This window comes from Coregonus clupeaformis, unplaced genomic scaffold (genome assembly GCF_020615455.1).
Source record: "Coregonus clupeaformis isolate EN_2021a unplaced genomic scaffold, ASM2061545v1 scaf0057, whole genome shotgun sequence".
NCBI classification, from domain to species: domain Eukaryota; kingdom Metazoa; phylum Chordata; class Actinopteri; order Salmoniformes; family Salmonidae; genus Coregonus; species Coregonus clupeaformis.
This window is the reverse complement of record NW_025533512.1, coordinates 450,288-563,677: the sequence shown is the minus strand read 5'-3', so window position 1 is coordinate 563,677 and position 113,390 is coordinate 450,288. Positions and strand designations below refer to the sequence as shown.

General features: G+C 45.5%; 5 protein-coding genes and 1 pseudogene across 13 annotated transcripts; 3 read left to right on the top strand and 3 right to left on the bottom strand.

Moving 5' to 3' along the window:
- Positions 1-6,107: 6,107 nt before the first annotated feature.
- Positions 6,108-8,352, top strand: LOC121570424 (annotated as a pseudogene).
- Positions 8,353-8,936: 584 nt separating this feature from the next.
- On the top strand, positions 8,937-20,698 carry LOC121569057 (histone acetyltransferase KAT7). 3 transcript variants are annotated; one of them, XM_041879669.2, is made up of 14 exons: positions 8,937-9,101; positions 12,994-13,141; positions 13,871-14,032; positions 14,778-15,017; positions 15,516-15,598; positions 15,766-15,852; positions 16,028-16,126; positions 16,406-16,516; positions 16,992-17,177; positions 17,324-17,413; positions 17,520-17,660; positions 17,747-17,840; positions 17,968-18,221; positions 18,865-20,698. In XM_041879669.2, exons 1-14 carry the CDS (start codon positions 9,087-9,089, stop codon positions 18,961-18,963), a joined length of 1,809 nt encoding a protein of 602 aa, XP_041735603.1. In that variant the 5' UTR covers positions 8,937-9,086; the 3' UTR covers positions 18,964-20,698. The 3 variants fall into 3 exon arrangements, with proteins under 3 accessions (XP_041735603.1, XP_041735604.1, XP_041735606.1); XM_041879670.2 differs by lacking the exon at positions 16,028-16,126; XM_041879672.2 differs by lacking the exons at positions 16,028-16,126; positions 16,406-16,516.
- An 18,083-nt stretch (positions 20,699-38,781) lies between these two features.
- On the bottom strand, positions 38,782-49,908 carry LOC121569058 (shiftless antiviral inhibitor of ribosomal frameshifting protein homolog). 2 transcript variants are annotated; one of them, XM_041879674.2, is made up of 9 exons: positions 49,812-49,908; positions 41,706-41,841; positions 40,985-41,034; positions 40,755-40,814; positions 40,381-40,422; positions 40,089-40,244; positions 39,757-39,860; positions 39,484-39,644; positions 38,782-39,316 (listed from the first exon to the last, which is right to left on the bottom strand). In XM_041879674.2, the coding sequence occupies exons 2-9, from the start codon at positions 41,767-41,769 to the stop codon at positions 39,099-39,101; spliced, it is 855 nt and encodes a 284-aa protein (XP_041735608.2). In that variant the 5' UTR covers positions 41,770-41,841; positions 49,812-49,908; the 3' UTR covers positions 38,782-39,098. The 2 variants fall into 2 exon arrangements, with proteins under 2 accessions (XP_041735608.2, XP_041735607.2); XM_041879673.2 differs by lacking the exon at positions 49,812-49,908 and adding an exon at positions 42,296-42,499.
- On the top strand, positions 49,179-58,633 carry zmp:0000001048 (retinol dehydrogenase 8). 5 transcript variants are annotated; one of them, XM_041879675.2, is made up of 7 exons: positions 49,179-49,388; positions 52,512-52,726; positions 52,844-53,005; positions 56,970-57,149; positions 57,266-57,359; positions 57,636-57,819; positions 57,947-58,633. In XM_041879675.2, the coding sequence occupies exons 2-7, from the start codon at positions 52,636-52,638 to the stop codon at positions 58,160-58,162; spliced, it is 927 nt and encodes a 308-aa protein (XP_041735609.1). In that variant the 5' UTR covers positions 49,179-49,388; positions 52,512-52,635; the 3' UTR covers positions 58,163-58,633. The 5 variants fall into 5 exon arrangements, with proteins under 5 accessions (XP_041735609.1, XP_041735611.1, XP_041735610.1 ...); XM_041879677.2 differs by having other exon boundaries at positions 52,498-52,726; XM_041879676.1 differs by lacking the exon at positions 49,179-49,388 and adding an exon at positions 49,946-49,983.
- A 184-nt stretch (positions 58,634-58,817) lies between these two features.
- On the bottom strand, positions 58,818-60,669 carry LOC121569061 (microfibril-associated glycoprotein 4-like). Of its 2 annotated transcripts, none has more exons than XM_045212857.1 (5): positions 60,553-60,669; positions 60,247-60,459; positions 59,946-60,042; positions 59,645-59,812; positions 58,818-59,498 (listed from the first exon to the last, which is right to left on the bottom strand). In XM_045212857.1, exons 1-5 carry the CDS (start codon positions 60,556-60,558, stop codon positions 59,251-59,253), a joined length of 732 nt encoding a protein of 243 aa, XP_045068792.1. In that variant the 5' UTR covers positions 60,559-60,669; the 3' UTR covers positions 58,818-59,250. The 2 variants fall into 2 exon arrangements, with proteins under 2 accessions (XP_045068792.1, XP_045068793.1); XM_045212858.1 differs by having other exon boundaries at positions 58,822-59,498; positions 60,256-60,459; positions 60,553-60,665.
- Positions 60,670-61,079: 410 nt separating this feature from the next.
- Positions 61,080-97,802, bottom strand: LOC121569060 (neurogenic locus notch homolog protein 2-like). The gene is given in 26 exon segments (XM_041879680.2): positions 61,080-63,994; positions 63,996-65,180; positions 65,311-65,408; positions 65,558-65,705; positions 65,893-66,197; positions 66,430-66,689; positions 66,806-67,031; positions 67,178-67,653; positions 67,764-68,565; positions 69,426-69,558; positions 69,671-69,855; positions 70,325-70,481; positions 70,603-70,804; positions 70,962-71,190; positions 71,371-71,757; positions 72,328-72,777; positions 72,912-73,145; positions 74,462-74,575; positions 75,875-75,988; positions 78,079-78,264; positions 78,385-78,540; positions 78,760-79,116; positions 80,131-80,466; positions 80,687-80,829; positions 95,454-95,526; positions 97,531-97,802. Coding segments are annotated over 26 exon segments (7,341 nt in total). The 5' UTR covers positions 97,595-97,802; the 3' UTR covers positions 61,080-63,673.
- Between the last annotated feature and the right edge of the window lie 15,588 nt (positions 97,803-113,390).

The window sequence follows — 113,390 nt, the reverse complement described above, 5'->3', positions numbered from 1 at the left end:
GCCGACCCAGCTTCCGGCAGGGCAGGCGAAGGGGCAGGTTTCGAGTCGAGAGCCAGACTCGATCTCCAGGTGCATAAACTGGACCCTCACTGCGGTGGCGATCGGCGCTCGCCTTATGCCTACTGATAGCCCGCTGCAGATGGACATGCGCAGCGTTCCATGCCGAAACCACTCATCCACCGCAGGAGCCTCGATCTGGCTCTGATGCCAGGGTGCCAGGACCGGCTGATACCCCAACACACACTGAAAAGGAGTAAGATTAGTGGAGGAGTGGCAAAGTTAGTTTTGGGCTATCTCTGCCCAGGGGATATACCCCGACCACTCCTCCTGCCGGTCCTGGCAATAGGACCTCAGAAACCTACCCACATCCTGGTTTACTCTCTCCACCTGCCCATTACTCTCAGGGTGAAAACCCGAGGTAAGGCTAATCGAGACCCCCAAACGTTCCATAAACGCCCTCCAGACTCTAGAGGCGAACTGGGGACCCCGATCAGACACTATATCCTCAGGCACCCCGTAGTGCCGGAAGACGTGTGTAAACAGGGCCTCAGCAGTTTGTAGGGCAGTAGGGAGACCTGGCATTGGAATGAGACCGCAGGCCTTAGAAAACCGATCCACAACGACCAAGATCGTGGTATTCCCCTGGGAGGGGGGAAGGTCCGTGACAAAGTCCACCGATAGGTGAGACCACGGCCGTTGTGGAACGGGTAGAGGTTGTAACTTCCCTCTGGGCAGGTGTCTAGGCGCCTTACACTGAGCGCACACCGAACAGGAAGAAACGTAAACCCTCACATCCTTAGCCAAGATGGGCCACCAGTACTTCCCGCTAAGGCAGTGCACCGTTTGACCTATACCCGGATGACCAGAGGAGGGTGACGTGTGAGCCCAATATATCAGTCGATCACGGATCTCGAGCGGCACGTACTTCCGCCCCTCTGGACACTCAGGAGGAGTAGGGTCTGTACGTAACGCCCGCTCGATCTCCGCATCGACCTCCCACACCACCGGTGCCACCAGACAAGACTCCGGAAGTATGGGAGTGGGCTCAATGGACCTCTCCTCTGTGTCATATCGCCGGGACAGGGCGTCTGCCTTCACGTTCTGTGACCCTGGTATATACACGTGAGCTTAAATACAAACCGGGCAAGAAACATGGCCCACCTAGCCTGACGAGGGTTCAGTCTCCTCGCTGCCCGGATGTACTCCAGGTTACGATGGTCAGTCAGAATGAAGAAAGGGTGTTTAGCCCCCTCAAGCCAATGCCTCCACACCTTCAGGGCTTGAACCACCGCTAGCAGCTCCCTGTCCCCCACGTCATAATTTCGTTCCGCCGGACTGAGTTTCTTAGAATAAAAGGCACAGGGACGGAGTTTAGGAGGCGTGCCCGAGCATTGAGACAGTACAGCACCAATCCCCGCCTCGGACGCATCCACCTCCACTTGGAACGCCAAAGAGGGGTCCGGATGTGCCAGCACCGGAACCGAGGTGAACAGGTCCTTCAGATGTCTAAACGCCCTGTCCGCCTCAGCCGACCACTGCAAACGCACTGGGCCCCCCTTTAGCAGGGAGGTGATGGGAGCTGCTACCTGTCCAAAACCCCGGATAAACCTCCGGTAGTAATTGGCAAAACCCAAAAACCGCTGCACCTCCTTAACCGTGGTGGGAGTCTGCAAATTACGCACGGCTGAAATGCGGTCAATCTCCATCTCCACCCCTGACGCGGACAACCGATGTCCCAGGAAGGAGATGGACTCCTGGAAAACAGGCATTTCTCCGCCTTCACATACAAGTCATGCTCCAACAGCCTACCCAACACCCGACGCACCAGGGACACATGCTCGGCTCGTGTAGCGGAGTATATTAGAATGTCATCAATATACACCACTACACCCTGTCCATGCAAGTCCCGGAAAATCTTGTCCACAAATGATTGGAAGACTGAAGGAGCATTCATTAACCTGTATGGCATGACGAGATACTCATAGTGACCCGAGGTGGTACTAAATGCTGTTTTCCATTCATCTCCCTCCCTAATGCGCACCAGGTTGTAAGCGCTCCTGAGATCCAATTTTATGAAGAATCGCACCCCGTGTAATGACTCCGTCATACTCGCAATCAGAGGGAGAGGATAACTGTATTTAATGGTAATCTGATTGAGACCACGGTAATGAATACACGGGCACAAACCCCCATCCTTCTTCTTCACAAAAAAGAAACTCGAGGACGCAGGAGAAGTGGATGGCCGTATGTATCCCTGTCCCAGAGATTCGGTGACGTATGTCTCCATAGCCGCCGTCTCCTCTTGAGACAGAGGATACACATGACTATGCGGAAGTGCAGCGCCTGCCTGGAGGTCTATCGCACAATCCCCCTGTCTATGAGGTGGTAATTGAGTCGCCCTCTTCTTACTGAAGACGAGTGCCAAATCTGTAGACTCAGGAGGAATGTGCAGTGCGGGCATTTGGTTCGGACTTTCCACCGTCGTTGCCCCTACGGAAACACCTATACACCGCCCGACACACTGATCAGACCATTCCCTGAGAGCCCTCTGTTGCCATGAAATGTTGGGGTCATGAGATATCAACCAGGGAAGCCCCAACACCACGGGAAACGCAGGAGAGTCAATCAAATACAACTGTATAATCTCCTCATGACCCCCTTGCGTCTTCATCTTAAGTGGCGCTGTGACCTCCCTAATCAATCCCGACCCCAAAGGGCGGCTGTCTAGGGCATGGATAGGGAAGGGCACATCAACTGGTATGAGGGGAATCCCTAACTTATACGAGAAACTGCGATCAATAAAATTCCCAGCTGCGCCTGAATCGACTAGCGCCTTATGCTGGGAGTGAGAAGAAACCTCGGGAAACACAACTTGGATACACATGTGGACAACAGAGAGCTCTGGGTGAGTTGGGCGCTTACTCACCTGGAATGACTCATCAATGCGTGGCCTGCTGCCTCGATCCCTAGGAGACCCTCCCCAGCACCGAACCGCAGTGTGTCCTCTGCGGCCACAGTTGGTGCAGGGGACGACCTCTCTCCTGGTCTCTCTCTTCTTCTCTTTAGCACCAGCACCCCCGAGCTCCATAGGGCTCGGCTCGGAGGTGCTGGGGGATGGAATGGACGGCCCCAGCTCCGGACGTCCGCGGGTAGCCAACAGGGTATCCAGACGAATCGACATGTCCACCAGCTGATCGAAACTTAGGTTGGTGTCCCTGCAGGCCAACTCTCGGCGAACGTCCTCCCGTAGGCTGCACCTATAGTGGTCGATGAGGGCCCTCTCATTCCATCCCGCATTGGCCGCCAGAGTCCGGAAATCCAGTACGAATTCCTGCGCGATCCTCTTCCCCTGTCTGAGGTGGAACAGACGCTCCCCCGCCGCTTTCCCCTCTGGGGGATGATCGAAAACCGCCCTGAAGCGGCGGGTGAACTCCGCATAGTTTACTGTAGCGGCGTCTATTCCCCCCCACTCGGCGTTGGCCCACTCCAGTGCCTTGCCGGACAGACAGGAGATGAGGGCGGAAACGCTCTCGTATCCTGAGGGCGCCGGGTGAATGGTTGCCAGGTAGAGTTCTACTTGGAGCAGGGAACCCTGACACCCGGCCGCGGTGCCATCATAAGCCCTCGGGAGCGAGAGCCGAATCCCACTGGACTCCGGAGATGGAACGATGGGTATGGCTGAGGGTGGTGGTATTGTTGGAGGAGGTGTGGGCAAACCTCCTCTCTCCCATCGGCTCAAGGTGTTCATCACATCTTGCATGGCGGTGCCCAGTTTCTGGATCATGGCGTCTTGGTGGCTTACGCGCTCCTCCAATGATCCCGTTGGCACCGCTGATCCTGCTGACTCCATGGTGAGGTGTGTTATTCTGTCAGGAGCGACGTGTATGCGGTAGGTGAAGTCAAGCGCAGGACACAGAGATACTAGCAGACGTACTTTACTAAATGTAAAGAACAAAACAAAACCTCCGAACCAGGAGGGAAAAAACACCATACACGTAATAAGACAAAAGCGATGCCGATACCGCCTAGACACAAAACAATAACACACAAATACCAAACGTGAGACAAGGGTAATTATAGGATATACAATCAAACATAATAGACAACAGGTGTAACTACTCAAGACAAAACAAGACAAACACCGAAACATCGATCGGCAGTAGCTAGTACTCCGGGGACGACGAACGCCGAAGCCTGCCCGAGCAAGGAGGAGGAGCAGCCTCGGCAAAATCCGTGACAACAAGAGGCTCTTGACTGAGTAAACAACTTCACAGTGACATGCTGCATAGCAGAGATCAACCACAGTTAGTGTCCTCTTTGAGTTGTAAATAACAACTTTCTCCCCTCTCACACCAGTAGCAGTCCCTTAGCTGGCTAGAAAATATCAATAGGTGTGTAATGGATTTACAAAGTTTACATGATTAAATATTGCAAAAATGTATCCTATTGTACCACCAGGGAAGTGTTCAACAAAACACACTTGGATCATGCATCTCTCACCTGGGTCCCCCCATCCCCACCCCACACACATGTTCACTTGTCACCCCCCTCCCTGACCTTGCTTCTCAAGGGAATCCGCTCCGTTAGTGCAGTTGGGGGGGGGACATGAAATTACAATTGTAGGATGTGTGTGTACGTGTGTGGTGGGCTGCACAGTGTGACCATGCTAGTGTTATTTTTAGCTCCCTGAGGAAGATGATGGTTTGTGGAGCAAACAGCACCAGCAGGCAAAGAACAGGCCTAATGTCTGTCAGCCGGCCATGGCCAGATAACATATTACCTTGGAAACTTGTGCTGGTTGGAGGGTGGTGGCTGGGATCACTCAGCTAGAAGTAAACAGGGACCTCTTAGTAAAACACAGACCCTCTCCTCCTCCCCTCCATGCCAACCCCCACTAAACGAGGCTACCCACTTTTCCATCAACAGCTCGGCGTGCCAGTCCAGTGTGGGTTTTTCCACATTCTCCTCTTTTTCTCTCCTCCTTTGGTCTTCAGCAACACATGTTGAGTAGTCTGTCCTGGAAAGTTCCTCTGTCTCAACATGGTTAACCATACACTGTCCCCATATGAGAACCCTTTGATAAATCCTTTTTGGTTTCAGGTAGAACCGTTTTGGTTCCAAGTAGAACCCTTTCCACAGAGGGTTCTACATGGAACCCAAAAGTGTTCTACGTGGAACCAAATAGGGTTCTCCTATGGGGACAGCCAAAGAACCCTTTTGGAACCCTTAGTGTACATGAAGTTTAATTTCATTGAATGAAATAAGAATGATGGAAGAATGAGACATTGAAGGATATTGAACTCTTGACAGGAGAAATCCATCAGCGATCCATTGCCGCTTATATTGAACCCATTCTCTTGTTGTTGTTCAACTCCACTAGCCCCATAAGACGGCAACCAGGTGATGGAGTTGATAAGAGGGAAAAAGAACACCTCACATTGACTTCATCTGGTATCTACTCACTCTGAGCTTTCAACAGGGCAGGGAGGGATCGCTGGAGGAGCAGCCGCTGCACATGCATGACACATGATGGTGGTGATGAGTTTTTGTGCATGCATATGTGTGTGTCAGTGGAGGCTGGTGGGAGGAGCAATAGGAGGACGGGGTCATTGTAATGGAATGGAATTAATGGAACGGAGTCAAACGTGGTTTCCATATGTTTGATGTGTTTGATGCCGTTCCATTGATTCCGTTCCAGCCATTACAATGAGCCCATCCTCCTATAGCTCCTCCCACCAGCCGCCACTGGTGTGTGTACGCACGTGCATGCATGTAGAGGGGTCTTCCAGCAATACCACACCACAGGTAGTCCCCATGGTGATGCACTGACCAGCCGGCTGCAGTGCAGTCAGTCATGATGTAATGTTTGTCCAGTTCCTTTCCCTCCTCACTCTCTCCAGTCCTAAGATCATGCGTGGTGGAGTGACCAGGTGTTCACACAGGGTATAAAAGGGATGGCAGCGGTGACAGGCGGGCACTGGACAGACAAGCAGCACACACTACAAGGGCTGCACAGAGACCTCAAGCCACTAGCTCTTGACTTTATCAGACAATACACACAGAACTATGGTACTGCCAGCGGGCATCTCAGCAGACACCTCTGCTCTTCTGACATAGGATATCAGACACAGCAGCAGCTATAGACTGGTCGTTGAAGACTGTACTTAACGTTAGTGTGACTGTCAGATACAGTGAACTAGAGAGCAGCCATGGATACTGTCCACGCCTATGGGGTTAGCGCCACACGATACCTCCAGACTCACTACAGGGACACTCAGAGCTGGTTCCTGTTTGTTTCCATGGCAGCCGACCTGCGGAACACCTTCTTTGTCTTCTTCCCTGTGTGTTTCCACCTGCGGGAATCAGTGGGGGTCAAGCTGGTCTGGGTGGCTGTGGTGGGAGACTGGCTCAACCTCATCTTCAAATGGTAGGTGACTACTAATACTAATGCTAATCACAGTGCTCAGATGCTAAGATAAAGAATAACAATATAATATGTTTATTTCCAGGATGAAAATACGGCAGGTTCCGAATGTTTTAACTATGCTATAAGAACGATCCAACAGATGATCCCTCCAGTGCGTATGTTGCCAGACAGAGGAGGATTCAATATGTGATATATGATATATTACTCTCTCGTATCTACACAGGATCCTGTTTGGCGAGCGTCCCTATTGGTGGGTTCAAGAGACTCCTTACTATGGCAACTCATCAGCGCCACAAATTGAACAGTTCCCTATGACCTGTGAGACTGGCCAGGTGAGTGCCTGTTTGTCTGTGCTGTTTGTCTGCTGCTGGTGGCAAAACCACTTTCCCTTCTGGAGAATCCATACAGTATATTAAATTCAAATCAATTAAATTCCATTCAGTTCAATTCATTTTTTTCAAGCAATACTATACTTGACAGCAGCTCTCCTCTCACAGGAAGTCTGTTGGGTCATGCCATGAGTGCTGCAGGGGTTTACTACGCTATGATCTCATCACTCCTCGCCATCCTCCTCAAGGAACATGGGGGTCACATCAAGAACTGGTAAGTGGACAAATTCTATGTTGTTTTTCAGAGTTTATCCGCTAGACACAATTACCTAGATTGAATGATCCAACTCTGCTAAGTAGGTGACTGTGTGTCCTTCCCTGTGTGTGTGTGTGTGTGTGTGTGTGTGTGTGTGTGTGTGTGTGTGTGTGTGTGTGTGTGTGTGTGTGTGTGTGTGTGTGTGTGTGTGTGTGTGTGTGTGTGTGTGTGTGTGTGTGTGTGTGTGGCAGGTGTGTCCGCGGGACCCTGTGGGCTGTCTTCTGGTGTGTGCAGGTGTGTGTCTGCCTCTCTACGGTTTTCATCGCTGCCCACTTCCCTCACCAGGTTATCGCTGGGGTCGTCACAGGTCAGTGGAGAGCCCAGACTCTTATACCGAATTCTAAATCAAACCCTACACCCTTCTTTCAGTTCTGGATAAGCAATATGGTAATAGCCCTGCTTTGAACACTGACAGGCTTGGTGTAACTTCTGCCATAGATGTAGTTTATGCCATAGATGTAGTTTATGCATAAACACATGATAACATAGCGCTATACACACACGTACACATGGATTTTGTGTTGTAGATATGTGGTAGTAGAGTAGTGGCCTGAGGGCACACACTTAATGTGTTGTGAAATGTATTGTGATGTTTTTAAAATTGTATAACTGCCTAAATTTTACTAGACCCCAGGAAGAGTATCTGCTGCCTTGGCAGCAGCTAATGTGGATCCATAATAAATACAAATACAAACCTTTCAGATATACACTGAGTGTACAAAACATTAGGTACACCTAATTGAGAACATGCAACTGAAAGCTGGGAAATGCTCTTTGACATGCTTGTCCGTTTTCTCAGGCATCCTGGTGGCGGAGGCCTTTGACCGGGCCCAGTGGATCTACAGGGCTAGCCTGAGACGCTACACCTACACCACCCTCTCCCTGCTCTCCTTCGCCGTGGGCCTCTACCTGGTCCTCAGGGGCCTGGGGGTGGACCTGCTCTGGACCCTGGACAAGGCCCAGCGCTGGTGCCAGTGGCCCCAATGGTCCACATAGACACCACTCCTTTTGCCAGCCTCCTGCGCAACACCGGCACTCTGTTAGGCCTGGGCTTGGGCTTGCATTCGCCCCTCTACACCGAGGCCCGGAGAGCAGGAGGTGGCGCCACCTACAGGCTGGCATGCGTGGGCGCCACACTGCTGCTGCTCCACCTACTGGACTCATTCAGGCCACCAGCCCACACCAGGGCTCTGTTCTACCTGCTGTCTTTCTGTAAGAGTGCCACTGTGCCCCTGGCCACTGTAGGCATAGTGCCCTACTGCGTGGCCTGGGTAGCGTGATGGAACAGGAAGAAACACCAGTTTTGAACTAATAAGAACTTATTGTAATTCTATGAGAAATGCCCTGAAGGGACAGACAGAGACGGACTGTCATAGGAGAAGCAGGAAGCTTCACCCCCAGTTGAAAGGGCTTGAAGGTCGATCAGTAGACATGGTTGGCCCTTGTTGCTGCATGAGGTGGATGTTTTAGATCAGATATTTTTTCAATTTTTTTTGTCACATGCACAGATGTAGTTGCAGTGTACAGTGAAATTCTTAAGCTCCGAGCTGCAGGTGTGAATGAAACAATAAAAAAATACAATAATAATAATATACACATGTTTACAACTGTGACAATGATAAATATAAATGTTCATTGGGTGGGGGCAGGGTAATTGTCCGTTGTGGGGGGGGGGTAAAATCTACCCAGGGGGATCAGCTCATGGACAGGGCTTGCCCTGAGAAATTAGACAGCAATATAAGGGGGGGCGTCCCAAGGATTCCGATTAGCAAGGGCCCATCATGTACACGTTACAACACCGCCATCTAGTGGCCAATTTAATAACAGTAGAACCGTTTCAAAACATTCCGAAACGTGTCGACTTGCTTGAACATATCACGGAAGTGTGAGACAAACGTTGAGCGGTATCTCCAGTCAACCAGTTTCATTCGTGAGCATTTTCATTTTAAAACGCTGTTTATTTGTACTGCTAAGGGATAGCTAACGTCTTAAAACAAGACGCCGTTAAAGTGAAATGCCCCGGAGAAAGGTAAGAACTTGATTTATTTAGATACGTAACGTTAGTGGTAAAATACAGGTGACTGACTCATGCTAGCTATATGTAATGTAAATTTGTTTAGCTAATTAGCTATCATGTCGCAATGTCACTATAACGTGACAAACAGGAACTAATTGAGCCCTAGTTTGCGTTAAAGCACAGCACAATCAATTGTGTGTAACATTTAGAATAGCACAAATGCCATGGCAAGCTGATGCGATACTGGTCTAGCTAATGTGCTAGCTAGCTATCCAAGAGTGTGTGCATTCATGGCTATAGTGATGGGGTGCATTTAAACATCATTTCACAATTGCTTTAGCTAGCTAGCGAGGTTATCTAGCTAACAGATGAACCACCAGCTAGTACTGATAGAACCAAAAGCTTGGTGGAACAGGCCCGCAGGGTGTACCAAAAAGTGTTATCTAGGTTTAAACCTCTCTGGCTGTAGCTACTTGAATCCTGCTGGTGGTGAGGGAAATAATTGTCTTCCTCAAAACAACGATTTCATTGGATTGATTCAGGAATAGCATAGTATCAATTGGTTTAATTTCCTCATGTCCCGCCTCTCCTCACTTGCAATTGGTTAAAGACACATAGCGGCCTCATGATTGTTGAGCCATTTTCATCTCGAATGTATTTTCGCTACGGTAGTTGTTAACGTAACAGTATTGTAATGTTGTTAACATACATATACATGTCCCGTTGTACGTTTTTGGATGTTCATGTTTGTTTTGGAACATTTCCCCAGTGCATTTCAATTCTGGCAGTTGGTTATTTTTTGACATGGTGCATTGTGGGAAACGTACTACGGAAGTGTTGCTTGTTCACATGCTCCCCCTCCCGCCTCCACCTAAGTCAAGATGTAAACCATTGACGCTTGTAAACAATCATCTTTTCGGTGATTCTTGTATCTTATGTGCTTGTGCTATTAGATTTGGATTTTTTCTGTGTAGACTACTAGCTAGTACTCCAGTCCAGTTTGCTTCAAAACATACAGTTCCTTCAGAAAGTATTCATACCCCTTGACTTATTCCACATGTTGTGACATCCTGAATTCAAAATTGATTAAATATGTTTTTTTCTCACCAATCTACACACAATACACCATAATGACAAAGTGAAAACATGTAGTTTAGAAATTGTACTGAAAATGAAATCAGAAATATGTAATTTACATAAGTATTCACACCCCTGAGTCAATGCATGTTAGAATCACATTTTTCAGCAATTACAGCTGTGAGTCTTTCTGGGTAAGTCTCTAAGAACTTTGCACACCTGGTTTGTACAACATTTGCACATTATTCTTTTTTAAATTCTTCAAGCTCTGTCAAGTTGGTTGTTGAGCATTGCTAGACAGCCATTTAAGTCTTGCCATAGATTGTCAAGCCGGTTTAAGTCAAAACTGTAACTAGGCCAGTATCTCAGGAACATTCAATGTCGTATTGATAAGCAACACCAGTGTATATTTGTCCTTGTGTTTTAGGTTATTGTCCTGCTGAAAGGTGAATTTGTCTCCCAGTGTCTAGGTTTTCCTCTAGGATTTTGCCTGTGCTTAGCTCTATTCCATTTATTTTTCTTAAAAAACTCCCTTGTCCTTGCCGATGACAAGCATACCCATAACGTGATGCTGCCACCACCATGCTTGAAAATATGAAGAGTGGTACTCAGTGATGTGTTGTGTTGGATTTGCCCCAAACATAACGCTTTCTATTCAGGACATAAAGTTAATTTCTTTGCCACATTTTTCTTCAGTTTTAGGGGGCTTTCACACCAAATATGTTTGGTGCTGTTTTTCCGAACTCTGGTACATTTACCCCCTTAGTTTACTATCCGCACACGGGAGCACACTAAAAATCGCACCATGATTTGCTCAAAAAGGGTGGTCTCGGTCCAATTCAATTCATACCGTGGTGAGGTTCACTGCAGGTGAGAATGCAGTCAGGACTAAACACAGGAAAATAACCTGTGTCACATTATTATTTGTTGTTTGACTGCGTGTATTTGATTAAATGCACGCAGCATCATAACTTGAGATCTCTGAAACATTCTGTGAGTAGCAGATAATTTATGAGCACATCCGATGCAGATTTGGGAAGACCGGAGCTGTATTGGGGATATACAGTGTATTCGGAAATTATTCAGACCCCTTCCCTTTTTCCACATTTTGTTACGTTACAGCCTTATTCTAAAATGGATTACATTATTATTTGTCTCATCAATCTACACACAATACCCCATAATGACAAAGCAAAAATAGGTTTTTAGAATTTTTTGCAAATGTATTAAAAATAGAAAAACAGAAACACCTTATTTACATAAGTTTCCAGACCCTTTGCTATGAGACTCAAAATTGAGCTCAGGTGTATCCTGTTTCCATTGATCATCCTTGAGATGTTTCTACAACTTGATTGGCGTGCACCTGTGATAAATTCAATTGATTGGACATGATTTGGAATGGCACACACCTGTCTATATAAGGTCCCACAGTTGACAGTGCATGTCAGAGCAAAAACCAAGCCATGAGGTCGAACGAATTGTCCGTTGAGCTCCGAGACAGGATTGTGTCGAGGCACAGATCTGGGGAAGGGTACCAAAAAATGTCTGCAGCATTGAAGTTCACCAAGAACACAGTGGCCTCCATCATTCTTAAATGGAAGAAGTTTGGAACCACCAAGACTCTTCCTAGAGCCATCGGAGCCTTGGTCAGGGAGGTGACCAAGAACCCGATGGTCACTCTGACAGAGCTCCAGAGGTCCTCTGTGGAGATGGGAGAACCTTCCAGAAGGACAACCATCTCTGCAGCACTCCACCAATCAGGCCTTTATGGTAGAGTGGCCAGACGGAAGCCACTCCTCAGTAAAAGGCACATGACAGCCCGCTTGGAGTTTGCCAAAAGGCACCTAAAGGACTCTCAGACCATGAGAAACAAGATTATCTGGTCTAATGAAACCAAGATTGAACTCTTTGGCCTGAATGCCAAGCGTCAGGCCTGGAAGAAACCTGGCACCATCCCTAAGGTGAAGCACGGTGGTGGCAACATCATGCTGTGGGGATGTTTTTCAGCGGCAGGGACTGGGAGACTAGTCAGGATCGAGGGAAAGATGAACGTAGCAAAGTACAGAGAGATCCTTGATGAAAACCTGCTCAGGACCTCAGACTGGGGCGAAGGTTCACCTTCCAACATGACAATGACCCTAAGCACACAGCCAAGACAACGCAGGAGTGGCTTCGGGAAAAGTCTCTGAATGTCCTTGAGTGGCCCAGCCAGAGCCCGGACTTGAACCCGATCGAACATCTCTGGACAGACCTGAAAATAGCTGTGCAGCGATGCTCCCCATCCAACCTGACAGAGCTTTAGAGGATCTGCAGAGAAGAATGGGAGAAACTCCCCAAAACAGGTGTGCCAAGCTTGTAGGGTCATACCCAGGAAGACTCGAGGCTGTAATCGCCGGGAATATGTATGTAAATGTAATATTTTTTTATTTAAATAGATTTGCTAAAATGTCTAAAACCCAGTTTTTGCTTTGTCATTATGGGGAAAAAAACAATTTAATTCATTTTAGAATAAGGCTGTAATGTAACAATGTGGAAAAAGTCAAGGGGTTTGAATACTTTCCGAATGCACTGTAGGCTACTGAATATAGCCTATTCACGTCGCAGTTAGAGCGGCTATTGCGCTGTTTCGTACCGCATGTTGTTGGAAGACGAAAACTAACGTAATAGTAAGATTGGGCACACAAGTGATGCTTCAGATAATCATAAATGGATTTAACGTTAGCATTTTTGTTCATACAAGCTAACAGAAACCAAACCAAAAAATCGACATGTTTATGTTATTGATGTGCATAACTGACGCTCGATCTTCCCTTTTGTTCTATGAAAGAGGAATGCTGGGAGCAGCTCAGACGGCACTGAGGATTCAGACTTCTCTGCTGACCACGAGCACACAGACAGAATCGAGACTTATGGGAGAACACGGAGGAACACGCGCCTCACCCGCGCATCGCTGCGACTCAGCCAAAGTTCACAAGGTAAATATGCTGTTTTGATATGGAACTGTCATGAGATGGCCGAAATATTTATATTATGTTTCTGCTTCAAGAATCTGCTGAATAACTATGAATCCTATATGAATCCCTTGGATTCCAGCCCTATATGAGTTTTCAGTCTAGGTCATTGAACCAAATGTTGTGACAATAATCTAGGTCAGAAGATTCAAAATGAAGATTCTGTATGTAATGCTGGGGTTCTCTTTTGTCTGTCTGTAGATATACCCATAGATGTGCTCATGGGTTGTCATCTCTTGCTGTAACAATAGCCATTGTATATCAGCAATCAAGGTCATAAACTGTGAATAGGTTTAGACAGCAGTCATCCACCCTGATCCCTATTCGATCTGGCGGTCATGGTTTGAATAGAGGATGATATAGTTTCCACTCCTTTTGTTATTGAAAAATACTGGATGCATTCTATGTGGTTTTTGAAAAGCTTGCCATGTCCCTTGGTCCTCAATTTGAGAACTGAGCTGATATTGTTATTAAAGTTGCTATGCACAACAAGTAGCCTACTGCTTGGGCCTATGTTTTGTTTTTGTTGCCTGTACACTACTGGTCATTTATGTTGTGGAAATGAACCCGTTTGTTTAGGGAGTGTAAGTGTCTCTGCTTGAAAGGGATGTATCCGTAGAGGAGACAAAATACTACATTACTGCTGAGGGCTAGAGACCCCCGAAGACGTCTGTTAAAAAAATGTCTTTTTAGATTCCAGCCCTGTCCAGACCAGCCCAGCAGAGGTGGTGACCTTCTCTGCCCGGCGGGTGACCCGTAGCCGTAGTCTGCAGCAAGGGCCGCCGGTCACCCCCAAGAAATACCCTCTGCGCCAGAGTCGCTCTTCGGGGTCGGACACAGAGCAGCATGTGGAGGGTAGGAGGAAGAGGCAGCATGGTCACGTTCTCTCACAGCCCCCACCCCCCCACCGCTCCATTGTCCACACCCCAGAGCTGGCCACCCGCTGCGTTACTTATGATATCTGTTCATTGTATCATTTTAAGTTTTCGAAGGGGCAGTGATGCTCATCCAGTGCTTTTCTACTCTTTAAGTTTGTTTTTGGCTTGTGTCCTCATAACAGATTATTTGGGCTTGTGTTGTCCTCCACATGTTATTCCACTCATTTGTTATTTTTCTGCTGGTTCCTCAGAGTTCTGCAGAGAATTGCAGCCTGTGCTTGTAGCTACCATCCCTATTTATTCCTCTGGGTTTCTGTTGCTGGTGCGGTGGGGTCGTTGTATGTAATCATGTATTGGGTGTCTGGTGTCATGATGAGTCATCATCCCCTCCTGTCCTGTTTCATACCCCTCACTTTTTGCCTTTGAAACCTGCCTTGGAAAAATCTGAAGGGAATTTTGTGAAAAACAAATGCATCACCAACATTGACAAAAAATATATAGTGGGTGGGTGTATAACAGCATCACAACAAAATTGAATCTTGTGTCCTGAAATTGTATAAACATGGTACTGTGAGAGAGTGGTGAGAATGTCCTCCTTCATAATTCTAGATACAAGCCAGGCACTTGAAATATGAACTAAGGCCCATCATGTGAGGTGTCTGACTGGCTTGTGAGTATAACTATTCCTTTACATGTGTTCTTCTCCTCATTGGCTCTTCCAGACCTGAAGCGAGCAGCAGACCAGGACGAGTCTCTGCCCCGCACCCCAACAGGGAACGCCCCCTCCTCGGAGTCGGACATCGACGTGTCCAGCCCCAACGCCTCTCACGACGACAGCCTGGCCAAGGAGCTGTCACTCAAAGACTCTGGCAGCGACCTCTCCCACAGGCCCAAGCGCCGCCGCTTCCACGAGAGCTACAACTTCAACATGAAGTGCCCCACACCAGGCTGCAACTCCCAGGGTAAATTTTACATTTACATTTTAGTCATTTAGCAGACGCTCTTATCCAGAGCGACTTACAGTTAGTGAATACATTTTTTTTTTTTTTTATACTGGCCCCCCATGGGAATCGAACCCACAACCCTGGCGTTGCAAACGCCATGCTCTATCAACTGAGCTACATCCCTGCCGGCCATTCCCTCCCCTACCCTGGATGACGCTGGGCCAATTGTGCGCCGCCCATGAGTCTCCCGGTCGCGGCCGGCTGCGACAGAGCCTGGATTCGAACCAGGATCTCTAGTGGCACAGTTAGCACTGCGTTGCAGTGCCTTAGACCACTGCGCCACTCAGGAGTAAATTATCTCTTTCTTATCCATCAGCTCCACCGTGAATGAGGGCAGGACATTTATTTACATAGTTGACTTTTTGTGCAATGTGGGCCTCAGAACGCTACACATGCTGTTAATGTTTATCTTCTGCATTTGTTTCACTTGACGTTCTCTGTTTTGTTGTTTTTCAGGCCATTTGACAGGGAAACATGAGAGGCACTTCTCAATATCTGGCTGCCCTCTCTTCCACAACCTCTCTGTAGACGAATGCAAGGTAAATCTACAAGACCTTGGCAGCTGGCTTTAGTGTTGAGGTGTGGGATTCTTGGACCGTGTCTGAAATCAGTCTTGCCTGCTACTTACTAAAACTACATACTGTAGGCATATCTTCTGTAGGGATGAGAGCTTTTGTGATTTACCAAACAGGATTTCTCTTCACAGACGAGGGCCTCCTCTCGTGACAAACAGGTGGAGGAGCGAACGTTGTCCCACCGGCAGGACGAGAACAGACACGATACCCGTCACCAGGTACTATGATCCTGATCCTGGGACTTTCATTTGATCAACCATCTAATTTTATCACTACGCTACTGTTTTTGCTTTGGATTTGTCCTTCCTTGCAGTAAATGTTTCAAGAAAGGCAATAGGGTGCCAATGAGTTTAGGATTTAAAGGCAGTATCATAACATTGCATAATGGATTAGGCCCCAACGGAGAGACAGATGAGGTACAAGGAGAAGGTGACGGAAATGAGGAAGAAGAGGAACTCGGGTCTGCTAAAAGAGCAGAAAGACCAGTACATGGTGAGTGTGGTGATCTGACCTCTAATCCAAACTCTAGGAAAGGAAAAACAACCCTTTTCCATTAGTGCCAGAAGAAAAAACGTTTCCTTGTAGCCTACACGTTGTAATACACTCTTATCCCATACACAAGGTAAACAAATATAATACTTCCAAATTAAAAAGTGTCTTTGACAACTGTTCAGACAACAGATATGTTGAAGGTAAATAATGTGTCCGGTTGAAGAGATGTGCTGATTGTTCTGAGGTTAAAGGCTTTATTCTCCCTCTCTGATGTCCCAGGAGCACCGGCAGTCCCACGGCAACAACCGAGAGCCCCTCCTGGAGAACATCACAAGTGATTACGACCTGGAGCTCTTTCGAAAAGCCCAGGCACGTGCTTCGGAGGATCTTGTAAGAGAGAGAACTCATCGCCCTTCCTCCCATTTTCTTCTTTCTTTTCCTGAGCCTGTACTAGTGACTGTCTGGACTGGGCCCAGTCCACGCCCAGCTCTCACCGTTTACGGTGGGCATTGCCAGACGGGGAGCATTCTGGGTAATCTGGCTACTCACACTGTCTGGTATTGTCAGTTACAAGACCGGATAGTTTATGGAGAACTACTTCTTCGCTCTCTTTGAGCTAGATTTACTCTAGCTGATATCTTTAAGAGGCTCCCCTTTCAGTCTTCCAAAGCTCTCTCTTATCCTTTCCACACACATTTCTAACCTTTTTCCAAATTAAAGCGCATTCTTCGTGGTCGCTTCCATGGAGGGTATTGGGTTCCCCTCCCGTGGCGTCTTGCCTGCCCCTCTCCCTCGCTGCGTTGGTCAAACCTCTCTCTTCCTCCTCTCTTTTCTTTCCCCTCTTCCTGTCCTCCACCTGGTGCAGGAGAAGCTGCAGGGCCAGGTGGCGGAGGGCAGCAACATGATCAAGACCATCGTGTTTGGCCGCTACGAGCTGGATACCTGGTATCACTCGCCCTACCCCGAGGAGTACGCCCGCTTGGGACGCCTCTACATGTGTGAGTTCTGCCTCAAGTACATGAAGAGTCAGACCATCCTGCGCCGGCACATGGTGAGAACGTTGGTGCATGTCGAGTAATTTCTCCTGTGTTTTTTGATTGTTCTCTATGGATGGGCCGTAGTCAGACGTTTCAGAGTGGATCTCAATTCTGAATAGGTTTTTGTATGATGATCGGTGCTTTCCCTCCCCCTGTACAGGCAAAGTGTGTCTGGAAACACCCACCAGGGGATGAGATCTATCGAAAAGGAAACATCTCAGTCTTTGAGGTGGACGGTAAAAAGAACAAGGTGAGAGATTTCTGTGGTCCCGGGAATGTTATGTTATCCTGCCTTGTGAATGTAATGACTACCCTACTCTGACCATAGCCCTGCTAAATGACCCTGTCTTCCACAGATCTACTGCCAAAACCTATGCCTTCTGGCTAAGCTCTTCCTGGACCACAAGACCCTATACTATGACGTGGAGCCCTTCCTCTTCTACGTCATGACAGAGGCTGACAACACCGGCTGCCATCTGGTTGGCTACTTCTCAAAGGTAACCAGTCAGTTGTAGTTATAATGTTACATTTGATTTATTAAGTGCTTTTCTCAAACACAAAACATCTATGTCCTCCCATTTAGGAGAAGAACTCGTTCCTGAACTACAATGTCTCCTGTATTCTCACCATGCCACAGTACATGAGGCAGGGCTACGGAAAGATGCTGATTGACTTCAGTGAGTACAGCCACTACCTTGTGGTCTCTGTAACTCTACCTGATCTCTCTGTCACCCTGTGTCTGGTCCTGGTTTCTCTCTAACCCTGGTCTCTGTGTAACCCTGTGTGTGGTCTGTCCTCTCCCAGGTTACCTACTGTCTAAGGTGGAGGAGAAGGTGGGCTCTCCAGAGCGGCCCCTCTCAGACCTGGGCCTGATCAGCTACAGGTCCTACTGGAAGGAGGTGCTGCTGCGCTACCTCAACCAGTTCCAGGGGACGGAGATCTCCATCAAGGAGATCAGCCAGGAGACAGCTGTCAACCCAGTGGACATCGTCAGCACCCTGCAGTCCCTCCAGATGCTCAAGTACTGGAAAGGGAAGCATCTGGTCTTAAAGAGACAGGTATGTCACCTACTATTTCTTCATGTATTTGTTATTTAACCAGCCAAGTCTGTTAAGAACACATTCTTATTTACAATGACAGCCAGGACATTTCTCCAACTAACTGTGGAATTAGTTGGGGTTTGGGTTATTCCATTAGACGTCAGTTCAGTCTCGATATTGTCTTGGACATCCACCTATCATTGAGCCTAGCAGTGCTAACATGCTACTAGTCTCGCGGAGCCATCTTTCCAAATCTCGTCTCGTTGGCTTTACTATTGGAAGTCTGGAGAACTTTGGTATTGGATTTTGCATTTGAATGGGCATGCAGGCTGTTGACGCTCGGTATGAGTACAAGTGACGTTTCCCCTCAGGAGAGGCATTTCCTTGTTTTAGAATTATTATTATTTTTTGCTTTATCTGTGTCTCTTTTTCCTACTGTGTCAGACAGTGTGCCTATGCTGTATTAGTTATGTATTAATTTAAAAAAATCAGAAACATGCTAAATATTTCATTGGTTTAAAAAGTGGCACAGGTCTAGTTTCCATCTATACCACTGTTGTCTGTCCTTTTGATTGTCTTCCTGAGGAGAACTTCCACAGGTTTTGGAACAGAGCGTGACAAACCTGGGGTTTTGAGGCTAACATGCTACTATCTCCTCCAGGACCTAATCGACGACTGGAAAGCCAAGGAGACCAAGCGCGGCAGCAGCAAGACTATTGAACCCACCGCCTTAAAGTGGACCCCACCTAAAGGAACATAGGACACCCCTCCCCTCCTCCTACACCATACCTCTCCAACCCAAGGACCTGGGTTCAAAGCTCACTATCAGAATAGTTTACTTCAAACAACTTTTTGATCAGTACACTGTGTTAGTGCAGAATTATTGATTATTATTATTGAGAGTCCTAACCAGGCTTAAGTAGTAGATCATAATATCAAGAAGAATACTGATGGTGGGTTGCTTGAATCCAGACCCTAGCTTTCCTCACACAAAACTTCTCAGTAGAACCGTGTTAACCTAGTGAACCAGTTAGTTAGTACGTGTGGAAATATAGCTGTCATTCTGGGGAGGGGTCGTGGTAGCACAACAATGTATCCATGCGTCTTGATTGTCTTTACTGTTTCTGTTTGGTTTTGTTTCTGTTTTTTTTTCATCTTTGCTCCTCATTTTTCTATTCTGTTTGGTTTTACCACTGTTTTAAGCTGTTTTGGCTAATGTCCTTTTTTAAGCTATTTTAAATTGACTTCCTGAAAGTGTGAAGATTCCCAATTCCCTTTCTTCCCCTTCTTTCCAAAGTGTGCACTCATTCAAGGATTTAAAAGCATCGGACTGGTGAAAACGTTGGCTGGAGGATGTTCCTTACCCCAGTCCTTTCCTTTTGCATAAATGCATAAGTGAACACTGGGAGAGAAGGAGGAGGAACAGAACTGGAATTCGCAGTCAGGCTCTGTCTGAGGCCGAAGTACGAATTTGATGTCAAGTTCAATTCACACTGTCAATATATTTAAATGATCAAGAGAAGATTTTATGGTACAGGTTTGGCAAGACAAAGTATATTTGAAGAAAGTTTTGAAAATGCGCAGGACTGGTTTCCTAGCCGTATTGAGAACTAGATTTTAACGTGTCATTAGAAGAGATTTTCTCTAACATGTTACAGAGGAACAAGCAAATGCATGAAGCACCTAGCAAAAAAGACAACTTTGTTTTGCGTTGTGGTCAAACCATTGTATGTCCGTTTTATGTGTATAAGGATAAAATAATGGATGTTTTTCACCATCACCATTTTGAATTGCTGCAAATGTTACTGACTGCTAGTTTTATTACTTGAGAGACTGATTGTGCATATACATTGGATGAAACCATAAATCACCTCCATCTGCTGTATATATAAAGATATTGAGTTCCACAGCAACGTATGGCCCTCATCTCAAGAATTTATAGCCACAATAGGGCAATAAATATGTAAAGTGCACATCTTTATAGTTGCAGAAGAAATGGCCTTTACTGACCATATGTCAAAAGTTAACTCTTTACTATCATCGTAAAGGTTTGACAAACTTCACTGTCATTCTCAAATAGTGTTAATCCTTCTGTAGAGTTTTTATTCAGTTGTGTTTCTGGATTGTTCTTGTTTTTCGTGTGTATTTAAAAAATAAGCTATTTGATCTGTGCATTTGTGTGTCATAGGGGAGAAACAAAACAAGCTCTGAATCTGAGAGAATAGGTATTTCCTCAAGGCTGCCAAATATACTGTATATTTCACCACAGTCATATTTCAAGATGTATTTCAATGGATCCAGGTTTAAAATGTTTCTTGTTTTCGAACTAAGAAAGTAATACTCCAATAATATGGTGTTTTCAGATTATAAGCACTCACGAGTTGAAGTGTTGGATTGCCAATTTTAAATTCCATGTTAAAATAGTTTTGGGCCAGTCAGGCTTTATTCATTCCTTCTGCTTTTGAATGTTGAGAAGTAAAAGGCCTTGAAATATACCTGTGCATCAGATTGTTTATGTCCTTATTTTGTCTCTCTAAAACTAGATTGCACACTGTCCATGACATTTTGGGGTATGATTTTGATTTAGTTGCAAAGTTTTTCTTTGGCATGCATAGATGCTAACTTGTCCTAGCATCTATGCATGCCTTAGACCACTGCTCCTGAGTGGCGCAGTGGTCTAAGGCACTGCATCGCAGTGCTAACTGTGCTACTAGAGATCCTGGTTCGAATCCAGGCTCTGTCGCAGCCGGCCGCGACCGGGAGACTCATGGGCGGCGCACAATTGGCCCAGCGTCGTCCAGGGTAGGGGAGGGAATGGCCGGCAGGGATGTAGCTCAGTTGATAGAGCATGGCGTTTGCAACGCCAGGGTTGTGGGTTCGTTTCCCATGGGGGGCCTGTATAAAAAAAAAAAAATGTATTCACTAACTGTAAGTCGCTCTGGATAAGAGCGTCTGCTAAATGACTAAAATGTAAATGTAAAATGTCCTAACATCACACAAAATAGGTATTATAGTAGCTCAACTTGCAGCTCATTTCACTGTACATTTTATTGGAACCTGAGAAAACACTGTCAACTGTTAATTTCCCACAAACAATTCTCCTCTACCTCTGCCTTTCATATTTTGCCAATCTGCCATCCATTTTGCCTCCCAACATGTTTCTGTTGTCTAGATGCTTCCTCCTGTGCCAGTCATGGCAGCTATAGAAAGCAACTCCAGAACAGCCCGGTTTACCTGAAACCAGTGTGTGGGGTCATAATGCTCACCTTCATACAAGCATTTGTTCTTCAATAAGCTAACAAAAGAGCAGTAGACCACTGTAGCTACACAGCAGTCAGCAGTACCTCTGTACAGCATTAATATGTAGATAAGTTGTGTGCACCTGCTTTTGTACTTGCTTCCTCTCCAATAAATCTAAACTCCAAAATGTATTGATCCTGTGTGCTAGGTGTTCTTTCTGAACTTTCTGGGGCAGCATCCTCTGTTTCCCCAACCAGTTGCCACTACACACTGCAATATGTTTCTGTCTCGGGTGCATGTGTCAGTCTAAAGTGGCTTCATCTCCGCTCCATGACCTGCACCAATCTGGTAGATCTAGACAGTTGAAAGCAAATCAACACTAGAAAAAGTGCACTTGATTGAACAAGGTTTTTATTAAGGAAATTCGAACAGCATTGAGCCTTTATGCCACATAGATGTGTAGGGGTTCACTGACAAATGATCAGCATTTGATATGAAGCACAGAAAAGCAAATTAAGTTGTTCAATATTAATGAATCTTGAAGTTCAGTAATGCTTTGTGATGGGGCATTTGTGTGAATTATTATCTTAAAAAATTACAAATATACCTGTTTGTATGCACATCAATCCATTTAATATTATGCAAAAAAAATACAGAATGGTACAGTAAAGGAAGGCATACAATGTCAATTAGTTGCAGCAAATCCCTGACCCAGTTTTTAAACACATGGGACAAATAATTATTGACCCTTATTACACATTCCTTACTTATGCTACATAAATTAAGCTTTGTTGCATGTATTGGATTGCTTTGACCTAGACTAATCATTTGAGCAAAATTGTTCAAAATTACTGTAATAATCAATCAAGTTATATCTTCTTCTCTAGTAATACTGGGGCTTGTTCCATTCCTCTTGCGACTCTGGAAAAACAAATATGGAATAAATACATTAGATTGAATTTGTTCTGAAGAACGATAGCTAACATATTTATAATCTGGTAAAGTGCTTGACTACCTCCACTTGAGGACCTTCGACCCATGAGTCCAACAAACATTTCTCCTTTATTTCCTGATGAAACACACACACACAATATATATATATATATATATATATATATATATATATATATATATATATATAAGTACAGAATATAGGCACAAAGCAGGCCAATTAATAATTGAATTTAAAATGCTTTCAAATTTGAAACACCTACCGTACTTTTCTGACCCAGACGCATCGGTTGAGAGACTCCTAAATCGGGAAATTAAATGTGTTTAATTTATTCGAATTTTAATCATTTCTATAAATTATAGTCTACAAACTCATTTTACTATGACCCAAAAAAATATGACCAAATCAAAAGATATGAAAGTTGAATTTACCTGAGCTTCGCCCCATGAGTCCGTGAAACTGCTGCGATTTGGACCTCTTGATGAGGTCAGCCACGCGGATGGCCAAGCCACTCTCCAACGGATCCCGCTGTAACAATAATTGTAACAGAGAATAAAAAACAGAAGCCTTCTATCAACCATTGCCATATCAGATGTCCTAAACGTGAAACCTAAAAATAATAGCTTGGACGCAGCAGGACGCTACAACATTCCATTTGCGAAAGACCGATTTGCGCTGTCCATGCTGCTAACCAATTAGCTATGAGCTTCAGAAGATGGACGTGCGTTTTACCTGCCAGTTTTCAATCGACCAAATATCTCCATCGTCGCTGGTTGGGGTTCCCAGGGCACCGTATACCTGCGCAAACACTGCAACTATCAAAACCACAAACTTTAAAACGTCCATGTCGGTAAATTTGAGGGAATAGATGATAGGCTGCAGGTGTTTCTTCTGTTTGAAACAAACAGATATCTATTAAGCAAAGCCAAAGTTGTAATGGACTTTATAGTGTTGTCTCTCTCGTGTGCCTGTCAATCCATAGCGCTGTGGTCAATTTATATTCCAATGTTTTGCTCCGCCCCACTCTCTATATAGCATCAAATGTGATTTTTTTATGAGAATAGATAATGTGTGTGACATACCTTCGTGCGCAACTGGTGAGCAAACTCACGATTGTCTAACGCCATCTGACCTTTTTCTCATGATGCATGTGTGGTTTTTTCAACCCTTGTGTTTACATGGTGTGTTCGTATTGTTCACCTCTGGATAAATGATAATCCAATAAGGGCAGAACACCCAGAGGTGAGTACTATTAAATTAGCCTATAGAGAGAGCATATCGTTGCATCCAAAGCAACGACTTATTGAAGAAATATACATTGCAGTTGCAGTTGACTTGATGAAAAAAGGCTAATGGAACCAATGTTGGACAAAACAAACCCTCTCTAATGAAAATGCAGTGCCTTCGGAAAGTATTCAGACCCCTTGACTTTTTCAATTTTTTGTTACGTTACAGCCTTATTCTAAAATGGATTAATACAAAAAAAACCTCAGCAATACCCCATAATGACAAAGCAAAAACAGGTTTTTAGAAATTTTTGCTAATATATAAAAAATAAAAAACAGTAAAATACCTTATTTACATAAGTATTCAAACCCTTTGCTATGAGACTCGAAATTGAGCTCAGGTGCATCCTGTTTCCATTGACCATCCTTGAGATGTTTCTATAACTTGGTTGGAGTCCACCTGTGGTAAATTCAATTGATTGGATATGATTTGGACAGGTTTGTATCGAGGCACAAATCTGGGGAAGGGTACCAAAACAATTCTACAGCATTGAAGGTCCCCAAGAACACAGTGTCCTCCATCATTCTTAAATGGAAGAAGTTTGGAACCACCAAGACTCTTCCTAGAGCTGGCCGCCCTGCCAAACTGAGCAATCGGGGGAGAAGGGCCTTGGTCAGGGAGGTGACCAAGAACCCGATGGTAGCTCTGACAGTGCTCTAGAGTTCCTCTGTGGAGATGGGAGAACCTTCCAGAAGGACAACCATCTCTGCAGCACTCCACCAATCAGGCCTTTATGGTAGAGTGGCAAGAAGGAAGCCACTCCTCAGTAAAAGGCACATGACAGCCCACTTGGAGTTTGCCAAAAGGCACCTAAAGACTCTCAGACCATGAGAAACAAGATTCTCTGGTCTGATGAAATCAAGATTGAACTCTTTGGCCTGAATGCCAAGCGTCACTTCTGGAGGAAACCTAGCACCATCCCTATGGTGAAGCATGGTGGTGGCAGCATCATGCTGTGGGGATGTTTTTCAGCGGCAGGGACTGGGAGACTAGTCAGGATCGAGGCAAAGATGAACTGAGCAAAGTACAGATAGATCCTTGATGAAAACCTGCTCCAGAACGCTCAGGACCTTGAGTGGCCTAGCCAGAGCCCGGACTTGAACCCGATCGAACATCTCTGGAGAGACCTGAAAATAGCTGTGCAGCGACACTCCCCATCCAATCTGACAGAGTTTGAGAGGATCTGCAGAGAAGAATGGGAGAAACTACCCAAATACAGGTGTGCCAAGCTTGTAGCGTCATACCCAAGAAGAGTCGAGGCTATAATCGCTGCCAAAGGTGCTTCAACAAAGTACTGAGTAAAGGGTCTGAATACTTATGTAAATGTCATATTTCCGTTTTTATTTTTAATAAATGTGCAAAAAAGATAAACAATCCTGTTTTTGCTTTGTCATTATGGGGTATTGTGTGTAGATTGATGAGGGGGGAAATAACAATTTAATCAATTTTAGAATAAGGCTGTAACCTACCAAAATGTGGAAAAAGTCAAGGGGTCTGAATACTTTCCGAAGGCACTGTATGTATTGAAAAAGGTTTCTTAGATCTTAAAAGTTCTTATTTGGTAATTTCACTCTTTCTATCTCTGTGTCAGACAGGGGCGTCATGCAACCCAAAAACCTGAGGTTGTACAAAGTATGTGAGGATGGCTGGTGGGTGGGCCAGAGGGGGGCTAGGCCTCCATATGGAATTTGGAAAATTTTGCATTTTTCAAACACCTGAAACAGCTTTTCTTCTACAATCTAGAGCCATAAGCATTATGCTTAATTATTTCTGCATATCTAATCATACCTCTTGAGCTGTCTGTATCCTACTGACTTGTGTTTTATTTTATTTAAGAAACTAAATATGCTACTCTGCATCTCTGCTAAAATCTGAGTAAAATATTGAAAGGAATTAGTCTTATTCAGTACATTTAGTAATTGCTTGCTTTTCTAGTCTACCAACCTTGCCAGCTAAGATAGTTAGACAAGCTACTCTAACTTGATAGCCTGAAATGTCTTCTTGGTAGCTAGTTATGAGGTTGGGAGATTGGGAACATATCTGGGATAGCTAAAGCCAACTTCATAAAATTGCTACAGATGTAGGATCTTAATTTGATCACCCTGTTGCAGGATAACTTTCCTGCAATGCAGGAAATGTAAAACTTGTAGTGTATTTCGAATGGCGCCAGAGGGGATGGCTGCCGTTTTACGGGCTCCTAACCAACTGTGCTATTTTGTGTGTTTTTTCGCATTGTTTGTAACTTATTTTGTACATAATGTTGCTGCTACCTTCTCTTATGACCGAAAAGAGCTTCTGGATATCAGAACAGCGATTACTCACCTCGAACTGGACAAAGATTTTTTCATTAATGAAGGATATACTGTTTCTCAGAGACCAGGATCAAATCCCCATCATTCGTGTGAAGAAAAGAAGGAGATACAGGGGGCGGAGATCGGGGTGCCTTGTGAGAATTCGTCGGCAAGTGGGTAACCCGCTTCTACCATCTGTTGTATTGGCCAACGTGCAATCACTAGAGAATAAACTGGATGAGCGCCATTCGAGGCTATCCAACCAACTGGACATTAAAAACTGTAATATCTTATGTTTCACCGAGTTGTGGCTGAACGACAACACGGATAATATACAGTTGGCTGGGTTATTCGTGCACCGTCCGGTAAGACGAGGGGTGGTGGTGTGTCTCTATTTGTCAATAACAGCTGGTGCGCAATGTCTAATATTAAGGAAGTATCGAGGTATTGCTCGCCTGAGGTAGAGTACCTCATGATAAGCTGTAGACCACACTATCTACCAAGAGAGTTTTCATCTATATTTTTCATAGCCGTCTATTTACCACCACAAACCGATGCTGGCACTAAGACCGCACTCAACGAGCTTTATAAGGCCATAAGCAAACAAGAAAATGCTCATCCAGAAGTGGCGCTCATAGTGGCCGGGGACGTTAATGCAGGCAAACTTAAATCCGTCTTTTACCTAATTTTTACCAGCATGTCATACTAGACCACCTTTACTCCGCACACAGAGACACATACAAAGCTCTCCCTCGCCCTCTATTTGGCAAATCTGACCATAACTCTATCCTCCTGATGCCTGCTTACAAGCAAGAACTAAAGCAGGAAGTACCAGTGACTCGCTCAATACGGAAATGGTCAGATGACGCAGATGCTACACTACAGGACTGTTTTTCTAGCACAGACTGGAATATGTTCCGGGATTCATCCAATGGCATTGAGGAGTATACCACCTCTGTCACCGGCTTCTTCAATAAGTGCATCGACGACATCGTCCCCACAGTGACCGTATGTACATATCCCAACCAGAAGCCATGGATTACAGGCAACATCCGCACCGAGCTAAAGGCTAGAGCTTCCGCTTCAAGGAGCGGGACACTAATCCGGACGCTTATAAGAAATCCCGCTATGCCCTCAGACGAACCATCAAACAGGCAAAGCGTCAATACAGGACTAAGATTGAATCCTACTACACCGGCTAAATGCCTTTTATGCTCGCTTCGAGGCAAGCAACACTGAAGCATGCATGAGAGCACCAGCTGTTCAGGACGACTGTGTGATCACGCTCTCCGTAGCCGATGTGAGCAAGACCTTTAAACAGGTCAACATTCACAAGGCCGCGGGGCCAGACGGATTACCAGGACGTGTAAATGTTCAACCTCTCCCTGACCGAGTCTGTAATACCTACATGTTTCAAGCAGACCACCATAGTCTCTGTGCTCAAGAAAGCGAAGGTAACCTGCCTAAATGACTACCGCCCCGTAGCACTCACGTCGGTAGCCATGAAGTACTTTGAAAGGCTGGTCATGGCTCACATCAACACCATCATCCCGGAAACCCTAGACCCACTCCAATTCACATACTGCCCCAACAGATCCACAGATGACGCAATCTCATGAACACTTTTTTGGTTACTACATGATTCCGTATGTGTTATGTCATAGTTTTGATGTCTTCACTATTATTCTACAATGTAGAAAATAGTAAAAATAAAGAAAAACCCTTGAATGAGTAGGTGTTCTAAAACTTTTGACCGGTAGTATACATTAAAATACAGGCTGGATATACACCACAGAATGAACAAAATAACATGTTAAACAGATGTTGGTTATATCATCCCTCTAATGATAGATGGACCAATTCCAGGCTGAAGTACAGGTGCTATTGGATGTGCGTGACAAGAGCAGTCCAATCAGCACATAGCCATGTGCTCTGCATTCAGTATCCCAGCCAGTCCAAAGGGTTCCTAATTTCCTCATTGTCTTATGGTACATTGGGGTCAACTCTAGGGATGAATCTGTAAAACGAGATTGCCACTCTATCCAGCTTAATCCCACCCAGGCCACAGAGGTAGTTTCAGTGAAATGGAAGGTCTCATTGAGTAGGCAGTCAATCTCAGGCATGTTGCTGCCTGTCTCATGTCTGAGGTGTGAATATGTGCCAGGAAGATCAGGCTGGCTGGGAAGTTAAGTTAATTTAGCATATTTTTTAATTTGATTGCTAAAAAACTAAAAAAGTGTATGTAATAAAATGAATGTATCATTGAAGTAGAACAATTGATACAGGTGAGAGGTTATATAGAACCTAACAGAATGACATGATAGAAGCTCAAATGTCTGTAATCAAGCTGCATTGAAAATCAGACCCAATTGAAAATCATACTCCATTGAAGTCATTGTGGACGTCATCAGGAGATAATTACATTTTTCTGGAAGATAAAAATCAGAAATAAATGTTTAGTCTAGTCACCAAATGCTGTTTCATTTGGTATTTGGTATTTAGTAAGAAATGGTAATACTGTATAACTGAAACAACATTTTGGTAACATAGCTGTGTTTTGTTTATCATATCTAGCACAGCTCAAGAGATCAGCCAAATTAGATGGAGACATAGCAGCCATGTTGTTTCGTAGTTTTCTCCCAGCTATCTGACCTTTCAGAATCATAAAAACACACGGCATTCTGCCCATCGATGCGCACACATCATTTTTGTGACGTTGTCAGGCAACCCATCTACAAATAGCAATAAAGAGCAATAAAGAATGTCAGTCTTCAAGTTTTCAACATCTGACGTCAACTTGAAAGCTTCTTTATTAGTTATCGTATTTAATTAGGAAATTAGCCTACTCATTTGGATTGTTACGCAACCCTACCTAACATATGTTACATCTTATAACTCTGAGGGTATTCATAAGTACAAAAAGTGTTCCTAGAATTGGACCTCATTGAAAAGTAATCCCTCATGTCAGTCATTTCTATTACAGGTATCGAGGAATGCATAGGGTTAGATTGACTTCAAGCCAATTAGGATGATACTTTTTGTCAGTTCCTTCTCAACACTTCTGCCTTCAGTCTGGGATGTCACACTGCCAACTAAAACCCTCCTGAGGGAGAGCATGATTAGTCCCTCGTGTTATCTCTCCTGTTCCACCAATCAAATCAGATCAAATCAAGCTTTATTTATACGGCACATTTCAGACATGGAATGCAACGCAATGTGCTTTACAGGAAATAAACTAATAAAAAACAATGAAAATAAAAGCTGAAATATTTACTACTCAACAAACATAAGATAAAAACAAAAGAATGACTGAACAATTAAAAAGCAACCTGAGGAAAAGCAAAGATAAAAATATGTGTTTTAAGATCTCTTTTAAATATGTCCACAGTTTCTATGGCAGGCTATTCCAGAGGCTGGGGGCATAATAACTAAAGGCTGCCTCTCCATGCCTCTTGGTCCTGGGCTTTGGGATAGTTAAAAGGCCAGTGCCAGAGGACCTGAGGGACCTACTGGGTACATAACTTAAAAGCATTTTATTGTCCGTGAATTAAAATGCGCGGCTAGATTCTCTCTCTGTGCTTTGGCTCCAACAATAAGTACCTCAGTCTTGTCTTGATTTAGCTGGAGGAAGTTGTGAGCCATCCAAGTATTTAAATCACTAATACGGTATTTCTGTGGTGACACAGAAATGTAAAGTTGTGTATCGTCTGCGTAGCTGTGAAAATCAATGCTGTGCTTTCTGATAACGCTGCCAAAGGGTAATATATATACTGAACAATACCGGACCAAAAATCTAATCTTGTTGAACGCCACATGTGATATGTATTTTCTCTGAGTTATGTTCACCAAGGGTGACAAAAAACTCTTGACCGGTTAAATAGGTCCTAAATCAATTTAGAACTGGACCAATGGCTTTCACATAACTCTCCACCATCAATTACATTTCACTCCTTGACAAAAGTCACAAGACTCAAAGCCACAAGAGGGTAGAAAACATTTTAAACTTTTCTTGTTAGGGGGAGGTAGTTGCAGAAACAATGGAATGGTTTAGTCGACTTCCTCAACAGTCCACCATCAACTATCAAGGGATTAATTTTATGTTAACAAATGTAAGATATCAATCTCATTGAATTGCAGACAAAAACATTCAATTTGATTGGTAATCATCTTTGTTTGTGCTTTTTAGCACGTGTAATTCTCACAGATGCCAACATTTTGTGAAGGCACACATCTAAAGAAAGGAAGCTTTAGGTAAGGTAAGACATTTCTCTCTGACAGTTTCTGGTGATTGAAAGTAGTCAGACATCTCTGGCCATGTTTAGGTGTGGAGTGATGAGGGAAGGGTCAGAGGATGCAGAGAGATGAGATGAGTTAGACCAGACCAGACGAAGGCTAAGGAGGGTCGTCAGATGATCTGAGTGTCCTGATGAGAAACACTGTCACCGCTCTCCAAACTGACAGGGATTAAATAAGGCTGCTGCTGTCCATATGTGCACATATATGTTACATATAAATGTATCCTGAGCTGGCACACCTACTAAAATAAGTAGTTCTTATTTCCTACATTGAACACAAAGTGCAATATGTGAAATATCCTTAAGGAATCCTTAGTGTCCTTACATGCCACATCAAAATGATCAATTATTGCAATGTATTTTTCACATATCTTCCCCTTTATAAATCAAGATTGTTTGTTCCTAGGGGAATATGAAGAGACATTGTACATTCAATACCTACACAAAAAGTAGCTTGTCTGTCTATTGCACAAGATTACAATAGAACGCCTCATATCTTATAGGCCCCTTACTGTGCGTCCCATTAAGAGAGCTTACTCCAATGAACACGTCATTAATATGACTGGGCATTTCCCTCAATGATGGATTGACTCAATCATTTGCCTGAGAGACCAACATGTGTCTTTGAGGCATGTTTCCTCTAAAGTCCTCGACTGATTGGAAAGCAGTTAAACTCAAAACAAACATCAGTCTGTTAGTTGGTGTGTTGCAGTATGGCACACACTCGCTCTCCACTGCAACGTGTGTGTGTGTCACAGATGGGCTAGATCTCACTACCTGCCAGACTGAGCTGTGAGGTACACCCACACTCTGTGGGGAAATTGTATTTTAAAGAGCGAGTCACTGAGAGGCATCCACCTTCATCTCATCTCCTCTCCACACCACTAGCCACTGTGTGGTAAACTACTGACGTACCCTGGGCTTTATAATCATGTCAACCCCTTTTTACTAAACTATAACTGTCACATCGGAAGATAAGCAGTGTTAAATCACACAAGGGATGGCAAGCCACTGTACTGAGTCAATTAATGAATTGTGTATTCAATACTCAACAGGATCTTGCCATTTAGTCCGACCTTCTGTATATTATATGAAGATATCAGGGTAACACATCCAGTGTTGTCATTTTATATTAAAGTAATAACTATATAACTGCGTTATTTTATAGATCATTTATAAATCAGCAATAAACATTTACTTCATATTCAGGGAAAAGATAACCTTGTAAATAGGTTAATCCCTGAGACATTTCTAAGCTCCTAACTGCTTTCCCTATGCTTCAATTTGGCAAACAAATATGATTTCCCAGGGGCAAAGAGTGTGTACAGTGGGGTCCGAAATTATTGACACTCTTGATAAAGATGAGCAATAAGGACTGTATAAAATAAATAATTCAAATACTGAGCTGTATTGTATGCTCGAAAAAAGTGGGAAATTACATAATTTTATACAGTGCCTTGCAAAAGTATTAATCCCCCTTGGCGTTTTTCCTATTTTGTTGCATTACAACCTGTAATTTAAATTGATTTTCATTTGGATTTCATGTAATGGACATACACAAAATAGTCCAAATTGGTGAAGTGAAATGAAAAAAAGAACTTGTTTCAAAAAATTATAAAAAATAAATAACGGAAAAGTGGTGCGTGCATATGTATTCACCCCCTTTGCTATGAAGCCCCTAAATAAGATCTGGTGCAACCAATTACCTTCAGAAGTCACATAATTAGTTAAATAAAGTCCACCTGTGTGCAATCTAAGTGTCACATGATCTGTCACATAATCTCAGTATATATACACCTGTTCTGAAAGGCCCCAGAGTCTGCAACACCACTAAGCAAGGGGTACCACCAAGCAAGCGGCACCATGAAGACCAAGGAGCTCTCCAAACAGGTCAGGGACAAAGTTGTGGAGAAGGGTTGTAAAAAAATATCAGAAACTTTGAACATCCCACGGAGCACCATTAAATCCATTATTAAAAAATGGAAAGAATATGGCACCAGAACAAACCTGCCAGGAGAGGGCCGCCCACCAAAACTCACGGACCAGGCAAGGAGGGCATTAATCAGAGAGGCAACAAAGAGACCAAAGATAACCCTGAAAGAGCTGCAAAGCTCCACAGTGGAGATTGGAGTATCTGTCCATAGGACCATTTTAAGCCGTACACTCCACAGAGCTGGGATTTATGGAAGAGTGGCCAGAAAAAAGCCATTGCTTAAAGACAAAAATAAGCAAACACGTTTGGTGTTCGCCAAAAGGCATGTGGGAGACTCCCCAAACATATGGAAGAAGGTACTCTGGTCAGGAAAACGCTATGTCTGGCGCAAACCCAACACCTCTCATCACCCCGAGAACACCATCACCACAGTGAAACATGGTGGTGGCAGCATCATATTGTGGGGATGTTTTTCATCGGCAGGGACTGGAAAACTGGTCAGAATTGAAGGAATGATGGATGGTGCTAAATACAGGGAAATTCTTGAGGGAAACCTGTTTCAGTCTTCCAGAGATTTGAGACTGGGACGGAGTTTCACCTTCCAGCAGGACAATGACCCTAAGCATACTGCTAAAGCAACACTTGAGTGGTTCAAGGGGAAACATTTAAATGTCTTGGAATGGCCTTGTCAAAGCCCAGACCTTAATCCAATTGAGAATCTGTGGTATGACTTGAAGATTGCTGTACACCAGCGGAACCCATCCAACTTGAAGGAGCTGGAGCAGTTTTGCCTTGAAGAATGGGCAAAAATCCCAGTGGCTAGATGTGCCAAGCTTATAGAGACATATCCCAAGAGACTTGCAGCTGTAATTGCTGCAAAAGGTGGCTCTACAAAGTATTGACTTTGGGGGGGTGAATAGTTATGCAAGTTTTCTGTTTTTTTGTCTTATTTCTTGTTAGTTTCACAATAGAAAAATATTTTGCATCTTCAAAGTGGTAGGCATGTTGTGTAAATCAAATGATACAAACCCCCCAAAAATCAATTTTAATTCCATGTTGTAAGGCAACAAAATAGGAAAAATGTCAAGGGGGGTGAATAATTTCACAAGCTACTGTAGTAATACAATTGCTCAAAGAAAGAGATTTGTTTAACAAGTAATACTTTTTTTCAAAAAGGTAGGGGTCAAAATTGACACCCCTAAAGATTTGTTAACATAAAGTAGTCGAAAGTTGAGTATTTGCTCCCATATTCCTAGCAAACAATGAATACATCAAGCTTGTGACTCTACAAACTTGTTGGATGCATTTGCAGTTCGTTTTGGTCGTGTTTCAGATTATTTTGTGCCCAATAGAAATTAATGGTAATTAATGTATTGTGTCAGAAAATCCTGAATGAGTACTGGTTTTATTGGTTCATTAGGATCCCCATTAGCTTTTGCCGAAGCAGCAGCTATTCTTCCTGGGGTCCACACAAAAACATAAAACATGAAAAGTAACAAAACACTGATACACTGACAGCCAAGAACCGTCACACAAATTTAAAATACAATAATATACAAACATACAACGATATACAAACAATACAACTAAAGAATGATGTGTGTGTTAGAGTGTGATAGTGTGTCTGTGTGTGCGTGTGTCATTTCACAGTCCCTATTGTGCCATGAGATGTTGTTTTATTTAAAAAAATGTTAGGCCATTTTGATATTTGCTTGAGTAATTGGAGATAGAAGGGAGTTCCATGGGATCATGGCTCTGTATAATACTTTGAAGAGTCCCCTGTCTTGTGTGGTATGTATGGGTGTCTGAGCTGTATGTTATTTGATTATGCAGAAAATCTGGAATTTATATCACAGTAATATTTCTCATAAAAACTACAAGAGAAGCATTTCATCTCTCTTTAACCCTCAACAAGGAAAGACTGGCATGCATGTTGTTGATGTTAGTTCTGTATATGCAGTTACAGTGCATTCGGAAAGTATTCAGACCCCTTCCCTTTTCCACATTTTGTTACGTTACAGCCTTATTCTAAAATTGATTCAATAAATAAAAATCCTCATCTATCTACACACAATACCCAATAATGACAAAGCGAAAAGAGGTTTTTAGAATTTGTTGCAAGTTTATTACAAATAATTAAAACAGAAATACCTAATTTACATAAGTAATCAGACCCTTTGTTATGAGAATCGAAATTGAGCTCAGGTGCATCCTGTTTCCATTGATCATCTTGAGATGTTTCTACAACTTGATTGAAGTCCACCTGTGGTAAATTCAATTGATTGGACATGATTTGGAAAGGCACACACCTGTATATATAAGGCCCCACAGTTGACAGTGCATGTCAGAGCAAAACCAAGCCATGAGGTCGAAGGAATTGACCGTAGAGCTCCAAGACAGGATTGTGTCGAGGCATAGATCTGGGGAAGGGTACCAAAACAATTCCTGCAGCATTGAAGGTCCCCAAGAACACAGTGGCCTCCATCATTCTTAAATGGAAGAAGTTTGGAACCACCAACACTCTTCCTAGAGCTGGCCACCCGGCCAAACTGAGTAATCGGGGGAGAAGGGCCTTGGTCAGGGAGGTGACCAAGAACCCAATGGTCACTCTGACAGAGCTCCAGAGTTCCTCTGTGGAGATAGGAGAACCTTCCAGAAGGACAACCATCTCTGCAGCACTCCACCAATCAGGCCTTTATGGTAGAGTGGCCAGATGGAAGCCACTCCTCAGTAAAAGGCACATGACAGCCCGCTTGGAGTTTGCCAAAAGGCACCTAAAGGACTCTCAGACCATGAGAAACAAGATTCTCTTGTCTGATGAAACCAAGATTTAACTCTTTGGCCTGAATGCCAAGCGTCACGTCTGGAGGAAACCTGGCACCATCCCTAAGGTGAAGCATTGTGGTGGCAGGATCATGCTGTGAGGATGTTTTTCAGCGGCAGGGACTGGGAGACTAGTCAGGATCGAGGGAAAGATGAATGGAGCAAAGTACAGAGAGATCCTTGATGAAAACCTGCCCCAGAGCACTCAGGACCTCAGACTGGGGCGAAGGTTCACCTTCCAACAGGATAACGACCCTAAGCACACAGCCAAGACAATGCAGGAGTGGCTTCGGTACAAGTCACTGAATGTCCTTGAGTGGCCAAGCCAGAGCCTGGACTTGAACCAGATCGAACATCTCCAGAGAGACCTGAAAATAGCTGTGCAGCGACGCTCCCCATCCAACCTGAGAGAGCGAGAGGATCTGCAGAGAAGAATGGGAGAAACTCCCCAAATACAGGTGTGCCAAGCTTGTAGCGTCATACCCAAGAAGAATCGTGGCTGTAATTGCTGCCAAAAGGTGCTTCAACAAAGTACTGAATAAAGGATCTGAATACTTATGTAAATGTTATATTTCTGTTTTTGCTTTGTCATTATGGGGTATTGTGTGTAGATTGATGAGGGAAAAAAACTATTTAATCAATTTTAGAATAAGGCTGTAACGTAACAAAATGTGGAAAAAGTAAAGGGGTCTGAATAATTTCCGAATGCACTGTATGGGCAAGGCGTGCTGCTCTGTTTTCAGCCTGCTGCAGATTTGCTAGGTCTTTCTTTGCTTCACTTCATCATATTACAAGACCAGAGCCTGAACAACTAGTACAGTTGATTTGTGTTAACAACGCAGAACATCCTTTTATAACAGATATACCCCTCCCCATCTTCACAACAACATTGTCAATATGACTTGACCATGATAATTGACATCCAATGTTATACCTAGGAGTTTAGTCCCTCTGTAACTTTCTCACTTATCATTATTTACGATTCATTAAGGATTAATCCACAATCATGGTAGCACCCACATTAATGTAGAAGTGTTTAGAAGCATTCTATTCTTATTTACAATCAAAGTGACTCCAAAAAGACACAATACATGATTTACCATTCATTTCTATTGGGCACAAAATTATCTGAAACACAACTAAAACGAACTGCAAATGCATCCAACAAGTTTGTAGAGTCACAAGCTTTATGTAGTCATTGTGTGCTAGGAACATGGAACCAAATACAAAACTTTTGACTACTTTCTTTATAAGAATCTTTAGGGCTGTCAATCATTTTGACCACTACCTTTTTTAGAGGAAAAAAATATTACATGTTGAACAACATCTCTTTCTCTGAGCAATTGTACTAGTATAAAATAATAACTTCCTCTTTTTTTGTTGCTTCAATATACTATATTCTAAATTATTTACAGTGATTTATTAAAATCCACGGTGGTATATCTGTGATTTTTCCTCCTAGCTCCCTGCCATCCAGGACCTCTATACCAGGCGGTGTCAGAGAAAGGCCCTGCAAATTGTCAAAGAATCCAGCCACCCATGTCATAGACTGTTCTCTCTGCTACTGCACGGCAAGTGGTACCGGAGCGCCAAGTCTAGGTCCAAAAGGCTCCTCAACAGCTTCTATCCCCAAGCCATAAGACTGCTGAACAGTTAATCAAATGGCTACCCGGACTATTTGCATTGACACCCTTTTTTACGCTGCTGCTACTCGCTGTTTATTATCTATGCATAGTCACTTTACCCCTATCTACATGTACAGTGAGGGAAAAAAGTATTTGATCACCTGCTGATTTTGTACGTTTGCCCACTGACAAAGAAATGATCAGTCTATAATTTTAATGGTAGGTTTATTTGAACAGTGAGAGACAGAATAACAACAAAAAAATCCAGAAAAACGCATGTCAAAAATGTTATAAATTGATTCGCATTTTAATGAGGGAAATAAGTATTTGACCCCTCTGCAAAACATGACTTAGTACTTGGTGGCAAAACCCTTGTTGGCAATCACAGAGGTCAGACGTTTCTTGTAGTTGGCCACTAGGTTTGCACACATCTCAGGAGGGATTCTCCAAGTCATTAAGGTTTCGAGGCTGACGTTTGGCAACTCAAACCTTCAGCTCCCTCCACAGATTTTCTATGGGATTACGGTCTGGAGACTGGCTAGGCCACTCCAGGACCTTAATGTGCTTCTTCTTGAGCCACTCCTTTGTTGCCTTGGCCGTGTGTTTTGGGTCATTGTCATGCTGGAATACCCATCCACGACCCATTTTCAATGTCCTGGCTGAAGGAAGGAGGTTCTCACCCAAGATTTGACGGTACATGGCCCCGTCCATCGTCCCTTTGATGCGGTGAAGTTGTCCTGTCCCCTTAGCAGAAAAACCCCCACAAAGCATAATGTTTCCACCTCCATGTTTGACGGTGGGGATGGTGCTCTTGGGGTCATAGTCAGCATTCCTCCTCCTCCAAACACAGCGAGTTGAGTTGATGCCAAAGAGCTCGATTTCGGTCTCATCTGACCACAACACTTTCACCCAGTTCTCCTCTGAATCATTCAGATGTTCATTGGCAAACTTCAGACGGGCCTGTATATGTGCTTTCTTGAGCAGGGGGACCTTGCGGGCGCTGCAGGATTTCAGTCCTTCACGGCGTAGTGTGTTACCAATTGTTTTCTTGGTGACTATGGTCCCAGCTGCCTTGAGATCATTGACAAGATCCTCCCATGTAGTTCTGGGCTGATTCCTCACCGTTCTCATGAACATTGCAACTCCACGAGGTGAGATCTTGCATGGAGCCCCAGGCCGAGGGAGATTGACAGTTCCTTTGTGTTTCTTCCATTTGCCAATAATCGCACCAACTGTTGTCACCTTCTCACCAAGCTGCTTGGCGATTGTCTTGTAGCCCATTCCACCCTTGTGTAGGTCTACAATCTTGTCCCTGACATCCTTGGAGAGCTCTTTGGTCTTGGCCATGGTGGAGAGTTTGGAATTTGATTGATTGATTGCTTCTGTGGACAGGTGTCTTTTATACAGGTAACAAACTGAGATTATGAGCACTCCCTTTAAGAGTGTGCTCCTAATCTCAGCTCGTTACCTGTATAAAAGACACCTGGGAGCCAGAAATATTTCTGATTGAGATGGGGTCAAATACTTATTTCCCTCATTAAAATGCTAATCAATTTATAGTTGTTATTCTGTCTCTCACTGTTCAAATAAACCTACCATTAAAATTATAGACTGATCATTTCTTTGTCAGTGGGCAAACGTACAAAATCAGCAGGGGATCAAATACTTTTTTCCCTCACTGTACATATTACCTCAATTAACCTATACCCCGCACATTGACTCGGTACCAGTACACCCTGTATATAGCCTCGTTATTGTTATTTTATGGTGTTACCTTTTTAAACTGTAGTTTTTTTTGTGCAAATATTTTACTTTTTTATTTGTTTAACTCTGCATTGTTGGTTAAGGGCTTGTAAGTAAGGATTTCACGGTAAGGTCTACACCGGTTGTATTCGGCGCATGTGACAAATACAATTTGATTTGAACCTGAGTCGTATTGAAAATTAATAATAGTAAGATTTCATAATGAATTATTGTGTTTTTTGGGGGGAAACCAAAATGCATTATTTGTGTTTTATAATATATTATTGTTCAAGTTGATATGACAAATGTGTTTGAACACACACATTACTAGAAAGCTAACTCCTGAATAGGTAACCAAAAGTAAAGGCAGAGTTTTGGGACGTTGCCAGTGCGGTCAATCTCCCCTTTTCATTCAGACATTAACAAAGCAGCAACAGCGGCAACAACACGTGGCAACACTTCAGTAAGCATAAACAAAGCCAAAAGCAAAACATGAAACAAGTTATATCATCTCACTTATACCATCTGTCTTTTCATGGTTTTTAAAATGAAAGGAAAGTAAAACCAATACTATATCAGTAGGCTTATGAGATGCCATCCTTACACTGAACGTGAACCTAAGAAAATCCTGATCGTTGGAAGCACCATTGGGGAAGCAGGGAAGCTGCTCACGACTGTGTTGGTCACTGGTCACATCAGTGGTGCTCTAGCTGCTGCTGCTGCCACTACTGTTGTCTTCCTCACTCTCCTCTCTGATGTCATCCATGATGAGGTCGTACAGGTTCTCCAGGCTTCCTTGGCTCAGGCAGGTGTTGACGGTGGAGCCGGAGCTGATGTGGATGGAGCTGGGGTTCACCACGCGAGGCTTCCTGTTCCTCTGGCGACTGCGGGGGTGGACACACTCTGTCCCAGGAACATGGGGCTCTGGAATGGAAGCACAAGTCCAGTTAGTTGGCTGGAGCAAGCAGCCAGACAGACATGTAAAAGGACACCATCTGGTGGTACTTGTTTGTAGTAACACACACTACAAACTACAGTACAGCAATCCTGTGTGTGTGTGTGTGTGTGTGTGTGTGTGTGTGTAGTTTAACCTTGTCTGTTGTAACAGTCCTCAGCGAGGCAGCTGTGTGGGATAGGTTTCCTGGGTCCTACTATTCCTACCACTCCCTTGCGTGGAGGAAGAATCTCTGTTGGGGTCACCAGAGTTCGGCAGGAGTAGCAGGGGGAGCCCAAATCCATCCTCCCAAAGCCCCTGATGGACAAATCAAACCAATTGAATAACAAGTGCATAGAGATGAAATCACATTGAGAATGTCTCATTAGTTCTCATAATCACACATGTACAGGACAGCTCCAGCTTTTACCTGAAGGAGCGTCTGCATTTGGTGCAGCAGAACTCTCCAATACCCCACATTTTGTCATAAGGGACAGGGTCATATTTCTTCTTGCACAGGTGACAGCGAGATACCTAGGAGAGATGACAGCCAGTGGAGACCCTAGTTAGTAGATGAACTGGCCATGTGAAATACACACGATAAGACAAAGTAACAAGGTAACAGGAACACAGTTACAGACACAGGCATGGAGAAATACGTTTGAACTATTATGAATGGATTTGGCATGCATATCAAACAGTGTGTACAAATGTGTGAAGAAAACGGTGGATACCAGGTGGGTATGTATGGAAGAGTATTACCCTCTTCCTCTGGGGTACCCGACGCCACCAGTCCTTGTCACAGGTCTGGCAGGCAAACTGGTGCAGGACAGAGGGGGTGAGGTGGCGCTGGGCATTATCAAACATTCGCTTGTTCTTCTCAGTGAGAGGCAGGACCCGCAGACGCTCTCCCAGCTCCTGAAGACACAACACACACGCGCAGGGATGCACGCATGCGCACACACACACACACACACTGTTCAGTTCGCCATCCACTTCACTGGTGGGGAAAGGGATGAATGTTAAGTCGGTAAATAGTCTGTGGATGACTGACCTTAATATCATTATCGTCTTCAGGGTGTCTGCTACCTCGGGGCTGTAGGGATGACAAATGTACATCATAGAATTAGAAATAGTCAAGGCAACCAATTTACCAACCTGATTATCAGATTGGATATAGGACCAGGATAATATGATAGGAGTTTTATTCCCTCTTTCAGCCCTTGAACAGTGTTGTTATAATAGCTCACAAATCTATTCCCAATGAGTTATTACCCATTACCAATATGGTTATGGAATATGGAACTTCAAAATCAACAGAGACTTTTGCATTATACTGAAATGCCTGAAATCCAGGTGTCTTCTGATGAACATTGACTCTTTAACCTAATGAAAGAGGGACTAACTAACACTGTGACTGTGTTGTACCTGTTGTGCAGGAGGGACCTGAGGTTCCCTCTCCTCAGCTGTGAGTCTCTGCACCACGTTCTGAGAAAGAGAGAGAGAGGTGGGTCAAGGGTCAGGGTAAAACTGAACTATCATGTTTATGACCACAAAAAAACACATGTTCAAAGAAATAGAGACCGCCTGGATACACCCCTATGCCAAATAAACACACACAAAGCGACAGAGTATAGTATGGAATTTATTAATGTAACCTTGACAGCCTGATCCGTCTGTAAGCATGTTCTGTCCTCATCATCCAGCTCTACATGGCAAGAGTAGAGAAAGAGGAAGAATCAGAGATTAGATTGTCAACATGGCCAACCCTTTAACGCAAATAAAATAGGTATGGTTGTTAAACCACCAGAGACCATGTTTGAATAGAGGTTAAAGAGCCAATCAGCAGTTGAAACAATAACAAAGCATCCTCCCCGCCCCTGTTTCTGTAAAAAAAAACGAGGGATGGGGCTGGAGAAATGTAGCCACTTTTAAATTCATAGACAGAGCTATGGATGCAAGGACTGACCATCCATTATATAAAAATGATAGTTTTAACCATGTTTTGAGGCTATATAGTGTTTGTTTACATTTACTTTGTTTACAAACAATGGAGTAAAACAAGCTCATATTTTGAGTTCTGATGGGGTACGACAGTTGAACTAAGCTCATAAGTTATATTCTTCAAGAATCAATGGGTACATTTCATAAATGTATAAGTCCAACAAATGGATGTAGCAACTGCAGATTACCCCTTTAAGGGATAGTTTCCAGGACAGATGAATCCTAGTTCTGTTCCTGGACTAAGAAGGAAATTTAATGGAGAATCCCCATTGAACAAGCTTTTTAGTACAGGACCCTGTGTCTTGGAAACCACTCCATGGGATTTCCTATAGTGGTATGACTGGGGTTTGCATTTACTGTAAACCATTTCTTTACCGTTGCCTTTCTTCAGTATAACTGCCCAGGTGACCATGTGATGGTTGTTGGCATAGCGTCTCATCAGTAAGGTTGCCTTTTCCACTGCTATCTTTCCATGGAATGTCTCCCTGAACCGCCTGACACTTTTCTCCAGCTAAGTTAACAGACAAATAAGAAAATGACAATAAGGATCTAAAATAAACAGGCTGGTCTCAAATAAAATAGAAGATCAGGCACATTCAACGGGAAGATCGACAGAACATTGCAACAAATGCAAATGCAGCATGGTTCTCAGAAATGGTTTATTCAAAAACATTTCACAACACAACGCACATCAAACACACACTGCTCTTGCCCGGTCCTCTCTAACCTACTTATAAAGTGTAATAACGCTATAGTGTTTGATGACGTTATTTAGGTTTAGGCTATACTTATGAGAAATGTGATAAAAACCATAATTCTTATCTAACGTTAAAAGTTTCACATCGACCAAAACACAAATTGGACATTGGATCCGTAGGACTACAATACAAACATGAAAGGCACATGCAAATTGACCATATAAAACTGTTATTGGCCAAATGAAAACTAAGTTTACCGTAGCCTACCTCAAATTCATCTTGCAGACGGCTCATTTTATTATCGTTGAGGCTTTTTCTATCCTTGTATATGTTATTCTATGGCAAAATATTTCGCAACAATCGATCTATTTCCTTGTAGTTCTGCAGTTGCAGTGTGTTGACTATCAACTTTCACTCTGATAAAATGCCGCGTTCAAAACAACTGGAAACTCGGAAAAATACGAGGTCAAATCATGACGTCAGTGATCTTCAGATCGGCAAATCGGAGAAAGAGGCCCGAGTTGGATGACCGTTCAAATCGATTTTTCCCAGTCGGGAGCTCGTTTTTTTCCCGAGGTCCCAGTTGTTTTGAAAGCACTGAAGTCGGATTTTCCGAGTTCCCAGTTCCGAGTTGTTTTGAACGCGGCATTAGACTGGTCATACGCACCACGCACCACGCCTCAACACGCGCACGCACGCCACACACCGTCAAAACAAACACACACCAACCAATGAGCACACAACCAGCCCCCGCTGCTTTTTCTTCCACACAACCAGCCCCCGCTGCTTTTTCTTCTTCTTAGGTATCATGCCGTTCTCACATTTTGTTTGTGCATGCCGCCACCTACAGTGCGGTAGTGTATGTTCAATCACGTTATATTTGTGATACAAAAATAAAAAAGGGGTAAAACATTTACCAAAATACATTTCACCACCAACCAACCCTACACCTATATACACCACTATTTCATTAAAATTATCTCTAAACATCTTATAACTCCTCTGCAGTAAAATCTCATACATCCAGCTGCCATCTACACTCATTAAAAAAACGGGACACCCCCACTCAACACACCCTGTAACTCTTCTGAAGTCAAATCTGGGGGAGGCAGGTAGCTTAGTGGTTAAGAGCATTGTGCCCACAATCTGTCAATGTGCCCTTGAGCAAGGCACTTAACCCTAATTGCTCCTGTAAGTCGCTCTGGATAAGAGCTGCTAAATGACAAAAAAAATAAAAAAATCTCATATACACAAATACTTCTCTGCAGCTGCCACCACAACATCTATTTCTGCGGTACAGTTGATAATCATTGCTATGAACGCTAAGAAGCCAACTGAAGCTCAAAACACTCTATGGCCTATCGCTCTGTGCTGACACATATCTACTACTCACTGGGATCCTCTCAGGATTCCTCCCCCTTGACCCATCCGCCTCTACTTTCTTCACTGCCTCAGCATACGACACCTTCTGCACTACTCTCTGGCCACTTCAACCTGACACCCCTACAGTTGAAACACACAACTTTGCCAAAACTACACAATCCTCTGTCCCACGCCCTCCTGCACACTTCCCACATCTTGGAATCTCCCTCCTACACACTGCTGCGACATGACCATAAACATTGCACCTGAAACAGCGCAGTGGATTTGCCACAAAAGCTCTAACAGGATAACTGATATATCCTAACATGACCTTGTTAAGTGTGGTGGTGGGGATTCACCACGCTCCCCACCGGGTCTGCGTCGCACCAAACAGCGGGCATCACAAACACCGGGAATCTTCAACTCCAATTGCCCCACCACCACACTTAACGCTACCCCAGAAATCACTCCTTTCAATGGTGCCCTGTTCCTAAGAGCAAAGCATGAAACAGATCTTGACCCAAGTTGCGTGACACGGAGCGCCTGCTCCCTCTGGTCAGAAGAAACACAAACAAATATCAGAAGTCCACTACAGGTTACCTTCACGGATTCTAATGCACCCAACTACTTTTCCACCCATCCTGAAACCACAAACAGATCTGCCAAAAGGCAAGGATCCACTTACATCCAAAACTGTCACTCCTATTGAACTAGATTATCTTTGCTCATGTCCAATGATGTCAAGCTCTTCACCACACCTTCCACCTCACTTAACTCGCCCTCATTCACTTCAATTTCTCCTCCAGAACTCGGTCTGGCGCACGGCTCACTCTTTGCACTTGACACCGATCTTCTTTAACACCCCATCTCCATTTTTATCGCCATCTTCATCAGATTAAAATCCAACCTCTGCTTTCCTCATTCTCTTCGACCTCTTCTTCCTCTTTTCCCACCTCCATTCCTCCTCAGAAATCCACATTTCTGTGTCCCTGTCCCAATTTTCCTGTTCTGGTTCCATGATTCCTCTTCAGAGCCCCTTTCAAGTGAACCGTTCCAACCAGCCCCCTCTGCTTCTTCTTCTTTGGGATTGAGTTGGCGGATCGCAATCCAACTTTTAAGGTGCGTACACCACCACCTACTGTACTGGGGTGTAAGGCCAGTCACGGCCTACAAAATGTAACTTCCTTCATTAGTCCTGTTCCTCTAAGAAAGTGAAATACCACTTCTCCCCCCTTTACACCACCCAAACCCCAACCTCGTCCAGCCTCTCAAACCCTTTCACACAATCTCTCTCTATCTACATCATACAGTTCACAAAATATCAACACATGCTCCACCGTTTCGTCCACTAAACACTCATCACACAGACCTGTTTCATGTCTCCCTATCATCCACAACGTGCCATTCAAACCTGTGTCCAAACCGTAGTCTACTCCACACAACTTCCTCTCTCCTACATCCCATACTCCCCACCTCTTCCATTACTGACCAGTGAACGCGATAAAATTGCCTCCCCTTACTACTAGCATCCCACTGCCTTTGTCAAAGATCGAGCCCTTTTGCCCGGATCAAGGACTTGACTTCCCTGCGGCCCAGCGGGACCTGAATATCTACCCCCTCTCTCCTCAACGCACTCTTAGCCACCACATCGGCCTTCTCATTACCCTCCACACCCACATGGGCGGGAACCCAGCAAAAGCTTACCACCACTCCCATCCTCTCCAATCCCATTAACAGCACCATCCTCTCCACAAACAAGTCTCCCCTATCCGACCTGCCCATCTTCACAATACTCAACACTGCAGTCGAATCAGAGCAGATCCCCACCCTGAGTGGTTTCACCTCCTCCACCCATCTCAAACCTATAATCATGGCCATCAACTCGGCCGCATACACTGAAACATAATCAGTTAACCGCTTACATACTCTAACATTGAAATCTGGGATATACACCCCAGCCCCTACCCTACCACTGACTGGATCCTTTGAACCATCTGCATATATCCTTAAAAACAAATTAAAACGATTATCTATAAATCTCTCCACACACCGTCTCACGTCCTCACCCCATTCTCTCCTGCCCTCAATCATGTCCTATCTACACTTGGTTTTGGAAACAGCCACGGAGGAACGTTCCCCAATGCAATTGCCGGCCCTCTCCCTCTCTCCCCCAGTCCATATTCTACCACCTTCTGCCCGATTGTCCACCAGTACGCCCTCTGCTTACCCACTCCTCGCTCCCCAGTTGCCGTGACCGCAGGATGTCTTTCTGAACTGCCTTTCAATCTCGCCCAGTACGCTAATGCAAGTTTGTCCCGCCTTATCCTCAGTGGCAGATCCCCACTATCCATCTGCAATGCCTCAACAGGCGTCGTCCTGAAGGCATCCACACACAATCTCAGGGCCCTTGACTGTATCTTATCCAGGTGCTGTAGTACCGTTTTGGCTGCCGATCCATATACAAAGCACCCATAATCCAAAAATGACCTGATCAATGCCTGGATTATATACAACAGTGTTTGTCTATTCGACCCCCAATCATATCCTGCCACTGCCCTCATGATGTTCAGCACCTTCCTACACTTAATTTCAATATACTCAACATGTCTCTTCCACGTAAGCCTCTCATCAAACCACATACCTAAATACTTAAAAACTCAGACACCCTACACTCTTAGGAAAAAAGGTGCTATCTAGAACCTAAAAGAGTTATTCGGCTGTCCCCATAGGATAACCCTTTGAAGAACCATTTTTGGTTCCAGGTAGAACCCTTTTGGATCCAGGTAGAACCCCTTTGGGTTCCATATACAGTGCATTCGGAAAGTATTCAGACCCCTTGACTTTTTCCACATTTGTTTTACGTTAACTGCCTTATTCTAAAATTGATTAAATTGTTTTTTTCCCCCTCATCAATCTACACACAATACCCCATAATGACAAAGCAAAAACAGGTTGTTAGAAACTTTTGCAAATTCTTTAAAAAATATATTTAAAAAATATCACAATTACATAAGTACTCAGACCTATTACTCAGTACTTTGTTGAAGCACCTTTGGCAGCGATTACAGCCTCGAGTCTTCTTGGGTATGACACTAAAAGCTTGGCACACCTGTATTTGGGGTGTTTCTCCCATTCTTCTCTGTATATCCTCTCAAGCTCTGTCAGGTTGGATGGGGAGCGTCGCTGCACAGCTATTTTCAGGTCTCTCCAGAGATGCTTGATCGGGTTCAAGTCCGGGCTCTGGCTGGGCCACTCAAGGACATTCAGAGACTTGTCCAGAAGCCACTCCTGCGTTGTCTTGGCTGTGTGCTTAGGGTCGTTGTCCTGTTGGAAGGTGAACCTTCGCCCTAGTCTGAGGTCCTGAGTGCTCTGGAGCACTCCATTCATCTTTCCCTCGATCCTGACAAGTCTGCAAGGTTTCCTCCAGTCCTGATGCTTGGCATTCAGGCCAAAGAGTTCAATCTTGTTTCTCATGGTCTGAGTGTCACGCCTGCTCCCGCTCCCCCTCCCTGGTGCTCGAGGGCGCCAGGCTGCCCATCATTACGCACACCTGTCACCATCGTTACGCGCATCTGCGCTTCATTGGACTCACCTGGACTTCATCACTGTTTAATTACCTCCCCTATATCTGTCTGTTCCTCAGTTGTGATCCCCGTGTCAGCATTGATGTTGTTTCGTTTCCCCTGTCCAGACGCTGTCCGTGTTTTGTTCCATGTCTTTTATTTATTAAATCATCACCCTGTACTTGCTTCCCGTCTCCCAGCGTCTGTCGAACTGAAATCATTACACTGAGTCTTTTAGGTGCCTTTTGGCAAACTCCAAGCGGGCTGTCATGTGCCTTTTACTGAGGAGTGGCTTTTGTCTGGCCACTACCATTAAGGCCTGATTGGTGGAGTGCTGCAGAGATGGTTGTCCTTCTGGAAGGTTCTCCCATCTCCACAGAGGAAATCTGGAGCTCTTTCAGAGTGACCATCGGGTTCTTATTCACCTCCCTGACCAAGGCCCTTCTCCCCCAATTGCTCAGTTTGGCCGGGTGGCCAGCTCTAGGAAGAGTCTTGGTGGTTCCAATCTTATTACATTTAAGAATGGTGGAGGCCACTGTGGTCTTCGGGACCTTCAATGCTGCAGACATTTTTTGGTACCCTTCCCCAGATCTGTGCCTCGACACAATCCTGTCTTGGAGGTCTACGAACAATTCCTTCGACCTCATGGCTTGGTTTTTGCTCTGATGTGCACTGTCAACTGTGGGACCTTATATAGACAGGTGTGTGCCTTTCCAAATCATGTCCAATCAATTGAATTTACCACAGGTGGACTCCAATCAAGTTGTAGAAACATCTCAAGGATGATCAATGGAAACAGGATGCACCTGAACTCAATTTAGAGTCTCATAGCAAACAGTCTGAATACTTATGTAAATAAGGTATGTTTTTTGTTTTGTTTTAATTTGCAAATACTTCTAAAAACCTGTTTTCACTTTGTCATTATGGGGTATTGTGTAGATTGATGACGGGAAAAACAATTTAATCAATTTTAGAATAAGGCTGTAACGTAACAAAATGTGGAAAAAGTCAAGGGGTCTGAATACTTTCCAAATGCACTGTAGAACCCATTCCACAGAGGGTTCTACATGGCACCCAAAAGGGTTCTACCTGGAACCAAAAAGGGTTATCCTATGGGAACAGCAGAATAACCCTTTTGGAACCCTTTTTTCTAAGAGTGTACCTATATCCTGACCATATATTTTCAGCCTGACGTCTTTAGCCTTCCTCCTAGAATACATCATAAACCAGGACTTGGCCACAGACATTCTAAACCCTCATGTTAGAGACCAATGTTCCACAACTCCCACAACTTCTTGCATCTTCCTCATCACATATTTCACATTCCCACCTCTCTTCCATACAGCCCAATCATCGGCATACAAGGCCACACCCACTCCCTGTCTCACCTCCTTATATATGTAATCTATCATCAGGGTGAACAGAACCTGACTAACCACAATTCCCTGAGGAGTACCGTTGTCCACTTCAAACCCCATTGACAATTCTGACCCCACCCTCACCCCTATGACTGGATCGAACAGGAAGTCCATGATCCAGTTTTACAGACGTCCCTCAATGCCCAATGCACTCAACTTTATCAACAACCCTTCCCTCCACATGGTATCATAATCTTTCTCAATGTCAAAATACACAACACTCATCACCTATTTTATTGTCAGGGCCTTGGCTATCTCTGTACTAACTGTCAACAGGGCATCCATGGCAGACCTCCCTCTCCTGAACCCACTATGTGCTACGCTCATCAAACCCCTAACTTCCAAGAGATACACAATCCTATTCACTATGATATTTTCCATCAATTAACACATGTTGGATGTCAGCGCAATAGGCCTATATAACTGCCCGCCCTAGCGGGATCTTTACCTGGTTTTACAAACGGCAACGCCACCGCACGTTTCCACCAAGCAGGTATCACCCCAGTTCTCCACACCTTATGATACAACCCTAACACTGCTTCTAACACACTGTCCGGTGCATGCTTAAACATCAAATAACACACCCTATCTTCTCCAGGAGCAGTCTGTCCGCAGCCCTCCAACGCCCTTGGCATCTCAAACATAGATAACTCTGCATCCATAACTTCTCATGGCTCCCCTTTTCTCTTTAAGCCATCCCGGAATTACCAGTCCCCTCAAATAAAACCAACGATTAAAAACCTAATGTAAATTGGCGACGAAGAACTACAACTCCCGGTAGAGCAGCCACAGTTTGCAAAATGACATGACCCAGTTAGGTCATCCGGCAAGCCGCTGCTCCATCGTCGTTATGTGACGGTTTACTTCGCTTTAGCTAGCTTTAATTCGAATAACCTGAATGTTTAGACGTTGCTCTAAATTGGCAATCTTTACCTAAATGTATCTGTATTAGACTACAAATATACGTGAGATATATACCTGCACCGTAGCAACTGCGCACTATTTCCCACACTACAGGTTTGTATACCGGTACACTATAGCCGTTTCTAACGGGTGTAGCTATAGGCTACTGTAGCTATATTAAAACCGGGACATGGGACATTTCAGATAGCAGCACCGGTCATTTACAGTCATTGCAAGCAACACAGCTGCAACTTTGTGTTGCAGCCTCTTGGGCTGATTTGAACTTGCATAACGTTCACTATTACATTATAATATGATATAATGTATCATCATGGGTATCATGTGTGAATGCTATGTACTTAAATATTTATATTCGAAATTTATTCAGATTTGTAAAGAGGTGCAGACCCGTTGTCATTGAAGACTTTGCATTTGTAAAGCCCAGCAAACATACTTAAATGATTGAAATTAATTTAGGGGCCTGAGGGGAGGCTTTGTTACTGAAATCCACATAGCCATCCATAAAATGAACCTTACCCTTTAGAGTGAAATGAAGTAATCAGCAGTTGAATAAGTGGGGCAAACAGCGTAGATGGGTTAGCTGACAACGTCACGAAAACGATGTGCGCGCTTACATGGGGCGTGTTGTTGTGATTCTGGATAGCCAAATTGCTAGCACGAATGACAAGAAACTGCCATGTGGGGAATCGTAAGTGCCTAGTTTCATCTTGTTCTTGATACCATCTCTTGTTTTGCTAATATGGCTAAAGTTCGCTAGCTAGCTAACCAACAACTGTAACGATGTATTGAGAGACAACAAGTGGTCATTGTGCAAATTGATTTATGTTTTCAATAAAAATTGTAAATGAAATATAGTTTACATTTTGTCAACAATCTAAGCCAACCACGTCAGTTTTTCCCCATAGTTGCGCACGTTTCGGTTTTGTTGCTAAACAACCAACCCCTCTATGGAGCCAATGCGTTCCCAGGATATACACATAGGATTACATGCTACCCAGACCGCACGCCCAAATTGATTTTGTCCCCCAACACCAGACTGGACCAGGACACGCAGGTTGAAATATCAAAACAAACTCTGAACCAATTATATTAATTTCGGGATAGGTCGAAAAGCATTAAACATGTATGGCAATTTAGCTAGCTAGCTTGCTGTTGCTAGCTAATTTGTCCTGGGATATAAACATTGGGTTTTTATTTTTCCTGAAATGCACAAGGTCCTCTACTCCGACAATGAATCCACAGATAAAACTGTAAAAGTTTGTTTTCTAGTAATCTTTCCTCCTTCAGGCTTCTTCTTCTTCTTCTTCTTTGGACTTTATATGGCGGTGGCAACCAACTTTATGGTGCATTACCACAACTAACCAACTGGACTGGAGCGTAGACCTCAGTTCATCTTTCAATCACCCATGTGGGTAGATGCTACTAAAAACCAATGAGGAGATGGGAGAGGCAGGACTTGCTGCGCGTTGAGCTTCACAAATAGAACCGAGTTCTATTTTAGCGACTGGCCACGCAGACGCGCGCGAGCAGTGTGGGTGCAATGATTGAATAACATGTACAGTGGGGAAAAAAAGTATTTAGTCAGCCACCAATTGTGCAAGTTATCCCACTTAAAAAGATGAGAGAGGCCTGTAATTTTCATCATAGGTACACGTCAACTATGACAGACAAAATGAGGAAAAAAAATCCAGAAAATCACATTGTAGGATTTTTAATGAATTTATTTGCAAGTTATGGTGGAAAATAAGTATTTGGTCAATAACAAAAGTTTCTCAATACTTTGTTATATACCCTTTGTTGGCAATGACACAGGTCAAACGTTTTCTGTAAGTCTTCACAAGGTTTTCACACACTGTTGCTGGTATTTTGGCCCATTCCTCCATGCAGATCTCCTCTAGAGCAGTGATGTTTTGGGGCTGTCGCTGGGCAACACGGACTTTCAACTCCCTCCAAAGATTTTCTATGGGGTTGAGATCTGGAGACTGGCTAGGCCACTCCAGGACCTTGAAATGCTTCTTGCGAAGCCACTCCTTCGTTGCCCGGGCGGTGTGTTTGGGATCATTGTCATGCTGAAAGACCCAGCCACGTTTCATCTTCAATGCCCTTGCTGATGGAAGGAGGTTTTCACTCAAAATCACACGATACATGGCCCCATTCATTCTTTCCTTTACACGGATCAGTCGTCCTGGTCCCTTTGCAGAAAAACAGCCCCAAAGCATGATGTTTCCACCCCCATGCTTCACAGTAGGTATGGTGTTCTTTGGATGCAACTCAGCATTCTTTGTCCTCCAAACACGACAAGTTCTATTTTGGTTTCATCTGACCATATGACATTCTCCCAATCCTCTTCTGGATCATCCAAATGCACTCTAGTAAACTTCAGACGGGCCTGGACATGTATTGGCTTAAGCAGGGGGACACGTCTGGCACTGCAGGATTTGTGTCCCTGGCGGCGTAGTGTGTTACTGATGGTAGGCTTTGTTACTTTGGTCCCAGCTCTCTGCAGGTCATTCACTAGGTCCCCCCGTGTGGTTCTGGGATTTTTGCTCACCGTTCTTGTGATCATTTTGACCCCCACGGGGTGAGATTTTGCGTGGAGCCCCAGATCGAGGGAGATTATCAGTGGTCTTGTATGTCTTCCATTTCCTAATAATTGCTCCCACAGTTGATTTCTTCAAACCAAGCTGCTTACCTATTGCAGATTCAGTCTTCCCAGCCTGGTGCAGGTCTACAATTTTGTTTCTGGTGTCCTTTGACAGCTCTTTGGTCTTGGCCATAGTGGAGTTTGGAGTGTGACTGTTTGAGGTTGTGGACAGCTGTCTTTTATACTGATAACAAGTTCAAACAGGTGCCATTAATACAGGTAACGAGTGGAGGACAGAGGAGCCTCTTAAAGAAGAAGTTACAGGTCTGTGAGAGCCAGAAATCTTGCTTGTTTGTAGGTGACCAAATACTTATTTTCCACCATAATTTGCAAATAAATTCATAAAAAATCCTACAATGTGATTTTCTCAATGTTTTTTCCTCAATTTGTCTGTCATAGTTGACGTGTACCTATGATGAAAATTACAGGCCTCTCTCATCTTTTTAAGTGGGAGAACTTGCACAATTGGTGGCTGACTAAATACTTTTTTTCCCCACTGTATGTGTAAATGTATTTGCGACGCGGTCAGCATGTAAGCCTTCTAATCTTTTAACAAAGCACCTGCTTCACAGACTGGCCCTGACGGCAAGGTTGACTGGTCACTAGGGTCCATGCATTCCAACTGCAAAGGACTCTGGGAGAGTTGCAGAGAACCCAGTTTCAATCAGGAGCAACTGTAGCTGCTGTGAGGTATCCATGGGGACCAGGAGGGTGCTGGTGACAGGCTGTTCCTCTGGGATCGGGTTGGCTGTGGCTGTACGACTGGCCAAGGAGAGGGGATTCAAAGGTCAGAGAGACAACATTGTGGTTTTCATAAATGAAATTGACAGTTTGACACGCTCAACCCCATCAGTTGAGATGCAGTGCAAGTGTTGTTAACTTGCAGTGTGTCTTTGTGAGGCAGTGGTTGCCACCATGAGGGACCTAGGAAAGCGGGAGCCCCTGGAGAGAGCGGCTGGGGACACCCTGAACAGATCCCTGGAGATCAGACAGCTGGATGCCTGCTGTGAAGACTCCATCAGAGAGTGTGTGGACAGCCTGCAAGACAGACGGGTGGATGTACTCGGTGAATATTAGGCTTCCGCGCACGCACGCTCGCACGCACACACACATAACACACACACATTCATACTGACTCTACACACACACTCGCATGCAATCATCATATACGCTGCTGCTACTCTGTTTATCATATATCCTGATGCCTAGTCACCTTACCCCTATACATATCTAACCCTACCACTCCAGTATCTCTGCACATTGTAAATATGGTTTTGGCACTGACCCAGAAACTGACCCTGTATATAGCTACTGACCCAGGAACTGACCCTGTATATACAGTTGAAGTCGGAAGATTACATACACTTAGGTTGGAGTCATTAAAACTAGTTTCTCAACCACTCCACAAATTTCTTGTTAACAAACTATAGTTTTGGCAAGTTGGATAGGACATCTACTTTGTGCATGACACAAGTAATTTTTCCAACAATTGTTTACAGACAGATTATTTCACTTACAGTGAGGGAAAAAAGTATTTGATCCCCTGCTGATTTTGTACGTTTGCCCACTGACAAAGAAATTATCAGTCTATAATTTTAATGGTAGGTTTATTTGAACAGTGAGAGACAGAATAACAACAAAAAAATCCAGAAAAACGCATGTCAAAAATGTTATAAATTGATTAGCATTTTAATGAGGGAAATAAGTATTTGACCCCATCTCAATCAGAAATATTTCTGGCTCCCAGGTGTCTTTTATACAGGTAACGAGCTGAGATTAGGAGCACACTCTTAAAGGGAGTGCTCCTAATCTCAGCTTGTTACCTGTATAAAAGACACCTGTCCACAGAAGCAATTAATCAATCAGATTCCAAACTCTCCACCATGGCCAAGACCAAAGAGCTCTCCAAGGATGTCAAGGACAAGATTGTAGACCTACACAAGGCTGGAATGAGCTACAAGACCATCGCCAAGCAGCTTGGTGTGAAAGTGACAACAGTTGGTGCGATTATTCGCAAATGGAAGAAACACAAAAGAACTGTCAATCTGCCTCGGCCTGGGGCTCCATGCAAGATCTCACCTCGTGGAGTTGCAATGATCATGAGAATGGTGAGGAATCAGCCCAGAACTACACGGGAGGATCTTGTCAATGATCTCAAGGCAGCTGGGACCATAGTCACCAAGAAAACAATTGGTAACACACTACGCCGTGAAGGACTGAAATCCTGCAGCGCCCGCAAGGTCCCCCTGCTCAAGAAAGCACATATACAGGCCCGTCTGAAGTTTGCCAATGAACATCTGAATGATTCAGAGGAGAATTGGGTGAAAGTGTTGTGGTCAGATGAGACCAAAATTGAGCTCTTTGGCATCAACTCAACTCGCCGTGTTTGGAGGAGGAGGATTGCTGCCTATGACCCCAAGAGCACCATCCTCACCGTCAAACATGGAGGTGGAAATATTATGCTTTGGGGGTGTTTTTCTGCTAAGGGGACAGGACAACTTCACCGCATCAAAGGGACGATGGACGGCGCCATGTACTGTCAAATCTTGGGTGAGAACCTCCTTCCCTCAGCCAGGACATTGAAAATGTGTCATGGATGGGTATTCCAGCATGACAATGACCCAAAACACACGGCCAACGCAACAAAGGAGTGGCTCAAGAAGAAGCACATTAAGGTCCTGGAGTGGCCTAGCCAGTCTCCAGACCTTAATCCCATAGAAAATCTGTGGAGGGAGCTGAAGGTTCGAGTTGCCAAACGTCAGCCTCGAAAACTTAATGACTTGGAGAAGATCTGCAAAGAGGAGTGGGACAAAATCCCTCCTGAGATGTGTGCAAACCTGGTGGCCAACTACAAGAAACGTCTGACCTCTGTGATTGCCAACAAGGGTTTTGCCACCAAGTACTAAGTCATGTTTTGCAGAGGGGTCAAATACTTATTTCCCTCATTAAAATGCAAATCAATTCATAACATTTTTGACATGCGTTTTTCTGGATTTTTTTGTTGTTATTCTGTCTCACTGTTCAAATAAACCTACCATTAAAATTATAGACTGATCATATCTTTGTCAGTGGGAAAATGTACAAAATCAGCAGAGGATCAAATACTTTTTTCCCTCACTGTATAATTCACTGTATCACAATTCCAGTGGGTCAGAAGTTTACATACACTAAGTTGACTGTGCCTTTAAACAGCTTGTAAAATTCCAGAAAATGATGTCATGGCTTTAGAAGCTTCTGATAGGCTAATTGACATCATTTGAGTCAAATGGAGGTGTACCTGTGGATGTATTTCAAGGCCTACCTTCAAACTCAGTGCCTCTTTGCTTGACATCATGGGAAAATCATAAGAAATCAGCCAAGACCTCAGAAAAAAAATGGTAGACCTCCACAAGTCTGGTTCATCCTTGGGAGCAATTTCCAAATGCCTGAAGGTACCACGTTCATCTGTACAAACAATAGTACGCAAGTATAAACACCATGGGACCACGCAGTCTTAATACTTAGGAAGGAGACGCGTTCTGTCTCCTAGAGATGAACGTACTTTGATGCGAAAAGTGCAAATCAATCCCAGAACAACAGCAAAGGACCTTGTGAAGATTCTGGAGGAAACAGGTACAAAAGTATCTATATCCACAGTATGAAAAATGTATGCACTCACTAACTGTAAGTCGCTCTGGATAAGAGCGTCTGCTAAATGACTAAAATGTAAATGTAAAACAAGTAATATATTGACATAACCTGAAAGGCCGCTCAGCAAGGAAGAAGCCACTGCTCCAAAACCGCCATAAAAAAGCCAGACTACAGTTTGAAACTGCACATGGGGACAAAGATCGTACTTTTTGGAGAAATGTCCTCTGGTCTGATGAAACAAAAATAGAACTGTTTGGCCATAATGACCATCGTTATGTTTGGAGGAAAAAGGGGGTACCTTGCAAGCCAAAGAACAACTTACCAACCGTGAAGCACAGGGGTGGCAGCATCATGCTGTGGGGGTGCTTTGCTGCAGGAGGGACTGGTGCACTTCACAAAATAATGGCATTATGAGGAAGGAAAATTATTTGGATATATTGAAGCAACATCTCAAGACATCAGTCAGGAAGTTAAAGCTTGGTCGCAAATTGATCTTCCAAATGGACAATGACCCCAAGCATACTTCCAAAGTTGTGGCAAAATGGCTTAAGGACAACAAAGTCAAGGTATTGGAGTGGCCATCACAAAGCCCTGACCTCAATCCTATAGAACATTTGTGGGCAGAACTGAAAAAGCGTGTGCGAGCAAGGAGGCCGACAAACCTGATTCAGTTACACCAGCTCTGTCAGGAGGAATGGGCCAAAATTCACCCAACTTATTGTGGGAAGCTTGTGGAAGGCTACCCGAAATGTTAGACCCAAGTTAAACAATTCAAAGGCAATGCTACCAAATACTAATTGAGTGTACGTAAACTTCTGACCCACTGGGAATGTGATGAAAGAAATTAAAGCTGAAATAAATCATTCTCTCTACTATTATTCTGACATTTCACATTCTTATAATAAAGTGGTCCTCCTAACTGACCTAAGACAGGGAAGTTTTACTAGGATTAAATGTCAGGAATTGTGAAAACTGAGTTTACATTTATTTGGCTAAGGTGTATGTAAACTTCCGACTTCAGCTGTAGCTACTGACCCAGGAACTGACCCTGTTTATAGCTACTGACCCAGGAACTGACCCTGTATATAGCTACTGACCCAGGAACTGACCCTGTATATAGCTACTTACTTTATTGTGTTCTTCTTATATCTATTTCTTGTGTTTTTGTTCTACTTGACTTTTTATTGTATTTTTATAGTACTACTGATATTGATTACTGCATTGTTGGTAAAGAGCAAGCAAGAAAGGCATTTCACTGTACTAGCGCACATGACAATAAAAACTTGAAACACACTCCAATATAAACTCACTGTACTGTATACAGTACACCATGAGGGATAACACATTGTCATCCATAATGAGTGAACAGGGTGTGACATGGCATTATCTGTCTCCCTCAGTGAGTAATGCAGGTGTAGGCATGATTGGGCCGTTGGAGTGCCAAAGTGTGTCTGAAATGCAGGAGCTCTTCGACACCAACTTCTTTGGCTTGGTGCGGCTGGTGAAGGAGGTCTTGCCTGATATGAAGCAACGTCAAAGCGGACATATTGTGGTGATGAGCAGCGTCTTGGGCATTCAGGGTTAGTAGTCAGAACATAAATGCAGCTTCAGAAAGAAATAAGGTGTTTACTTCCTAAACGTATCCCTATAGAATTTGACATTAAAATGAATTAATGGGTTTTATTTGTATTGATAGGGCTACTCTTCAATGATGTCTACTCTGCTTCAAAGTTTGCTGTGGAGGGGTTCTGTGAGAGTCTAGCAGTACAAGCCATGAAGTTCAATGTGAAGTGAGTCTACACTAAAGGAGATCCATCCACATCACTTTACATGAGTCATACAGCAATAACTAAACCAACACTCAGCAGTAACAAGACTTTGCCCTAATGCCACAACAGTGAACACGCAGGTCATGTTTTCATGTAGATGATTAGCCTGAGATACTGAATAGCTGATCGCACATGCATGTGAAAGCAGGTGGATTCCCTCAGTTAAACAGTGGTCCTCTCCCTGCTCTGTCCATCTGTCCTTCTCCCTGTTCTGTCCATCTGTCCTTCCACTCTGAGGATGACTCTAGTGGAGCCTGGTCCGGTGGGGACAGAGTTTGAGAGGAAGGTGTACGAGGACGCTGAGAAGATGGACCTCGCGGGGGCAGACGAGGAGACTGCTAGGATCTTCCGTGAGATCTACCTGCCCTACTCTAGGAAGGTGTTCAACACCCTCTCACAGACACCTGAGGAAATAGCAGAGGTAACACTGTTCTGTCACTACTTTATATTTTGTGACTACTATCCTATTATTATTTGGTATGCAGTCTCAACATATCATCCTTTGGTGGCTAGATGGGAAACAGAATAATCACTCTACTCTCTTGCAGCAAACACTTCAACTGATCACAGCGAAGGAGCCTCCGTTTCGCCACCAGACCAACCGTGTGTACATGCCCATGACTGCCCTGAAGCACGCAGACCCTACCGGTCGTCTACCCCTGGACACCTTCTATAAGATGCTCTTCAAGCACGACAGTCTATTCACTGCCAGTCTGGGGCTGCTGCGCATGTTGCAGAAGAGGACGGGGAAGAGCTCTAATTAAGCAGAAGGTTGGAGAAACAGATTGAATAACCTGGTGAGGAGAGAGAGGGGATAGAGAGAGCAGAAGGTGTGAGTCATTGAGTGACTCTCCAGTCTGCAGTGCACAAGCCCCCTTCTCTTCTCTGCTAGTCATGTTGGTGTAGACACAACAAAAGAGTACTGTTGAGACCTTCCTGATAGATCCTTAGTAAAAGATCCACACCTCAGACAAGAGCCCTTCCTTATGAACATTCATAACCACTCCTTAGACTATCAATGACTGTGTTCAACAAAGATGAGACTTTGACAAGTTAAGGGCTGTGGGGTTTGTGGGCCTCTAATCAAACCCAGTAACCTAGCCATTTGGATGAAGAGCTCGATTCAATCCGTAGCACTGAAGATCCGTGCTACAGCACAATTAAAATGTAAAGGTAATTTCCGATTGAGCCGACATATGTAATGTTACTGTGCCACTAGAGATCCTGGTTCGAATCCAGGCTCTGTCGCAGCCGGCCGCGACCGGGAGACTCATGGGCGGCGCACAATTGGCCCAGCGTCGTCTAGGGTAGGGGAGGGAATGGCCGGCAGGGATGTAGCTCAGTTGATAGAGCATGGCGTTTGCAACGCCAGGGTTGTGGGTTCGATTCCCACGGGGGGCCAGTATAAAAAATAAATAATGTAATCACTAACTGTAAGTCGCTCTGGATAAGAGCGTCTGCTAAATGACTAAAATGTCAATGTTAACCATGAATGCAATCATGGAAACATTGCCTTTACATTTGAATCGCGCTGTAGCTCGGATCTTCAGATTGAATCGGATTGAATTGAGCCCTAAGAAAGAGTATGTGTGTCTCACACCAATCTGGACTCCTTTAACTGTTCCTTCAGTTTTTAGAGGATATTAGTGCTTTACTGCTGTATTTTAACAGTGTAATGAAGGTTTATGGTAAGACTGGCAACACTTAAATAAAACGAGGCAAAACTTTTTTCCCTTCAAGTTATTTGCTTTAAAATGTTTAAACTTCAGTTGCTTTCCCAATATTTTCATAATTTGAAAGGTAATATTTGAATGCAATATAGACAAAAATATGAGTATGAGAGGTTCTGAACTTATTCCACAGGCCTTATCTTCATCTTAATGGCTTTTAAAGAGTATTTATAACCTTTCCAAGACACCCAGTTGATACCAATACCATAGATTGAGTTGCCCCACAGATATTCCCCATTGGGATTGACACTGTGGCATTCTCCATACCACCATCCTCCTAGATATGATTTAGCACAGTTTGAAGCATAACTGTCCTGGTCTTTGTCGAAGGTGGAGAACTTCTGCCCATTGTGTTCGTCCATAGATTTCCCTGAAATGTAGAATGGACACATGGTTCCACATTTCCATTTCCAGTATTACTTTCTTCATACTGTATCTACCAAGTAGTCATTTCAGATTTATAATACTGTTATTTCACGGGAAAGGAGGAGAAATTGAAATGCTCTATAGACTCACCTGCACCTCCATCTTTGAAGCCACTTAAATGCAGCTTGTATCCTTCATGCTCAGAGGCGACAGAGAAGGAGGAGTACTGGACATAGACTTTAGCCCCTTCAAAGTCCTCCATGTCCACCCTTAACTCGTACTTCTGCCTCTGAGTGAGAAGATGGATGTTTTCTAGGCCTGAGGGACAGCACAAGGTGATGGTGGAGAACATGAGCACTAAAGATGGTAATAATACACATTAACAGACATTTAATTCATTTAGTATCTCAGCATAGACATTTCAAATGTGTCCAGTGCATCATGCTCTTACCTAACCAGTACTCTCCAGATGCCTGCCCAAACCCACTCCTGTATTGGTCCCATCCACGGTAAAAGTTCACTGTCCCATCCTTTCTCTTCTGGATCACCTGGAATAGAGAGGCATTTTATATTTTCCACTGAAATTTGAGATGTTCCACACCAGGGGAATGTTTATCCATCTCTCCGGTTGATAACATTTTCTATTTCAAATGTTAATTGTGCAAACAACAACATGGATTGAGCCCTGAGGTAGTGGTAGTGAAACAAACTTTGATGAAGCTCAAAACACTATAAACAAAAGGTCTATTCACTATACACACTGTCCATTTCCCCTCCCCAGGTTGGTCCTCACAGCCCATGTCACAGTAGACCTGGATGGGGGAGGTTTCTCCTGCAGGGTAGATGGTGTACACTCCACTGTGTCCAAAGCCCCTTCTATACACATCAGCACAATCCACTGGCATGGTGTCGTATGGTAGAGGATTGACTGCCACAGGGAGTAGTAGAATGAGCACATCCAAAGCCTGCAATAAATGTCAACTTTAACTTAAAGACATACTTCAGAATTATTCGAGAATAATAATCCCCCACCCCCTATTCAAGGTAAACAATCTCACCTTCATTATTTCTCTGATAGGATAAAATGACCTTAGGGAAGTTGTTGTCCAAAGTTGTGATCCTTCCTCGCTCCGAGATTAACGTTGAAATGAAGGAAAATTATGAATAGCAAGGTCTTTGGAAGTTCAGTTTTATACCATTTAAAGAACAGGTCTGTCCCTCCTTGTAGACTTGTTTACTTTTGTGCAATATTGATAGAGTGGAAATCCACCGCAATTGTGACAGAGTGGAAATTCCACCCGACATGGGCACGAACTCACTACTCTCAGTGCCGTAACAACATACTCAAGAAGCACTGTCAATACCACTGACCCAGAAAAGCTAAGACATTTCAAAATCTGGGGAAACAGTACTTCTAGGTCTCAGGAAGGCAGTAACGATGCCCTTAACCATCCACTAAAACTGCAACCAACATCATATTCTACGTTTGAAACTATTTGCTCTATTCACATGCAATACATAATAATTAGTGCATTATTATAAGTCAAATATAAATGTTTGAAAATATGATACACAAACACAGAAATGTAGTTCCCTACAGTTTTTATTAGAAGTGACTTATTTTACAACTTTTGTCTGTAGAAAGAAACATTGTGGAACGTTTTTTTATGTACAATGATTTTTAAACTACTTTTAAACAAGTATAGGAATTAATAATAATGATGATAGAAAATATCTATGACTTCTAATAATACAAGACCAATAAAATATCAGTCATATCCTCAATTTTCTTTTTGTCCTTTTTAGTACAAAATCATTTTTAGAAACATAAGATTCATCTTAAACAAGTAGATCTACCCAGGACAAACGTTATTTACAGACAGAAGTTGGGATATCTGAAATGTAGAGACAGAGCATAGTAGTGTGGCCAGGAAAGGAAATCAAAGGACAACAAATAGATACTTCACTAAATGAACCCTGAACTGGAATCTGAACCTAGTACCAGTCCAACCCAGAAACCTCCCATGTCTGACTCTACTGTAGTAGCTGGTTATAGTGAACAGGCTTGGACCAGTGAAGGAAACATAGTAATGAAGCCGAACAGGGGAGGAGGATCTGGTGGGCATAGAGGTGATTGGCTTTCCCAGTAGTAAGTATCCTAGCCAGGGAGCAGCAGTGGTGTGGTTGTGAGGGTTAGTTGGATCACTGGGGAGTGACATCCATAGTAAAGAGCTACAGTAGAGGGTGCAGCACTACATAGTAGTGTTCTCTCCTTCCACGTCTTCTAACAAGTCATGTCTAAATGTCCTCTCCGTGGCTGGTGGGGTGCAAGCTGCTAAAGATGCAGGGGAACGCTCCTCTGCATGCCGTAGTATAACACCTCCCTGAGGAGTGACAGAGCACTAGCAGTCCCAACCCACCAGCCACGCCCTCACACTGGCCGACTGACTGACCACGACTGGACCGCACCAGAGTTGGAATCAGTCCACAGACTTATCCATAACTGAACCACAGGAGAGAGAACATACCAACACCTCAATTACCAATGGAACCGCAAGAGAATGTGCGTCTATTGGCCAATACAACAGCTAGCCTGAGTCCCAGATCTATGTGTGCGGTCTTGCACGCATAACAATGACAGCAATGGAGTAGGCAAGAGAGCACAAACAGATGTGGGACTCAGGCTACACAAAAACAGGACCAGGGGTCAAATAATAGAATAGAACCAGTAAAAAACATGCTATCACACTGACAGGCAACATGCAGGAATGTTTGCAGGGGAGTGGTAAAAGAATAGCAGCCGATAAACATAGCTTAGCACACCGAGGAGATGTTCAAAAAGGTAACCATGGTGTCAACACATATACAGTATATAAAAAACAAACACATAACTGAGTAAAACTAAAGGGCAGTGACAGGCTGATTTAAAATTGGCAAAATAATAATGCCCTCATCTGAATGAATGTTCAGAATGAGTGAAAACAAGCTATGACTTAAGTAGTGATGGCAGAATGGGTGGGTTTACACTGACAGTGGTAGGCTGACCCTTTAGACCAGGACCAATGAGACATGACCAGGAGGATGACTCGAGCCATGAGTGGGACTGACACTCACCCAGACAGCCTGGGGAAGAATGTGGCTGAAGTTGAAACTTTAACACATCACTGTTTTTGTTTAGTTGTCTGTCTGTCTGACTGAACACTGGCCAATGAACGTACTGTAATTAATGTTTAAATGCCTTCCTGGCTCTGTGTGTGTGGATAAGCAGAGTGCTTCATTGCAATGTCAGAACCCCACCTCACGATCACCCTCCCTCCAAACGCTTTGTCCCGTGAAGTGCTTCAGAGACGCCCATCATTCTACATTCTTACAAATAATACTTCTATGGAATGTAATCAGTTCTTTTTTTCCTAGTTCATCAAATCAGAACATAATATCACTAATGACAGCCAACTTAAAAGAGTACATATTTGTTCCTAAGCCAATCTGATCGTTTTACCTGTTGGCCTAAATAAATAACATCAGTCAAGAGAGGCGAGACCTCTTCCTCTTTCTGTCTGAACCCCATGTTGATCTGCCTACGGTGTGTTAGACACTGGTGGTGGTGGGGAGTGAGTGAGTGAATCACTAGTAGTTTTCCTTATAACACCACTGGCCTCAGGTGAGCCCAAGCCGTGTTCCATGTAACAGGTGAGTGTGAAACACTGTGTGAGAGGGCAGGACAGAAAGAGACTGAGAAAACACCTGAAAAGGCAGTTCTGAGAAACACAAAAAAAACAATAAATAAAAATAAAGGAATTCCCTTCAACATTTTTTCTTTTTTCTTTCTTTTATCTACTTTTTAAAAAGTTTGTTAGTTTTTCAGGAGAGCGTCCCTAAGTCTTTGAAATGAAAGACTTCGTTTTCTTCATATACTTTTTATAATAATAAAAAAACAAGTCCATCTGTGACAGAATAAGTCTTACTTCATTAAATTGTCTGCTCTTTTATATCCAGACAACACACATTTCCCTTTACTCTTTCTCTGCAAAAAACACAGTCAATCCAAATCCAATGAAAATCTTAGAACCAGTCTGACACAAACTCGAGACACACAGGCCTTTACAGCCAGTCGTCTCCTCTCCCCTCTCCCCCAGGCAGGTCTCTGTTAACCATGTGTTAACCAGGTGCCTTGGGGGTTCATGCAAACACCTGCATCTTGCCGTTGGACTCCTGGACATGGGGGATCTGGGTTTGGGCAGGACCGGCCACCGCCGGGGCTGGGGGTGGAGTCTGACCAATCAGACACAGTGGGGGGAGGGGGCTGGACCAGGGCTCGGGCGACTCTGGGGAGGGGGTCAGGTAGGGATGCTCGCTGGGCAGGCGGAGGTAATGCTTGGGGGTGGCATCCAGGGCGGAGGAGTAGCTGTGCTGGGAGGGTGGGGTGGGGTAGTCCTCCAAGCCTGCAGTGCTGCCACTGGCCTGGGGAGGAGGGGCCTGGGAGGCCTGGGGAGAGGTGGGGCTGAGGGGCTGGCTGGGGCTGAGGAGGCTGCTGCTGCCCGGGGGGCTGCTGCTGGAAGAAGGCTGGAGGGGGCTGTGTCGTCTGGGGGGTGGGTGGGGAGGAGGTGCCCATGCGGAGGCTCTGCTGGCTGGCCATGGAGTGGTTGTGGAGCTGCTGCTGCTGCTCTGCGATGGAGGGCAGCTTGACAGGGCTGAGGGAGATGGGCGTGCTGGAGATGACAGGCGTGGGCTGCAGCATGGCCTGCTGGGCGCTGCGGTACAGGTGCTGCTGGTGCTGCTGGTGCTGCTGCATCATGAGGCTGTTCTGCTGCTGCTGCATGGGGCTCTGAGGGTGCATGCCCGCCTGGCTGCTGTGGACCAGGTTCACCACCTGTCCCCCGCACTGGGAGGAGGGGGGCATGCGGCTGTGCCAGTCGAAGGGCACGCTGACAGGGCTCACCAGGCCCATGTTGAGCCCCAGCTGGCCGGCGTTGAGCACGTAGCCGTGGGGGCCCTGGTTGACCTGGCTGGCCATGGACACGCGGCCCTGCATGGACATGCCTCCATCTCCCAGGTCGTTGAGCTGGGCCAGAGACACAGCGAAGGGGCCAGAGCCGTCCATCATGCTGCTGTGCACCATGGGAGTGCTGGGCACTGACATGGAGGAGTGGAAGAGCCCAGAGGAGGGCATGGCCACCGGGGAGCAGGGGTTGGTGATGTAGCCGGCATTGTTGGCCCCTCCGCGGGGGGAGTCCAGGGAGTCGACGGGGGACAGGGTGACAGAGCTCTCCAGCAGGGCGCTCTGCATGTCCAGGGTCAGCTTCTTGTTGCGGGCCTTAGCTGAATCCTTGAGGTTCTGGGCATGCTGCCCTCCCAGACCTGAACCCTTGGCCCCGGGGCGGCGACTCTTCTTCCCCTGGGGGGTGTTCTTCAGGCCGGGCATGAAGGCGCTGGGGGGACACATGAGGGGGGACAAGGTGTGTCCCCCGGCCAGGTGGTGTGGGGCCCCTCCGTGGCCCTGGGGGCTCCTCACTGTGTTGTACTCATCCAGCAGCTGAACAATGTCATGGTGCATTCGCTCCTGGGCGATGTCCCGAGGCAGACGGTCCATATGGTCAGTTATCTCCCTGTTGGCGAAGTGGGCCAGGAGGATCTTGACTGCCTCACAACTACCCTCACGCGCCGCCAGGAAGAGAGGGGTCTCCTCCTAATATACAGAGAGAGAGAGAGAGAAAGAGAAAATTAGACGTTTGCTCCCCAATATCTCTCTATATATTCAAGATTGTATCACTGTGGGTAGCTGACAGCTGTAGATATAGGTGGAGGGCTGTGTGTACCTTGAGGTCCTGCATGTCTTTGTTGGCTCCGTTCTTCAGCAGGGCCATGGTGGCCTCCATGTTGTTGACAGCAGCTGCCCAGTGCAGAGCAGATTTACCTTGGATGAGAGGAACACACACTGTTGTTACTCCTCCTACCTCTTACCACTAAACACAGTATCACCATTCAACTGCATGAACTCTCTCTTCAACACACACACACACACATTATGCTGCACTGCACACACTAGTTTGGCCAATCACATACCCAGTTCGTCGACAGCGTTGATGTCTGCATGGCAGGTGATGAGTTCCTCCACCATGCCCTCTACAGCCAGGCGGGCAGCCAGGATCAGGGCGGTGGAGCCGTCGTACATACGAGAGTCCAGGTCTGTGGCCCGGGTCCTGATCAGAATCTAACCAGGACAGACAGGGAGAAATAACATGTCAGTCTGGCAGATGAGACAACAGTCAACTCAGCAAGTGGACTAGTGTAAGTAGTAGCAAAGTCAAGTCTTACATGTGTAATTATGAGGTATACATTGAGTAAATGTGAAGATATAACTTCAACATTAAGCATTTGAAAAGTGTGTGTGTATTTACCTGGAACACCCCCTGGGCGTCGGCGGCCACGGCAGCGTGTAGCGGCGTGCGGCCTGTGTTGTCCTGTGCATTGGCGTCGGCCCCGGCGTCCAACAGCCGCTTGGCAGCGTCAGCGCGGGCGTAGCGGGCAGCCAGATGAAGGGCGGTCTCTCCGGTGCGGTCCGTCTGGGCGGCCAATGTGGCGCCCTGGTAGATGAGGTCAGAGATGATGTTGGCAGAACACTCCTCTGACTCCTCCTCCTCGGGGAGCTCGGGCTCCAGACCGCCTCCGCAGAACGACGCCAGCATCAGAGGGGTGAAACCGTCTGGTGGAGAGAAGGAAGGGAGAGGCACAGGGTCAGTCAATGTGTCAACCAATACATAACAGACAGGAACATATCAAAAAGATCAAATGTAGCAACTAACAATAAACAGTGGGAATATGAATCAGGAGGAGTTTTAAAAAAATGATATACTACTGTCTCAAGGATTCCAATCCAGACGCATCCCCCTGCACATGACACAACAACATTCCATGTGATTTATTTCAATACTGACCAGGTCCTCGGACGTTGACGTCCATGCAGTCCTGGTCGAACTCTCCCTGGGGCGGGGTGAGGGCCATGGAGGGGGGCATGCGGATGTCTGCAGCCGCTAGGTGGTGCTGGGTCCACTGTCTACAGTCTACAGTGTCTTCACTGTCTGACAGGATGCTGGGCTCCTCAACCTTCAGTCTCTTGGCCTCAGGGCAGTCTGTGTCAATCCACGAGTCACTGTGGTCGCCAAGCAGAGACTCCTCCACCGTCTTGGGCATGTGTCTGGAGAGAGACAGGTAAAACACAGTCACAATACCATAGTGGAGCAGATACATTGATTTGGAATCACCATAGGAGTGCTGTAAGTGTACTGAGGACACAACAGTGTGACTACTCACTTCATGCCCAGTGCGTCCTGGCCTAAGGGTTCCCTGCGGTTCTTGTTGCTGCTGGGTTCCTTCTTGGGGAAGAAGCCCTCGGGGAACCACAGGGTGCTGTGTTCTCTCTTCCTGCGGGCGATCAGCACGCCCACCACCAGGATGACCAATAGGAACAGGGCTGCCACGCCCACCAGCATCAGCTTGCCCCACTCTGGCATGTCTATAATGTCTGGGAACTTCTCACCTACATGTTATAACAAGGACTTTAGTATATGAGCTGTGGTTACAGTATTTGATGAAGAAATGACATATATATCAATGTTTTTAATGTTATCTCATGTTATCTTTAGATGCTGTATCCTGGTATAGTGTCTGTGTGTTTCTACTCACTGCGGACTTCTTTGAGGGGGTATGGGAAGCTGAGCATCTCCACGGCTGACAGGGCTCCCAGGTAGTCTGCTGCACTGTTTGCCGACGGGAAACAGTCATCAGAGCTCTGGGAACACAGACGGTTGTCTATCTCCAGGTACACTATGGACCCAATGACCTCCTGGTGGGGCTGCAGCTCTCGTTTGAGGCGCGCCTCTCGCCGGATGTAGGGCCGGATCATGGCCTCTCCGTTTTGGTCCAGGCGGAAGCGCAGGGTGGTTCTCAGGATGGCGCTGAGCTTCTGCAGGAAGGCGGTGCCCGTACGTACTAGCTCCTCCGGGGGTAGCAGGACCACCAGGACCAGCACCCCGTCAGCCAGGTCCTCTGGAACCTTCCCTGCACAGTCCAGACCGTCCCAGCCACACTCCTCTGAGTTACAGCCCTGGTCACAGCGACCGTCAGCGTAGTGGTCGATACAGTACGTCTTGTAGATGGGACTGGTGGCGACAGAGAGAGTTAGAGAGATCAGCTTAGAGGGTTACATATAGTAGAGGGTCAGGTGAAGGAATGAGAGTCCAGAACAGAATGATGGAGGTGGAGTACTTACTTGCAGATTTTCTCCTTGTTCTTGCAATCAAAGTTGTCGTAGAGGCAGTCAGCGTTGTTGCACGCCTCGTCACACTGGCTGTTGTTGAAGACACGCCAGCAGCGCGGGTCGGTGCAGCGCGCCCACGGGTTCACCGCCAGCGAGCAGTCGGCCCCGTCCCAGCGGCAGAGGAATGTGTTGCACTCCTTGTCGCAGACACCGTCGTTGGCCTTGCCGTGGCAGTCGGGCAGGGGGCAGGTGGGCGGCGGAGGGGGCTCTGCCAGCCTAGTGCTGCCCTGCTCGCAGCGCTTGCCCGTCCAGCCTTGGACACACTGGCAGTGGAAGAAGGGGAAGCTGGTCTCCTCGGTGCAGAGGCCTCCGTTGCGGCACGGCTGGGAGGAGCAGCCCTCGTTACTACGGTGCTGGCACTGGGGCCCGGCGTAGCCAGTCAGGCAGGTACAGCGGGCGCCCCGCGTGGTCAGAGCACAGCTACCTCCATTATAGCAAGACAACTCCCGGCACGACATGCTCCTCTCACAGTTGTTCACACGCACACCCTCCTTACCTGTGAAGCCGGGCTTGCAGACACACTGGTAGTCGTTGGGGAGCTGGATGCAGTCCAGACTGTTGGTGGGGCTGCAGGGGTTGGAGTGACACTCGTTGATGTCCCCCTCACACCTCTCTCCAGTGAAGCCAGGAGGACAGTTACAGCGGTAGCCCCCCACCCTGTCCACACAGGTACCGTTGTTCAGACACTTAGGAGAAGTCCCGCGCAGCCTCAGAGGAGGAGCACAGTCATCCTCGTTGATCTCACATAGAACACCTAAAGGCGAAATGGCCGGGTATCAATATTGAGTACGTTTACATGCACACTAATAATGCAATATTAAACTGATTATGGCAGTAGGCAGAGTATGGCATTAATCATGTAAACACCTTACTCTGCTTATCTTAATCAGCGTAAGGTTATAATGGTAGTAAGCATACGCCGATTAAAACACCTGGTTTTCTGAGCAATCTTTCTAATTATTAGGACATGTTAATCTGAGTTCCAGCAGTGTATTTGATCTGCCATGTGCCAGGCAGCACCAGCAGCACAGCCTCCCTTATGCGCGAGTGAAGTGAGTCTGGAAAAACCGAAGTAGCTTTCACATACAAACTTTATATGTCCGAACTCAGATAGGGAACCCTATAATAATAATAATAATATGCCATTTAGCAGACGCTTTTATCCAAAGCGACTTACAGTCATGTGTGCATACATTTTATACGTATGGGTGGTCCCGGGGATCGAACCCACTACTCTGGCGTTACAAGCGCCGTGCTCTACCAGCTGAGCTACAGAGGACCACATCAAATAAGCTTCCCAAAAAGAACATGGTCGCTGTGGTAGACAGTTTATTTTGATTGGCAATTTTCTGCATTCATCAAAGTCCCATCAAGCAGCCTGATTTCAGTTGTGTCCATGTAAACAGGATTATTATGGAAATCGTTCTTCTTGAAGAGGACATGTTGTGAGTATGGAAGAGGACATGTTGTGAGTATGGAAGAGGACATGTTGTGAGTATGGAAGAGGACATGTTGTGAGTATGGAAGAGGACATGTGAGTATGGAAGAGGACATGTTGTGAGTATGGAAGAGGACATGTTGTGAGTATGGAAGAGGACATAGGTGAGGACATACCCAAGGTGCCAGGTGGGCAGGAGCAGATGTAGTGTCCCACCAGGTCAATGCAGGTGCCACCGTTCTGGCACGGGTGAGACTGGCACTCGTTGACCTCCATCTCACAGTTCTCTCCGGTGTAGCCTGGCATACACTGTAGGCCCATAGACACATACCATTAACATCATATCTAGAACTATATTACAACAACATTAAGGCATTAACTGCAGTTTATACAGAATTCAGACTTGACTTATCCGACTCACGTCACACTGGTATCCTCCCACGTAGGCCCTGCAGGTGGCGCCGTTGCGACAGGGTTTGTCCTCACAGTGGTCCACCTGGCTCTCACAGTAGCTGTCTGTGTAGTCTGTTGGACACTTACAGTAGTGGGTGTTGCCTGTGTTGACACAGTGACCTCCGTGGTGACACAGCTCGTCTGTCTGGAGGCCTGGGAGCAGACAAGAGACCGGGGACAGTTATACCACGGTATACATATAAACACATACTGCATGCATGCGCTAAACCAGGGGTGTTAAACATACGGCCCGCGGGTGTTTAGAGTAAAAAAAGATATGTACGAACTCAATTTACTTTAAAATGACTAAAACCAAATTGAAACTGTGTAGAAATGATAATGGACCTACATTCATACAGTTTCTTGACTGTGTCCAGCTCGCTAATAATCACCGAAATGAAAGCTAGACTGTCAGGGAGCATCAACAAATCCCAAAACTATGGATAGAGGACTATTCTTTGCTAATTTTGATGCCGAGGAAATATAACACATTTTTTGTACGACCCTCTGGACCTCGTTGAAGACCGAATGCGGCCCCCGGGGCAAAATGAGTTGGACACCGCTGCGCTAAACACTTACAGTAAACACACACAAATAGCAAGAACAGGGCATGCGTCCGTACCTCTCTTGAGCGCGGCCACCTCACAGGAAACCCCAGGGATGTCACAGTAGCGTCCAGACCAGCCTCCCAGACACTCACAGGAGAAGGAGGCGTCCTTCTGATGACAGCGCCCTCCGTTCTGACAGGGAGACGATCGTCTGCACCAGTCCACTGGCATCTGGAGAGACAGAGAAGAGGACCAGCTTAACACCACAGTATCTGAACATGTGTTTGTGTTAATGCTTTCTGGATTACTATAGAATAGAATAGTATAGAATAGAAATGCTGTTTGTGTGTACCTGGCAGCGGTTGCCTGTGTATCCCTTGGGGCAGGAGCAGCGGAAGGACTCCAGAGCGTCCTGGCAGACCCCTCCGTTGAGGCATGGCTGGGAGTCACACTCATTCACCTCATACTGGCAGTGGGAGCCTGTGAAGCCTGAGCGGCAGGTACAGGAGTAGCCGTTGATCTTGTCTGTACAGGTACCGCCGTTGAAGCATGAGCTGTGGGTGTAGGGTAAAAGATAGTTATATCATCACTGTTGATCCATTCTGCACACATCAGAACACACACTGTTTCAAAGGTCACAAAGGGCACATGTGCACACACACACACACACACACACACCACTCTCCCCCTGAAGCGGACTATCAGACTCACCTTTCAGTGCAGTCAGGGATGTTTGTCTCACAGTTAATGCCAGTGAAGCCAGGTCTGCAGGTGCAGGTGTAGCTGTTGACGTAGTCTGTGCAGGTGCCTCCGTTCTTACAGGGGGCGCTCTGACACTCGTTCACCTCCACGGCACAGCGCGGCCCCGTGAAGCCTGGCAGACAGCTGCAGCGGAACGAGTTCACACCGTCCGTACAGGAACCCCCACTCAGACACGGGTCTGCAGGAAGACGGAGAGAGAGAGGGGGGTTAGGGATGGAGGGAGAGGAGGATGATATGGAGTTGGAGGAAGTAGTAGCAGATATGGAGGCCGGTATTGTACAGCAGCAGCAGAGACAGTGGTCCTATGGATAATGAAGTACAGTAATAGAACGTTGCTAGTCTCTCATTGGTCACTCACTAGGGGCACAGTCGTTGATGTCCGTCTCACAGCTGGGCCCGGTGAAGCCGCCGCGGCAGGAGCACACAAACCCTCCCTGTGTGTTGGTGCAGGTACCACGGTTCTTACACGGGTTGGCGATGCACTCGTTCACGTCAATGTTGCACAGCTGACCTTGCCATCCTTGCTGGCAGTTGCACTGGTAGCCCAGGTAGTCAGGTGTGTGGGTGCACAAGGCATGGTTGGCACAGGGGTTGGGGGAGCAGGGGGTGAGCACGTCGGCACAGGTGGGCCCGCTGTAGGGCAGCTCACACAGACAGGTGAAACTGGCCACGCCGTCCACACACGTGCCCTGGTTCAGACACGGACTGGACGAACACTCGTTGATGTTTACCTGGCACAGGTTACCTAGGCAACGCAGGAGAGAGCGACAAAAGGGAGATGTGTTAGATTACGATACAGAGTAGAGTCATTGAGTAAGTTAATTTAACATGGAGTTAAGACTAGTAAACGGGGGACCAGTATGAAAAATGTATGCACTCACTAACTGTAAGTCGCTCTGGATAAGAGCGTCTGCTAAATGACTAAAATGTAAAAATGTAAATGTTAACTGGCTGTCACTCTCTGCAGTTCTTTTAGATATCCACTAGGGGGCGATATGAGCCAGTATATTAGATGGGACCCTTCATGGATGGGCCCCAAACCAAACAAGGCCTCTTGAGTTGTGTGAAACATCAGTTGGCATGAGAACAACGTACAGCAGTTTACACGGTCTGTAGATGTTCAAATGTTTTGGTGTATACATGCATCTCCAAGTTTATTTTCAAACAGTGATTGTGTTTATCTACCATGTGTTTGTATGCTGTGAGAGTGTATACATCACGGGTGCCTGGTGTAGGCTTGTTAGGCTGCTGTAGTGCCTCTGTGTGTCTAGAGTCAGAGTTAGGGATAGGGTTTGGGATAGGGCAGCAGGCTCACCTCTGAAGCCCTGGCGACACTTGCAGGTGAATCCGTTCAGCTGGTCGATGCAGGTGCCAGCGTTCTGACAGGGGCTGGGCAGACAGTCATTACGGTCTAGGTCACAGTTCTTCCCCACCCAGCCGGGCTCACAGTCACAGCGGTAGCCGTTGATGTCGTCTCTGCAGGCGCCGTGCACACAGGGGTTGCTGCCACACTCGTCCACCTGGGAGTAGCAGTAGGGAGGCTGGAAGCCCTCGGGACACTGGCAGTGGAAGCCGTTCTCCTTGTCCACACACGTCCCCCCGTTCCTGCAGGGGCCGGACGAGCACTCGTCCATCTCCACGTTGCACAGAGGGCCGGTGAAGCCTGGTTTGCACACGCAGTCGTAGCGGTTGATGCCGTCCTTGCAGATTCCATAGTCACATGGTTTGCTGGCGCAGTCATCAAAGTTAATCTCACAGTTGGTACCTGTGTGGACAAGAGAGAACACCAAATAAACAGCAGTACTATGACAGAGACCCCAGCAGAAATTCTGTGTCCATAAACAGAATAAAGTTGAAGATATTTAGTGTTATAAATCTCTATTGGTACTGCTCTCTCACCTGAGGTGCCGTGCTGACACTGGCAGATGTACTTGTTGACCAGGTCTACACACTTGCCCCCGTTCTGGCAGGGGTTACTATGGCACTCGTTCAGCTGGTTCTCGCAGCGGTAGCCCGTGTAGCCCGCCTCGCAGTTACACGTGTAGCTGGCGATGCCGTCCACGCAGGTGCCGTGGTGGCACGGGTCGGGCTGGCAGTTGTTGGTGTTGCTCTCGCACAGTGTGCCCTCGTACCCTGGAGAAAGAGACAACAGGAATTAGAACAGGCCTCTTGTGGGTTCTTTGCATCACACTCTTCATCTTTTAGACACTGTTTTTTTCTTTAAATCTGCCTGCCACCCAGCAACCTCTCCTCATCCAAACCCCTCCAACCATTTCCCCTCTCCCATTCACTTCTCTCCATCTCCATTTCCCTTTCATTTCCCTTTCTCCACTTCCCTCTTTATTCCTTTCTATTACCTCCCCTTATTTCCCACTCTTTCTCTCTCTATGAAAGCTTCTACAGTTTGGAGTTCTGGGCCCCGTGGTTTCCCTGCCGACGGTGTTGTGTGTGTGAGACTGAGCAGTGTTAGTTGGTTCGTTAGTGTGCAGAGCAGAGCGTTGTGGTGTGGTGGTGCAGAGAGAGCTGAGTGCTGCTGTGCCGGGTGCTAGGCAGGCCCCGTCGTGCTGTGGGCCAGGGGACAGGTCCTTGCGGTGTAGAAGGAGTAGGGCCCTTGACAAGGCTCACAGGCCTGGCTTTGTTCCCGCCGGGGACAATGGGCCGTGCCACGTCTAACAGGGCCACTTCACTCAACAACAGAGGAAGGGGGGTGGGGGGACACAGGGAATACCAAGCAGCTGGCCACCGCTAAACAATGCAACAGGCTCCCCCATACACACACACATAGACACAGCTTCCGACAAACACACACACAAACACACACACACACACACACGCTAGACGAACTAACACAAACACACTTGCTCAAGAAACCAGCTAAAAACTGTAGCTGAGCTGTTCACATTCTTACACATAGATGCTAATGTGAATGTGAATGCTGAGCTAAGATATGCCATAAGGCCAGTGCAGTGTGTTAGGGTGTGTGGGGGTATGTATTGTGGGGTACAGAGGAACAGATGTCGGGGTGATGACCAGCCCTAACCACCCCCCACCCCCCCAGCAGCTGCTGGCCCTGGGTGACCCTGTGTGTGATTCTGGGGTCCGAGGGACCGGCTGGGGAGAAGAGGGGGGATTAGGGGCCTCAGTCCAGACTCAACCCAAGCTCAGCCTCAGTCCCAGTTCATCTCCAGCCCATCTCCAGCAACAGTCTCCCAGGTCGAGTCCAACCAGCAGTCTGAGGCCACAACAGACACACAACCAGGGAGTCATCTGACCCCACCATCCCACTCACTCTCAATGAGACCATCACCATCTATAACCCCTTTAGAGGTGAGGGGACAGATGTGCCTGCTGTAGGGGGTGATTGTCAGTCTAGGAGCACTCATGTATGTACACACTGACACACACAAACACATGGACAAAAATAAATGTACATTATTATTGCTCCTTACCTTCAGCACAGCGGCACTCGTATCCGTTGGGCCGGTCGTAACACTTGGCTCCGTTCTGGCAGGGCGTGCTGGCGCACTCATCAATGTCGATCTGACACATGGTGCCAGTAAACCCTGGGACAGGCAAATACAGAGGTGAGGGGTCAGAGAAAAGCTCCAGTAGATGGGTCCACAGTGAGGTCAGCCCGCGCTCCTTAAGGGGCCAGAGGTCTCCAGGCTAGGTTAGGGACGTCTGGACAGTGGGATGGTAAGGTTCTAAAGTGTCTGGACAGGGTGACGACGGTCTATCGTCATTGATCCATGGACTTGAAATCCAGAGTGTGATCCAGAGAATAGGACCTAAACATGGTTCTGGAGAGGGTTAGGTTCTGCAATGTCTACAGTCTGCAGTGTTCTGTTATTATACATTCTGGGATGTCTGGTGAATTTGAGAATGTCTGGACTCTCAAGGACTATGTTGTGTTCTGGAATGTCTGCTAATGTCAAGTCATGGTTCCAACTTCCAACACGTCTACCAATTGCTTAACCCAGCAAGGTTTTATCTCCCACATGCCTACCATTTAAATGGATTTCTTGCCCCAACATGTAAATGTCAAACCAGAATCCTGAGTATGGTTAATGCCTTGGTCAACTAGCTGAGACATATAATCTTGTACACGTTCTTCTACAGTGTCTGAAATAGCTTGTTCTCAATTTGGTGAGATGGCAACACCAAAGTAGGCTTTAAATTAACTTCTATTCCATGTCTGAGAAACGGTTTGGCTGGCAAAGCAACAGAAATCAATTGGGAAGGGGCCCTTGGAGGAGTCGATTGGTGCGGTTGGTTTAGGAATACCTAGTGGTGATTAACAGTGTGAGGAGGATGGACCTGGTCTGTGTGTCTCTGTGTGTCTGTGTTGCTGCTTGGGGCAGGAGGTTAGAGGGGGAGAGACAGTGGGATTGTTTTCTCTCTCAGGGAACCCCCCCTCCCTGCCTGCATCAGCTACACAGGCTCAATAGCTAGATGGGGGGTGAGGGGGGATGTCTGCCCCAGATGTAAATTGCGAACCTGAAAAAGAATCTCATTAGTAGGACTGCTGTCCCTTCCACATTCCACCATAGAGGGGGAGAGGAAGGGGGAGGGGTTGTGGGGGGTCACAATAGTGTCTTTGTTCAGTGGAGAGGATAGGCAGGCTGCCTCTGGGGCCTGCATGGCTTTTATGACTGGGCTTGGTTGCTCTAAACTCCCATCAGACACAACTAGCAGGAGGAGCACTCTGATTCACAGGGACATTTAACTCCACATCTCACACCTGTTCAGTTCACACTGACCAACACCGGCACAAGGTTAGACATTTTGATTATGAAAGGCTGGAGAGGTTCTGTGCTGTATCTAAACAGCTTAGAGAGATTCAAACATGAATCGGATCTTACCTGGCTGGCAGGTGCATGTGAATCCATTGACCATGTCCCGGCAGATACCGTCGTTCACACAAGGGTTGCTCTCACACTCATCCACATCCACCTCACAGTAGGTCCCCATGTAGCCTGGAAAGTAAATACACATATATATATATATATATATATATATATATATATATATATATTTAACACATATATTTATTGGATTTTCAAACAGGACAATCAACAGAATTGCTATAGAAATACACCCCCCTGCATATACATTATTAACACAAGTATCAAAGATCATACTTTTTCATAAAATGCAAAACTGAAAAATGATTAATCTGGGCCTTCTATGTCCAGGAGACATGACCGTAATGTTTCCCTATCTATCTAGGGGAGTTCTAGCAGTGGAAATAGTTTTCTCACAGTCTCAGGGGGCCACAGAAGGTTTTCAATCAACACCGCTCTTGTCAGAGCCCCAAACCACAGGGGGAACGTTAGCTTTTTCTCCCTGGATGGGAAACCATCACAAATACACCTAATTGAACTGCTGCCTGGGCTAAGGCTGTGACCTGGATCACCACACCCTGCCGTGGTTCCACAGAGTATTACCACTCCCTGTCCCTGGGTCATCTTTCCCATTGACAACTGTCCTATAATCAGTGGTATGGTGCTATAGAGTGTTGCAGTGACCCCTCCATTGAGGTGAAACTGAGTGTGGAGTGGGCCGCGGCAGCTCTGAAGAGACAGAGGCAGCGTGGAATCAGGAAAAATCGGCCACTCCACATGGAACTCCACCAGGCTAGCCGATGATGAGGAGGGTGGAGAGAGGAGAGGAAGGGGGCTGTCTGTGGAAAATGAACGGGGAGGTGGAGGGGAAGGGGGAGGGTAGAAGCTCTGGGAAAAAGCCTCTCTCCCTTCTCTTCTCTGTGTGTGTATGAGGGGTGCAAAGTGGAGCACAGAGAGGCCCTATTGTTCGGCTCCATTCCCACCACTCCACTGCTCATTATTATTCACAGCACACTCCTCCCCCTCGCCTCGCTTCTCTCTCTCCCTCTCTCTCTCACCATCCAGCCCTATAGACCACAACTCCCATCCCTAATTTGCATAGTCCCCCAAACCAAACCCCCAGCCAGGATGCATGGACTGAGGACGGTGCCATGCGTGAGAGTTTCAATGTGTTTGTGAAGGAGGGTCGGGAGCCTTGACTCTGTACCGTTCTAACTAACACACTGGCTGGCTGTCTTACTGGGACCACCGGTGTCAAAGTAATGAGCACCTCTCTAGCCCACCACCACCACCAGCAGCAGCAGTGAGAACGTGTTACATAACAAGATCTAGTGCTGAGGGTTGGTGGAGGGTTAGATCTGTGGCTACAGCTACTCTGGGAAAGTCAAGTGTAAAGCCATCATCTCCAATGTGTCTGGGGCTCAGAGGGTCTATAGTAAACAAGAGGGATGGGAGAGCAGTGAGAGATGAGATGTGACAGGACTGGGCTGTAATTCCCTGGCTGTAGTTCCCTAGCTGTACTTCTCTGTAGTTCTCTGGCTGTAGATCCCTGGCTGTAGTTCCCTGGCTGTAGTTCCCTAGCTGTATTTCTCTGTAGTTCCCTGCTAAATTCCCTAGCTGTAGTTCCCTGTAGTTCCCTAGCTGCATTTCTCTGTAGTTCCTTGGCTGTAGTTATCTTGCTGTAGTTCCCTGTAGTTCCCTAGCTGTACTTCTCTGTAGTTCCCTGGCTTAGTTCCCTAGCTGCATTTCTCTGTAGTTCTCTGGCTGTAGTTCTCTTGCTGTAGTTCCCTGTAGTTCCCTAGCTGTACTTCTCTGTAGTTCCCTGGCTAAGTTCCCTAGCTGCATTTCTCTGTAGTTCCCTGGCTGTAGTTCTCTTGCTGTAGTTCCCTGTAGTTCCCTGGCTGTAGTTCTCTAGCTGTACATTTACATTTTAGTCATTTAGCAGACGCTCTTATCCAGAGTGAATTACAGTTAGTGAGTGCATACATTACTTTTTTTATTTTTCATACTGGCCCCCCGTGGGAATCGAACCCACAACCCTGGCGTTGCAAACGCCATGCTCTACCAACTGAGCTACATCCCTGCCGGCCATTCCCTCCCCTACCCTGGACGACGCTGGGTAGTTCCCTGTAGTTCCCTAGCTGTACTTCTCTGTAGTTCCCTGGCTGTAGTTCTGTGCTGTGAGGTGTCTCCAGGTGGTCGGGGTCGGGGTGTGGTCCTACCTGGCATGCAGATGCAGGTGAACTCTCCGATGCGGTCCAGACAGGTGGCATCGTTCTGGCAGGGCATGGACAGACACTCGTTGATGTCGATCTCACAGCGGGGGCCGGCGTAGCCTCGGCCACACTGGCACTGGAAGGACCCCTCCGTGTTTACACACTTCCCAAAGTGTTCACAGGGGTTGGCACCTGTAGGAAGAGGGAGCAGGGGTCAGTGCACCCGCTTACACACAGTACATATAGGGCAGGACCAGGTGAGATAGGACCAACACAAAGCAGAGGGCGATGCTAAATAATATGCCATCTTACCAATGGAACACTCGTCCATGTCCTGGTTGCAGGCTCCGCCCACAAAGCCGGCGGGACAGGTGCAGATGGCACGCCCGTTCAGGGGGTTGGTGTCACACACGGCGCCCTCGTTACACGGGTTGCTGACGCACGCGTCGTCCAGGTGACACAGCAGACCTGAGGGAGGGGACACAGGGACAAACAGAGCCATGTCAGTAACACTGTCCTCCTGTGAGTAAATAAACAAGACCATAACTAACATACTGCTGACTGGGACTAGGACTGCAAAATTCCCTACATTTCCCTGGTTTTCCAGATGGGGATTTCAGGAAAACTTGGTAATTTGGGGAAAGTTCCTGGAATTTCACAACCCTAACTGGGACACAGTGGACTCACCGGTTTTCCCCACAGGGCATTCGCAGAAGAAGGATGCCACGCGGTCGTGGCAGGTGGCTCCGTTGAAGCACACGGCGGTGGCACAGTCGTCGATGTTCTCGCTGCAGTCGTCTCCCGTCCAGCCGTTGACGCACACGCAGGTGTGTCCCCCGATAGTGTTGAAGCAGGTGCCTCCGTTGTGGCAGGCGTTGGGCTGCATAAGGCACTCATTGACATCCTCTGCACAGTACTGACCTGTCCACTCAGGTGGGCACTGGCAATTATAGGTGTTGACTCCATCCACACACAGGCCTCCATTCATACACTTATGCCCTGGGCAGTCGTCCACGTTCGTCTCACAGTTGTGTCCCTCGAACCCTGTAGAGAGAGAGAGTGAGAGAGAGAGAACAGAGAGGAAGGAAAGAGAGAGAGAGAGAGAGGTGAGCCAAGAGGCTAAGTCTCAGGGATAACAGGCACTCCCATTAGAGTTAAGTGCTCACTAACACATCCATTGCCCCCCACTTCCATCCATATAGTCTTCCTAAACATTCTCCTCTGCTTCCCACAGCTGTGGAGGTAAAGGGCTGAGAGGGGCAGTAAAAATGTTCAGTGGGCGTCTAAGTGTTTACATGTTCTCATGGCGTGGTGTTTCCCACAGTAGGCAGCAGCAGAGCAGAGCACCAGGGAGGGCCCTGACACCACCGGGCTGACACACAGCGCTGTGCTGCGCTCCAGAGGTCCACTACTCTCTGCCATGTTTGCTTGTTTTATAATCTCTCACAGTTTCAATGACTTCCTCTCCGGCCCAGAGACATTTCCTGTCAGCTCCCAGGAGGGAAGCCAGAAGGGCCATGAAGTAAATTCCTCCTGAAGGAAGCAGTTTGGAGTAGAGCAGCGGCCCACTCTCCTCTCCCACCCCCGTTAGTCCCCCGTCCCGTCAACAAGCTATTAATAGCAGCCAGAGAGAGAGAGAGAGAGAGAGAGAGAGAGAGAGAGAGAGAGAGAGAGAGAGAGAGAGAGAGAGAGAGAGAGAGAGAGAGAGAGAGAGAGAGAGAGAGAGAGAGAGAGAGAGTTAGAGTTAGAGTTAGAGTTAGAGTTAGAGTTAGAGTTAGAGTTAGAGTTAGAGTTAGAGTTAGAGTTAGAGAGACAGAGAGAGACAGAGAGAGACAGAGAGAGACAGAGAGAGACATGACCTGGGAACCTGGGAAAGACAGGGGAGTAGATCCCACCAGGATGCAGCACTGGCAGCTACGTCACACAGCCTGCCTGGGAAACCCTGGGAAAGACCTGGGGTTCACAGTGACTGGTGGGGCTCTGGGGTCTGTGTTTAGGCACTGTGTTTGTGTCTGTGTGTGGGTGTGTTTGGGCCAGTTTATGAGCCAATCAATTTACCTGGCAGGCAGGCACAGTCGTAGGTGTGATCTCCGGTCGGGCGGCAGGTGCCCCCGTTGATGCACTGGGAGGGGGCGCAGGGCAGGGAGGACACCTCGCAGGTGCGCCCGCTGTACCCAGGTGGGCACTGGCAGCGGAAGGAACCATGGGTGTTCATGCAGAGGCCTGCGTTGAGACAGACGCCAGGCTTGCGGCACTCATCGATGTCGTTGCGGCAGTTCTTCCCCTGGAACCCAGGCGGGCAGGAACAGTTGTAGTGGTTATTCCAATTGGCACAGCGGGCACCATTGGCACAGGGGCTGGTGGCACAGGCGTCTATGAGGGAGCAGTCTTGACCTGTAGATAGATAAGGGGTGCAATTTCTCATTATGAACATTTTAGGTAACACCTAAACCTAATATATGCTTTATAACTTGCTATAAGCATGCATGTGCCTTCAACTGCCTCTCATCATTGTACTTGCATACTGTACATACATATGCACAGATCAGCTCTTTCCCACACCACTCTCTTAGTAAACACTAATCCACATGGACAGACAGACAGACAGATGTACCTCTGAACCCTCTCTGGCACACACAGGTGAATTGTGGGATTCCGTTGGCCACCTGGCTCTTGCAGGCGGCTCCGTTGAGGCATGGCGACCGGTGACAGGGGTCCAGGCTTTGGCACAGAGGCCCGATGTACCCCGGCCGACATCTGGACAGAAAAACGGAACACAGCTTGTTAGACCCTAGGTTAGACTGACAGACAGACTGACAGCAGACCAGCAGGCCTCAGAGCTGAGGCATTTGGGAGAGATGTGATGTGAAACTAACTAGAACTACATCAGTGTGATTTCCAGCCAAAAGCAAGGCAGGCAACCCCGTTCCCACCATGTTCCTACCCCCACCCCCTGACAGACACCTTGGCAGGCGCCCCTGACTCTGACTCATACCCTGGAAGGAGTCAGTCCCCTTGGCCCTGGACTGGGTGGGTTCAATTCAGTCAGAATATTTATACTGCACACACACACACACAAAGCAAGCACACACACACAAAGCAAGCACACACACACATTACACACACTCCCACACACTATTTCTAATTCGGAAACAGATGTAAGCCATCACTCTTTGTCTTTCTCTCTTGTCTGAAAAAGACAAGACATGCACTCTCTCCATTTCCCTCTCCCTCTGTTGTTCCCAGCTGGAAAGCATCACTCTCTCCATGCCAGTTCACATTCTTCCACCATTCCTCTTTTTCCGCACTTCAGCTCTCACTTTTCCCCTCGTACGTTAAAACAAGCACGCCCAAAACCAGCAGCTTACAAAAGCTTGTCAACAATGTTAGACCACCTGTGACATAGCTGACCTATGAGAGATGCAGACATTAGGAACCAGGACACCACTAAAACAACAACATTTCACTGACTCTGAGAGCTGCTTTGGAACGATTGTAAAGACTAGGTGAGAAATAAATGGCTCTGCTTGCTGGACCTCTTCCTAGTTGTTGTTTTCCAGTAACGCATCACACCATCTTGATGGACGACTAAAGCCTGACCTAAAAGTGTGCAGGTAGGGTGAGGTAATCAACAGGTTTCCTGTGGCCTACTCCAGGGGCCCCAGGGGAGGGAGAGCTCGGCAAAGCAGTACCTATTGGGGTCTGTTTGAAAGGGAGGCCAGATAGATAGGTAGATAGATAGATAGGTAGGTAGGTAGGTAGGTAGGTAGGTAGGTAGGTAGGTAGGTAGGTAGGTAGGTAACCCTTCATCCACCCAGGGGCATGGAGCCCAGAGCCGGGACAGGAATTGGCTCCCACTTCAAACAGGTTGTTTGAAGCTGATGACAGGGCAGTGATGGCTGGGCCCTGGCCCTCCCTCGGGGCCCGCTCTCATCTTTCCCTGTAAAATAACCCCCGGGCAGAAAACAACAATGGCTTTTCCTCTTCTCGTCTTGTATGCAGGAGGGCCGCCATTACATCGACCGAGGTAGATCCTCTCTGTTAATTATTGTGCTTATTTTGTGGCCTACTCTCTCTCTTTCTCTCTCTCTCTCTCCTCCCTCAATCTGCTTTTATGACTCTGCTCTCTGACTGGGGGGCCTGAGGCTAGTGCAGGGAGAGGAGGAGCTGTACTGACCCATAGGGGGCACTCTTCTTGTGGGTTACCAGGCCCTGTGTGCTGAATACTGAGCCGGACTGCTCTCTGTCTCTGTGTCTATTACACTGTGTTCCACTGGCTGCTCTGCTCTGCTTCCTAAAAACAAGACTGCTCAGTGTTCTGATTTTTTTTTTATACCTGCCATGACAATGACGAGACCGAGAAGCCACAGGGCTCAGCACGGAGAGGCAGGTATACCCACAAGAATGTGCAGCCGTAAAGACACACACACACCAGACCTAAAATCCAGAGGAACCCAGGAAAGTCCTCTTCAGATCATTTGTTTCCCCGCTACACTTTCAAAGACATGCTGAAGAATTACAAGATTATTCAAGTACGCCGCACTGATGAATTAGACAACCGGTGATTTTGAACAAAACTGCCATTACAGTAAGAACATAATGGTTCTTGGCAGTTGGGACAGTGTTGAGGCCTGGGAGAGTTATGCTCCTCTACATGGAAGAAGAGCTAGAACAGCAATAGAGAGAGAGAGAGAGAGATATGCTCCTCTACATGGAAGAAGAGCTAGAACAGCAATAGAGAGAGAGAGAGAGAGAGAGAGAGAGAGAGAGAAAAAAAAGAGGGGGGTCTCGCTGGCTCGCTTAGTTTCCACGGCTACTCCTCCGTGTCCCAAAGCTCCTGCAACATAGGCCTGGCTTTCCCTATGAACCCACTCACACGCTGGGAGGTCAGATGTCAAAGGTCACTGTCGCTGTGGAAAGGAGGGGGCGGAGCTGGTCCCGGGGGATGTGGGTGGTTGTGGGAAGGCAGGGGTTGGGGGGATTCTGTTGGAGGGGGGATTCTGTTGGAGAGAGAATGTCTTTGGGAGGGTATGGGTGGGGTGTAGAGGGGGGTCTGGTCCAGAGAGAATGTCATGTCATATTTCCTGTAATCCCTCGTCTCCCGCTCTGAAAACACTCTCTCTGAATCCCATATCCCTGTTGCCCTGGAAACCTCATAGACGAACGAGCAAGCCCTGACACCCCACCAATCACCCGCCTCACACCACCCCCCCTCCCTCCCAAGCCTTCGTCCCCTTAGCTATTTGTCATGGCTTGGCTGGGTTTATTTAGAGGCAAATTAACTATGTCTGGAATCTAGAGTGTCACCCAGGAAGAAAATGAAACGCGGACAGCGCTGCGTCGGCACAAAGAGAGGTCTGGACGGACTGAGGAGGGGAAGAGGAACAGCTTGGAGGTTTTAAAACTAACAACACAGACTGACACTCAAACTCTTCTGAGGCCATTCTGTGCTGTGGCCATTTAAAACGCTGAAGAAAGAACGGCAGAACAGCCATCTTTACAGCCTGTTATTCTGTTCTAAAGGCCTTCACAACTCTCCTGGACAGACAAACAGACACAGAATAACTTACAGCTACTTCTAGAAACTAGCAGATGTGAGACTGTATGTGTGTGTGTTTGTCTGGGGCACAGTGAATGAGACCAGGGCAGTCACACTCAAATCTTTTTGACTTCTATTCTGTTAAAACGGCAGTTAAAAGTTTAAGGGAGAGAGGAGAATCTCAACCGACGACTGGAGAGAGTTGCATAATGTGTGGATAATACTGACTGAGAGATGTAAGAATTCAGGGGTAAAAGAGTATGACTGGATTGTGAGAATGTATTAGGTGTGTGTGTGTGTGTGTGTGTGTGTGTGTGTGTGTGTGTGTGTGTGTGTGTGTGTGTGTGTGTCTGTGGTTGAGCAGCAGCAGCGTTAGCAGCAGGAGGGAATGCAGTGGAGAGATTGTTTGCCTTCCTTTAAAAACACACAGAGTCCAGCAGCCAAAACACATTCTTTTGTCTAGGGCCTTGGCCATTGTCAACATGCTACTCTCATAACACATAACTAAACCAGGGTTCTATCAGTCTCCTGGCTGTGGAGGACGCTATTTTGTCCTGCACCTGTGGTTCAGTCAGGCAGCCTTATCAGAATCTGGGAGTTCAGTTCAGACTTTTACAGCCATCTGGATTTCACCACTGTTGTGAAAGTCCTTGTCTGCTGAGACTGCTGTAGTGTTGGACCTTCGACCGGAGCCAGGGAGTGTTAAGTGTTTAGTGGTAGGATGTGGAGACAGCAGGTGTGTCGGGGGGGGGGTGTTGCGCAACGGCCCAGGCAACCTCTGTCAAGATTTACTGAGGGCTGACTCCTGACCTTTGAGGAAGAGAGTGCGCCAGAGCCAGACGAGGGGGAGGTCTGTGGGGTGCTGCACGGCCGGGGCCAGGGGATGGCCAGAGAAGCCAGGGTAATCTCCTCACGTCACAACAGATCTGAGAGTTAACGCCAGCTGCAGCCCCACTCAGCCCCAGCCAGCGCCATGCATCTGTCCACATCTGTCAGAGGGACTCAGGCTGTCTGGTGTTGGTCCGCTCTGCCAGGGCTTTCATTTACTCTAGCTAGAACAATGGTGCTATTCTGCCTGGCTGGGAGACGAGGCATGAACACCAACACAAAACGCACGCACACGCCACTCAGAGATATGGACATTCCTTCACAAACACTCACATGCAATGGATCTGTTAAACCAACCCTTTGGAATGACTTCGATTAGCAACAGTGAATTAATTTAGTTACTTTTTACACCTTCAACCAAATGGGCACCAATGACAACAAAAACAATGCAAATCCTCACGTGGTAAAATGTGCTCACACATGCAAAGAAACACCACAGTACACACCCAAACACAGGCAGGAACTTACAACCAATCTTAGTTGCTGGAAGAGGAGGGAGGTAGTATGGTGAGCCCATCACAGGGCTGGGGATCCACTGAGAAATTACAAAACAGTTGACAATGAGATTGAGCTACTCCAACATGATGCACTTCATGGAAGAGATTTCTGAATAACATCAAGGGACCCAGACAGAACTACCGCAAAGACCCATTAGTAACTCCTATGTTTTACATGTTGAAAAGCAGTGACAGAAGTTTGACGTTTGGTGATTTCCCCTGTGTTCAGGCTGAGAGTGTGTTCCTCTCCAGATAAAGGAGATGTGATTTATGTGTGTGAATCCTGACACCTCCGTTCAGCCTGTGTGTGTGACTGTAGCCCAAAGACACTTTTTCTGCTCTGTGGGTCATTGTGACAGGTAACCTGAGCCCATCCTCTCAGACACAATACAGACACAATACATCACCCAGCCTGGGGTCGCAGGCCAGCTCACCTGTGGACGTCACGCAGTAATCTGTGACACGGTTCGATACACCACTGTCACGGCCCACAGAGCAACAAGTATGGATGAATGGCCTGATCCCCACTCAGAGGGTGCCCTATTCCACAGGTATTGTGAACCAACCAAAGCCCATACAAGACAAATGGACAATAACAATAACAGGATAGACAGCACAACAGGGCCACCATCTTGTCATCCCCTTCAGCAGGAAGGAAGGAATCTCCAACCTCCACACTTCTGAGAACTTTCATGGAAGTTTTTCCTTCCCTTGTTTGCGAGCTTGCTTTGGGAGGAATTTATGAAGGTATGGGAATTTGGTAACCTCCAACAAAAGTCCTTCTGAGGCAGTGTCCTGCCCACAGCAAAGCACCCGTCAGCCAAACCCCAACCACCATCACCACCACCAGGAACCAGCAGCTCCATTTCTTTGTGAGAGTCCATACTGACACCACACTGCCAACAAGAACAGATCCTCCTCCCCCAACACCCCCTCTCCTCTCTCTCTCTCTGCTCTCCTCTTTCTCAGAGAGGAGCCAACAGATTGGGGGTAGGGGAGCGTTTTGTGGGCCAAATAAAAGAGCTAAAGTAGTCAGAACTCCATTGTGTGAGGGGGGGTTGGAGCGGAGTGGAGGGAGGAGGGACAGTGACCCAAACAGCCAGTCTTTCAGGCCTGAGCTTACACGGACCAACAGATCTCAGCTGTAGCCTGGCAACAGTAACCCATGGTTGGGGAGAGGGTGAGAGGTGAGGGGGGCGTTTGGGAGTGACACAGGGTTCCGTGAGGACAGTTTGTAAAGTTCTGGAGAGCATACAGTATGTACAGGTAACTTAGAGTTCAGTTAGTGACAAGATCAAACAAAATGACCATGATCAACTAAAATGTATGAGAGTTTCCCAGTTTAAAGTCCAACATTTTTATGAACAATGGTGCTTGGCGACAGACAATGGAGGAATTGAAATGAGCAGTGGGAGGTTTGTGGAGTGCCCCCATGGCATGAATATTAACCATGTGAACATTAAGACAATTAACCTTCTCTTAAAGAAAAGCAAATATGAATCTGACCAGAAAAAAGCTGTCACTAAACCCCCGAGAGGACAAGAACACATGGGCCTATCAGTGTATTTCAAACTTCCGTGGCTTTGCTCTTCTCAATGCTCTTTGTAACTCCAGGTTTTCTCTGGTCAGAAGACTGCATGGACATGGTGCATTTGTGTGACAGATTACATTTACGTCATTTAACAGACGCTCTTATCCAGAGCGACTTACAGTTAGTGAGTGCATACATATTATAAAAAATAAATAAAAAAAATTCATACTGGCCCACCGTGGGAATCGAACCCACAACCCTGGCGTTGCAAGCGCCATGCTCTACCAACTCAGCTACACGGGGCAGATGTCTGCAATTGTGTAAATAAGGGCTCAGTAATGCAGTAATCACACACATTTACCTCACATTAAACTGGAATAAAGACACTGATTCTTTAGAAGTCACTGTTTATCAATGCAACACTCTAAAGTTGAGATCTGAAGAAATACCTCAAATGTCAACATCTTTTCTTCTGCATAAAAATCCCTGAAATAGTTTGAATAGCAAAGCAGACATCCATAACCACATCACATGCATCCCAAGGTCGAGGTCTTCCAAAGCATTCTTCAATGTGCTCCACCACAGAACCCCACCCCACCACCTAAACTGAACCAGACTGCTGCAGAGCCTGAGAAAATAGAAGGGAATGACATTTTTACAGCATAAAAGACAACTTCCAAAATCAACTTCCTCACAGAGTTTCTCAACAAATGATTCCCCATTATGAAATGATAGAACTTCCCTTCCAATATATTTACTTTTTCTCACTGTGATGGTTCCAAGTTCATTCAGGAATAATGTATAGCCTAAATGTGACTAATGATGATGAGACAGCATGTCTCGAGTGGCGCAGTGGTCTAAGGCACTGCATCGCAGTGCTAACTGTGCCACTAGAGATCCTGGTTCGAACCCAGGCTCTGTCGCAGCCGGCCGCGACCGGGAGACCCATGGGGCGGCGCGCAATTGGCCCAGCGTCGTCCAGGGTAGGGGAGGGAATGGCCGGCAGGGATGTAGCTCAGTTGATAGAGCATGGCGTTTGCAACGCCAGGGTTGTGGGTTCGATTCCCACGGGGGGCCAGTATAAAAAAAAATATATGTATTCACTAACTGTAAGTCGCTCTGGATAAGAGCGTCTGCTAAATGACTAAAATGTAAATGTAAATGTGTTCCAATCCAAAGACCAAGTTCATTTATCATAATTACCTATCCTACTCCTCAGTGAACATTCATTTCACAATGACTTTGGGAGAGAGCAATGAATGGATTTCAATATATTCAAACAAAAGCTTTTATGAAGACAGGTTGATGGATTAGAATCTGGAATCTAAACTAAATAGACCAGCACAGAGCAGACCTTTTTACAGGAGAAATGCTGTGTGATCATCAGAGTCATTGGAGGTATGTTTACAAGGCAGGGACTATCTTCCACAGTGATAAGAAACCTGGGGGAGAATGTTAGGAAAAGGGCCAAAGCATGTCCATTATCTCAAGCACTCTCACCAATAAACCGCTGGAGAACTTTAAGATGAAGGGTGAGGTCCTCACTCCTATCTCCTCTAACATCTTATAAACAAAGACTCGACAACACGGGATTTGACTTGTATCTCTCTGTAACCAAACCTGGTTTCTATTTACTTTAAAGACGCACTAAGCAGAAATAGCTCCACCATTTCCTGGTTTCTAAAATTCTAATAGTTTGCCTAATTTTAGTGTACATGACAAAACAAGCACGTATAGTGTAGTGAATCATTGTACCATCTAAACCGCTGTGAAATATATTTTCCATAACAAATAATATTGTATTTTCAGCTGTTTGAAGCTAGTGCTCAAAACCAAAAATAAAACTAAATTTAAGCGTGGGAAGCATAGAAATAGCGCACATAGAACAGATATATTGCTTCTTCGACATGCTTTCAATGAGAACGACAGATTTATAACTCAGATTTCTATATGAATTTGGTCGGATCGCCCAAAAAGTTACATATTGCAGCTTTAATACACCCTGTTGCTCGGCTGCTACATTAACACATTTCTGTGTTGTGGAAAAGTGTGCTTCTCTTTCCTCTGGTCGTCTGAGGGAAGGACCCATTCCTTCCTCTCCTCAGCTAGTCTGGGTCTGAGAGGAGAGGGAGGGGAACATGGGGAGGAATCTCAATCTTTTGGGCTGTAGGACTGAAGGCTCAACCTCAGTTATTCCAATTACATGTCTCTTTAGAAGCCATAGTCTCCGAGCAGAAAGAGAAACAAGCAGGGGATGAGACATCAGAGGAAGGCCTATCCCTATCTAAGCATGAGATTTTGACATATAGGGAATGAAGCATAATATAGTAATAATATAGGACTTCATTGCATATTTTCTTCCTCTTTGGGCAACACAATAATGGACAGTCTGACAATGATTATCTAGCTCAGTTGAGTGTATGTGTCTCTGTGTCTGTGTCTGTGTGTCTGTGTGCATGTGAGCCAGTGTTTGTTCTTAGTAGAGATTCCAAATACAAAACATGAAGGGTTCACATGAGAAAAACAAGCAGGCAAGTTGTACCATAATGCCTGATGATGAGTGGTGGCAGTAACATGATTGCATAGGGGAAGCTGTTGGTGGTATTGTGGTCAGTGTGGATGGAGGGATCAAGGAGGAGGAGGGCAGAGAGCAGTGAGGAGTGAGTAAGCTGCTTTAAGCTGCACAGATAGACAGGATGTGCGTATCACAGCGGGTCAGAAGGCACCACTTCCTCTGATAGGGCCTGGGAACCACAGCCCCCAGTCCTCCTCCAGCCCCCATGACCCAGGAGCAGTGGGGACAAACCCCCTTCTACCCCCTACCTCCTCTCTCTGATCAGACCCAACCACCACTGTCTCAGATAAATACAGCTCATCTTCCCTTAGATATACAACCACCTCAAATCTTATCTACAGGTCCAACAAGCTGAATCCACAGGTTCCTTCAAGTCGGGAAGAGACCATTGACTCCTTGGGAGTGAATCTCAATTGTGTTTACTTGATTCCATGAATCCTCTCTCATAGATGCATTTTGAGGAGGTGAGGGAAGAGGATGCAAGGAATCAAGAAAACACAATTGAGATTCACCCATGGAGTCAGTGGTCTCTTCCTGACATGACGGATTGGGGATGTCTCAATCTGCCTGTCAAACAGACATGAGTGATCTGTGGTATCCTCCCGCTGCATGTTGGCCAGAGAGAACCTAAATGTCTATCTATCCCACCAGTCATTCCAAACATACCGTTTTAAATGAGAGCCTGTGGTCATGGTGTTTGAAGCATTCCTGAGATGACTGCAGGGGTGAATGGGCTGGAGGTGAGCAGGACAATGCACTGAGAGGAGAGCAGCAGAGCGGAAAGGAAAGGAGGAATCTTACTAAGCATTCCTCTCTAATCCAGCGTGAAGACACCAGAGAAAACACTACTATCCCCAAGGTGCTCCGGGCAACAGTACTAACTAACTAACTAACTGTGTGTCTGCCTGCTTCGCTCTGTCTGTCACTGCGTGACTGCCCACTGGGGAAAAAATGGTTGAATCAACATTGTTTCCACGTCATTGCAACAAAACAAAATCAATGTGATGATGTTTAATCAACGTGGAAAACTGATTGGATTTGCCAAAATGTCATCAACATAAGGGATTTTTTTTTTTAACCTAAATCCAATGACATGGTGACATTTTTGGTTGATTTCATGTTAGTTGACAACTCAACCAACTGTACATCAAAACTAGTCGTTGAAATGACATCTGTGCCCAGTGGGTGGGGAATGTGGGTACATCTCTCTTTCAGGGGTACTGTACTGGATTACATCATACTGTATTTTTATCGTCTATCTCAGGGATGGGCAACTTTGATGGGGGTTGGGGCCACAAAAAGCTGAACTCATCATTGGGGGCTGCAGTGGCTTGCGGGTCTGTGTACCCCAATCCATACCCACACATGCAACCTTTTGGGGGCCCTAAGCGAAATATTAAGTTTTAGAGTTCATTTCCTGCAATTCTTCTCATTTTGCCATAGGGCGGAGAGAAATGTTTGCAGTTTTTAATATGATATCTGAGATTGACTAACAAAATCAATGGGGGCCGCCCGGTCGGTAATTTGACCGTGATTACTACAAGTTTAGATAGCTGGCCGCAAGGCTAATTTACAATCTAAAAAATGTTAGCTGACCAGGGCTAATTGAGTGACCGCCAGTTACCCATCCCTGGTCTATCTGGTTTGGATCCAAATGACACTCATCACATTCAACAGAACCTGATGCATTTTTCATGAGGAAACTCAGAATTTTGCTCAGGTATTTCTTTCCTCATGGCATCTGAAAATAAAGCAGACATAAACACATAAAACCCTACTACACAGAGCTCCTACTACACAGAGCTCCTACTACACAGAGACCCTACTACACAGAGCTCCTACTACACAGAGACCATACTACACAGAGCTCCTACTACACAGAGCTCCTACTACATAGAGTTCCTACTACACAGAGACCCTGCTACACAGAGACCATACTACACAGAGCTCCTACTACATAGAGCTCCTACTAAACAGAGACCCTGCTACACAGAGCTCCTACTACACAGAGACCATACTATACAGAGCTCCTACTACACAGAGACCCTACTACATAGAGCTCCTACTACACAGAGCTCCTACTACACAGAGACCATACTACACAGAGCTCCTACTACATAGAGCTCCTACTACACAGAGACCCTGCTACACAGAGCTCCTACTACACAGAGACCATACTACACAGAGCTCCTACTACACAGAGACCATACTACACAGAGCTCCTACTACACAGAGACCCTACACACACACACACAAAAACACACACACACACAGGCTGAAGTGGCTGTTCCCTATCAAACTGAAAAACTGTCCCTCGTTCATCATGTCCTAAGAGGCCGGGAGCTTCCATGGAGGTCATTAAAACACAACACTTACAATTTATAGACATCACTCTGCTACTGAGGTCACATCACAGCTACTAATAACACACAGAGAGCCACTGTTTCCATCCCTCCATCCGCCTGGCCAGAGAGAGAGAGAGAGAGAGAGAGAGAGAGAGAGAGAGAGAGAGAGAGAGAGAGAGAGAGAGAGAGAGAGAGAGAGAGAGAGAGAGAGAGAGAGAGAGAGAGAGAGAACATATCGTTCAGATCCATCCATCCCTCCCAGAGGATCTGAAGCCATTGTGCAATCTTCAGTGGGGTCCACCACTGTGGGCTTTGAGAGACACAATACACAGAGTATAGATAAACCGTTGGAGGAGCTGGGGAAAAACACACAGAGACAAAGAGCATTCGTCCCCAATAGTTGCTGCCTTCGCAGTGAGAGAGAGAAGGAGCATGTTCAGAGAAGAGGAGGCCCGTGGGCTGGTCCGCCGGCCGGCTCCACTCCTCCACGCATAAGCCCGTCTCTCTCAGCATGCGGCCAGCAGGCCGCTCAATGGCAGCACCTGGCCCTACGCTTGCTCACCCTTTGTCAAAGATCTGACTTCACTGGATTACCATCACAACATCCACCAGCTGTCCCCAACACACACACCCCCGTCCCCACCCCTGCCCAATTCTTCCAGCTGGATCCGCTCTGAATGACACCCTCTCAATCTGCCTAATTATCTCCCCCTTCAGCCCCTCCAGGGCCTGTGGCTCTGCCGGCACTCCAGCGGTCCCTCCGTTGCACATTCCATCTACACACAGACATACAGGGGCAATGCGGGGGGGACCCGTGGCCCTTCAACTGACTGCTCACCTAGAGGGCCACTCTCTCTGTGATCCTCAACCTCTTCACCATCAAGTGCACCACACGTCTGTCTGTCTGTCTCTGGGCTTTGTGCTCCCTTGGCCTTGTGTTCAATTATGGGATTTAGAGAGACAGAATGAGGGACAGAGAGACCAACAACATTCTGTCCAATGATTTTTGTATGTTTTGTACTTTCCCCAACCATCCAGGATGTTGATGTAAGCAGGTGCATCAAGAGTAGAGAAAATAATAGCTAAGACTCAAAATATGACACAACAGGGAGTATCATGCCCTTAAGCCAATGTACTAGATCCAATATACTGTATCATGATTCACAGAGAAGAAGAAAACATATTGGATTGTTGTAGTGTGTGTTACAGGTGCATCAGCCTAGTAGTCCCTCCCAGGCCAAGCCAGACCAGCCACCCCTCCACCTATCAGAAGTAACCCATGTCATGCTGGCTCAGTGAGACGGTGGAACAGTGGAACAGGTTCCAGAAGGATTACTCCTGTAATCTGCTATCAACTACACATGCCTGAGACCCTGCTCATTCACCTTAGACAGGCCCACAGCAGTGAACCAGACAGACAGGGCTAACAGGGAGGGAGCAAAGCTTTATGGTTCTGGTATGCTTAGAGAAGAGTAGTAGTATCATGTCTTTATGTTTTCCAACCAGACAGATGATACATTGGTATCTGGGACAGTAACAATGACAATACAAAAATATATAATATTACTGTCACCTGAGAACAGAGGGAAATAATACCCATGTTGCACAACTTCAGAGAAGGACCTGATCAACAGCTTCTGCTCTGAAACATCAGGTAAGAAATCAACAGGTTGATTTCAAACAGAGAGCTAATGGCTAGTTTGCCCTCAGTGATTTTCAGGTAAAAGCTCACGTGTCTCAACAGCTCTCTACAATGTCATCCTAAAGCTACCACTTTTATATCTATCTGCTATTTCTCTCTCTCTCTCTCCTCCATTTCTCCCTCACTCTGTGCCCTTTCTTTTCTCACCCTCTCCCCAGCCCTAGCTCTCCTGATGGTGCCAGGTTACAGTCAGGTATCTGGGGGAAGAAAGGATCTTTTCTGCTGTTGTGGATCTCCAGTTACGCTGGGATCCCAGGGGATGGGGCTGGGGTGAGGTGGGTCCTCCAGTAGCCTCTGTCTAGGACTAGGACTGGTTTGACCACTCCGCTCCGCTCTCCTGTTGGCCGGGCTGAGGCTACGCTGCCTGTCCCGGTCATGGCCCTGCTGTGGACGTGTTACCATGTTGTGTGGTATGGCATTTAGATTTCCTATTGGAAATCTCTTCCCTTCCCTCAATCAGTCGCACGTAAAAGAAAAATGACTATGTCTCGCTGTTGACACTGACCCAGAGGGGTGATTACGCATGAATGGATAGCCCTCCACGCCCCATACATATAGACACACAGCACCAAAAAGCTGAGGAACACAAAGCATGAACACACTACACACTCTCTGAAAAGCAAACACTAACCCAGTGAAGTGACACCATTAAAGTTGGGAGATGAATGAATACGCTAGGTCCAAGTTCAAGGGTTTAACTATGTATAATACAATAATAACCAGTAGAAGGATAAAGCATAGGCTAGTTGGTAGCAGAGTTATGTGAAGACACTGAGAAGTATTTTGCTCCATAAAGTCTAACCAGGTTGAAAACAGAAGAGAGCGCATCTCACAAAGAACAGTTTGAGGAGCTATTAACACAATTATACATTTACCCACCACTTTCCCTGCCTTAGGTAATGATTTGTCGTCGGTGGTTACTGGTTGCACATGCCGTTTACACAGACGCTGCCTGCCACTTTTATACCTTTATGCAGTGAATCTGTGACTGATCTTTTACAATGGCCATGTTTTCAGACAGATCTGAACTGGGATGTAAGTAATGAAATGAGATGGCAGTGTGGAATGTTCCAAGCAAGCAGCAACTATAGTATAGACTACTCTAGTCGAATCAGTGGTCAATCCCTAGCCTACATACGGAGCTACTATTCAGCCTGGTTGAGAAACTCTACTGAACATTGGAATGATGCTTGGTGATGTCAAATAGCCTTTAGCCCAACCGTAGCATGAAGGTGAGGGTCTTGTCACCAACCAAGTCATAAAAACTACTGTAGTGGAGGGAAGCTGCCTGTCAGCCAATCTCATCAGACAAAAGTAAAACCAAAGGAACCAATCATTATTGTTCCATCCCATTCTCAGCTCTTGTCCAACTTTAAACACTAATTTATAATAGGCTTTGGTTTGCCCAGTGGTAAAAAGCCTAATGGCCCCCTCGCGTCATCACACTGTATTTAGCCTAACTACTGAGATTGTTTCCCACGTACCCCATCGCCTATTGGAAAAACAAAGACCCCTAATCACTGTGAATAACGTTGAGAGATCACACAGAAAATGACCAAATCAGGCGGGAAAGTAAAAACAGCAGCCCCGGGCTCTCTGATAACAATCATTTTGGGCTTGCTCTGGAGGACTGGAAACCGCACGACCTCACGGATATAAAAACCGTGGGAAACTCGCAAAATTAATTCAGCTGGTCACGAAACAATCCATCGAATTGCGTATAAGGAACACCTTAGTCATGCTATGACCAGTTTAATACTGTAATTTATGTTTCACAAAGCTCTTCATCTTCAACAGGTGCAACTCCAAGTGAACAGTGTGTCACAAGCCAAACAAGTCCAGGCTGGAACACACCCTTCAACCTGTCTCGTATGTATCCATGTATTGTTCATTACACACACTACACCCTAAGTAGTGGTTCGATTGCAGATTGAAACATTTAATAAAACGTGTAAAATGTTCACCGTAAACACGTGCCATTGTCCATAATGTAGCGATAACCACCCAGCACTTGGATGAGTTCCAGCCCATTGTGAGCGCGGTGCAGCTCTAGAAATTTGCAATGCAATGATTTACTAACCAAGGCTAAATAACACAAATTCTGCATACTGATATAAATTACTAAACTATACCTACTTGAACCGTTTCTACACCATAACTCCTCAAATAATCCCGATAGTTTACTCATAGGCCTGGGCCTATACTGTTTTCAGAGTTCCTCCTCATCATGTCACCATTTGGAACAATGTAGGCCTGCAGTGAATTCGTACATGTGTGATCCATAAAACATGATGTTGCACTTACATGCATCGCGAGGGTGAGTCTATGCACGTTCCTCCATTGTCACAAGGTCTGTATTTATCCATGCAGCGGAGTCCTGTGGAGAGGAAGGAGAGATGAAGGGAGACCGACCCATGGTGATCAGGCCCTTTTCTCAGGGTAGGTTTGAAATATTAATTCATTACAGACATTTGATAGAGCAGCCTATATCATTTGTGGGAGGATAAGTAGGCATGGAGGAACATTGTGTGTGTTTTTTTTAAAATATATATTTTTATATATAATCAAAGTACACTTCTCCGCCGTTCAGAATCAATCATTCCAACATACGGGTAAGCCATGTGCTGGGTTTCAAACATGTTGCTCTTGGCTAGACAGTTCCATTTTCGCACTCGTTAAAATTGCACTTTATGGACACACCCGCTTACATGGGTACGCTTATGTTTACTTTCTTGGCAAGAGCTGATAACGTTATCTGCGACTGAATGCAGATGCATGCCGAGATGGGTGTAGACAGGGAAACAAGATAGGATTCCAATTATTTCACATAGACCCAAAATTGCTTTAGTAATAATAGGTTTTATATTTTAATTATTGCCTATATGGGATAACTATAAGAATATCTGCCAACCCGTTTCGTTGAGGGTAGGCATTGCCTACAAGCCAATTAATCGTTTCCATAATATGCTTAATTACAGTGTAATGTAGCCGACTCAAGTTGATTAATGTGCAAGATAATTAATTAATTCGGAGTTCAACGATGAGCCTCCCTGTATACAACCAATCAAATTTTGCTACCATAACATTTTATTTTACTGGATGTCAACAAAATAGGCCTATAGGTTACTTTCTCAACAGTAGGCCTAGTTCAAAGGATTTTCGCGCACAAACAGATCTGGAACTCACAACCCTATCAAACATCCATCCAAAAGGTTTGTGAGCCATATGCGGGAGCTTATTACACAGCATAGACAGATACATTACCTTTTTTTTAATAATGTTAAATCATATTCTAGCACTCATCCCATTCCCCACAACAACAAAGTTCAATTGTTAAAAGCTCTTTGTTCAGATAAGGAGGGGGTAAAGTTGGCTCATCACCCCCCTTCACTAACAAATACATCTCACCCTATACCCCCACGAACGAGGATAGTAGACTTGAATGAAATAGTGAAAATACTTATCTCCTACAAGACATACATATGGAATTCCGTTTTTATGTGAGTAACCCGTGCTTCTAGCCTACAACTTGTGGACGAATGCCCGAAGTAACATGCTTTCAATTTCAATTGTTACATTCCGCGTTCCTTCTAGCGGGCTTGCTTGCACAGCGCTGCCAGCGGCACTCCATACTGTCGCTTGTAATTATTTTCTCACGGTGGCGATCAGCCTCGCAAAGTTACCCACAAAGACGCATACCAATCCCGCAGAGACAAGCTGATTCTTTGCTGCTATCGGGTGCAATCTGTAAACAAAAATCTCACCCATACAATAGAAGATGCAACATTTGTAACAATAACCTCCACAAAACACCTCCCAACATCCTTCCATTGAATACATTGGGCTTTGTCACTCAAACACTGCTAGAAGTTAGAACAACTTCAGGGGGCAAATATTCCAGAATAGAATCCTCCTTGTTAACCACCAGTCTACAAAGAACATTATGCAAATACATGGTTTGTAGCCTATTACTGTAACCTATACAAAAACGAATGCTTGTTATCTAGTTATTAACCCGTTTTGATAGCCTGTTATATTAACCTGTTAGAAATCGAACTTTGAACGCCACTAACAACCAACCATGCGTTTATAAATAAAATGCTTTAAAAAAATCAAGGTGAACGGCTTCTTTGTAGCCTAGACTAGAGAGCAGCTAGCATATTGTCTGGCATGTGCTTCAATCAATGCCTTCTATAATCTGATGCCATTTAAATTGCGCAGCGCACAGGTGACAAAATGTACACTTAACAATTTTTGAAGGGGAAAAACCCCGAAAAAGCTAGAATATGTCCAGACTTGTCTGCTAGCCAAATTTAGAATAATGCTCACATACACATTAATTGTAATTTATGTGACTGTCAAATAAATTAATTGTCCTTACCTTCGCTATTATGGACCAAGAATAAAATTGGTAAAAATATCCAAACTTTATAATTCCCCCCCATCTCGGTGGAAATGTGTCCCAACTCTTCTCTTTGAAGTGTTAATTTAGCAGTAATACATCCTTTGAGTTCACCGAGAGATAAAAATTCCAAGAGGCAGTGTCTGGGATCTTCAAAAAGTTCATTAATCAACTAAAAGTAAAAACGGCGTATAAATCGTATAGGTCCTATCCTGTATTAGCATTCGCAGCTCGGACACCGCTGCTGTGCGTCTCCTCCTGGAACTTTTGAAAAACTTTTTTTTCTTCTCAGCTTCACGTCTGCGCTGAGAAACAACTTGGTATTACTCCGCCCTCCTTTCCTCCCCTTTCCCCTTGCAGTAACGGGTTACACTCCGCTCAAGACAAATAGTCCGCAAGCCACCCCTCAATGGACCGGGTAAAGTTTTTTTTAAATGTCATTAGCAGAATATAGGGAGAGACCAGTCTTGTTGTCTTTCAAGAGTATGACAGATAAAGGTACCATTGAGGCATCTTATCTCTCACTTGAAAATTATATCAAAGACTTACATTAAAAAGTTGTAATAGTCTCAAAGCAACAAATCCCTGTTAGATATCTAATTTCTGAATTATGTTATTTTTTTAGTAGCCTACATTTTCCATAGGTCATGTTGAGTGTCAATCAAGTCAATTTTGAAATATTAAAGCCATATATAGAAATGTCAACTTCTACCATAAAAAAATAATTGCCATTACTACTTGATATGATATGTTATTATCAACTTGATAATAACAGATAACAATCTTTGTAGAATAACAAAATGTTTACAGTAGAGTGTGATGGACTACAGTTTTCCTGACAATGAGCCCCTTGTTATCCTGACAGGAGTGTGTCTGGGTGCTACTTTTTTGTTTATTTGTTTGTTTGTGTATTTACACTTGATGCTTCGCAGATAAGACTGTGAATCGTTTACATGATGGAAATCAGAGCAGACATCCCTGTTACCACCCTTTATACTGCTACAGGCCTCTCTTTCTCTCAGCCTGCCTCTCCAGTGTCCACAGCCCTATGTCGGTGGCTCATTTTATACAGCCGCGGTATAGTGCCTCGGTTGTTCTGTGTGCTCAGAGCGGAGCCGGTCGCTTACAGAGACAATAAGCGTGATTTGAATGAGAAAAGGAGTCCGGCATTATGACACAGTTTCTCTCCGCGGGGGACTGGGGTGGAGGGGGGCAGTAGCACACTGACATTCTGCTCCTAGCCTTGAATAAATTAACAAGCGCTAGATAGGGGGTGTGAATGTAGCAGAGCTCGTTTGGAGTGGAGTTCGTTACAGCCAGTGACGTCACTCTATAGGGGTAATTGAAAAGAGCTCGTTAGGGCCCACCAGACACCTGCCTCTTTTGGCACCATCCTTTTAAAACTTGTGTTCTGCTGTAACCATCCCAGTCAATAGCCGGATTCAGCAGCGTGTACAATGGTTGATGATGTACACATGGTGGATGGATGTGTTCATTTCCTCACCAGCACCAAATCATTTTGATGTTCTCACACTGATATAGCCACTGGATGCAAACTCACTCTCAACCAAGACTCTCTGACTATGTGTGAGTGTATCTCCATATGTGTGCGAAAGACAGATGTAGAGAAGAAGAGAGGTTGCAAGTATGTGTGATCGGGTGAGTTTGTGTATCTCACCTGGCTGGCTACAGTTTTATCTCGCAGCCACAGGGCTTGTGGTATAACTTCTCCAGATGGCAGGCTCCCATCTGTGTTGAGAGTCCTTTCCAGCTGGATTTTCCACTTCCCAGAGAGGGTTTTCTCTCTGTGTGCTGTAAGACAGAGAGTCTGTTAGGGGAGTCTATAATCACCCAGGAACTCCATGTCTGACTGTGACCGCCTCATCATCCCTCATCCTTCAAAATGGGCAGTTGACCAATCCCAGCTGCAGCCTTGTCATACGCTCATATACAGTGGCTTGCGAAAGTATTCACCCCCTTGGCATTTTCCCTATTTTGTTGCCTTACAACCTGGAATTAAAATGGATTTTTTGGGGGTTTGTATCATTTGATTTACACAACATGCCTACCACTTTGAAGATGCAAAATATTTTTTATTGTGAAACAAACAAGAAATAAGACAAAAAAAACAGAAAACTTGAGTGTGCATAACTATTCAATATTAAAGTTAATACTTTGTAGAGCCACCTTTTGCAGCAATTACAGCTGTAAGTCTCTTGGGGTATAACTCTATAAGCTTGGCACATCTAGCCACTGGGATTTTTGCCCATTCTTCAAGGCAAAACTGCTCCAGCTCCTTCAAGTTGGATGGGTTCCGCTGGTGTACAGCAATCTTTAAGTCATACCACAGATTCTCAATTGGATTGAGGTCTGGGCTTTGACTAGGCCATTCCAATACATTTAAATGTTTCCCCTTATACCATTCAAGTGTTGCTTTAGCTGTATGCTTAGGGTCATTGTCCTGCTGGAAGGTGAACCTCCATCCCAGTCTCAAATCTCTGGAAGACTGAAACAGGTTTCCCTCAAGAATTTCCCTGTATTTAGCGCCATCCATCATTCCTTCAATTATGACCAGTTTCCCAGTCCCTGCCGATGAAAAACATCCCCACAGCATGATGCTGCCACCACCATGCTTCACTGTGGGGATGGTGTTCTCGGGGTGATGAGAGATGTTGGGTTTGCGCCAGACATAGCGTTTTCCTTGATGGCCAAAAAGCTCAGTTTTAGTCTAATCTGACCAGAGTACCTTCTTCCATATGTTTGGGGAGTCTCCCATATTCCTTTTGACGAACACCAAACGTGTTTGCTTATTTTTGTTTACGCAATGGCTTTTTTCTGGCCACTCTTCCGTAAAGCCCAGCTCTGTGGAGTGTACAGCTTAAAGTGGTCCTATGGACAGATACTCCAAACTCCGCTGTGGAGCTTTGCAGCTCCTTCAGGGTTATCTTTGGTCTCTTTGTTGCCTCTCTGATTAATGCCCTCCTTGCCTGGTCCGTGAGTTTTGGTGGGCGGCCCTCTCTTGGCAGGTTTGTTGTGGTACCATATTCTTTCCATTTTTTAATAATGGATTAAATGGTGCTCCGTGGGATGTTCAAAGTTTCTCCACAACTTTGTCCCTGACCTGTTTGGAGAGCTCCTTGGTCTTCATGGTGCCGCTTGCTTGGTGGTGCCCCTTGCTTAGTGGTGTAGCAGACTCTGGCGCCTTTCAGAACTGTGTATATACAGTTGAAGTCGGAAGTGTACATACACTTAGGTTGGAGTCATTAAAATTCGTTTTTCAACCACTCCACAAATGTATTGTTAACAAACTATAGTTTTGGCAAGTAGGTTAGGACATTTACTTTGTGCATGACACAAGTAATTTTTCCAACAATTGTTTACAGACAGATTATTTTACTTATAATTCACTGTATCACAATTCCAGTGGGTCAGAAGTTTACATACACTAAGTTGACTGTGCCTTTAAACAGCTTGTAAAATTCCAGAAAATGATGTCATGGCTTTAGAAGCTTCTGATAGGCTAATTGACATCATTTGAGTCAATTGGAGGTGTACCTGTGGATGTATTTCAAGGCCTACCTTCAAACTCAGTGCCTCTTTGCTTGACATCATGGGAAAATCAAAAGAAATCAGCCAAGACCTAAGAAAATAAATTGTAGACCTCCACAAGTCTGGTTCATCATTGGGAGCAATTTCCAAACGCCTGAAGGTACAACGTTCATCTGTACAAACAATAGTACGCAAGTATAAACACCATGGGACCACGCAGCAGTCATACCGCTCAGGAAGGAGACGCATTCTGTCTCCTAGAGATGAACGTACTTTGGTGCGAAAAGTGCAAATCAATCCCAGAACAATAGCAAAGGACCTTGTGAAGATGCTGGAGGAAACAGGTACAAAAGTATCTATATCCACAGTAAAACAAGTCCTATATCAACATAACCGGAAAGGCTGCTCAGCCTGGAAGAAGCCACTGCTCCAAAATCGCCATAAAAAAGCCAGACTACGGTTTGCAACTCCACATGGGGACAAATATCGTACTTTTTGGAGAAATGTCCTCTGGTCTGATGAAACAAAAATAGAACTGTTTGGCCATAATGACCATTGTTATGTTTGGAGGAAAAAGGGGGATGCTTGCAAGCTGAAGAACACCATCCCAACCGTGAAGCACGGGGGTGGCAGTATCATGCTGTGGGGGTGCTTTGCTGCAGGAGTGACTGGTGTACTTCACAAAATAGATGGCATCATGAGGAAGGACAATTATGTGGATATATTGAAGCAACATCTCAAGACATCAGTCAGGAAGTTAAAGCTTGGTTGCAAATGGGTCTTCCAAATGGACAATGACCCCAAGCATACTTCCAAAGTTGTGGCAAAATGGCTTAAGGACAACAAAGTCAAGGTATTGGAGTGGCCATCACAAAGCCTTGACCTCAATCCTATAGAACATTTGTGGGCAGACTGAAAAAGCGTGTGCGAGCAAGGAGGCCTAAAAATAAAATGGTGATCCTAACTGACCTAAGACAGGGAATTTTTACTAGGATTAAATGTCAGGAGTTGTGAAAAACTGAGTTTAAATGTATTTGGCTAAGGTGTATGTAAACTTCCGACTTCAACCGTATACTGAGATCATGTGACAGATCATGTGACATTTGATTGCACACAGGTGGATATGGTATCTGAAGATTATGCCTTTGTTAAATGTTTTTCATGAAGAGATAGAATGTTGTTTATGGTAGTATCAAGGGGGAATGTTTTAGGTGTAATACCACATATCACAGACAGGGGGGGTTGTAGACAGGGGAGACTGGTGATTGGCCAGAAGAGTGGGCATCAGGGTTTATAAATAGGGGTTAAACGATGAGACGTTAGAACGAGCATAACAATCTGGCGAGTCGTTCTCCGGACAACGCGTGTCTGTAATTTATGCTGTAACCTCGTGGTATGAATAAAACTTCTAACATGATGCAGCATAACGGACTCTTTGTTGACAGCAGTAATTGCCACCATTCATCATATACGACATGGACTTTATTTAACTAATTATGTGACTTCTGAAGGTAATTGGTTGCACCAGATCTTATTTAGGGTCTTCATAGCAAAGGGGGTGAATACATATGCACGCACCACTTTTCCGTTATTTATTTTTTAGAATTTTTTGAAACAAGTAATTTTTTTATTTCACTTCACCAATCTGGACTATTTTGTCCATTACATGAAATCCAAATAAAAATCCATTTAAATTACAGGTTGTAATGCAAAAAAATAGGAAAAAAACGCCAAGGGGGATGAATACTTTTGCAAGGCACTGTTTGGGGGCAATGGTGGTAAGGAACCACTGAGAGGGGCATTCCCCAGCACCACAAAGTAGTTTGGAGACACTTTTGTTTGTGTGTCTGTGTGTTCTGGTATTTCCGATTTATGCACGGCACGGGCCCGTCACGCCCTGCACCTATATCTCTGTCATATCGCTGAGTGAAAAAGGGTGTGAGTGTGTGTGTGTTTCCCTGTGCTTACAGCTAGCAGGCTGTTTGGCTCTGTTCCATAGAGGTTGTTCTACTCTGACAGTGCTTTGACAACAGAGGTGTTACAGATCAGTCACATCATCACACAACATTGTGATAGAGTAATGGTGGCACAGGATTGGAAACCTGTAAACTCTCAATATAAGATGTTTTACTGCTGTACAGTGTAGCAATGCGTATTTACAATATTCTTGTAACACTGTACATACTGTAAAATAAGAATTACACTGTTATAACAACACTGTAGTTAAAAAAAAAAAATATATATATATATAACTAAACCTTCCTTTAAATGAAGATAGAATGAAACAGGATATTTGAACTGTCTTCTATCATTAATCAGTATGGACTCCTGCTGCTTACAAATCCACAGACTGCTCTCTTCAAAATAAGCAACATATTTTCAAATAGAGCATGGCACAGATTTTGGACCTTGGCTAGTTAAAATTGTGGCCTAGTAGCCTGGCTGACCAGTGCCCAAAATCCATGGTGTGTTGTTCTCTTCCAGGTGTCAGTTAGAATAAGCCCTTCCATCTTCTGACTGACACATTGGACACTGTTATGTGTTCTCTCGCTTGTGAACATTCTTCATGTGTGATTTAGGGGAACTACTCTGATTGAAGCATTTGTCACAACCGTTGCAGCGATACGATTTCTCTCCTGTGTGAAATCGCTTGTGGTGTGTCAGATCACCTAATGTTGTAAATAATTTTTCGCATATAGAACACTTATATGATTTCTCCCCTGTGTGCGTCTGCATAAAAAATAAATAAAGAAAAAAAAAAGATTTAAAAAAAAAAGAAAAAAAACACTGTAGTTAAGTGTTACTTAGTAAGTGTGTAAGATAATACAATAAGATATAAGCATCACAGACACAGGCTAGCTAGTGTAGAGCCTTGACACTATTAGAGGTGTAAAAAATATTGGCCTATTAAAGCTGCAATATGTAACTTTCTGGGCAACCTGACCAAATTCACAAAGAAAAATGTGTTATAGATCTGTCATTCTTATTGAAAGCAAGTCTAAGAAGCAGTAGATCTGTTCTATGTGCGCTATTTTTATGCTTCCCGTTCTTAAGTTTCGTTTTTGCATCTTTTACTTTCAGTCTTGTACACCAGCTTCAAACAGTTGGAAATACAATATTTTGGGTTATGGAAAATATATTTATCAGCGGTTTAGATGGTTCAATGATTCTCTACACTATACGTGCTTGTTTTGTCACATAAACTGAAATTAGGCGAACTATTATAATTTTAGCAACCAGGAAATGGTGAAGCGATATCTGCATATTGCATCTTTAAGGATAATGGACCACAGCCTAGTTAGTTGGATTTTGGAGCACACAGTGGGACCAGAGTGGGACAGCAGACTGAGTAGCGGGATCAAAATTATAGTTATTTACAGTGTTGTAGGCCCACAGTGAAAAAGTGATGTTGAGGATATACAAATGTACAGTCCAGGAACATTTAAAAAATGGTTGTAGTAGTACGTTTTAAGTTGACAAAAAAGACAGGACAAAAGGATCCAAAGGAGGCTAGGCCTACTTACTGTAACAACCAAACACTGTAACAACAGCACATTGTCTATACACGACCAACATCAGACGAAAAAGCACAAATGGCTTAAATAGCCTGAAATGGTCATAGTATGACCTAACGACAGGTGGATCCATTCATAAAAAGAAAACACCTCAACGAGATTCAATAAACATGTATTTTACATCAATACATATAGTGGTAATTGGAAATAGTATACACCATTTTAAGTAGCACAAAATGTAATATTATGTCACTGACAATTCAGAATGGATTATCCCAAACAGTGTGCGTGCACTACACAGGTAAAGTAGTGCATGAGACAGGCTCTCTAGAACTCCCAACATGAAGACAGATGTAGGCAGGAACGGAGTGGGGCTGGTGGAAATGGCGGCGGGTAGTGTGGACGAAATGGAAGAAATTGAGAGAAGGTTGGAGAAGCAACAGCTGTGCTGGAGTGCGATCAATATGGATGACTGTTCTGATGATATGGAGCGGGAGGATGAGGGTCAAGGATCTGAATGGTCTGTAGTGGAAGAAGAGATAGGAAGAAGAGAGCTCATGTGAGGCCGAGCAGTTGCCATACCAGGGGGTGATGCAACCAGTCAGGATGCTCTCGATGGTGCAGCTGTATAACTTTTTGAGGATCTGAGGACCCATGCCAAATCTTTTCAGTCTCCTGATGGGGAATAGGCTTTGTCGTGCCCTCTTCACGACTGTCTTGGTGTGTTTGGACCATGATAGTTTGTTGGTGATGTGGACCCCAAGGAACTTGAAGCTCTCAACCTGTTCCACTACAGCCCGTCGATGGGAATGGGGGCGTGCTCAGTCCTCTTTTTTTCCCTGTAGTCCACAATCATCTCCTTTGTCTTGGTCACGTTGAGGGAGAGGTTGTTATCCTGGCACCCCTGAGGGGCCCCTGTGTTGAGGATCAGCGTGGCAGATGTGTTGTTACCTACCCTTACCACCTGGGGGCGGCCCGTCAGGAAGTCCAGGATCCAGTTGCAGAGGGAGGTGTTTAGTCCCAGGGTCCTTAGCTTAGTGATGAGCTTTGAGGGCACTATGGTGTTGAACGCTGAGCTGTAGTCAATTAATAGCATTCTCACGTAGGTGTTCCTCTTGTCCAGGTGGGAAAGGGCAGTGTGGAGTGCAATATCTGTGGATCTGTTGGGGCGTTATGCAAATTGCAGTTGGTCTATGGTTTCTGGGATAATGGTGTTGATGTGAGCCATGAACAGCCTTTCAAAGCACTTCATGGCTACAGACGTGAGTGCTACGGGTCGGTAGTCATTTAAGCAGGTTATCTTAGTGTTCTTTGGCACGGGGACTATGGTGGTCTGCTTGAAACATGTTGGTATTACAGACTCAGTCAGGGACATGTTGAAAATGTCAGTGAAGACACTTGCCAGTTGGTCAGCGCATGCTCGGAGTACACGTCCTGGTAATCCGTCTGGCCCTGCGGCCTTGTGAATGTTGACGTGCTTAAAAGTCTTACTCACATCGGCTACGGAGAGCGTGATCACATAGTCATCCGGAACAGCTGATGCTCTCATGCATGCTTCAGTGTTGCTTGCCTCGAAGTGAGCATAGAAGTGATTTAGCTTGTCTGGTAGGCTTGTGTCACTGGGCATCTCGCATCTGTGCTTCCCTTTGTAGTCTAGAATAGTTTTAAAGCCCTGCCACATCCGAAGAGCGTCAGAGCCGGTGTAGTACGATTCAATCTTAGTCCTGTATTGACTCTTTGCCTGTTTGATGGTTCGTCGGAGGGCATAGCGGGATTTCTTATAAGCGTCCGGGTTAGAGTCCCGCTCCTTGAAAGCGGCAGCTCTACCCTTTAGCTCAGTGCGGATGTTGCCTGTAATCCATGGCTTCTGGTTGGGTATGTACGTACGGTCACTGTGGTGACAATGTCATCAATGCACTTATTGATGAAGCCAGTGACTGATGTGGTGTACTCCTCAATGCTATCGGAAGAATCCCGGAACATATTCCAGTCTGTGCTAGCAAAACTGTCCTGTAGCTTAGCATCTGAGTCATCTGACCACTTCCTTATTAACCGAGTCACTGGTGCTTAATGCCGACGGACTAATGCCATAGAGAAAGAGGTAGGTGAAGTGAAACTAGCCTGGTTAACTAGAAATGGTAGATTGTTAATATTTTGTTGTAGCCAGGCTCAGCAAGGGAAGATTCTACAATTGGAAAAGCTTAATGGGAAGAAGATTAAAAGCCATGTAGCTGGTGCTTTTGCTAGGTTGAGGGGAGTCACCACTGGGGTCCCAATAGCTATGTCCACAGATAATACTATCAGTGTAAAGGAAAGAAAATATGTGGCAAGTGTGGAGGGTAACATGATTACGTTGAATGTGGAAGCAATGTGAAAGTTAAGTGTTGTAATTGTGGGGGAGAACACAGGGCAGCATTTGGTGGATGCCAGGTGCAGAGAGAGGCTCAGAGATATACAGTAGGATCAGTCATGATGGATCATATGCAGAGACTGTAAGACAGATTGGTAGAACTACAGTGCGGACTGATGGAATGGCCTCCCGAGTGGCGCACAATTAGTGTGCCACTAGAGATCTTGGTTCGAATCCAGGCTCTGTCGTAGCCGGCCGTGACTGGGAGACCCATGGGGCGGCGCACAATTGGCCCAGCGTTGTCTAGGGTAGGGGAGGGAATGGCCGGCAGGGGATGTAGCTCAGTTGGTAGAGCATGGCGTTTGCAACGCCAGGGTTGTGGGTTTGATTCCCACGGGGGGTATGTAATGTATGCACTCACTAACTGTAAGTCGCTCTGGATAAGAGCGTCTGCTAAATGACTAAAATGTAAAATGTAATGGAGCTTACATGTATGATCCAGTAGTAAGTGGACCTACTGTCGGGGCTGGTGCATCAGATGGTTTCGAGGCCTGTTCAGAAATCTTGCGCTCATTAATGATGCGGTGTCAAAGGACACTTTGATAATGAATAAAGTTGACTTCATAGCTTTTATTGGTAAGGTTATCAGTACGACTCAGGTTGTGGAAAGCCGTCTATTGTGGAGACGGCAAAAACGATATTTGGGGTAACAGATGTTACTGTTGAAATGGGTGTTGACATGCTGAACAATCCTAAGGGTGGAATGTTTCAGCGTGATATAGATCAAGTTTAATGGTGTACGTGGGTTGGGGAGGTTTTTTGGGGGGAGGGGGAGGGTGTGGTAGAAATTAGTAGGGATTTATTTGTTTTTACATTTTATTTTTCATGGTGAAAAAAATATTGACTAATATTTCCTATTCATCGAGTCAGTTGCCAAGTATTGCAGCAGTGATATGTTTTCCTGTTAGAAGGAATCCTATATCTCCCATGGGCCATGTAGTGTTGAGTTGGCCGTGACTGTTTGAGGTTGGGTTTGACCTGCCCCAGTATCTGTGCGTTCGAGATGTCAACGATGAGTATGACGTGTCTCCTCTCCTCTTCTTCTTCTTCTTTTGAGTTTAACGGCGGTTGGCATCCAATATGTTGCATTACCGCCCCCAACTGGACTATAATATCAATCCATTATACTTTGTGATACAAAATGGGAAAAGGGGAAAAAGGAAAAACAAAAATAAACACCCTTCCAACTAACCCTACACTCATTAAATACCCACTACCCCACTTTGACCCTATCTGCTCCTACACCATGCCAACGATCTGGGAGGCTGGGACACCACCACTCAACACACCCTGTAACTCTTCTGAAGTCAAATCTCGTATGCCCAAATACTTCTCTGCAGCTGCCACCACAACATCTATTTTCTGTGATTTACGTTCCATTTCTGCGGTACAGTTGATAACCATTGCTACGGACGCTAAGAAGCCAACCTTACTGAAGCATATATCACTCGTTGGCCTAACCGAGTGTGCTGGCACAGATCTACTACTCACAGGGATCCTCTCAGGATCCCTCACCTTTGACCTATCCTCCTCTACTTTCTTCACTGCCTCAGCATATGACACCTTCTGCACTACTCTGACTCTGGCCACCTCAACCTGCCTCTCTCGCACCGGACACTTCCGATCCCCAGCAACATGGGCACCCCTACAGTTGACACACACAACCTTATCCACCGAAACTACACAATCCTCTGTCCCATGCCCTCCTGCACACTTCCCATATCTTGGAATCTCCCTCCTACAAACTACTACAACATGACCATAAACGTTGCACCTGAAACAGAACAGTGGATTTGCCACAAAAGCTCTAACAGGATAACTGATATATCCTAACATGACCTTGTCGGGTAAAGACTCTGGCTCAAAACTCAGAAGGACTGACAGTGACTCCTCTGTTTCACCACGCTCCCCTCCGGGTCTGCGTCGCACCAAACAGCGGGCATCACAAACACCAGGAATCTTCAACTTCAATTGCTCCACCTCCACACTTAACGCTACCCCAGAAATCACTCCTTTCAATGGTGCCCTGTTCCTAAGAGAAAAGCACGAAACAGATCTTGACCGAAGTTGCGTGATACAGAGCGCCTGCTCCCTCTGGTCAGAAGAAACACAAACAAATATCAAAAGTCCACTACAGGTTACCTTCACGGATTCTAATGCACCCAACTCCTTTTCCACCCATCCTGAAACCACAAATGGATCTGCCAAAAGGCAAGGATCCACTTTCTCCAAAAATGTCACAACTACTGGACCAGATTCTTCTTTATCATGTCCATTGATGCCAGGCTCGGGTTCCGAGCGCTACACCACACCTTCCACCTCCCTTAACTCGCCCTCATTCACTTCTATTTCTCCTCCAGAACTCGGTCTGGCGCACGGCTCACTCTTTGCACTTGACACCGATCTTCTTCAACACCCCATCTCCATTCTTATCGCCATCTTCCTCAAATTCAAATCCAACCTCTGCTTTCCTCATTTTCTTCAACCTCTTCTTACTCTTTTTACCCCCTCCATTCCTCCTCAGTCCACCTTTCTGTGTCTCTGTCCCAATATTCCCCTTCTCCCGACTTTGCTTGCGGCCCGGTGGCATCCCGACGTAACTCCATCTCATAATCGTCCTGCTCTCCGGACGCCGACATTTTGAGAGCATGAGCCTTTACATCAACCAAACTCGTTCCCCTGACGTGTTTCCTCTTCGTCGTGCCCCAGTATCTGTGCGTTCGAGATGTTGACTTGTGCCGCGTTCACGTGCTAGTCGGAACTAGGAAACTCGGAAATGTCCGATTTGCTAACTGGTTGAACGCGGAACGTGTATAACTACAACCTGTTATCAAGTCTTACATTTCTGAGTTTCCTAGTTCCGACTAGCACGTGAACACGGCAGATGAGTATGACACGTCATAGTCATCGTCGTCATCTCGAATGCACCGATACTGGGGCAGGTTTGACCTTGCCTGAGGACCAGATGGTGAATTTCTAAGTACACCGTCTGGAACATGAGTGTTTGATTCTGGAAATGGTCCTCTACAAGCCGGAATGTTGAATACAATTATATTTGAACTTACTCAGTCGATTGTCCATGGTGTTGGTCCTTCAACTGCTCGAAATTTGAGACAAAATATTCACAGGAAAGTATTGTTTACCCAACTTTTTAGAGCGCAGGTACTGAAGTTGAAATTTGTTTCACCTGGCACGTGCGCAAAACCATGTAAACATCTGCAAGACTTCGGTTAATATGCATGGGGGCCTAGTCTTTTCTTCACCCTGCAGGCCCAGAGGCCTGCGTTAAACCCTGTATTGTGTGGGAATAATACCAGGTTCATCTGATCTTTACCCAGGAAATAGGAACACAATCACAGAGAATTCTGGTTTGACTTATTTTCAGTGGAAGAGCCAGCCCCAGCCCTTCCCTCTGGAAATGTGAACTCTCCCTGATTGTTTGGAGAATTAAAGAGAACACCGTGACCAGACTACTTCTGTGGTGGTGAGTGTGTGTGTAGTGTAGTGTTATTTAGGCTGTGCACAGCAACAATGGTTTGTTTGTGTGATGTGTTTTTGGAACTAGGTGAATTTAGAACTTCATGTTGATTCTGTAGCCTACATTTGTGCACATAGTTTCACATACATACACATGCATGCGGGTACGTGCACACACACAAACACACACACACACAAACAGAGAGAGGGAACATAATGTTTGTTTGTGTGAGGGACAGAGAGTGTGAGAGAGGAAAAGGCTGGTGACAGAGTTCTCGCAGGACTCCGAGGGGATCTCACATCAGATAAACAACACTGTGACAGCAGTCAGGATTTATAACCCCTGGCCACTGATGGGAACCTAGTAACACTCCTTGTATTACCCTTTGAACCCTCACCCCTATAGGAGACCGCAATGCACTGAGGAATTCTACAGATATGTGAATCTGTCTGTCTCTATTAACAGTCTACGTACAGTACATACTGTATTTACATTAAGGACATACATCAAATTACCCTCACCCCTATGGCATTCAGCAACTCTCTGAGGAATTATTTAAATAATATAGCTCTATCTGACCCCATTAAAATTATATATTTACACTAAGGACATACATCCAAGGGCTTGGCTATTCAAAGTAGCTTTTTGTACAATTTTGTTGTTGACATTTCTAACTTATAGTTAGTTGTATGTTCAGCTGTACTAACTATTCAAAATTATATTATTCAAAATCGGATTACCATGAGTAACCTACAGTATGTGCTTCTGTGCTATTGTGATGCAACACTGGCCTGGCCTGCATGCTAGTCTGCTTGTATCCATTCAGCAGTGCATTAGAATGATACTGTATGTTGTGTTTACTGAGTGGAGAGTGAAAGCTTGAGGTTAAAGCCACTTGGTGAGGAGGACCACCCTGGTGTGTGTAAAGAGAGAGTAAAACTGGCTGCATAACCTCCCCCCACCTCACACCCAGACCCAAGGGGAGCACGTTGATACCCTGCAGGGGTCACTTGAACAAACATAACAGACACACTGACCACTAAGATATGTCTAACGAGATACAGTTTGTTTTGAAGCCCTAATCTGGAGTCTGTTTCTGCCCGCTGGCAGTCTGTAGACTAATCACTACTAAGTAGCAGCAGGTAGCCTAGCGATAATGAGCATTGTGCCAGTAACCCAAAGGTTGCTGGTTCGAATCCCCAAGCCAACTAGGTGAAAATGTGCCCTTGAGCAAGGCACTTATTTAACCCTAATTGCTCCTAAGTCGCTATGGATAAGAGCGTCTGCTAAATGACTAAAATGTAAATGTACTGTAGACAGTGGTGCAACACCGTAGGGAGAATAATGATGTTGGGGTTGTCATCCAAACATTTGCTTAAAGTATTGTGCCCTGTACTAAACTAGCATGCTATATATGATAGGAAGGGACAGTGAGTTTTAACATGCAGTATGACCTCAGAGAGCTAATGCTAAAACACAATGTGGCAAGCCCCTGTGCTGTGAGTGAGTGCTCTTTTAGCCTAGTCTAGTGGCCTTTGAGATCTAGGCTAGCCTATCCTGCTCTGTGATGTGAGTGCTAACAGGCTGTGTGGACTGAGTGAGGGGAGGTGATGACTTTACCACCCAGACCAGGCTGATTTATGTGGGAAAAGCCCTCAGAGCGCCTGTTGAGTGTGGAGAGGATTAGAGCCCCCTCTACACAACCCGTCACGGCCAATCAGCAACTCAGACCCCCTACAGACAGACGTCACGGCCAATCAAAACGTGACATTCAGGTCTGCTGTCTTCATTAGCTACCTATAGCTCCTCCCAGTCCCTTTATGATCTTATGATCTCTCTATCATCAGGGTCTGTAGGTTGAATCCATGTGTATGCTTTACGTGTCGGCCATGGAATTGTAATGAAGTACATATACGATAGATCCCTCTATTGATTAAGTGTGTGTTATGTCCGGGTGGAGAAACAAAAAGCGCCTTACAGGCCAAGGCCCAAGGGTCTTGTAAAATTGTCAACTTTGACTGTTAAAACAATGTTTGGGGTTTGGAGGAGAATGTGATCTATTCCAACCATATCTATTGTTGACACATTGACTTATTATTGTGGTGTTGTGTTCTTATCATTAAATGAAATATGTTCTACACGTAGTGCAAGAACACACACACACACACACTCCTTTTCCTGGGATGATAAGACATTACCTCGCTTGCTCTGCTCTGAATGGAAAGTTGGGATCATCTCTGAGGGCGGGAATGGGAATGAGAACACCTCTGCCTTTCCCAGGATGATAAGTAAAATACGATTTTTCCTTTCTTCCTATCTGAGTGTGGTTTGTTCATTTCCTGTTTCCTAATCTTTTATAAAAATCCAGCTAAGCCAACAGAGCGTCTAGAAGGATAAATAATGTGCTGGTGAAATGTGTGTTCATGTGGTTTGATCTTGTAGTTTCTCTGGTGTGTGTAGATTGCTTTTATTCTTGAGCTGTACTGTTGAATCGGTTTGCTGGAGGGTTAAAAGCGGAAAATACCTTTTCTTTCATATTAATTAATCATAGACTCCCCCATCCTGTCTCCTTCACGCTCTTTCTCCCCTCTCTCTCTGCCTTCTCTCTCTCTCTCTCTCCCTCTCTCAACTACACACACAGAGAAACTGAGGTTCGTTGCCTAAAGTAAACAATTGTGAGTGATGGATCTTTTTCCGGATTGTGGGAAAAGGTGTTTGACTTTCACACAAGTCCTCTAAACGGCTATTAAATCCTGTATGTGTGTTCTTCTCCCTCAGGGTGGAAGTGTGTGTGTGTGTGAGAGAGGGGAACGGTGAGACATTTTTTTTCTGGATCTTTTCCCACTCTCCACCCTCCCTTTTCTCATTTACTCTTTTCCCCTGGTTA

Coding starts and splice junctions, on each gene's coding strand:
- LOC121569058 (XM_041879673.2), bottom strand. CDS start 42,322: ATGAGCCGTCTGCAAGATGAATTTGAG. Junction 41,035..41,705: donor TATACTGAAGAAAGGCAACG/GTAAAGAAATGG, acceptor CTTGCCATGTAG/AGCTGGATGATGAGGACAGA. Junction 39,317..39,483: donor GGACTGTTACAACAGACAAG/GTTAAACTACAC, acceptor CTTCCATTCCAG/AGCCCCATGTTCCTGGGACA.
- LOC121569057 (XM_041879669.2), top strand. Junction 16,517..16,991: donor CACGTGCTTCGGAGGATCTT/GTAAGAGAGAGA, acceptor CACCTGGTGCAG/GAGAAGCTGCAGGGCCAGGT. Junction 17,178..17,323: donor CCATCCTGCGCCGGCACATG/GTGAGAACGTTG, acceptor CCCCCTGTACAG/GCAAAGTGTGTCTGGAAACA.
- zmp:0000001048 (XM_041879675.2), top strand. CDS start 52,636: ATGGGGACCAGGAGGGTGCTGGTGACAGGCTGTTCCTCTGGGATCGGG. Junction 52,727..52,843: donor CAAGGAGAGGGGATTCAAAG/GTCAGAGAGACA, acceptor TTTGTGAGGCAG/TGGTTGCCACCATGAGGGAC. Junction 57,150..57,265: donor CAGCGTCTTGGGCATTCAGG/GTTAGTAGTCAG, acceptor TTGTATTGATAG/GGCTACTCTTCAATGATGTC.
- LOC121569061 (XM_045212857.1), bottom strand. Junction 59,813..59,945: donor ATCTGGAGAGTACTGGTTAG/GTAAGAGCATGA, acceptor GCTGTCCCTCAG/GCCTAGAAAACATCCATCTT. Junction 59,499..59,644: donor CTTCAAAGATGGAGGTGCAG/GTGAGTCTATAG, acceptor TCTACATTTCAG/GGAAATCTATGGACGAACAC.